The following is a 120,138-nucleotide window of genomic DNA, read 5'->3' as shown; positions in this document are numbered from 1 at the left end:
TGCATAGCTTATTTTGAAATAGAGCATTCTTCCTCCAACTTTCCTTACTCCTCGTACAATGAGGTTGTCTCTAGACTACAGGGTTTTTTTTCGAAAAAAGTAGCCTTTTTTTGAAAAAACTTCCCCTGCGTCTAGACTGCAGCTACGTTCTTTCAAAAGTAAATAAAAAAAAAGCGACCGTTTTTTCGATCGTGGTAAATCTCATTTTACGAGGAATAACACCTTTTTTCGAAAGTACTCTAGACTCTTTTGAAAAAGCAGCTCGCTTTTTCAAAAAATCTTTCAAAAGAGGCTTGTAGTCTGGACATAGCCTGAGGGTTACAGGAGTTGGAGTAAGAAGTCCTCCAGCTTGATGGTATTTCGACATTATTTTGAAATAACTGCCTGCTGTGTAGATACAGAATAAGTTATTTCAAAATAATGTTGCTATGTAGACATACCCTTAGCGTGTAAAAAGCCCCTTTAATTTCAGTGGGCCAGATTTTGCCGTCACCTTTTAAATCCCCAGTTCAACAAAGCACTTCAGTACATGCACAAACCCAGGGGCAGATGAGGATTTTGCGGGGCCCAGGGCAGCACAATTTCACGGGGCCCCCCTTTGACGCGGCGCTTCTTGAAGTGCAGAGCCCGGGGCGGCCACCCCACTCGCCCTGCCCTATATCTGCCACTGCTCAAACCCATCACAGTTTAGCAAAGGACTTAAAGGTATGCTTAACTTTGCACATACTTAATTTCATGGGTCTAAGATTGCTAAGTAGGGATTGATTTAATTATGAGCTAAGTACAGTAAAACTCCAATAGTCCAGCATCCAGTTGTCTGGCACTCCTGATAGTCTGGCATCAACTGGAACCTGGAACTGCTCAGGTCAGCTGCTCTCATGGCCAGGCCACTGTGAGTTGCATGCGCTATCATGGCCTGCGCTGTTCCGCTCATGGTCCCCAGCACACACAGCATCCAGCTTGCACATGCTAGCAGCCGGCCGCTGAGCACAGACAGCTGCTTCAGGACCCGGACATAAGGTTGGGGGAGAAAGGGGATTGGGTGACAGCAGGGAGGGGAGGTGTTTGGCTCTGGGGGAGGGAAGGGGATGGGAGTGCGATTGGGTTGCGCATGGCGTCCCAGCCAGCTCATTGAAAAGCCGGCAGCTCAGCACACGTCTCCCTCCAGGTGCTGAGGAACACGCGGCTGTACCGGTAGCTCCGAGACCCGAGCATAAGGTGGGGGGGACGGGAGGATTGGGAGTATGCTCCTTTATAGTACCTCCCTGTACTCCAGCATAGCCAATAATCCGGCACTACCTAGGTCCCAAAAGTGCCATATTATCAGAAGTCTACTGTACTTTGAAGTAGGGTTTACAGCCAGTGAGACTGAGATGAATGGGGAGCTTTGCTTAAAACTTGATCTAGAGTGGGAATGTTGTTCACTGTGGTAGTACTCAGCTTGAACTGGCCACTAAACAACTAGCTACTCATACTGGTTCAGTCTCATTGTCTTGTAATCCTACCCAGGCCAATACATTACTCTACAGGAAAAGTGCTATTTTGACTGTACATGTTGCTCTTATTATTGGACTTTGTGTTTTGTTTGTTTCCTTGGAAAGAATGCAGTTAAAAGCAAATGGACTGGAATAACTGAAGGCTGTGAGATATTTTTAATTTTAAGAAATTTATATTGCACAAAGGAATTTAACATTGATTCTTCTTTTGATTCTTCATTTACTGTTTCACTGACACAGAAAGCTAAAAAGGAAGTCAAATCCCATTTTTGTGTTTTCTCTGTATTGCAGTGGACTGATTAGAAGGAAGTTGCTCCTCAAATATAGGTTGCAACAATATAGTTACAGGATATATTGAACTGAAAAATGTAAAAGAAAAATAAGTTTCATTTTGATGGAGTACAACTATTAACGTATATTTTTCTATGTAAAAATCTGTATCAGATGGAAGAAGTACTGTCTAGTGTTCAGAAACACAACAGGTAGCTCTTACTTGAAAAATGTCATAACTGTATACTTGTAACTGATCATTACTGCAGTTTGTGTTTAATGTATTTTCTTAATATGGAGTATCATATTTTTATCGATTAATCATCTGTAGTATATTCTGGTATCATTTTTTGGTATTTCATATATGAATACTGGTAATTCTTAATTGCAAAGTCTTAAATGCTTTGTATCATGTTAGAAAATAACTGGCACATTCCTTTTCAGTTAACTGAGTTGAGTTTATCTAGCCTTACAAAAGGCCATTAAAATTTACCAACTCGGGCACAAAATCTACTTACCTTTTTTAATAATAATGAAACAACTAATCATGTTTTGCTCACTGTCACCAAAAAAGTTTATTCACCTTGGGCAATAATTATTGCAGTGCTGATGTTTATTCTGTATTTGGGTGTATGTGAGTACATGCACACGCTCATTTGTTTACAGGTAACTTAAATCTTTAATCTCACATGTGTATGAAATGACTTGTTTTCCCTGGAATTAAAAAATTATAACTTGCTCTCCTCCCATAATTCACCTGTAAATATATTTATATAATAACATGTAATGACAGCTGAATGAACTGTGTAACATGGCTGGAAACAAAAATACAGATTTTAAATAAATCTCATTTAAGGAAATGTTGGTCTATTAAAAACTTCTTTTTGGGAGGGCTCACCTCAGAAAGATTTTCCCTAGAACTTGCAGCTCTCCAAATGAAGGGCCTCCTGTATTATTTTGAGCAGACAGGGAGCATGGGAGAATACTACTGTACATATCAGTGTTCTTAGCAAAGGGCTGTCACATGGAAGCAATAGTGTTTGAGTTTTCTTGTTTACAACCAAAAATGTTCCATTACTCACACTCCAAACTTCCCATCAGTTTTCTGAACACTTTACAGGATCCCACAAATAAAAATTCTTTAAGTAAGCTTTATAGTTTCATATGAAATTACACGACATATACATCTTTTATTCTTCTGGCCTAAATTACATTCAGATACAAAATGTCACCTGTGAAAATGAACCTACCCAGCATTTAAATGTTTGTAAGTTGGTATACAAACCAATACAGAATAAATATGTGTAAAGCATAGTTTTATTTACATGAGTTAAAACTACTTGCTTCAACCAGTCTTGTCTCAGCTTTATTCTGTCCCTTGTGAGTAATATAGATGGGTTTAACTCAGGCCAATCAGTTTTGGCAGGCATTTTACATCCTGTGTCCTATACTTCTGGTATGATGGTGATCTATCAACTCACATTACTTAAACAAAATCATTTGGACAGTGTTGTGGCACACACCTTGTGTTAATGAAAAATAGAGGAAATATAAGACTAACACAATATGGGAACCATTATTCCAACCAGGAATTACCAGTGCATTGACCACACCCATAACACAGGGTAGAGAGTAGATGACATAGAGTTGGCTATGCCCGTGTTTTCCCTTTGCAGTCTAGTTAGCAGGAGTTTTCAGGGCCTTTTATACTACTGGGACAGCAGCCAGGATCTGGCTTAACAGTTCCACCCATGTCATTTACACTGGCATGGAATTTAAAAGCAGTTTTGTAACTAACACTTCACAGAATGTTCTTATTTTCTGTCCTTTCTCAAATCACACAGCATTTATGGCTCAGACACTGTTTAAACATTGATACAATTTAATAGATCAAATACTAAAAAATGATTTGGGTACAATTTATTTGGTGGAATGAATTTGGATGAACATTCTAATGTACATTTTTTTTCCCCCTCTCAGCAATGTACTATGAGTAACTTCCACAAGTATTTGGAGATATTTTGGGCAGCAGTTCAGTGACAGTATAGAAAAGATTTCCAAATGATCACATCAGAAATTCAATATCTTTTTAACTAAGCTATTGTTTATTGTTGTTTCATTTCCCTCTGTTTTTTGTATTACTCTGTTTTAAGGTTTCAAGCTGCACAAAATATCCTTATCTGAAACTCATCAGTGGGATTTGTACTATTTAAAAAAATAGTTTTCACTTTACATACTCAGTTTTTTAAATTGGCTGACAGTAGTGGAATGTCAGATATCCATATCAGTTGTTTCCATCATCATCATGTTTAGGAAAATGATACACTCAGAAGATGTTCAAATGAAGCACTATTTGTGTATGTTTTCCCCCCACTATTTCATCAACCCCAAAATAAATATTGTTTCTTGCTTTTGATAAATGTATGTTAATTGCAAATAAATGTTTAACACATTTTATATCTGAAAGCAGATTAAAAGTGAGTAATGTTTTATTTGTGGTAAATGTGTTATGGGTATATGTTTTTAAAGTTAGAAAAGTTTATTAGCTATTTAAATAAAATTAAAAGCAGTTTTCCATACTCTTAAAGTGGTTTGCTGTTACCTAGGCAGTTACATAGCTCCCACCATCAATACAGTATTGAAGCATCTCCTTATAGTTGTCACAGTTCCAGGGTAAACTACATTTTGCCCCCTCTGTGGTTACCTCTTTAGGTCAAAGGTCTTCAGCCCTCATCTTTTTGTGGATGGGTACCAGTGTTTGGCTTTAGGCCTTCAAACTTTTCCAGCAAGTTTTGCCCTCTTAGTTACAGTCTAATGTCAATTTGAGGATCCAGTGAGGTCTTGCAGACAGTTCAGCCTCCCCCATTTAAACCAAAAGGTTATTTTTTATCTCTTGTATCTCTTGACCCCAGTCTAAACCAGTATATGCAATTTCCCCAGAGGATTGTACTTTTCCAGAGCAGTTTACTAATCCTGTGATTTGCAGTAATTACCGCCTGCTAATTTTAGTTCCTGCAAGAAGGCCCATAACTCTCATCAGTGGAAGCATAATATAATTCCTAGCTCACATATCTGTACCCGCGTCTAGGAATATTCAGTGTGCCAATAATATCAGGCACATCTGAATATAACAGTCGTTTGTAGTTTCCATGGGTACATCAGGGTGGTCAAATATTGGAATAAATTGCCAAGGGAGGTGGTGGAATCTCCCTCTCTGGAGATATTTAAGAACAGGTTAGATAGACATCTGTCAGGGATGGTGTAGACGGAGCTTGATCCTGCCTTGAGGGCGGGGGGCTGGACTCGATGACCTCTCGAGGTCCCTTCCAGTCCTATTATTCTATGATTCTATGATTCTATGATCTAGACTATAGGCTTTTGTTGACAGAGAGCTTCTCGACAAAGAGCGTCTAGACTACATCCAGTTCTGTCGACAAAGCAAGCCGGTTTGTCGACATGAGAGCGTAGACACAAAGGACAGTGTAGATGCAGTAACGCCTTCTGTTGACAACTCTGCCGAGTTCTGTCGACATTATGTCCACTTTTGTCAACAAAACCCTGTAGTCTAGACACACCCCATATGTCCAAGGACTCCCCCTTCTCTCTCATCTTTACCAGCTTTTAGCAGAAGTACCTGAATTCATGGTTTTGTGTGTGTGTACGTGTACGTACCTGAATTCATGGTTCTGGCTCTGTGTGTGAGAGAGAGAAAAACTTATTGGGGTAGCTAAATTGCAAGTGTGTGTTTCATTTATTTCTAAATGTGATGAGTCCTTGGAGTTAGTTCCATAGCCTGGGTTCAATGCCTATGAAAGTTCTTGTCTCCTGGACTTATGAGCTTCCCTAAATTGGTTGACCATTCTCTTGCTCTAGTGGAATGAACCTGACATGGGAGGGAGAGGTAAGGTTAGGTCAATTGTGTGAAGGGCTATCCGGACTATGTATGTGTCAGTGTCTGCCCATGCCTCAGTGGGCTACAACAGAGAATACCAAATTCAGGACAAACTGCTGAGAAATAGGGCCAGATGCACCTCAGAACTGGTGGTTATTCCTCTCTAAGACGTGCCAAACCAGCAAAAAAAGTAAACATCTGTTTCTCCATATCGGATAGCAAGAAATAAGAAATGCAGCTTCCTTAGGTAGTTCTGTCCTGTATTCACCTCCCAAACACCAGATTTAGTGGTAAGTGGTTATTTAAAACCAGTTTCATCAAACAAATGGGGCTTCTGATCCAAAAGGAAATCACAAGCATTCACCTTGCATTTGTGAATAAGAGAGCGTTGTGGGGAAAATGTCTCATGAGTCTTCTTTGAGGAGGCATGGCATCCCTCAGACACAGACGTGGAGGGAATGCTGAAAACCATCTGGTGGGAGAAGGCAGGAGGGCCATGCCCTGTATACCAGAAGCAGATGGGTGAAACAAGAAGGGGAAGTAAAGGCCAGCCCACCAGTTCACTCGGGGAAGGAGTTGCCAAGGGAGGCAAATGCTTCTTCCCTGCTGCTAGAGTGGATCACCCAGGAGAACTGCTGTTGCCCCAGAGACCAACCTGAAATTCCAGAGAGTCGACGGTGAGGAGCTGCTGCTGTCACTTTTGACAATGTATCCTGGGGAGACAAGACAACCTCTGGACACAGTTACACCAAGAGGGAGAGAAGGAGGCAGCCCAGGGAAACCAGGCTACAGTCCTGACTGAGAGCTGTCCCGATACAAGGTTAGCATGTTGCTGGCGCATCCTCGCTGATCCAGTGGCAGACTCCTGTTAGGGCCCTGGGCTGGGATGTGGTAGAGTTGGGCAGGCCTGTGTCCCTACCATCACCTTATCCTTGGGATGACAGTATTCCCTCTCCTTATTCCAGGACACCTGTGATCTTTGGACATCACTGCCGGAGCTCCATAGACAGTGCATGACATTCCCCACTACCTGAGCCCGATAGACTGGGATGGTGTTACATCTATGCCTGACCACAGGCCAGAGTCTGGACTGTTGTCCTGCCCGGCTTAACAGCCCTTGCCCACTAATTTACTCTCCCCGCCCCCTTTCTTCATTAGTGTACAAAAGACTCTAGCAGAAACAAACTGCAAGGAAGCGTGGCCTCCTTCAGACATGAAGGCTGGCTGTGCCAGCTTGTGTACAAATGCCTATCTTTACTCCTACAAGATAGCATTTTTAAATGTAACCATTTTTACATGTTTCAAATGTTTTGAGATTTTCCCCTGGGAGGATGCTTATTTTCTTTAGAAAGTGTGCAGAAGAATGCTTGAGAACTAAGTAACTGAAGATAAACTATGGCCTTGATGCTGCATTGGGATCCGCTAGTGCCAGACTGGATTCTTGTTCTGCTGCAGAGTATCACTGAAGTCACTGTAGTACAAGTACAAAAGTCCATGTTAGCTGACTGTGATGCAGAATCCTAGCCAAGTCTGTGTTCACTCCCTAGCTAATAATGAAGTGAAATCATAGTGCTGAGTTTGTGACATTATAATTCATGTAAAAAGCCTCTCCATTTTACTCAGAAACAAGTGGCCATGATGTTTCTTTATTGCAGAAATATTCTTTCATCACGTTTGTCAAATTTGATTAAATACAATGTATTATTAGGAAAATAATCTCAGTTAAGCTTACTCCATCATCAAAGTTTTCATTCCCAAAACATATGTAGAAGTCCAACTAAAACACGGGAAATATATATATATTACTTAAATCCATTGTGCCTTTGATTAACTAGCATCACATGGAGCCTGTCTTACTTAGTGGGTTATAAAGATCCTTTGTAGATTAAAAAAACAAACAAATCATGAATCTGCTGTAAAAGATGTTTAAATAGCATTATAAGGTTATACTGGTACAGCTTTGAGGAAGGATGGTATGGTGAGAACTAACCTAGGACTTGAGAGAAATGTATTCAATTCAGTGCTCTGTCACAGACTTCCTGGGTAACCTTTAGCAAGTCCTTTAGGGTTGCTGTGCCTCATTCCTCACCTGTAAAAACAGGAGTAACAGCACTTGCCCTACCTCACAGGGATTTTGTGGAGATTGGTGCCTTTAATATTTTGAGGTGCACGCAGATACTAAAGTAACAGTGGCTGTATAAGTGCTTAGGTTAAAAAAAAAGGTGGAAATGTAAAAATATATTATCAGCTTACCATAAAGGCTGCTCCTGCAATAGCAGTGGTGGGGAAATGCCTTTTGGAAACAATCCAGGGGCATTCTACACAAGCATGAGTAACCAGAATTGAAGTCTTGGATAGAATATGGTATGGCCTCCAGGTCAGGTTAAAGGCAGACTGTTCGTGATCCTTACGCTTGTGTTATTTCTGTTGTATCTATATTAAAATAGAAATGGCTTCTATCCCTAGGGATCTCAGTCTAACAATATTCACAAGTGTGTGTGCATGTTTTCTCTGAAAATAGTAAAAAGTAAAACTATAGTATTTGTTTGTGAAATGTGTTTTAAAAGACATCAATTTGAAATTAATCAAGTGGGTTTTTTTAAAAAAAGCTAAAATCTTAATTTAAAAATAGATCTTTATTTTAATGAGTGTTTTCTTCATCTGTAACAATTGATGGAAGTCACCTTTTTCTGCCCACAAAACAATTAACTCAGCCTCATGATTTACACAGGACTCTTTTTGGAGATAAGAGCTTACAAACAAAGGAGCTTTGAAATTGTATCTCCTGCTCCCTCAGTACTCCAGATGTTTGACCTTGTCTCTCACAAAAGAAACTGTGGTGGTTGCTGATAAAAAACAGTTGTTCTCCTGCCCTAAAGCAGCCAACCATTTCTACCAAGGGCTTCAATAATTAATCAGTTAAATTAGGCATCTGAATAATAAGGTTTTGATTTCTGTACATTAGTAACTTATGTCAGGCATTGGAACACAGTATTCTTAATTCTACTATTAAACACTGTATTTGTGTGTAAGATTGAGGTAACTATACCAGCCATCAGAAAATCATGGATCAGCCATAAATTAGCTGATGAAATAAACAGGAAAATCTCCAAACTGAAAACATAGACAAAATATGTATGAATATTAGGAATGATTATCCGTCTGTGAACTGAGGGGGCCCTACTTCATACCACTGAATACCATACTTATTCAATACAGGCTTGATCCTGTCCCATTAAAGACAATGAGTGTTATGCCACTGCTGCCAATGAGTATGGGATCAAGCCCTGTAAATCAGGGCTGTCATTTTAGGTTTTAGTAGAGGGAGTCCAACTTGTGCATGCCGTCATGGGGGAGGGGGAGTGAGAGTATGGAGGGGGGTGGTGACAAAGGTTTCAGCAGTTGTTACTGAGAGTGCTCAGTACAAGCCAAGCACCAAATGGGTAGGGGAGGAACCAACCCTGTCCGCCCTTCCCTTCCTCCCCCCCAACACACATTACCTTTATCCAGGGGTTACTAAGGCACTGGAAAACTACTTTTTTCAAAAACAACAAATTGTCTGGTAGCACTTTATAGACTAACAAAACATTTAGATGGTATCAAGAGCTTTCATAGGCACAGCCCATTTCTTCAGATGACTGGAGTTTCTGTTTTTGGGAGACAGCTTAGCAGTTAGGTGACAGGAGCTCTGTATCTAATTCCTATATAAAAGAAAGAAAATTAGAGCTGAGTGGAGCTAATACAGGCAGTCCCCGAGTTACGCGGATCCGACTTATGTCGGATCCGCAGTTACGAACGGGGCCCTTCCTCTCCCTGGTCTCCAGCAGACCAGGGAGAGGAAGCAAAGCGGCGGAACACGCGGGCAGCGGACAGGGCTGTCCGCTGCCCACGCGCTCTGCGGCTTGGCTCTGCTTTGTCCCCCCCCCCCCCCGTCTCCCTGGTCTGCAGACCGGGGGGGAGGGGGCAAAGCAGAGCGAAGCCACGGAGCGCACGGTCAGCAGACAGCCCAGACGCGTCTGGGCTGTCCGCTGCCCGCGTGTTCCGCCGCTTTGCTCCCCGTCCCCCTGGTCTGCAGACCCCGTGCTCCGCGGCTTTGCTCCGGACACCTGTGGTACAGCAGCTGGGGCGCTGCCAGTTGGTCCCGTAGCGCCGCTCTGAGCGCTACTGGACCAACCGGGCAGCACCCCAGCTGCTCTGCCCCAGGCGTCCTGATTCAGCCACTGCTGGTCAGTTTCAGCAGCGGCTGAATCAGGACACCTGGGGCAGAGCAGCTTGGGTGCTGCTGGGTTGGTCCAGTAGCGCCAAGGAGTGACGGCGCTACTGGACCAACCCAGCAGCACCCCAGCTGCTCTGCCCCAGGCGTCCCAAAGTCAGCCGCTGCTGAAACTGACCAGTGGCTGACTAAAGGAAGCCCCTGCCCCGGGCTTCCTGGAATCAGCCGCTGATCAGTTTCAGCAGCAGCTGACTTCTGGATGCCTGGGGTTCTTAAGTTGAATCTGTATGTAAGTCAGAACTGGCGTCCAGATTCAGCCGGTGTTGAAACTGATCAGTTTCAGCAGCGGCTGAATCTGGACGCCAGTTCCGACTTACATACAGATTCAACTTAAGAACAAACCTACAGTCCCTATCTTGTACGTAACCCGGGGACTGCCTGTATTTAACATTAACATATTCCGACATCTTATGGCAACTCACTTAAGGGATACTGGTTGGTTAGCCTTAAAATTTTAATGTATATTCTTACTTTGTTACTAACTCTGTGGAGGAAGAGAAACTCCATCAGGACTCCTGGGCTCTGTCTCAGTTCTGGAAGAGGAGTGGGGTCCAGTGGGTTACAGCAGGAGGCAGATACATTTCAGGTCTATAAGAACATCAGAATGACCATACTGGGTCAGACCAATGGTCGTTCTAGCCCTGTGTGCTATCTTCCACCAGTGGCCAATGCCAGGTGCTTCAGAAGTAATAAACGGAAGAGACAATCATCAAGATCTATCCCCTGTTGCCTATTTTGTTTGTTTGAAGTCTGCTGCCTGTAAATGTAATTGGGTCAGCGTCTTGTGTTGTGTTAGCGAAAGAATGAATAACATTTCCTTATTCTATTTTCCACACCATTCATGATTTTCTAGACCTCTAACATATCGCCCCCACTCTTTAATAATTTCTTTTCCAAGTGGAAAAATCCCAGTCTGGTTAATCTTTCTTAATATTGAAGCTGTTCCTTACCCCTTAATCATTTCTGTTGCCCTTTCTGTACCTTTTCCAAATACAATATATCTTTTTCTAGATGGGTGACCAGTTCTGCATACAGTATTCAAGATGTGCACATACCATGACTTTATATAGAGGCTGCCTTATTGGCTATTCCTTTCCTAATGATTCCCAACATACGGCTAGCTTTTTCGTTTGTAGACTGCCACTGCACATCGAGCAGAAGTTTTCAGGGAATTATCCACAAGGATTCCAAGATCTCTTTCATTCCAAGACCCCATCATTTTTTTAATCTATAGTTAGGATTATATTTTCCTGTTGTCCTTGTATTGTCCAGTCACTCACTTTTATGAAATCCCTTTTTAACTCTTTGCAGCCAGCTTTGGATTAGTCCCTGTTCACCCCTTTTTCAAGAACATTTATAAGAAGTTTAACAGCAGTGATCCAAATGCAGATCCCTGCAGCACAACACTCTTTCCTATTCTTTCCCCCCCATCTTTTAAGTGGAGAACCTGGCAATGTTTTCATAATGATCTAACAATCCTTCAATTGCTTGAATGCCCAGCTTTACTTAATCACCCTGCCTCCCACTTTTTATAACAAGCTACCTGCCTCAGAGGAAAAGCTGCAAGAAGCTCAAGCTCTGTTGCATTTAAGAACTGCCTCTGGAATCAGGACATTGGCTTTAAACAGCCCATAAGTATGAAATCCAGGGGTTCAAACTTGGGAGGCCCTTCTCAGTCCCCAATAAATGGCACCCTTGTTGTAAATAGTTCCTCTGCCCACAAGTAATCAACTGAACTCACTGAAACTGCTCACAGAGGCTACTTCTAGACAGTGGGGCTATTTTGGGATACCAGAAATATCCTGAAATAGAAATTCTGCATCTTCAAGCATGCCTGTTATTTCAAAATATATTTCAGAATAATGGGTGTTCTATTCTGGCATCCCTGTAGCCCTCATTCCACAAGAGTTAAGGGACTTGTAAGAATAGTGCTTTATTTTGAAATGTGGCACTGTGTAGACAGTGCCAAATTTTGAAATAAGCTATTTCTAAATTATCTTGAAATACGCTACACAATTTGCATAGCTTATTTTGAGGTATGGCTGCTGTATAGATGCACCCAGAGTGAAGTAACAGCAGAAGTGAAAGTGGCAGAACTGAGTAAGCAATGTAGGTCTGAACCAGTGTGTCTCCTTCTCGGGTTAACAACGTACCTCTCAAAGTTCAATATTTGTTAATTTACTGTGTGTTTCGAGAGGTTGACAAAATACTCGATCTTAAAAAGTGAGAGTAAGTGGAGAGTGAGGATGCAAGTCTTTTTTTTCTTTCGATTGTAATAATTTTTACAAGACTTTGCCATCTCTCTGATTAACTTTTGTGACATATGCCCCCTCCAGAACTCATGATCAACTGTTTGAAAACACATAGCTAGGGTCTAAGGCAGCAGCAGACAGTGTTCCCTGTGACCTAGGCACTTGTGTGGCTGCTCAGGAGACATTCCAATGCCACCAAACTGACTAGCAAAGTGCCCATAGCTAGGTGTTTTGTTCTTCTGGTTATGTACATCCGCACATGCCTTAGTGCACATAACAAATTTTATTCTGCACATGTGTGGAAAAAGATTAGAGGGAACATTGGCAGCAGACTTGCATTTAATTTCTGGTGTGATCTTAGACTAGTCACCTAATTGACTATGTGCAATCTGTAAAATGGGAGCATTACTTTTCTACTTTCAAGGGATGTTGTGAAGATAAAATCCATTAGTGATTTGAGTTGGTCAGTGCACCTAAATCAATAGCTATTTTGTAACTGATAAATCAAACCAATGGAAAGAATGAGAAGCACACCATATATTCTATTGAACAGTTTGAGATTAAGAGTTAAAAACAATAATTTAAAGAGTTTGACTCCCTATTCCGTCCTTCTGTACATACCATGTGATACAGCTAGGTTTATAATGGGTGGGACTATTTCATTGTTGGATTCTAAGTGATCACCTTATGTCATAATCAGGAGTGCTGACCAGCACCTGGTGACTAAGGGTTTAACTCTGTACCTAGCAAGGTATTGGGGTGCTCAGCCAATAACAATGCCGTAGGAATTTCAAACTGGAAGTGACGAATTTTCTCTCTCTGTCCTTTGTTTGAGAGGAGGGAGATGGGAGATACTCCGCTCTCCAAGAACGGACTTCTTACAATGTGTAAGAAGGGAAAAATTCAGCTGGTCCTTCAGGATTTATTGTTTTCCTTGTTTGGGGATTGGAAATAATGTCTGAGCTTGGTAAGTGTGTTTTTTTTTCTTTTGTACCTAAGTCTTCACCCAGGGTCTTTCCCTGAGTATCTATATCAAATGGTGGCTCTTTCCATCTAGACAATTCACTGTGCTTGCGACAGTAGCTTTGTTTTGATAATAAACTATTGTTTCTTTTTTCTAATTAGCTGGTATTGGTTGATTTTTGGACTTGGAAGGTCTGTCTATGTGTATCTGCATGCTCGACTGAGGGGTTGACTACCTCAGACTGCAGCTTGGTTTTCTCTTTTCTTTTTCAAGCTCTTTTGGAGAAAAAGAGCTTGGGGTGCCCCTAAGAACAAAAGAAAGGCCATACTGGGTCAGACCAAAGGTCCATCTAGCCCAGTATCCTGTCTGCTGACAGTGGCCAGTGCCAGGTGCCCCAGAGGGGATGGACCAAAGACAATGATCAAGCAATTTGTCTCCTGCCATCCTTCTCTAGCCTTTGACAAACAGAGGCCAGGGACACCATTCCTTACTCCCTGGCTAATAGCCTTTTACAGACCTAAACTCCATGAATTTATCTAGCTCTTTTTAAAACTCTGTTAAAGTCCTAGCCTTCACAGCCTCCTCTGGCAAGGAGTTCCACAGGTTGATTGTGCGCTGTATGAAGAACTTTCTTTTATTAGTTTTAAACCTGCAATCCATTAATTTCATTTGGTGTCCTTTAGTTCTTATGGGAACAAGTAAATAACTTTTCTTTATTCACCCTCTCCACCCCACTCATGATTTTATAGACCTCTATCATATCCCCCCCTCACTCTCCTCTTTTCTAAACCAAAAAGTCCGAATCTCTTTAGCCTCTCCTCATATGGGACCCATTCCAAGCCCCTAATCATTTCAGTTGCTCTTTTCTGAACCTTTTCTAATGCCAAAATATCTTTTCTGAGGTGAGGAGAACACATTTGTAGGCAGTATTCAAGATGTGGGCATATTGTAGTTTTATATAGGGGCAGGAGGATATTCTTTGTCTTATTTTCTATCCCTTTTTAAATAATTCCTAGCATCCTATTTGCTCGGGGTTGGTTTTCAAGTGTCCATCCCTGTTTGTGGGTTCAAAAGCACTTGGTGGTGGCAGCGGATTCCCCAGAATCTGGGTATTAGGATTTTGGGGGGAAAGTTCTGGAGTGCTCTTGCAAGCCCCCAACATTTGCATTTGTCATGCTAGAATGGGGAACAGCCTTGACACCTTACTCGCAAGATACACTCACCCATCTGATGAGGGGATCACCAAATGAACTGATTGCATTTCTATGAAGAATACTGTCTCTAGTTACAAAGATGCTGAGTGAATCTGAACCACTCATGTGTTCAAAATATTGTAGCCTAAGGACATCAAAACAGAAGATTACTTTTTATATGATAAATGCTCATTGTAACATCATCAAGTAATGTTATAATAAATGGAGTCTATGCCAATACGTTGGCATGAAGATGACGGGTGCTATTAACTTATCAATGTTTTAAATCAATTTTTCTCATCAGTTAATAATAAATATTTAATGTAATGCTCAGGAATAAATTGGTCTTCAATGGCTGCAGAATGCAAATCTCACTGTAAATCAGTCTGACTTATGCAAATCATAAAAGCAAGGAAATAAGCAGGTAGGTCATTCAGCATCCAAAGTACTTCCCTTAAAACTAAGTCTTAACTTAGTTAACAAAGATTTTTTTGGGGGGGTACCCTCATTTTGAGAAAAGAGAAGACACAGTACATGTGGCTGCATGGATGGAGAGGTGAAAAAAGTCAGGGGGTATTTGTGGCAAAATGCACCCCAGTATTCACACCCTACATACTACTGCAATTATCTTTGTGTAACACATGCCATGTGAGGTATCATTTGAAAACTAGTAACTTGTTGGTCAATAATACCATGAAAAAATGTGCATCGCAACAGTATTACTAAACTGAAATTAAGTCTGAATCATGTTTACCAGACATGTCTAGGTAAGCCAGTTTCTCAAAGAGAAAGGACAAGCTGACACCGCTACTCAAGATTGATGAGCAATCTCCTGTCACAAGGGGGCAGAAAAAAACAAATCTGCATTTTATCAAATTGCATGGAACTTTTGTCACCATCAGGCTCCTTGTTATTGTCCTGACAGCGAGAGTGCACTTTATCTAGGGGTAACCTTCTAGAAAATGCATTTCAAATAATGACTGAACTGTGAAAGTGAAAGGCAAAAACATCCAAAGTTATTTCTTCCCCTCTATCTCTCTCTGTCACCTGAGAAGACAATAGAAACAGCCTTTGGATTTTGGGAGAAGATCTTGGCCTGAGTATTTGGTCTGCCAGGTTACTAGAGAATTTCACCTTGAACAAAGTCTAGTTTCATGTCTGAGAGGGGTAGCCATGTTAGTTTGTAACTAACACAATGAGCAGTCCTGTGGCACCTTAGAGACTAAGGCTATGGCTACACTACAAGAGTTTTCCAGAAGAGGAAATGCAAATGGAGCGCTCATTTGCATAAGTGTCACTTTCATTTGCATTTTCTTTTCTGATCCTTTTTGTGGAAGAGGTTTTTGCTCAAAAAAGCACTGTGTAGACAGCGCCTTTTTGGGGGAAAAAAAACCCTTTTGTTCAGGAGCTCTTCTTCCTCAAAAAATGATAGAGCCAAGAAACAAAAAATGATAGAGCCAAGAAACACAGATCTTCTAACTCCCAGGCAAGTGCTTTATTCACAAGACAACCCACACTCTTTCAGGGACACCTGACCCATGTTCAAAACTGAACAAAACTAGTGAGCTAGCAGGGGAATAGACTGGATGATCAAACAGGCATTTTCACTCAGGCTTCTATGATGTTATCACACATATCTTCTGAATTTTGAAATAAGTGGGTTATTTCTGATTGAAATTTTGCTTTGATGACTGCTAAAGAGTCAGGCCAAAATTATTTCAGTTTTGGTAAAACCATCATTAAAAGAAAGCCACTGCTATTTCAGTGACTGGCATAGTTTTGATGCTTGACCATGAAAGAGTTTTTTTGCTCATTTATTGCCCCGCAGATTGCAAAAGACTTCCTTATAAAAGCTTAGTGGCCATTTCTTTACTCCTATTGATTTCTGAAAATTTGCTCTAGTTACTGTTGCTCTAACGGTGAAGTTGAAGAATTGAGAAGGTGAGTCACTCAGGTGGAAATTATTTATGTATAGTCCATTAAACACTCTACTCAGCTACACTTCTTATCTCATCATTTAATCACTTTGGTTTTAGCTGTGCTCCACTGCCTGGTTTTGTATTTACTAGCCTACTGTACTTAAATGTGAAAATCAATAGGTTGCCTTGTAATTGTGGCATGAAGCATATACCATTTAGAAAAGCTAAATGGTTCTTTTTGCACTCAGATCTCATGCTCGTCTCCACGCCTGTTGTCTTCTGTGTAAACTAAAATAATCTCAGCCTGTATCTCTGACATCTCTTTGTGGGTGTCTAGCCATCATTTCAAACTCAACCTGGCTAAAACACAACTCTTAATCTCCCTACCCCGCCCCTGCCAAACTCTCCTTTCTTTCTCGATCACTCTGGATAATATCAACTTCCTGCCATAACCACCACACCAGCGCATAGACCCACCCCGGGTATGTCTAAGCGTGCCAATTCTTTCTGCTTAACAGGTCTGAAATACCTACTTTCCACACAGCTAAAACTCGCATCCAGAATCACCATCTCACACCTCAATAACTGTAACTTTCCTTTTTTCTCACCTTGACAAGTGCTATCTTGCCTTGCACGTATCTGTGCAGCCACAAAGAGCACTTTCCTAGTCCCTTGCTTCAGACACTTCTCCCCTCTCTTTGCAACCCTCCACTGTCGCCTGTTCTTCTATCACATCAAAATATTTATAGTCCCTGCCAAGGCATTTCATAGTCTGTCCCTACCAGGCCTGTTGTCTTTCAATTGCCCTCTTGTAAAGTTATTATTCTGCATGTGGCTTCATTCTAGTTGGTATTATTTTAGTAAATTTGTATGCAAGCCTATGCACATCTGCAAGCCAAGTAAATGTATAAAATAGATGGAGAGAAATTCTAATTATTCACCATTACTGCTACCACTGCAAATAAGGGGTAAAATCCTGATTCCACTGAAGTCTATGGGAGTTTTACTATAGATCTCAATGGGGTCAGTATTTTCACAGAAGGGATATAAAATCATGGCTAATACAGACTATGACAGTGTTTCTCAGTTTTTCAGTCCTGTAATCCAGCTATCAGAAATGCCATCATTATATGACCCATTCATATGGCAAATTGTTCTGGTACATAGTCTGAATAGTCACAAAATAGCTATGACATGTATGTTGTTTCACCGCATTGCACCACTTTACATTCATACATAATCTTTTTCTGTTTCAGGAATCTGATTTATTTCATTATAAAATAGATTGCTTTTCCTCTGAAATTAGTTGGTTGACTTCTGTTCATCATCATGTGATTTTGTTACGGGGATTTTCAAAGGCAGGCTAAAGGAATTAGGTGCCCATCTCTCAGTGAAATCAATGGTTGTTACTGTATTGCAGGGATGGGGAACCTATGGCCCCGGGGGCCATGCAGCCATCGCCTTGCCTGGCTCTAGTCCCTGAGGCTCAGGGCCTCTCCTCTCTCCCCCCCACCCCCCACGATTGGGAAGCCTGTGCGAGTACTCCAGCCCCCCCACTGTCTGTTGTAGTTGGAAAACCGGAAGACCATTGTATTTTGAGGAGAATCTTCCCAGTTCTCATGTCTGCACACTAGAAAACAGGATTTGGCCTGCTATTAGAGAGGAAAATTTCCACCCTCTAGCCTGTTAGAGAGATAGGCTATGCCTAGTGTATGGGGGGAGCTCATCCCATAGTTGAGAGAGGCTCCATGGTAACCAGAGCCTGTCTGTGGGAAACTTCTCACAGGCAGGTGTTGTTTTGGTTTCTGCTTTAGCATGGAGTTAGTTGTTGCTTCTAGGATTTTGTGTACAGGCTATTAGGGTTACCAGATGGTTTAAAAAAAATACCGGACACACTTGATCTCAGAGCGGGGGGACCGGCCGAGAGGGGTGCAGGGCTGGCCGGAGATTGGGGGTGAGGGGGAACCAACTGTCAGGAAGCAGGGCTGACCGGGAGGGGGTCGGAGGGAGTGGGGCGGGCTGGAGGAGATGGTGGGGGAACCGGTTGGTGGGGAATGGGGCTGGCCCAGGCGCACACAGATCCCGGGGCGCTGACCGTCCTGCACACAATCCCAACGGTGCATGGGCAAGTCTGGCCCCGGGGATTCCATCCTGCCCTGGCCCCGCCCCCACCCTCCTCCTCTCTACTGCGTAGTTGCGTACTGCCTGATTGGTAGACATGCTCACGCAGGAGCCTGACAGGGGAGGCTCCAGCGCCACGTGGAGCCCAGGATCAACTGAAGAGTCCCCAGGTTATTCCGGGCTCCACGCGGTGCTGCCGCTTTGAAGTATCCTCTCTTCTCCCCCCTCCCTGCTGCCTCTATATGATAAGCATTTGCTTATCAGATAGTCGGCTAGTCCTTTACACCTTTATTTCCCACCCCTGCAGTAGAGGCTCATGCATGAAACTCCAGATGTCCAGGTTCAGTTTCACCTGTCAGTGTTACATTTGTACCAGTGTAAAGTGCAGTGCGCCATAGTCAGGTAACCCTGAGTGCCACACATTGCCATGCAGCACAATACTTTTTGGGACATTTTTGTATTGTTTAGTGCAATAGTAACTATTCACCCGTGAGTTCCTGCTAGGGTGGATACAAATCGATTTTAAAATAGATATAAAAATCAGATATTTGTACTTCTATTGGATTTTTATTTAGTTATTTAAAGTAAAAGCTATAACAAACTGTGAACAAAAATTCAATTGCCAGATGTGTAGTGTTGTCACAGATGATGCAAACGCCACCAGGTTGAGCTGAAATTTTAACTACAGCTACAGGAATAAAGCACAGTGTTATTCAAATTACAGAATACTTCTGTAAACACTACTTTGCTTCAGTTTCACTGAAAAGAGCAGAAGGATCCAAACTAATTCTCCAATTAGATGTACAATGGAATTTAGTATCTGAGGGTATGTCTACACTACCCCGCTAGTTCGAACTAGCGGGGTAATGTAGGCATACCGCACTTGCAAATGAAGCCTGGGATTTGAATTTCCTGGGCTTCATTTGCATAAGCCGGGCGCCGCCATTTTTAAATCCCGACTGATTCGAACCCCGTACTGCGCGGCTACACGCGGCACGAACTAGGTAGTTCGGACTAGGCTTCCTAGTTCGAACTACCTAGTCTGTGCTGCGTGTAGCCACGCGGCACGGGGTTTGAACCAGCCGGGATTTAAAAATGGCGGCGCCCGGCTTATGCAAATGAAGCCCGGGAAATTCAAATCCCAGGCTTCATTTGCAAGTGCGGTATGCCTACATTACCCCGCTAGTTCGAACTAGCGGGGTAGTGTAGACATACCCTGATTGTTTTGACCTATTTATAAAGAACTGGTCTATTCTCATGACAATTTGTGCAATGTGTGAAAAAAGTGACAAAGTAGATAGAACTATCACAGGGCACATCTTCACTCGCCACACCAAAGATTGATGTTCTGGTGTTTGAGTTGTGGGTCTAGTATACATCCGTAAAACGAACACTAAGGGCAGGTCCTACCAGCGCCTATGCTACTTGCAGTAATGAGGAGTAAGGAAAGCCGACGAGAGCATTTGCTCCCATTGGCCTCCCTCTGTCGGGACGTTGCCCAGCTATCTTAAGGTAAGCCGACTAAAGCTACGTATTCTACATAGCTGGAGTTGTGTACTTTAAGCCAACCTTCCAAGTCTAGTGTAGACCTGGCCACAGCCAAAGTAGTCAATGTTGGACTAAAAAGATCTGTAGAAGGCATACTGAATATAATGAAATGAGTATCGATAGCCTTGGACAAACCACAGAAAGATTGCTGCTGCACTTTTGAAATTTTGAAAAAACTTCGAGACACTGAAAAAATAAATGTCCCACAACAAAGTTAAATTGCAGGCAGTAAAGAAGTGGAAAGGATCAAGCACTTACTCCACCTCATTTTCTTGATAATAGTCACAATCCAAAGTAGTAGGGTAGATGCTTAACTGATGGAGAAGATGCTGCTATGATCTAGGCATTTAATAATCACCCATCAATCATACCAACTACATTTCAGGACTGGATGATAGAAAATGCCTTCCTGTTCCTAACACCCACATTTTTCTGAGATCTCTACTATGGTGGATCATCCTGTGGTCCCCTTGTCCCTGGTTTCCTATTGGTCCTAGTTCATGTTCCCAAGGCTCTTGATTCAGATAGCTCCATTCCTGCACAAGACTGAGTAGAGTAGATGACTGACAATAAAACCCCCCACATATGTTTTTAGTTTGGGTCTGTGCTTAAAGCCTATTCTGGGGTATTAAATCACTATGGTATGTCTATACTACCACCCTAGTTCGAACTAGGGTGGTTAATGTAGGCAACCGAAGTTGCAAGTGAAGCCCAGATTTAAATATCCCGGGCTTCATTTGCATTTTGCCGGGTGCCGCCATTTTTAAAGCCCCGGTAGTTTGGACTCCGTGCCCACGGCTACACGCGGCATGGAGTAGGTAGTTCAAATTAGGCATTCCACGAGGAGTAACGGTAGTTCGAATTAGCCTAATTCGAACTACCTACTCCGTGCCGCCGCGGGCACGGAGCCCGAACTACCGGGGCTTTAAAAATGGCGGCGCCCGGCAAAATGCAAATGAAGCCCGGGATATTTAAATCTGGGCTTCATTTGCAACTTCGGTTGCCTACATTAACCACCCTAGTTCAAACTAGGGTGGTAGTGTAGACATACCCTGAGTGTTTATATTAAATCTTATTGGTTTTGACCCTTAACAGTGATTAATGTGATTTCTGTGGATTGTCATAGTTGATAGAAGCTAATTTAACAGAGCAAACCTATATGGGTGGTATAAAAATAGAAATAAAAATTTCTCCTAAGAATTGGTAACATATGAACTGGGGGTAAGTCACTAGTTAAACACCTGGAACCAGAGTTTATTGAAGACATCAGTAGTCTCTTCTACAATTCCAGAAAGACCATTGTCTTCATTTCGATTAATTAATTCAATATTAAAAAAATCAATTGGAAGCTGAAAAAGCCTGAGAACTTGTCTTTTTCTTCCAGCCTATGAATAAAAACAAGAAGGGAGGAGAAAAGATCTACTAGTTGTAAAAACTTGAAGGACAGTCTAAGTAAATTAAGAGACGCTTGTCTCATTTGCAAGACACTTAGGTGAGTAGGAATTTAAGCATTAGTCACTTTATTAGGCATATTTGAAATTTTTCCCAAGTTAGCCTAAAATAATCAAAAACTTAAAAAACAATAAATAGTCTGGTAGCACTTTATAGACTAACAAAACATGTAGATGGTATCATGAGCTTTCACGGGCACAGCCCACTTCTTCAGATGATCGGACTGTTGGAAGTCCAGAACCAAGAATAAATAAGGGAAGGAGGGGGAGGGAAGAAGTGGAGGGGCAGGGAAGAGGACATTGGGTAGATACTCTTTCCCCTCCCCTCCAGTTTTTTTCCTCCTCCCTTGCCCTTCCCCCATCTCTCCTTCCCTTATTTATTCTTGGTTCTGGACCTCCAACACTCCGGTCATCTGAAGAAGTGGGCTGTGCCCACAAATGTTCATGATACCATCTACATGTTTTGTTAGTCTATAAAGTGCTACCAGACCATTTGTTGTTTTTTAAGATTTTCGTTTTACAGACTAACTCAGCTACCCCTCTGAAACTTCTGAAATAATCAGTTTAATTCACTGATCAGAATGAATCTCACTGTTTCTTTAATAAATCATTAAATTGTAAATGTGAAATAGAAGTTTATGTATCCAAAATATTTAAGATTGGTTTGTTCAATAAAAATATATTTTATGATTTTTTGTTTAAATTCCAGTTATCATTCTAATGCAGTTTGACACAAACCATGAGAAAAACGTGAATTATCTAATAAATAAGAAATATACTCCACTATTTTCTAATACACTAAAATATACAATTAATGAGATTGGAAATTTAAAATGCTATATACTTAATTAAAGCAATATATAAAGGAACAGCATACCCTCCTAAGTAACAAAAAGATGTAATTAACTGATTTTCAGTTTGTCAAAATTTTCCAGAATTGTCACACTGTTGAAGAACACTTACAATCCAAGATACAATTTGACTTTCTAGGCCTCTTGTTACATAATTAAAACTAGTAAAGCCAGATTAAAACTTATATTTTCCTAGAATCATAAGTATGTATTTAATCATTCAACCCAACACCCAGATTTTTAACTTTTGACTTTCAATGAGACTTGGAGTCCAAAGTACCTAAATCACTTTGAAGAGGGGACTTAGATGTCTAAATCAAATTGTACTCAGACATACCAGTGGAAGAGATATCAGAACCTAGAAATTAATAACTTAAAGGCCCAGCTTTGTCAGAGTAGTGAATTACATTTGTTTTAGACAAGTTTGATTTAAACAGATGATACATTTAGAAAATACATTCTATTTAAATTCTCTCTCATTACAAGACATAATGCTAATAAGCTTTATCTTTGCTTATAAATTCTTATGTCCTCATCCTCTGTAATTTTTACCTTCAATTTCTCCCAATACACCTTCTGAGACCCCATCTTTTCCACAACCTTCTCTTCTAAAACAGGCCCTGACAAGTTTAGCAGAGTTCTATGAACCAGAAACTTATACTAAAATTTGGCAAGCCAGAGGCATATCATTGGTGAAGAGCCAAGCCCATGTCTACAGCTGAAGGTGATAGGATTTCTATCAGGACACTGCCCCACAATGTTATCATATCCTGTTTCTAACCCTGGGTATGCCAGCTTTCATATTGTTAGCCAGTATTAATCTTAGCGTGGTCTTCACAGTGCATATTTTACTGTATTGTTGAATGATCTCTTATGAGAAAATGCTTCTATTCTTCAGAGCTCACAAGTAGGTGTGTATGTGAGTGTAGGAAATACCTGTGTGGTTTAAAGGTTTGGCCACATTAATTATGAGTGACAAAGCTGTGAGTGAGTTACATAGGTAATTCAAAATGACTTCTAACAAAACCATACCATATCACATCATCATGTGTTTTGTTAGCATGACACACATTTTAGAGAAATTGTTTTGGAAACTTTAGGGTAATTTTTAAATGCTGTTTTAATAGCTCTCTTTCTATAAAAGTAAGTTGCACCAGTTACCATACAGACATCAGAGTGACAAAAATATGTTTTTAGAAACCTCTCTAAAACAACTTTTTTTATAAATCAGCAGTGGTGGGAAAGGAAGTACCCAAAAAAGTTACTTGAGTAAAAGTTCTGATACTTTGAAAAAATGTAATTAAGTAAATAGCCAAAGTATCCTTCTGGAAAACTACTTGAGTAAAAGTACAAAATTATCGCATCTTAATTGTACTCAAGGATCCAGGAGTAAAAAGTAGCCATCCTATGGAAATCTATGATTAACCTCACAAATTATCATAGGGCACCATTATTTGGGTCGGGGGCCACTGATCTACAGAAAAAACAGTCAGGGGCCACACAAGTGAGAGCAAATGACCACCCAAAAACCAAAAAAAACCACAAGAACCCTCACTGATGTGGCCCCCAACTGAGATACCTCACTCCCCTGGCACCCCAGCCCCACAGCAGAGGAGGGAGGGTATAGGAGGCAGGAAGGACCAAGCTTCAGGGCTTCCCAAAGGCCAAATTAACCCTTTTGGAGTCCCTGGGTTAGTAGATTTTGTGAGACCCCCTAACCCCCAGGCTCTGGGGTGAGGCCAAAATGAGGGGTTCAGTGTGTAGGAAGGAATTGGCAGGGAGTGGGAATAGGGATGGGGTTGGGATTTGGGGGGAGGTAGGGTGCTAGAGTGGGCTGGGAGTGGAGGTCTGGCCAGGAGGGAGGTACAGGAGCAGACTGGGGCTGGGAGAGCTGGGCACGGAGGGGGGATGGGGGCAGCCATGAGGGGAGTAGGGTGGCACTTACCTAGCTCTATGCTCTTTGTCACTCCCCACTGCTCCCATTGGCTGAAATCTGACCAATGGAAGCAACAGGGAAACCCTTCCATGAGCAGTTTCCAGCACCACATTCCCCCAGCTGAGGGGGAGGATAAGCAGCAGCACGCGGTGCTGTGCTTCTCCTCAACACGCTGGCTCTGGCTTGCGAGTCTCGGGGCTCCCCACTCCTGCATAGACACTGGTTTTGAATGTAAAAGGTGTTGATGTGGCTATTAAAAAGCTTCTTTGTTGGCAGGGTCATAGTGCTTGTTGATTGGTTATTTAAAAAAAAATGTCACTGCATGATAAGTGGATGCTTTGCACATGTGGCTGTGCTTTAGCAAATCAGAATGCTGGCTTGCACAATTGTCAGTGGGGTGCTGAAAGTAGTGAGTAACTAAGTGCTTCTGGAAATGGTACTGCAGTAAATAGTACAATTTTTTTCTAAAAAATATACTTGAGTAAAAGTTGAAGTATCACAAAAATAAATTACTTGAGTAACGTTCAAAAACCGGAAAATGTACTTGAGTAGTGTAACAAAGTATTTCTACTTAGTTACTTTCCACCTCTGTAAATCAGAGTGTCACATAGGACCCAGTATCCTCCACACCATCCTGGTTAAATGTTAGAACTGTTGCCATTAGAAAACCAATTCTGAACTTTCCAGTACAATGTTTCTAGATTTGATAAGTCATGAGATTTCAGGCCTTCAACTTGTAGCTGTTGTATAATTGAATATTTTCAGTTCTGGAACTCAAACCAATGCACTTTTTTGGAGAGATGAGGGAGAATCCATATTTGGGACAAAAAGTATCATTAATGTTTTTTAATTTAAAACAACTATAATGAAAAACTTTGAGATGTTTGGAATATTTAATAGTTCAGGAAGAGATGGATGAGTGGGACTATCATAGGTAAGACAGTCAGAAGTGCATAATAAATATAGTTTATCATACAGAAATGTCATTCTCCAACCTTCCTCCTTTCAGGTCCAACTAGCCCACTCCACTTTACCTGCAACCAGTGCCAGGCCTGGAGGGAGGAGAAAAAGAAGGTGCCGCGTTCAATCTGGTGCTTACAAGCAAGGAGGCAGGAGCCCAATTTGGAGGTCTAAGGACACAAACCAGAATCTATCTGCTCAGCAGCTAGGGGAGCAAGAAAGCCCCCACTCCATCCTTCTGGGAAAAGGGGGGAAATTTACTGAGAAGCCCCAACTAAGGGGAATCGGGACTCTTGGGGGGGCACAGCCCAAACTTAAGGATTTAAACAGGGAGTGATTCAGAGTTCCTGGGCCAGTGGCACAGCAGGCATGGAGCTAGTGCCCCTCATTTTTCTGCCTGCTTACTCAGCAACCTAGCTACTAGGCTACTCAGTTGACAGGGACCTGGCCACATTACTTTTTAAAAAAGCAATACAATCATGCACCACAATTTTTTAAGAATGCTAAGGGTACAAAAGCATGAACTCTAAAATTAGGAAGTAGCATATTACGGTTGCCTGAGCAATCTTAATTTGCTTCCCTTGCACGTATTATACAATTTTTAATTACATGATCATTAACTATATTTCCACAGCCCCCTGACTCACTTGGTGAAAAGAATAAATGGCGCTAACTCAGTGAACAGCTATTCAATATTTTGTTTTGTCCTCATTTTTCAGTGAATGGTTCTTGACTATATTTACTGAACATTAGTCAAACCCTCCTCTGAAGACAGAATGATTGATTTCCTCATGGGCTTTTCTATGGTGCTTATCACTGTAGTATCTAAGTTTGTCATAAATGCTAATGAATTTATTCCCCACACATTGATGAGATGAGGGGGTAGTATTAGCCCCATTTCACAAGAAGGGAACTAAGACACAGAGAGAATAATAAAAAATATCCATTCGTTTTGGATGCTGAAGAGTAGATTTTCATATTATATAGCACTTAACATGTTCAAACTACAGCCCCTGTTGACTTTACTTACAGCTGTGAATGCTCAGCATGTCTATAGCACTGATCCCGTGGTTTCGAGTCAGGCATCAGAAAATGAGGAATACAAAACATGTGAAAATGTGGTGACTTCACTAGCATCACATCCAAATTCTGTAGCACATGCAGGAATAGAATCTAGTTCTCCAGGACAGTGTTGAACTACTTTAACCATAAACTATCCCTTCTCTTTCTACAGTTCCTGCTTCATTTACTGCACACTTAATTTCTGCAACAAATGGAGCAAGGGTCCCATAGACAGTAGTCTTTTTATATATCCATGATTCACCACCAAAGCAGGTCCAGTCTGCACTGAAAGTCAGGCAACTTTGATTCTGGCATTTCCTAGTTTTCAAGAGCTTGACTTTGCAAACTTAATAATGTCTTTTAATGTATGTAGTATTGTATGTGTGTAATAAAATGAGAGAAAGTGAGAAACTTACAGCATTCTACATGCATGCACAGCCTTCAAACTTGGGATATAGATTATATATATTGCCTAATCCTCCATCTCCTCTAAAAATACAAAACTAAACTCAAAACACTGTTAAATTACGTGGCATGGAAAAATTCAGCCCACATAGTTAAAGTCTGGCTAAATTACAAAGAACAGTAGTATTTATAATGAGAAGTGTCAAGCAACCCTCAGAGACACTAGCCTCACCTATCATTAAATTCAAAATGTTTTTAATTGTACCTTATAAAAATCCTCCTTGAAAGGCAATGATGGTCTATTTCGTGTGTGTATATACAAATAAATGCCAAATGGGAAAGAGTAGTTCTGTAAAGTCCTATATATTTCAAGCCACAATTAGGAAAGCAATTCTCACAATGTAGATGTCATCTTCATGTCTTGTTCTTGGGCAAACTCTAGCCAGAGGTAACTTTATAGTTTAGCTTTCAGTGCTGGTGAGAGCTCCCTTACCTTGTGCTCAATTGCTTTCTGGAATCTGGGAACAGTTATGGAAGTGGTCTCTAACCTTTTTAAGCACAAGATCACTTTTTGAATCTAAGGGTGTGTCTAGACTACAGGGTTTTGTCAACAAAAGTGGACTTTTGTCGACAAAACTATACCTGCGTCCACACTACCGCTGAGTTCTGTCGACATAAGGTCGACAGAACTCAGCAGTTTTGTCGACGCTGGTACAGAGGCTGATTTAAGTAATAGGTTATATACCTCACTTAGAAGTTCTGCAATTTCATATTTGAGTTCCTTCTGAACTTGGGTGAATACCATCTGGTCCTGGGACATATTACTGTTTAATTTATTAGTTGGTTTCAAAACCTCCTCTATTGACACCTCAAACTTGGCCAGTTTCTCAAATTTGTCACCTAAAAAGAATGGCTCAAGTGTGGGAAACTTCCTCACATCTTCTGTGGGGAAGATTCATACAGACTTCATTTAGCTTTTCTGGAACAAACTTGTCTTCCTTGAGTACTCCTTTTGTACTTTGATTGTCCAGTGGCCATACTCATTGCTTGACAGGTGTCCTGCTTCTGATTTACTCATTTATTTATTTAGCTTTTACTTTGTGTCTTGCTAGTTGTTCTTCAAATTCTTTTTTTAATCTGCCTAATTATACTCTTACACTTAACTTGCCAGAGTTTATTCTCCTATTTTCTTCAGTAGGATTTGATTTCCATTTTTAAAAAAGAATGTTTTTTTTTGCCGCTACCCACCTTTTCTACATTGTTGTTAAGCTATGGTGGTGACATGTTTTGATTGTATTAATTTTTTAGGGTATACGTTTAGTTCGAGCCATTGTTACATTTTGTAACGGTTCCCAAGCAGCCTGCATGCATTTCACTCTTGTGTTATTTTTAATTTCTTTTGAACTAGCGTCCTCATTTTTGGGTAGTCCCTCTTTTGGAAGTTAAATAAAGATGTTTCCAGTCTGTCCAATCCAGGAGAGTTGGTAACCCTAAGTTAAATACTACTGTGTTTCTTTGACATCCCCTCCCCCCTAAAAGAACGTTAAATTTAGTTACATTATGGTCACTAGTATCAAGCAGTTCAGCTGTATTTATCTTGTGGGCCAGGTCCTATGTTCAACTTAAGGCTAAATCAAAAATTGCCTTTCCCTATGTGGTCTGCAGGACCACCTGCACAAAGAAAGTTATTCATTTTCTCTATAGCCCATCCTGAGGTGACATGAACCCAGATAATATGGGGGTAGCTGAAATCCTCGAATATTAATTGACTTTATGTTTTTGTAGCCTCTCAAATCTCCCTGAGCATTTCCTAGTCACCATTACCATCCTGATCAGGTAATCGGTAGTATATTCCTACTTCTATATTCTTATTATTCAAGTATGACATTTCTATTCAGAGTTTCCAAAGTACTGTTTGATTCATTTCAGGTTTTTACAATATTTGACATTCTGCTTTCTGTCACATATCATTCCACTTCCCCATCTGTGCAACTTACTTTGTTATTCCTATATATTTTATATCCCAGTATTACTATGTCACATTGACGGTCATGATTCCATTCAGTTTCTGTAATGCTTGTTATATCAACATCCTCATTTAATACCAAGTTCATTGATCTTATTATTTAGACTTGTATATAACAGAGGTGGGGAACCTTTTTTCGATCGGGGGGCCACAGAAAAATCATTCAGGGTTAACATGCAGCCCCCCATCCCCCAAGTCCCTCACAGATGTGGTCCCCAACTGAGAAGAAGAAATAAGACAGTCAAGCTCACTACCCTCAAGCTCCACCTCAGAGCGTAGGGAAACTGGGGCAATAAAATTTAGTGGGTCCACCCTAGGCTCTGGGATGGGGCCAAAAATGAGGGGTCAATGCACAGGAAGAGGCTGCCAGGGAGCAGGCTGAGGTGAGGATGGGGGGGTTTGGGCAGGGTGCAGGAGTGAGCTTCGGGTGTACAGTCTGGGTGGGAGGTAGGGTGCAAAAATGGTCTGAGAGTGAGGGTGTGGATTCTGGGGAAGACATAAGGTGCAGGAATGGAATGGCGGTGCAGTGTCTGGGTTGGAGATAAGGTGAGGTGGATGGTCTGAATGGGAGAGATGGTGCAGGGTGGGGTTACAGGTCCGGAAGTTAGAGAGGATGCAGGAGTAGGTTGGGGATGAGGGGTCTGAGTGAGAGAGAAGGTGCAGGAGTGGGCTTGGGATGAGGGGTCTGGGTGGAAGAGAGGAGTAGGAGCAGGCTGGGGTGGAGATGTGGGGTTTCGAAGGAGGCGTGCAGGATGGGGCTGAGGTGCAGGGTCTGGGTGGGATGGAAGGAGGATGTGAGAGCATGCTGGGGTAGGGGCGAGGGGTCTGGGTCGAAGAGGCATACAGGAGTGGGGGCGGTGAGTGCGGGTTCTGGACTGGAGGTTCCTAGTAAACCTTAGTCCAGGGCTGGGGAACCTCGGCAGAAAATATGAAAATGAGTCCCTCATTAGCATATGTTTTGCCAAGAAAACTTGTACTGTAGACGTAGCCTATGGGTGATTCAACTTGACTGCCTCAGGCTCCAAACTCTCTTTGTTTTTTCTCCAGGATCCTCTTTTCACTTCTGAGTTTCCATTTCTATTTGCATAGTGCTCACCCTGCTTTACCACCACAGACAGGTCAGTCTTTCTAGTGAATCTACTAATTAACCCTTATGTTGCCAGGACATCTTCATGTGCAAAAATGAGCTGTGGTTGCAGATACCTGTGAATATAAAGCAGAATTGCAGGGTTCTAGATACAAAATTTGTATCCATATCTGCAAAAATGAGCTGCAAATATCCACATCCAGCAATACAGATACCTGTGGATATAAGGTGGATATCCGCTGATTTGCAAGGCTCTAATCGTATGTCTAGGGGTAGCTGCTAAAGGATGCGCAGAGCTTGTTTCAAAGGCTGAGCTAGCCCATGACACATGCTTTATTGGTTTGGTTGCCTGTTCCAGTGGAGTTAGTGGTAAACAAGATGCCACAAAATGATATATTTCTGGATGTTACACCATCCAGAGCTGAATCAACTAAAATTTTTACTACCACTTATTGTTTATATGCTGCCTCTTTTGTTTGCTGTTTGTGGCATACAGCATCATCTTGCAATTCTCATTTTATTCAAAGATTTTGTTTCCTTACAGCAGTCTTTCTTAAATGTTTTGAAGGAAAGTGACAGAAGCCTTCCTGCTAGGCAATATTGTTACTGTTGGAAGAACATGGAATACTCTGAGGTACTTCTGTGAAACAATTTTGTTGAATAACTCTGGTGGTTTTGTTTTTGTTACAGCATTGTGTGGGGTGGGAGGTGTGTATCCAAACACAACTGAAGGTTTGGCAAGGGTCCAACTATAGAATCCATCATGTTCCAAAGTGAGGAACAGGCAAAGGAAGCAGATAAAAATGTATTCCATGTATTTGTTGTGTAGGTGTAGCTGGGTGCCTCAGTTGTGGGCTGGGCACTAAACAAACATAAGAAAAAGATAGCTGTAGGTTCTTATGGTATCCCTAAACCTCTGACAGCCTGATGCTGGGATTGGATGACAGCAGATGGATCACTTAATACTTTCCCTGTTTTGTTCATGCCCTCTGAATCACAGAATACTAGGACTGGAAGGGACCTCGAGAGGTCATCGAGTCCAGTCCCCTGCTCTCATGGCGGGACCCAGTACTCTCTAGACCATCCCTGCTAGACATTTATCTAACCTACTCTTAAATATCTCCACAGATGGAGATTCCACAACCTCCCTGGGCAATTTATTCCAGTGTTTAACCACCCTGACAGTTAGGAACTTTTTCCTAACGTCCAGCCTAAACCTCCCTTGCTGCAGTTTAAGCCCATTGCTTCTTGTTCTATCCTCAGAGGCCAAGATGAACAAGTTTTCTCCCTCCTCCTTATGACATCCTTTTAGATATCTGAAAACGGCTATCATGTCCCCCCTCAATCTTCTCTTTTCTAAACTAAACAAACCCAGTTCTTTCAGCCTTCCTTCATAGGTCATGATCTCTAGACTTTTAATCATTCTTGTTGCTCTTCTCTGGACCCTCTCCAATTTCTCTACATCTTTCTTGAAATGTGGTGTCCAGAATTGGACACAATACTCCAGTTGAGGCCTAACCAGTGCGGAGTAGAGTGGAAGAATGATTTCTCATGTCTTGCTCACAACACACCTGTTAATGCATCCCAGAATCATGTTTGCTTTTTTTGCAACAGCATCACACTGCTGACTCATATTCAGCTTGTGGTCCACTATAACCCCTAGACCCCTTTCTGCCATATTCCTTCCTAGACGGTCGCTTCCCATTCTGTATGCGTGAAACTGATTGTTCCTTCCTAAGTGGAGCACTTTGCATTTGTCTTTATTAAACTTCATTCTGTTTACCTCAGACCATTCCTCCAATTTGTACAGATCATTTTGAATTATGACCCTATCCTCTAAAGCAGTTGCAACCCCTCTCAGTTTGGTATCATCTGCAAACTTAATAAGCATAATTTCAATGCCAATATCTAAATCGTTGATGAAGATATTGAACAGAGCCAGTCCCCAAACAGACCCCTGCGGAATCCTACTTTGTTATACCTTTCAAGCAGGATTGAGAACCATTAATAACTACATATGGTTATCCAGCCAGTTATGCACCCACCTTATAGTAGCCTCATCTAAATTGTATTTGCCTAGTTTATTGATAAGAATATCATGCGAGACCATATCAAACACCTTACTTAAGTCTAGGTATACCACGTCCACTGATTCTCCCTTATCCACAAGACTCGTTATCCTGTCGAAGAAAGCTATCCCATTGGTTTGGCATGATTTGTTCTTTACAAATCCATGCTGGCTGTTCCCTATCACCTTATCACCTTACAAGTGTTTTCAGATGATTTCCTTAATTACTTGCTCCATTATCTTCCCTGGCACAGAAGTTAAACTAACTGGTCTGTAGTTTCCTGGGTTGTTCTTATTTCCCTTTTTATAGATGGGCACTATATTTGCCCTTTTCCAGTCTTCTGGAATCTCTCCTGTCTCCCATGATTTTCCAAAGATGATAGCTAGAGGCTCAGATACCTCCTCTATCAACTCCTTGAGTATTCTAGGGTGCATTTCATCAAGCCCTGGTGACTTGCAGGCATCTAACTTTTCTATGTGATTTTTAACTTGTTTGTTTTTTTATTTTATCTTCTAAACCTACTCCCTTCCCACTAGCACTCACTATGGTAGGCATTCCTTCACCAGACTTCTCGGTGAAGACCGAAACAAAGAAGTCATTAAGCATTTCTGCCATTTCCAAGTTTCCTGTTATTGTTTCTCCCTCCTCACTGAATAGTGGGTCTACCCTGTCCTTGGTCTTCCTCTTGCTTCTAATGTATTTATAAAAAGTCTTCTTGTGTCCCTTTATTCCTGTAGCGTAGCTAGTTTGAGCTCATTTTGTGTCTTTGCCTTTCTAATCTTGCCCCTGCATTCCTGTGTTGTTTGCCTATATTCATCCTTTGTAATGTGTCCTACTTTCCATTTTTATAGGACTCCTTTTTTATTTTTAGATCATACAAGATCTCGTGGTTAAGCCAAGGAGTCTTTTGACATATTTTCTATCTTTCCTATGTGGCGGAATCGTTTGCTTTTGGGCCCTTAACAACGTCCCTTTGAAAAACCATCAACTCTCCTCAGTTGTTTTTCCCTTTAGTCTTGATTCCCATGGGACCTTACCTATCAGTTCTCTGAGCTTACCAAAATCCACCTTCCTGCAATCCATTGTCTCTATTTTGCTGTTCTCCCTTCTACCCTTCCTTAGAATTGTGAACGCTATGATTTCATGATCACTTTCACCCAAGCTGCCTTCCACTTTCAAAATCTCAACCAGTTCCTCCCTACTTGTTAGGATCAAATCTAGAACAGCTTCCCCACAGTAGCTTTTTCAACCTTCTGAAATAAAAAGTTGTCACCCATGCAGTCCAACCAAGTACTCCCTGGATAGTCTGTGCCCCAGTGTGTTATTTTCCCAGCATATATCTGGATAGTTGAAGTCCCCCATCACCACCAAATCCTGGGCTTTGGATGAAGCACCTGGGAGTGGCCACTGTCAGAAGCCAGGATCCTGGACTAGCTGCACCTTTGGTTTGATGCAGTGAGGCTGTTGTTGGGCTCCCTGCCCTAAGGGGCCTACGCCCACTGCTAGTGCAGCTCAGAGTTGGAGGCACAAGCTGCCCGGGGAGCAGAGCAGGGAGGGACGTGGCCTGGGGAAGGAGGGAAGGCAGCAGAGCCCGGGTTTAACTACTCCTGCTCCCGCTACCCTTCCCAGGTTTGGCCTCTGGGGCTCGCCTGCAACAGAGCCTCGCCCCTCGCCGGCGTGGGCGGCGCTGGCGGGTCCCGCCTCCTGGGCTTCGGCAGCCGCCCGGCCGGCGCACACGCGGTGTCGCAGCAGCCGCAGCAGCCGCCCCGCACACGCACAGGCTCCGGCAGTGGCACTCGCAGCGCAGCAGCGGCCGCCGCCACCAGGCATGGCACAGGGCTCCGCCTCGCCATGGCAGCAGCAGCAGCGCGACACAGCACCCTGGACTTCCTGCTCAGCGCCCCAGGTGAGCGCCCCGGCCCGCCGCCCCACTGCGCCCCCCCCCCCCCCCAAACTGCAGCGGGTGCGTGCTGCGCCTTTGCGGGCGGGGACAGCCGGCCCGGCCCGCTCCTTGCTGCAGGCCCTTTGCGGCTCCCGCCGCCACGCTCTGCCCATCGGCCCCATGCGAGTGCTTCCCTGCCCACATCCTTGCACCCCCCCTTGCAGACCGCCCGCATCCTCCAGGCACGCAGCTGAACCCCCCCACCCCCCCTTTGAACCCTTTGCTCTGCTCCTTGCAGGCATGCGCTGGCCTCCCGGCGTGCATGCTGCCCCAGCCCAGGTCTGAGCTCCCTTCCCCCAGCCGGCCCCTCTCCGTGCTGTAGGGCCCTTCGTGGTAACCCCCCCGGCATGCACCCCTCCGAGCTGCCCCTTATGGGCGCAACTGTCCTCTCCCTTCAGGAATGCAGGTTCCCCCTGCCCTGTGCCTCCCCGGACGTGCCGAGCTCCCCCGCCTCTCCCCCGGCAGGCAGATGCGTCCGCCACTCCGGGCGCGCAGCTCCCCTCGTGTCGCGCCATGCATCCCCTCGCCTGGCCCTCTCTCCCTGCACCATTCATCTCCCCAGCCCGAGGGGGAAACACGAAGTCCGCTCGGCATCGGCCGACAGCCTAGCAACGCGCCTCGGGTAGCGCTGCTTCGCCAGCCGGGAGCGTTTCATGCACATTAGTGGATTGTCACTGAAAAAGTGCGTGTGGGGGGGGGGGGGGGGGGGGAGGGATGTTGCTGCTATTAAGCTTTTCTTTGCTGCCTGCACGACCTTTTCTTGTCCCTTGGCTGGGTGACTTTCTCTTGGCAAGGGTATTTTTATTTCCCCCCGCAGTTATCTTGCTGGTAGCCAAGGGAAATGGAATCTGGACAAGATCCTGTTTGGCCTAATGTAGAAATAAAACGAGGCAACATGAACCATTTGTGTATGGGAAGATTGGGGGTGGGGGACAACAATATGATTTAGAGAAAGGAAACAAGGAAGTGCTCGATTTTTGGAGAAGTGGTTTGCAAACATGAATTGCTGGTGGCCTCTTACAAATGGCACTGCCAGCTACACTGCCTAAGAAAGGAAAAGACTCAAGTTTTTGTTTTTGTTTCCCCCTTTGTTATGGTGTTCTAGGAAGAGAGTTGTTGATGGTGTGCATGTGTGCATGCATGGCTGATATGCTGGGCTTTGGCATGAAGATTTTTCAATCTGTGGGATTGAGTTACACGTGCACTTGAAAAAATACAGCTTTTTGCTAAAAGCTTCCTAGTTACGAATTATATTAGAGCTTTTTGAGGTTGCCTTAGGGAGCAGACATTACTGTAAAACGGGGATGTCCTGAAAATCTGACATGTAGTATTTCATTATGTATTCTGTTATGACTTGTCAGTGAAATGCTAAAAGTAGCATTTTTATCTTATTTAAAATGGGGTCACAGGCAATGACCTGCTGACTGTTTCTGGGTTGACACAAAGGAGAGAGAATACATATCCAGCATGATTTATTTGTAATTTGAGAAGCTATTCCTCAGTTTCTTATCTGATGATGGTGTGCAGAATTCTGGGCAGAAATTAGTGGTAAAAGTGATCTGGGGATCAGATGTTACGACTGGTTAGTTGTGGGATAGGTAGCAGAAGCAAGTTAGAGGCAAAGCTCAATAAAAGTATTAACTTTATTTGGTAAGTAAGGTGGCTGATATATTTCACTTTTGGAGAGCACTGTAAACCTTTGAATGCATTCAAAGACTGTAGAGTTAAATTGCTAGCTTTGGAAGGAGATAAGTAAACACATGATTACCTTGCTAGTTGTTTACTCTGGCAATATTTTAAAAAATTAGTTGTTTTTGAATTCACCACATTTTCCAGGCTGTTTGGATTGGGAACAAGCATTCCCCTGTATTACATCTTTTTTGGGAATTCTGAAGGTATAGATCTCAGAAGGTTCATTGAAGGCCATAGCATTTTTGACATCGCAGGATAATATATATTTGATATGAAAAGATATATTTTTCAGTGAACTAGCAAGAACCAAAAAGATACCACAGATGAGAAAATTGTAAAAGTTTGTCTACTTAAAAATGTATTCCATCCTTGATACTTTATCTTCCCTGTCTCCTTAGTTAATGGGAGCAGTGTTTTCAGGTGTTACATCAGACTTATTGTGGCTTTAAATGTAAAAACAATAGAACAGTTCGATTTTAGTGTATGTGAAAGACTCATCTATAACAACAAAAGAGGAAGCAAACTAAACAAGGAAGTGTTGTTCAACACAAGTGAATGAAGAAAACCACTTCTTTTACTATCTTGGGTGTTAACCTATAACAACAGTAAGGCTCTGTCTACACTCGCGGCTTCTTGCACAAGAAATATGCAAATAAGGCTGTGTGGAATATTGCAGAGCCTCATTTGCATACCTAATAAGCTGCCAGTTTGCAGAAGAGGCTCTTGTGCCAGAAGGAGCTGTCTACACTCCCCCTTCTTGCGCAACAAAAATCCTCTTGAGCAATTCTGCTATGCTGATTATTTTCAGGAATAACGGCATTGCGCAAGAGGGTTTTTCTTGTGCAAGAAGGGGCAGTGTAGACAGCTCCTTCTGGCGCAAAAGCCTCTTCTGCAAAAATGGCGGCTCAGTGGGTATGCAAATGAGGCTCTGCGATATCCCACGCTTAGCCTCATTTGCATATTTCTTGCACAAGAAGCTGCGAGTGTAGACATAGCCTAGGTGAACAGTCTTTGGAGATGAGTCTTTTTCCCCCCCCAAGATTACATTGTCATTGACTCAAATGATGGGGTTTTTTTAATGTAAAGCTTCATCTCTCTTATAGTTGTGACCCAAACCAAAATATTGGAATGATTTCTATAATGAAATGAATCATATATAATTGTGAGGGACTTCTGTCCCTTAGAATGTCACCTGAGAAGCTGAATCTGCCTTTTCTGCCAGCCGAGCTACCTTTAACCCTGTCTTGCTGAGCCAGGCTCTTAAACCTCCTTTAGTGTAGACATAGGCAGGAGCACACCCAACTACAGAATGATATAGACACTGATATCAGCCCTGGGAAGGTTGAGCTTAAGAGTCACAGCAATCAAGAGTCCACCTCCCTTGGAGTATAACCCCCAAATTATATGAAATTCACCTCCTCCCTCGACATGGAGGAAGGTATGCACAACCCTCCTCCCCCGTTAGAAATTACATAAACTGGGTTATATTATACACAAGAAATAACTTTAATAACTACAAAAGTGTGGTTTAAGTGGTTGAAGAGGGTTGAATCAGAACAAAGCAGTCTACTAAGAAAATAAAGCTAAGCATACAACCTAAACTTGTAACCAGTTTTCTAATGAATCAAATTATTCCTCACCCTAGATCAAGGTTGGGCAGTAATTTTTGATGGAGGGGTACTCCAAGATTTTGGTAAGTGGTAAAGGGCTGCATTTTCCTATGGAGGGGATGTGGGGTCTTGGACAGAAGTTGGGTGCAGAAGGGAGGTCAGGGAAGGGTACTGGAGAATGTGGGATCTGAGAGGGACTTTGTATTAGAAGCCGCCGGGCTCTTAATACATTTAAAATGAAGAACTGCATTGGGATGCTGTGCCTCTACATTTTAAATGTAGTGAGAGACCGGCTGCTCTTACTACATTTAAAATGCAGAGCCGCAGTTCGTGTTGCTCCCGGAACCAGCTTGGCAAATATTAATAATGTTGCTTAATGTACTTCGGAAAGCCACTTGGATAATCTGGTTTAAGAATCCGACAAGAATAGAAATAGAGCTCTATTGAATGAACAGACGTATCAAAGTTTGCTAGTTCTATTTAATATTTTTGGCTGTAAGGGCCAGATGACATGTCAAATGTGAATAAATTTTGGTGTGCTAATAGTTAAGCAAATTTGGGGGCCAGATTCTTAGCTGCTGTGATAGACATGGATCTAAAGAAGACAGTGGAAGGAAGCTGACAGAACTACTTGTAAGCTTTTTTGAAAAACTTACAACTATTTGAGGAAGACCTCCATGAAACATTAGTTTTTTTTATCAGCTCTTGTTACAAGTGGCAGTTTAAAAAAAAAAAAAAAAAAGAAGCAAATGTCTTGTATTTAAATCTATAAAGCCTGTGGAGTGGGATGGTGCATCATTCAAGCACAGTATCAGGAAAGTAGAGTTTATCATGTAGAGTTTTTAGAGTTTACCATGCACAGAATTATTTTATAAATTTGTACTCATTCATTTACTGAGAGATTTTTTTTCATCTTTGGTCAATCAGTGAATTTCAACCATATAAAGGAAGCAAGATAAGTAAAGTCTCAGGCATCAAGATGCTCCACTATTTAATTCATAACTGTGTACATCAGTATGCAAAGTTGGTTTTGAAGAGTCTGAAAAACTGAGTAGATTTGAGATGTTCAATTTTTGGCTTTCCTTACCATCTGCTGTTTATTACTGGTGGTGTCTTACAGTAGGTGTTCATTAAATATCTCGCTTCTTCTCCCAGCACGGTAGATACGTTTCAGAAAATGATCATGCAGAGTGAAAACGTGTTATACGGGGTCAATTTTCCCATTGAAAATAATGTAAAAGGTGGGGGTTGTGTTGCAAGTGCACGTGCACTTTCAGCTCCAGCCTGCATTTGTTAGCAGCTGGGACCAGGACACAAGGTTGGGGGAGAAAGGGGACTGGGTTATAGCAGGGAGGGAAGGTGTTTGGCTCTGGGGAAGGAAAAGGAAGGGCAGAGGAGGGGGCTTGCAGCCCACGACTGGGTTTCCCCAGCTGGCCAGTCACCGGCAGCTGCGCAGGGCTTACCCTGCCTCCGGAGGTTCACTGCTCGCCGCACCATTCCCCAGCGACCCCCTCTGGCTGGATGCCTCGCTCCTCTCCTCTGCCCCCCACTTGCAGCTGGCAGCTCGGTTTCCCCAGCTCGCCGGTCACCGGCAGCTGCGTGGGGCTTACTTTGCCTCCGGAGGGTCTCCGCTCGCCTCGCCATTCCCCTGTGACCCCCTCTGGCCGGGGAACTGCATGGTGAGTGGAGAACCTCGCCACTTTGTAAGGAGGCAGATGAAGCCCCGCGCAGCTGCCAGTGACCGGCGAGCTGGGGAAACCCAGCTGCAAGCAGGGGGCGGAGGAGAGGGAGCGAAGCATCCAGCCAGAGGGGGTCGCCGGGGAACAGCATGGCGAGCGGAGAACCTCTGCCGCTTCGTAAGGAGGCAGATGAAGCACCACGCAGCTGCGGTTAACCGGCGCGTTGGGGAAACAGCCACCCGCTGCAAGCGGGGGGCATAGGAGAGGGAGCGAGGCATCCGGCCAGAGGGGGTCGCCGGGGAACAGCACGGAGGGTGGAGAACCTCTGCCGATTTGCAGGGAAAGCCTCGTGCAGCTGCCGGCTGGCCCTAGGGGAAATCGTGTTATTGCAGGGACGGGTTGTGTCGTTCGAAAAATGTTTCCCCCCAAAAAATTGTGCTATCACGAAAACGTGTTAAGCGGGCACGTGTTAAGCGAGGAATTACTGTAATTGTACCAAACACAAACACCATTCACATGGGCACCGTGTTGGGGACCATTGGTCTAAAGCATAAAAGGATAATGTCACTGGGCTAGTTTATGTATTTGCAAAGTTTATGTAAACTTCTTTATGTAGTTAAAAACAGCTGTCCAGTAAGAACGGGGAATTTTATAACAACATGGGTGTTTGTATATGTGAATTTTGAGGGTAGAGAGAAATGGTAAAACAATTCATATTTCAGTTCTATAGTGTTAGTGGGATTATTAATGCTAAACAGAGAATGGGAAATGATTTAACCTCCCCCATCAAAAATATCACTCTTATGATTGGAAGCCTGTAAGCAGCACTTGCTACTCTGTCGGTTCTGCAACATCAGTTAGCCACTGTTCTAGATCATTTCTGGCATTACGGAGTTATACAAACAATAATGGTTAGCCATAATATGATGCTATGTAAGTTGAACTCGCATTTTTTTAAAAATACTTCAGTTTCATTCAAATTACAGAGGGAAAACACATTCTGTAAGATGATTTTTTTAAAGGGACACTGTTACTCTAAGGTTGATTTAAATTAAAACCAAACTTGCCCAATAGTACTATCTACTATGCAAATATTGATGGCAATAATATTCTCTTGTGTTGTATGTTAAAAGCCGGTTCCCCCTAGCACCATCTCCATGGCGGGGAGGGGAGGTAGAGGCACAGCAGAAAATGGCATCAGTGGGGACTAAAGCAGTCTCTGTTTGCACCGTTTCTGCTGTGACTCTGATTTTGAAATGTACTGAAGTGCAGCAAGAGCACAGGGCCAGCGAAAGTCCTCTGCTGGTTCCGCACTTCTTGCAGGGCCTCCGCTTTTGAACTGTAGCAAGAGCCAATCAAGGCTCTTGCTGTAGTTCAGAGGTGGAGGCACCCTTATAGACTAATCGAATAGTCAATGGAAATCCCATCGACTATTTGATTAGTTAATCTAAATTTAACATCCCTAGTGTATATGCAATTAGAAATTGAGTTGTGTTCAGTTTCACTCATCCCTGGGATAACTTCCTGTGTTGCAATAGAGCTGGAGCAAAGCGCTGTCCCTTATGGCCTTGGGAGCCAGTGTTTTAGTCTACCGTTTTCAAAGTCTCCTTGATTGGCCTTCAGTGAGTTGCTGAAAGTACTCATGGAACTTGGTTTCATATTAGGTAGCCAATCTGTTTTTGTCTTGACTTGTTTTTGTTTTCTGAGTGTGTTTATACTGCAATTCCCCTCCCTCGCAGGGAGTCTTGGAGCCTGGGTCAACTGCGTTGGGCTTGCTCTACAGGGAATGGGGTTAAAAACAGCACTGTAGACTAAGGATGTTAAGTATCAGTTAATTGACTAATTGAATAGTTGATGAATTTTTGCATCAACTATTTGATTAGTCAGTAGGGCGCCTCCACCTTTGAAGTGTAGCAATAGCTCTAGTGTAGCAACACTTCAAAGGTAAAAGCGAGGGAGCCCAGGGTCAGCTGGGGAGACCCCAGCTGATCCTGAGCTCCATGCAGCCCTGCCCCTTTGAAACGAAAGGAGTTCCCAGCTAATGGGAGCTATGGGGGAGGAGCCTGCAAGCCGACACAGGGGGGAGAGCTTCCCTGCACTGCCATTCTGGTGCAGAGTGGCTTCCTCCCCTTGCCAGGAAGAGCCTGAGTAATGTATGCAGTCGGTGGCTTGCCTTGATCCACCCCCATGTGGCTGAAGCACCAACACTGTCTCACCCCACTGTGCAGTGGGGCAATCCCCAAGCCTTGTGGGCTGGGTCAAGGTAAGCCACCATGACTTTTTGGTGAGTTTTTAGCATATATTTCTTAGCTCAACCTTCCTCTTCTGCTGTTTTATTCTTTATACTTCCTGTTTGGTTTATTTCCTTTGCACTAAATAAGAAAAATAAACCCCCAGAATCTTGTACTTTGTTCCCTCACTTTTGAGCCTAAGGTCTGCTTAGCAAGTGTTTGGAGTGTGAAACTCAGTTTGCTGATGTAGGCGTGCAACTCCTGAAGCGGCTGTGTCACTGAGACATTTTTGCGAGGCATACAAGACTGTAAATTGCAGTGTAACCTCTCTCTGCCTCGGTGTGAAAGAGAGATGCTGATGCTATGCAGGCTGTGCACCATTCCATATTTATGCCTGTGTAACCCTATTGAGAGCTCAGTTGCAAACGGAATGGCAATCATGCTGTTCAGAGTACAAGAAGGATTTGATTAGATCAGATTACAACTTTTCTACTGTGTTGACCTTGCATTACAAAGAATAATAGAAACCCGTAAAAAAATTATTTTAAATGAAGTGAAATCTTGACCAGACACACGTGGCAGATATGCCGAATGAGGTGCCTTTTTACATGTTACGTTCTGAAAAGAGATTAATGCATACAAATCAGTTAATAAGGGATTTTGTAATTAAATACATTTTTCTTTTAAAAAATAAACCTTCCAAATTAAACTTGAAATTATGACAACCTATGCTATGTTAATCCTGCATTTAGTATAAGGTTGGGCAAGGCCTTTTGATCTGGCTTGCGGCCCACTCTTCCAAGATCCCAAGGCAGGCGCTCTCCTGCTGCAGCTAGGGGCTGCTCAAAATGGCTGATGGCTCCCTCTAGCCACCGCCCACCCTGGCGGGGAGTGGGAGGAGAGACTTTCTGTGTTGCCTTTTCCCCTGGCCAATCATTGCAGCTCCCGTTGCCTGGAATCTGATGATCAGATGCAATGATTTGGGCTGAAGGCAGGGGCAGTGGGCAAAATCTCCCCCCTGTGCCCTACCTCTTCCAGGGGCATGCAGCTCAGAGTAGCACAAGGTGGGAGCCTCCATCTGTTTTGAGCAGCCTGGGGCTGTGGCAAGCAGGAAGCTTGCCTGGGGGTCCCCATTGGGCTGCTGGCTGGGAGCTGCCTAAGATAAATGCCTCCTGGCCAGAGCCTTCCTCTGGCACCGCACCTTCTCTCACTCCCCAATTCCCTGTCCCAGGTCACCTCCCTATGGTAGTGGGGGTGTGCATGTGTTAGAGTGGGGCCTCACTGGAAGGGGTGGGGCTGGGTTGGGAGTAGGGCTGGGGGCTTGCTTCCTCCAGTCCTACCTTCACTGACCATCAATGGTTTGGTGTGTCTAACCCAGCCTTACTTCAAGAACTGGTCTACATGCAAAACTGTTGCTACAAACAGTTATTCTAATTACAGTCGGTTGGGTAGCAGAACAACCTTTTCTTTATTTCTGTCAATATCAGACTTTTTGGAAAATCTTTCTTTTTTTTATTTTGCACCGTTTTGGTGCAAGTGTGTGCAAGACTGCTGTCTATGAAAAAAGTGGTATATCACCATGCCACTGCTCGCTCTCTCGCTCTCTCTTTCTCTCGACTATCTTGCAAGAAGCATGCCTTTTATGGAATCCGCATGCCAATTTCTGACAGGCATGATTAGTGTTTAAAGCCTCTCTTCTCTCTTGGAGAAGATTGTTTTGAGACCCATCCTAGCGTAATTGAAAAACATTCTTTGATTAGTTGGAAGTGGTTCCTAAAATGCTCCCAGCTCCCCAGCAGTGCTGAAGGGATTTGCTTTGCTAAACTGAGCAAAACCATAAAATACTTAACACAATAAGGAACAACTTGTGAGTGTGTGTTAATTGCCTGAGTGCAGCTGTTAAGTAGGTGGAGTCAAAAATAGAAAAGGGATGGAGCGGAGCCATTGAATTCCAACAAGCAAGGAATATTATTTGTGCTGTACAGAAGCCAGGAAAAGTACTTGTATTGAGGGACTATGGTTAGGCTCTGTGAGTCAAACAGCTGCTTTGGAGATTAATTTATCATATCTGAGAAGTGAGGCTAATGAATCCTTATTCAACTAAAAAAATGAAAGCAAATACTGAGTTTGACCATGATGCTTGAAACTGAAGCAAAAGGCTCTCTTCCCCCAAACTAGTTTGAATTCCAACCATCCCAAAAGTATTTTAAATCTAGCTTTGCTAGATGTAGAATAGGCAGTCTTTATATAGGGATGAAGATTTTTCTGGTGATGGCCAGTTACAAGAAACTGTAGACCTGTGGGCCAGTGGCTCTTGGGTTTGATTTGAATTATCTGTCTATGCTGGCCCTGATTTTTTTAAGGTGAGGGTGAACCATAATGCCCACTCAGAATGCCCTTGTGGAGAAATGGCTTTAGATGGTAAAACTCATGAAGGCAAGGAACATGTCTTCCTCGTGTCCTCCTGAGCTCACAGTCCATGCTTAGCAAATAAAAACATAGGTTGGACTTCAGATGAGCAGTAGTCCAGAGGCTAATAAAATAACTCCAAACAAAAGGAAAAAGTTTTTTAGTATTTCATGCCAAAATTGAGACACTTGGTGGCCATAACAACCAACTCAAAGCAAAGTTTAACTTAGATATGTATATGGAAGACAATTGTAAAAACACCAGTACTTTGTCTAAGTGAGTGTTCCGACACTTAAAAGCGCACCAGTGGCCTCAACAATAGTTCCCTACCCCCATCTCCCTTAGACAAAATGCCTAGGTTCAGGTGCATTATTTGGACACTGTACTACAATTTTCCATGTTTTCAATAACACCAATAGTACACTAGATGCTTTGGCATAGGGCTTGCTATCATATAATGCCATCAATCTCATCTTAATAGACAACATATGAAGAAGTGAGTGTAAATGACTGGCAAAGTTATTGACACACTTTATTAAGTCTGTGATGTTTATTCTCCACTCTCTATTTCAATCTATTGAGCTAGTGTATTTGAGTTTTAGCCATCACTAGTGCAAAGAAAGGCAGTGGTTTTCAACTTTTTTTCATTTGTGAACTCCTGAAAAATTTCAAATGGAGATGCTGTCCTCTTTGGAAATCTTGAATATAGTCTGCAGACCCCTGGTTAAAAATCACTCCTCTGTGGTAACGATAACCTTTCACGGACCCCTTAGTCACCATAGAATGAAAACTGCTGGATAAACTGTTTGGAAATGGAGAAGGTACATATATGTGAAAAAGTGGCAGAACTCTGAGTTGATTAAGGGAAAAGGACAGGAATGAGTTGTTTATATGGGTTGGGGGGAAAACAGGGAATGGAAATTAGAATAGATAAGAACATAGGAGTTGCCATAATGGATCAGACTCAGTGTCCATGCAGGGCTTTCATATTATATAAGATTCTCTTACTTTTTGAAATGTAAGATTGTACTTCATTTGTGTATATAAGTTTAGTTGCTTTAACCTTGTAAATTACTGTCTCTTTTTTTTTTATGTAATAAACTACATAAAGATTTATTATAGGACTGGATACAAATCTTGCCTTTGATATAAGATCTCATTCTAAAGTGTGATTGACCTGAAGTGACTGCCTGCTCTTATAGGGCTCATCTAGACTACACGGAAGTGCCGAAAGAGGATATGTAAGTGCATATCTTCTTCCGATCTCACTTTCAAAAGCAGAGCTTTTGAAAGTAGTTTGAACGCGGCTTTTTTCGGCGAACTCCTCCCCCCTTTTCGAAAAGCCACGTAAACCTCATTTTTTGAGGAAAAGCAGCTTTTTGAAAAAAGTGTAGGGGGTTTGCCGAAAAAAGCCACGTCCAAAGTACTTTCACTTTTGAAAGAAGACATGCAAATTCCCACAGAGCTCTTTCGGCACTTCACTGTGGTCTAGATGAGCCCTTAGGAGAGGGAGTAACCTGAATATTGATGGAAGGGACCATCTGTCACAAAGGGAACCAAAGCAGACCCCTGGATGGTGAGAGAGCCTGGAGTAGCCAGTGGGACTGTCTGTGATTCTGTGTAAAGGTTGTTCTACTGTTAGAGGTGTTTACACTTGATATTTGGTTGGTGAAATCTAGGTATACAACTCCCAGCCATTTGGGGGGTTCGTGCCCTGGTTCTTAACAGTTGGCCTTGAGGATGGTACTCGGACTCTGGAGTCATTGAAGGCAGTGTTACAGATGCATGTTGAATCAGTTTAAGGAATTTTTTAAAAGAAAAAGTGTGCACCACTCCTTGAGTTACACTGCAGTGAGTATGTTTTATCTGTGTAGATGCTACCTACGCTGATGGAGGGTTTCCCCTGTCAGCATAGGTAATCCAACTCTCCAAGAGGCAATGGAAGAATTCTGTCAATATGGGGGCTTAGATCATCTTCACTACACTTCTCACAGGCATACCTTTTTCACACCCCCTGAGCAATATAGTTATGCTCAGGGCTTGACAAATAATGCAGTCTACTTGCCCGTGGCGAGTAGATTGCAACCCGGAAGAGCCGGGTTCGGGCGATCTGTGCATGCGCAGAACAATCTGCGCATGCGCAGATTGCTGGACAAGCGCGGCTGGCGAGCGGGGCTCACCGTGGTTCGGCGAGTCCTGGTTATGCTGACCTAGCTCTCTAGTGTAGCTCAGGCCGAAGTCTTCTCCCCCTTATTTGCAACCCTGACCTCGTCGCACATTAGCCAATTTAGGTTCTAAGTAGAGGTGAAGAACTGGCTGGTAATGTTCTCTAATCTTTGCATCCATGTGCAAATTTTTTCCATTCAAGTACAGAAAAAGTTTAATGTGCACTGAGGCATGTGTGAATGTTCACCACCAGTAGAAATGAAAAACATAGCTGTGGGCACTCTGCTAATCAGCCGTGCAGCATTTGAATCCCTCCTGAGTGGCTGCACAGTGCACAGATTACAGGGAACGCTGCTGGGAGTGTGTGTGGGGGGGAGGCTGCCTCTAGCCCTACCCATTCTACCCCAAGGTCCCATCCCTTAAGGGGGCCCCAGGGCCCTCCCCCCAGCAAAGGACACCAGGCTTGGTAGAGGACACACTGGTGAGTCTTGGTGTCTACTTTCACTTCTGCTTCTAAACCTAAAGGCTGTACCTTTATCTGTCAAGAGCCAAGCAAATCCGTGGTACTACATACCCAATGTAATGTATGCAACTATGCAATTGTTAAGAATGGGAAGTAAAAAATGGTCTATCCAATTGAAACTTCATGTGGCATTTAGATAGGCAGAATGGAATTTCCTCAGGATTTTGGGATTATGGTTTTTAACAGATTTCACATTTTGCTTTTACTGTATTTAATTATATGCTGATGGGGACTGGTTACCAGCTTCTCAATACACCATCTTAACTACCATAGGTTTGGAACATTTTCATCTATTATAGCTATTCTTGTGGCTGAAGTTTACCATTCATCTTGTTTAAAATGAAGTTTTTGTCTTTAAAGCCAGAAAGGAATGTAGTTTTTGTAAACAGAGTTAATACATCCTGCCATGTCACATTATCTGTTATCTCAGAGTTAGTCATTAGGTGCAATTGTAGCAGAATTTCAAGTGATTAAATGTCTCTCAAAACTCATGCTACTGTAACCTCACACACTTTTAAGTTATCAAGAATTGCACTCATGGTTTTGGCCAAGGTGTCCAACCTGTTCTGAAGCAGTAGCCACTATATGGCCTAACTACCGTGCCTCAGGGAGGTGAATTACCTACATTCACAGAAGAATCTCTCTTGTTGGCATAGGTAGAACCTACATTGAAGCACTGCAACAGTGCAGCTGTAGCATTTAAAGTGCACATAAGCCATTAATTACTTTCCAAAGTAGACTAGCAAGTCAAAGTTAACCTGCAAAAAGTAAAAGTTCTTTCTTTTTGGTTTATGATATGTAAATAAGATATGAACCATATTATAATTCTCCTCTCTCCTCCCCAAAGAAAATAGTTTATTTTCGGGTGTCTTTGTTGGAGATATGAATAGGTTGGAAAAGCGTAGATGATTTCTCAATCAAGGCATGTCTGCCCTACCTGCCAGATCAATGGGCAGTGATCAATCCAGCAGGGATTGATTTCTCGTCTAGTGTAGATGTGATAAATCAACTGCCAAGCGCTCTCCTGTTGACTTCGGTACTCCATCAGAATGAGAAACATAGGCGCAGTTTATGGGAGAGTGCCTACGTTATTCATGTTGCCAAATTTGTGTAACTTATATCAATAGCCTGTGGTAGTGTAGATCAGCCCTCAGTTTGAAAGGAAGTTTTCCCAATGTTGGTAGGTTTTTTTTAAACAGTTTTAAACAGCCTAGATAAAATTACTTTTTCTGGGTTTTTTTTCTTGTTCTTTCCTTGTCTTGTTTTATCATTCACTGGAGGAGTGGAGTGTGGTATTTTGCTTTTTGTTTGTGTTTTTCCCTCCCCAGTCCATCAAGGAGAACTTAAGCAAAAACAGAGAAGTCAAAATCTGTTTGCAAAGGTAAAAGGCAAAAAAGAAATCCTTTTAAGTTTTCTTCATACAAAATTTCCCTTTCCCTTAAATTATTTTTATTATACTATCTCCTAGAAAAGGAGTTCTCAAACTTCATTGCTTAGCAACCTCCTTTGGACCAAAAAAAAAAAAGCCTGGGGAAGAAAAAAGGGACAGAACTTGAGCCCTACTGTTCTTGGTGGCCACAGATTAAAGACCTGCTGTCCCAGAGAGGGAGAGAAGGCACTGGAGCATGAGCCCTGCCACCCTGGATGCAGTTGGAACTTGGGCTTCAGCCCCGAGTCTCAGCACGTCTAATGCTGACCCTGGTGACCCAATTAAAAAGTTTGAGAACCACTGTCCTAAAAGCTCCATGTGGGCTAAGTACCATGAGCATTAAAGACATTCCTAATGGTCGTCTACTTTTTCCATGTACAGTTGAATACAGGAACAGGTCTGTCATTTCCACCCAGCTTTATCAGTATTCTGCTTGTTTGAGATACAAATCAACTTAAAACTGTGCAAATTATTAAAAATTCAATTCTCCTCTGTCTTGATAATCTTGGTACAGAGCTGTGCTTCCTGCAGTTCTGTCTCTGCAGACCCAGTGTTCACAAAAACAAAGGATTTTCCTATGGTGATGTTTGTTACAGAGAACAGAATGCTGCTAAACTTAGTATTGGGGGAGGTGTTTGTTGCCAAGGCCAATTGTGTTTTAGTGGACACATTTTCAAGAATTTAAGTAGCTCAGTTTGAAAGCTCATATTAGAATGGGATTTGGTACGCTGTTATATTCTTTAGTTTCTTCTTTAAACATCCCTTAAACAAAAGCTACAATTAAAGGCTATTAATACAAGAACAAACAGCATCCCTGAACTTTAGAAAACCTGGGAAGCTAAAACTCTACTCAGAATAAGTAGATATGTAAAACATAGCTTAATGAATAAATTGTATGTCTCCCCTGAGAGCCCTCACATTAAGAGATAAAGTCTCTTTGGAGGCCGCTGATCTCCAGAATTGCCACCTCTTCCCAAGATTGCCACCTCTTCCCAAGAGCATATAATTCTTAATTTTATAAACTCCACTGCTGTAATTTGTTCAAGTGGATGAATTCACCCTTCCTCCTGCCACAGAACCAAATTATCTTTGGGATAGAGGCAAGAAATATTGGATACTGTCAGTTAAATGAAAATGCACCTCTTAATTAGATGACTAATGAACTTGATTCTGCCATTTTTACAGCTATGCATAATCATAACCCACAGATTCATTTGCTATTTCCTAAATCAAAAGAGTGCGCGTGTGTGGGAGGCGGGGGAGCGGGTTCTGCTCTTCCCCTTCAACCTTAATTCCTGGCACAGAGCTAGTGTACTATGGATATATACATTTCATAGGGCCATAAACCCTTAAATCATGGATAAGGGATAAGAGCACATGATTGTGAGGTGGTAAAGCATTAGACTTGCTGCTGCTGGAGCCATATAACTATGGACTACAGAGTCCCATGCGTCCATTGCCTTGAACTGTCAAAGTTGTTAGGCATTCAGATTGGTCTTTTCCCAGGCTACTCACATTATGTATGGAGGGTGATTGCATATAACACCTCAGTAGGGATGTAGTTGACTATACGAGTAACTGATAAGCCTAGGCTTATTGGCTAATCTTATTGACTACACACGTTCCCTCCATTGCTGCCTCCATATCAGAGGCGCAAGCTCCCCTTAAGCACTGGAGCTGCCTGATACAGAGGCAGCAGGGTGGGGGGGGGGGGGTCATGTGGAAGCCTGTATATGTGAGGAGCTGACTTTTTTTTAAGCCAGCTCCCCATGTGTATCTGCTCATGCGAGCCACTCCCCTCCCTGCTGCCGTCTTTCTATCAGAGGAAACAGAAGTGGGCGGGGGGTGGGGTGGGGGGGGCAGCCCAGTGAGGTAGGCGTAGGCCGGAGCTGGTGTTTGGGGGGTGGAGGAGAGGAGGGAGCTGGCTTAAAAGCTGGTTCCTCGGAGCCTCCTGCTCTCCCATCCCTCCATGCTGCTGCCTCTGCCTCTTGTCCTCTGGATAAATATCCAGAGGACAAAGACATCATAATCAAATTGCTCAAAATTAAAACTGGAACCCACTGGGAAAAAAAGATTCATAATGAACAAGAGGGTAATAAACATTTGGAATTTACTGACAAATCTCTTACTAGGGGGCTTTAAATCAAGATTGGACGTATTTCAAAAAGAGATGGTCTGGTTCATCTGCAAATTATGGGGCTGAATTCTGGAAATGGACTGAAATGTTATGGTCTGTATAGTGCAGGAGGTCAGACAAGTAGATCATAATGGCTTTTTGTTGTTGTCTTAAGACAGCACTTAAATTCATTGATTTTTATCAGTGACCAGCTTTTTGGCAACCGTAATTTTTCAGAAGAACATCTGTAGCTATTCCAAACTGCGTCTTTATGCAGATGTTAATCATTGAACATAATAGTAAAATTGATATTGTATTCTTTGATATCTAGACCCTTTCAGTTTCATCCCTTTCAAAGCATAAATGCCAAATACTAGGATAATTATTAATTTTACTTTACATTTTAAATAAATGCAGTTTGTTAAATTGCAGTGTGAACTGTGAACTAATGTTCCCAGCCTGAACTTGCATCAAAATTTGAACTAAATGGAAAGACATTCTTTCACTTGAGTTGCTCTTATGATCAGAGGATACACTTTGCCTTGTCCAGGGATACTCTCTGAATATTTTCTCCCACTCTGATCTGGGAGATGGAAGCAAATTCACTTATTTTAAAAATAAGTGCCATGGCACTTCAGTGCAAACACTGCCTTCTCTGACAAGAGGAGTTGTCTTGTAGGCATAAGTTCTCCTCCTCCCTTGAGAGTGATAAATATGTCAGTGAAGGAATTCTACTGCTCTCTACATGGGACTTAGGTTAACCTAACTATGAAGCTCAGGGGTGTAGATTTTTCACAGCCGTACACGATGTACTTAATCCGACATAATTTTCAAGTGTAGACCACAAGCCTTTGTGCTTTTCACTTAAATCTGCTGGTCTGAAAAGTACTATGTCCACAATTTATCTAACTAGCCACCCAGCAGTTTCATTTTCATGCTTCTATAGCAGTCTTACAATCTTGTAGGAGAAAACAAGAAGTAAAGGAAGGACAGTGGGAGGGAGAAGATGATGAAAGGGGGATAAGTATTGGTAAGGATGTCAGGGGTATGGGAGAGTCAACACATGACAAAGCACCAAGGGTAATGTCGAAATTAAAAAACGTGGAACCAGTTTTCTTGGCAGGGAGAGGCTATACCAATTCTAGCAGTGCAGACAACAGGAACAGGTTATTCAACAGCAAGTAATGAAAACTTTCTCTTATAAACACTTGAGTTTTGTCTGTGCTGGTGCTTACATCAAGGATGTTGCTATTCTATTGCTGGATAGGAAATATAATAATTTCTAGTGGATATGGAGTCAGGGAGAAGGTCAAAAGCTTCCCAGAAAATATGGAGTATGAAAGAAGGCAAAAAAATGTGGAGTGTTTTTGGGGAGGGAGGGTAGAGATTGCATTTTATTACATTTCAGAAAAAATATGTCCCCTGTAAAATGTTTGAATTTACACCACCGCTTAACACTGCATGTATATTATGGAGCTTTGGAAGTAGGGATGTTAAGAAGCGTGCAGTTCGTTAATCATGTAGTCAACACAAATTATGTCACTACACCATTAATAAGGGTTAGCACTGCAAGCACTCAGTCCTGGTTTGTGCCAGGTCCAGTAACTATCTCTGCTGCAGCTCTGCACTACGAGTATTTTAGGAGCTGGTGATCAGGCAGCCTGGCTTAGTCCTGACTTGCGCTGCTGCTCCTGCTGCAGCTCTGCAATAATACTTTCCGTGCAGAGCTGCAGCGGGGGTAGCTCCCAGGAGCTGGCGTGAACCAGGACTGAGCCAGGCTGCTGGCCAGCCCTCTGAAGAATTTACTGGCAGAGCTGTGGGGTGTGGATGTGGGCAATTGGTAACATTAACAGAAAAGCTTCTGTGTATTGGTTAATTGCTTAGCCACCTACACCAGGGGTTAGCAAACGTCAATAATGGTCTTTCCCCCAACCTACCCCTGTGCATTCTGCTCCCCCCAGCCCAGGTGGAGGCTGGGATAAAATCCTGCTTCTCAAAGTAACAAGCACTAGCAGTCTGTTCTGTCCTAACTCCCAGCTAAAGCACAAACAAATTATCCACCGCCTCATAGTACAAGTACACTACCTCCCACCCGCTCCTTCCCCCACCTACCTCATGCAGTCAGCCCCTTACATCCCCCTTCCCAGGAGGCTTGGGAGTGCTGAGTTTCTGCTTCTCTCCGCCATGCACAAGGGATTCTTCAAGCTCTCCTCCCCTCTTACTCCCACTCCCCTTCCCAATTAACCACTCCTCCTCCCCCTGCCTAGGCTCTTATTCTCACTTTATCTTGCTTTTTATTACCTTTTCTCGGAGCTGCTCCTTTCAAGCATGGAGCAGCTCCCTTTAGCTGCGTGCTCAGCAAGACAACACCCTGCCCCTTGTGATAAGCTGAGTTCCCTGCTGTACAGGAGCTAGCTCAGAAAGTAGGGAACTATGCTCCTGTGCCACTGACCCCCTCAGCCTGCTGCCCCAACCTGCCTCGGGCTCCTTCAACCTGCTGCTGGTTGGGTGACACGGCTGCCCCAGCCCTTCTGCCATAACTTCTGCTCCAGCCAGCATGGCAGCTGGCCCGCCAGCATGGGGCACCAGCCTTGTTGTTGGGGCACTAGCCCTGTTGCCAGCCTGCATGCAGCCCCAATCAGGCTGCCAGCTTTCCCCGGCCCCAGCTGAGTTGCCGTGGTCCCAGTTTTGCTGCTGCAGTTCTGCTGCCACAGCCCCAAACAGGCTTCCCCTGTGGGGCTCTATCCCACACACAGTCCCCATCGAGCTGCCGCAGCAAAACCCTGCTACCGAGCTCAGTTGCCAGGTTGCCTCTGCCGCACTACCGTGGCTCCTCCACCGGAGGAGTAGCCATGTGACCCCAAGCTGTGGCCCAACCTCCCAGGAGCAGCAGCCTGCCCTGGGCCTGGCCCCACTGCTGGAGGAGCAGCCCACATGGCCCAAGCCCCAGCCGCTGGATGAGCTTGCCTGGCTGAGCCCCCACGTGCCCACTACCAGCAGCAGTTCACCTGCTTTCACCGGCTCACTGTTGCCATGGAGTTGGGCGGGCGGAGAAGGGAGAGAGCACCGGCTGCTGACACACAGCCCAATCTGCAGCCTTTCTGCTTCCCTCCCTCCCCCCGCCGCCGCTGCCAGGGCTGCAGCTGCGCACTGACCATGAGGCTCAAGCGGCAGCGCAGGATCCTCGCTGCTCAGGGCGGGAGAAGTGGGGCTGAGCTCCTGCCCCATGTGCCACCGGAAATCGGCTCATGTGCCACTTACGGCACATGTGCCGTAGGTTGCCGACCCCAGACCTGCACTGTTACATCCCTGTTCGGAAGGAGAGTCCACCTACACTTGCGCATGTGTGAACACTAGACGCAAGTAAAATCAAAGCATGTCAGTACCCAAATAGTTCAGTGTTTTTCAGCAGAACTTGTTTTTTCTTAATTCTAATTAAGTATAAATTGCAATCTGGGGTGTATAATGGATGTGGCTTAGAAGATAAAAGATAAATGTGAACTCCAACATTATTTGATCTTTATCTGAAAGGCAGTGCCTTGCTAGCTTAATGCATTTTGGCAAGAGGGGGTGAATTAGAGATTCTTGTGACCCTGTTTATAGGGAAAAATAAAGGAAATTTTTTTTTGCTCCTCTTTAGTATTTCAGTTGGTTTGGTAGCATTAGATGGATGATTGCCATTATGTTGAAGCTGTACTCAAATATGTGGGCTATCAATAATCACATTGGCAGTTTAGTCCGGTGGTCTTTGTACTTGGTGGAAAACATGCTCCTAAGATTTAGAGCTTCTCTTCTATGGAAGAGAAACTGATCAGCCAAAGCAGAGTAATTGTTGAATAAAATCACTGTTACTCTGGAATAGTTTATTCATGTAGCTATATTGACAAAGCTATAGCTATAGTTATTCCACTAGAGCAGTGATCTCCGACCTTTTTAACAATAAGATCACTTTTTCAGTTTAAGTACAATGTAAGATCTACCCCAAACTCAAATACCCTTGCCCCACTTCCTTCCCGCCCCCTCTTTGAGGCCCTGCCCCTGCTCCAACCCTTCCCTGAGGCCTCACCTGCTTAGTCCATCCCCCTTCCTCCCCCATCCTCACTCACTTTCACCAGGCTGGGGTGGGAGGTTGGGTTGGGTTGGGTTGCCGACTCTAGTCTTGGTCCAAGGGGTTTGGCGTGTGGGAAGGGCCCTGTGCTTAGGCCAGGGGGTTGGAATACAGGAGGGGTTTCAGGATGCAAGCTCTGGGAAGGGTTTTGGGTGCAGGGGAACTCATGTTTGGGGCAGGAGGTGGGTTCAGGGCTGGGGCAGGGGTTCAAGAAGCAGGCTGTGGCTGGGCACCACTTAACTGAAACTGCTTCCGGGTGATGGAGCAGTGGAGTTAAGGCAAGATTATTCCTGCCCTGGCCCTGCAACACTCCTGGAAGCAGCTGGCATGTACAGCAATTACTCCATGGAGCCATGTGCTGCCCTGGTTCTGCAGGCCTGTTTTGCTTGATTCCCTTAGGGCAGGGGTGGGCAATACTTTTAAAAAGGAGGACACTTCATACATTTCTGAAGTGGCCCCGGGCGGCTCTGGAAAGGTCAGAGCCTCAGGTGGAAGGGGTGGGGCCAGGAGACTTCTCGTACCCCCCCCCCACCCTGATTTGCCTCGGGGTGGGGGAATGTTTGAAGTCTCCCTGCCCCCTCCCTCTCCACACCAAGGGAGAATCAACAGCTGTTTTAAAACAGCTGGAGGTTCCCTCTAGGTGCTGTAATGGGAGGAGACTTTGCATGCTCCCCCTCCGCCCTCAGGCTAGTCAGGGTCTGGGGGCAGGGGGAGCGTGTGAAGTCTCTTGCCTTCTGCCCCACCTTGCTAGGTTTGCGCGGCAGCTAGAGAGAGCCACTGGCTGTTTTAAAACAGCTGAGTTTTCTCTCTAGGTGCCGTGTGCCCTTGCCAGGGGGAGGGTGGGAGGAGAGACTTAGCGCACTCCCCTGTCCCCAGGTTTCGATTGGCCTGGAGAGGGGGGGAACAGCAGCGTGGCCTCTGTTGAAGGATCTGGCCTGTGGAGGCCCCTTTGCCCAGCCTTGTCTTAGGGCAGTGGTCCCCAACCTTTTTGGGTGGCGGGTGCCGCATAGGGCTGCTGGGCCACCTGGGGGTGGGGCCGCGCATGCACCACACGCCCAGGGCAGGGGCCATGCGTGTACCGGGGGCGGGGGCGGCGCTAGGCGGGCGGACATAAATGCCTTGGTGGGCGCCATGGCACCCATGGGCACCGTGTTGAGGACCCCTGCCTTGGGGCAACAAAAGTTTGGTGTCTTTACAAACACTTGTCTCAGAGGGTTATGCTTTGAGACTAATGTTATGTACATCAAAACCTGAGTTGTATGACGCTCTTCTACCAGTTTTGCACTGAGGCTACGTCTAGACTGCAAGCCTCTTTCGAAAGAGGCTTTTTCAAAAGGTACTTTTGTAAAAGCCTCTTTCCAAAAAGAGCGTCTAGCCTATAACCAGTACTTTCAAAAAAGCAAGCCGCTTTTTCGAAAGAGAGCACCCAGGCAGTCTGGATACTCTTTTTTGAAAAAGCACAGTTTGCATTACATAGTGCCTTTTTTCGAAAGAACACTTTCAAAAAAGGCGTTCTTCATCGTAAAACGAGGTTTTCCGCAGTCGAAAAAACTGCCACATTTTTTTTTATTTACTTTCGAAAGTATCCTTTTTAATTGTACCCTTTGGTATATATGGTTGTGACTACTTTCTTCCACTATTTGATCTGAGGAAGTGGGTCTGGCCCACGAAAGCTCATCATCTAATAAACCATCTTGTTAGTCTTTAAAGTGCTACATTGTCCTGCATTTTGCTAGATTATAATTGGCAGGTTATAATGGCCTCCTCTTAAATAATGGAACAATAGTTCTGCCCCTCCGTCTTCTGGGATTGTCTAAGTGATAATGCAAGTAAATAACTTTGAGGGAACAGGCTTTGCTTGAAGTAATTCCATTTTAGTTTAGAATTTCAGTTTAGATTTGGCCCGTAAGAGTCTATTAAACTCTGGAACATCTGTCGTTTGACACACACACAGGTCCAATGCATAAATTAGAATTTTCTTGGTAGAAAACTGATGACCAACAAAGAACAGCCTCAGCTGAAGGACTTCTTGTCAGTAGATTTAAAAGTGTAGCTCATTGGTGGTGCTGATGGTGTCATAGGTGCCAACTCTGGGTGCTTAGGGGTGGGATCACTCGCTGAAAAAACTGGTGGGTGCAAAGGTACTACCAGCAGACCCCCCATGACCGTGGTCACCAACCGGTCGATTGTGATCGACTGGTCGATCGTGAGGCATTCGGGGGCCCACCTATTTCCCCCCCCCCCCCCCCCGAGAAGTCCCACTACCTCCAGCGAAAATGGAGGTAGTACCGGCTTCCTGAGGGGTGGACAGAAGTCCTGCAGCTGCACGCCACTTCCAGGGGTTCCGGAAGTGCGCTGGCTGCTCCCCTCCCTCAGGTCTGTGGAACTTGCGTGGGGGGGGGGGGAGAAGGTCCCCAGAGGAGGCGCGCACCGGGGCTTCCCTCCTCGGGGTGGGGGGCGGAAGAGTCCTGGGAGGAGGCTGGTGCAGGGGACTCACTGCCCCCACTGGCACCCTGTCTCCTCCTGCAGAACCCTGTCCCCTCTCCTCGGCACCCTGTCCCCTCTCCCCGGTGCCCTGCTGCAGAACCCTTTGCCAGCCCCAGCACCCACTAGCACACTTCCTCACTACCATGTCCTCTGCTCCCACCAGCACAGTTGGGGCCACATTAGTAAGGCCTGGGGGGGGGGGGGGAAGAGAGTGTGTGTGTGTGTGTGTATATATATATATATATATATATATTTTTTTTTTTTTTTGCATCTCCCTTGTGTGGCCCCAACTGACTTTTCTGTGGCTCAGTGACTCCCTGACTCAAAACGGGTTCCCTGCTCTTCTCATAAATAAAGACAATGCAGAAACTTTTTGTGTTTGACACCGTATTTTATTTAAAAATGAAGCCTGGCCAACAAACCCCCAATTGGGGCCAAGCCCCCATCTGGCTGCAGCATTATAACACTCCTGCACCACCACCCCCAGACCCTAGATCTGGGCCTATCATACACTGGAACCCCCTTCCCTCACATACTGGAGCCCCTCACATACCCCAACCCAAATTCCTACATCCTCACAGCCACAAGCCTATGGCTTGCTTAGTACCCCAACCCTCCATCTGACTCCAACACTCCCCATCCTGGAGCCCCCTCCCTGAGCCAGCATCCCCTTCTCCACCTCCTCCTGCATCCATATTTCCTCCCAGAACTTGCACCTCTCACCCTTTCCCACACCCAAATCCCTCATTCCCACCCCAGAGCCCACACATCCTGTCTCAACCTGGTGAGGGTACGGCTAGACTGCAGGAGCTTTTCCAGGATTCCAGAGATATCCTAGAAAAACTCTTCCACATCCAGGGATGCATTTGTTGTTCTGCTTTTTTAGTGGAAGAGCAAACATGCTCTTTGTCACCCCTATATTCCCCTTTCCACGAGGAATAAGGGGGATTCCAAAAGAAGGGGGTTTTCTAACATTTGGTCCAGTCTAGACAGGCCAAATGGCAGTGTAGAGTGTATAAGGGCTGGGGACAGCAAGTGATGGAGAGTAGGAGAATAGAGAGGGCGGGGCTTCAAGTAAGGGGTGGGGTCTTGGGGAAGGATGGGGCAGTGGATCTTTGCTCGTTCTGAGATTTAAAAAGTGACCTTGGGTGTAAAAAGGTTGGAGACCACTGCCCTATGAGCTCCTTCCCTCCTGCCTGCATCTTCCATCCACTTGGAGCCCTGCAGATAGCATTGTCCCCTCCCGCCCGCTGTGATTTGCTGTTTCACAGTGTTTGAGACTGAGGAGCAAGGACCCGGCGTGCTCGGGGGAAAGGATGGAACTGGGTGGGAAGAGGTAGGGCAGAAGTGGGATGGGGGACAAGAAAAAGCAGGTGGGGTCTTGGGGGAAAGAGTGGAGTGGGGATGGAGCTTGGGGCATAGCTGGGGGTCAGGCACCGCCAGTACCTTTCAGAGTCGGCATTTGTACATTACAGTGTTGGGAAACACGCAATAGTACTTACTATTGCTTTGTGTCCCTTAGCTACAAACTTTCACCTCAGCGTTTCCCTTGCTTGTGTCTCTAGTGGAATTGGTTGACTCATCTTCATGAGTGAGTCACTGGAGAAAATGTTAAATGCAGTAACCTGGGGAGAATAATAAATTGCAAGGTCATTCAATACAGTAGCTTCTCTATTACTAGGTCTTATCATAATAAGCATGTCTGTACAAGCCTGGAGTCTTGCTTTTATGGTGGTAGAAGTGGTTGAGTAATGCTAATCCTATTAGACTAGACACTGCCCTATGATCACGCAAATCTTAAAAAATACATGTTTGACAAAACTTCCTTGTCCGGGATGATGTCATAAATCAGGGGACAGTGAACATAAAGACTAGCAGTTACAGTAATTTACTTCCTTCTTCAGTCATCCTCTCCCCTTCCCTATTTGCATCAGGGTGCCCCAGGTTGCAGATTCAAAAGCTACAGCGAAAGGGTGGTGCAGAGTATGGTGTGGTATAGGCAGACACTTGCCAAAAACTATAGAACTTGTTTGAAATATAAATAAAGCAGCAGGAGTAGTAAACTAACCGTTTTCTCAGAATGTCTTAACTGACTGTGTTTTCCCTCCCTTCCCTTCCTCTTGCAGCTGATTGCAATGCCGTTCTTAAAGGTCTACAGCCTGTTTTTCAAGAGCAGGGAATGACAGAAACAATTCATAACTGGGAAGATCATGGTTACTTAGCAACTTACATCAACAAAAATGGCAGGTGAGTTGGATTTTGGACCTTGGATTCATATTCTGACCAGATGAGTGAATGCATCTATTAGCATAGTTACAACTATGTAAGAAAAGCAGTGTTTAAACCATCTAAGCCTCTGAAAACAATCTATAAAAGGAACCATATATCTGAAAACTTCTATCAATCCCTTCAAACCTGTCAATCGCCCTAACAAACCAAACCCATCCAACCAGATGCCCAACTATTTTTTTCCTTTAGGGTTTTTTATTTCCTGAGATTTATTTTCAATACCTAACTAAAACTTTTTTGAACATATAAAATGTAAACAGTGTCTTACTGTGTCCTTGTTTTCATTGTACCTTCTTCTCTTCCCTTATTTGTTTCTTCCTGATTCTAGATCAGAGTGTGTCTTTCCTGTTTTTCAATCTCCTTATTCTTATTCTCTCTCATCCAAATAGAACTTGCTTTACTCCCTTCCATATATATAGGCTCCCCAAAGGATCATGGAGTGTCCTCAAGTAAGGTGATTCATTTGCTCCTTTTTATTTTTGGGGGGACACAAGGAGAAGAGGATAGGATTCTTCATCTTCTATCATTGCCAGTATTTAAGAGCAGGTTAGATAAACATCTCTCAGGGTTGATCCCTAGATGGTGCTTAGTCCTGCCATGAAGGCAGGGGACTGGATTTGATGATCTCTCGAGGTCCCCTCTAGTTCTAATATTCTATGAATCTATTTTTCCTGTTGTAGCAGAAAGAACTTAACTCAAACATTTTCCAGTTCCACTGCTACCCAAAACTCTGAACAATAGCTGTGAAACTGACCACTCTGATCAGTGCATACTCTGCAGCATGGATGGGCAGTAACTTTTGATGGGGTCGGGGGGCGAGTGGAGTGGGGCGCACACCAAGATTTTGGAAAGTGGTTGAGGGCTGCACTTTTCCATGATATTAAAGGAGGAGGTGCAGGGCCTGGGATGGAGATTGGGTGCAGAAAGAAGGTCGGGGTAAGGGATTGGGGTGCAGGACGGAGAATGGAGTTTGGGAGGGGGTTGGGGTAAAGGAGGCGATTGTGACCTAGGTCAGGGGACTGCAGTGCAGGGTTTTGGGATGTGAACTAGTGTAGGAAGGGAATTGTGATCTGGGGCAGGAGATTGGGTACCAAATCTGAGAGGAGGTATGGGGGCAGGAGTGGGGGGCAGAGGGTTGTGAAGGGAGGCCTGGGTGCCAGAGGCAGGCTCTGGCCATGAGACGTACCAGCCAGCAGCCAAACCTGTCTGCTTGCCTACAGAGTTAAAGTCTTGCAGAGCTTAAAATGTTTCTCAGCCTGCCTGCTCAGCCATGTGCTTGTGTAAATAATTGAGCCAGAGGGGCATGATGCATTTTGGTTTCCTGTTACTCAAACAGGCAACTCTCATTGGCCAGTTTTTGACCAAAAAATGCCCAACGGGATTGTGCTAGGGGCAGGGGCAGCACCTGAAGCTTTCCCCCTTCCCCTCCGAGATTACAATTTTGAAAGGGAAACGGGGCCAGGCAGCTGTGTTTCTGAGCCTATCTCGGGCTACCCGCTGCCTTTGCAGGCCAGATCTGGTTGCTTGGTGGGCCGGATTCTTCCCAGGCCTGTTCTGCAGTATAGGAAACATCTCAGAAACAGCCAGGAACTATTTCTCTTCAGACTTAGGACAAACCTGCATGAAATCACTTAACCTTCCTAATGTGAACTGAATGCCATCTTTGCAGTCAAGATGGTTAGGGTGTTTTTCTGTTTTTTTTTCCAATTAGATAATTCAGTAGAAATCTCAAGTTACATTCCTTCCAGCTCCATTTGAGAGAGCTTTCTTCTTGCCATGAATTACTGTATCTGAAGCCAGGCCATTGTTTATTACTGCTGTTTAGCCTCAGGATTCTCAGTTTTCCAATGATAAAATCATTGTATGTTTAACCACAGTTTAGCTTTAGAAAATTGCAGCATGTGAATGATAGATATATTAACTGAAGTGCATTCTTTGTAGAGAAAGTCCCTAGGACTTCTGTTTTCCTCATACCTAAAGAAGAGTTCTTTGTGGCTTGAAAGCTTGTGTTTCTCACCAACAGGAGTTGGTCCAATAAGGTCAATCCCCTTGTCTCCAGATGTCCTAACTGGTATTTTTGATCCTTTATTGCTAAAGCTTTTGGCTATTTTACAAATAAAAAAAAAACCACTACCAAAAACTGGTTGTGGTATTAGTTGGATGCGCTTTCATATATGCAGATCTAACCAAGACAAACTAATCAACAAAACTAGTGCATGAACTCGGTTTATTTCCTGTAGCTACTTAATCATGCAGAAATAGATTTTTTTGAAAGACTGCATATAATTGGCCTATTTGGTACTTTACCAATTAAATTAGCTTTACTACATTCATGCCTGACCATTTTGCAATTTTGTCTTATCCTTGAGGGCAGAAACCAAAAGCTGTGTAGCTTGACGGTGGTTTTATGCTTTGCGGGTTTTGTTAAATTTTTCATTTGTATTTGTTTGTGTTGGCATAGCTATGCTCAGGGCTCGTCAAGAGGCGGCGAGCCCTGCTCGCCAGCAGTGCGGTTCTGCACTCTGCGCATGCGCAGATTGCTCTGCGCCGGCTCTTCTGACAATATTTGTCAAGTCATGGCTATGCTAATCTAATTGCAGGAGGGCAAGCTCAGAGTACGGAACTGTTGCAGTTTATCCTGGTTTGCAAAGGGCAAAATGTCACCATGTCCATACGAGATTTTCTTGTGGGATTCCTTATTTCCTAAACCATTTTGAGTTGTACCAGTGCAAAGTCATTATTTTTACACCATGACAGAAGGGTTGTGATAGGAGCTTATACAGACTCTTATATCAGTGTACTACACAGGTACAAAAACACCCAATAGAAGAAATCTTGGATCTTCCACTAAGATAAATGTACAGGCAGTCCCCGAGTTATGTGGATCCGACTTACGTCGGATCTGCAGTTACGAATGGGGATTTTCTCGCCCCGGAAGACTGGAGCGGCGGGACACCTGGTCCCGCCGCCCGCCTCCTCCGGGGCGAGAAAAGCTGCTCCCCGTCTCCCTGGTCTGCTGGGAGAGCCAGCAGACCAGGGAGACGGGGAGCAAAGCGGCGGAGGACCCGGGCCGGACCCGCGGCGCTGATCTGGAAGTGCCGCGGGTCCGGCCCCGGGTCCTCCGCCGCTTTGCTCAGCGTCTCCCTGGTTTGCTGGGGGGGGGGGGAGAACGCAGCTAGTGCACCCTTCCCCCCCCCCCAGGAGACCAGGGAGACGTGGAGCAAAGCCCGGGGCCTGTGGTAGAGCAGGTGGGGTGCTGCCGGTTAGTCCCTTAGCACCGCTCCTTGGCGCTACTGGACCAACCCGGCAGCACCCCAGCTGCTCTGCCCCAGGAGTCCTGATTCAGCCGCTGCTGAAACTGACCAGCGGCTGACTACAGGAAGCCCGAGGCAGAGTTCCTCTGCCCCGGGCTTCCTGGAATCATCTGCTGATAGTTTCAGCAGCAGCTGACTTGGGGACGCCTGGGGTTCTTAAGTTGTATCTGTATGTAAGTCGGAACTGGTGTCCAGATTCAGCCGCTGTTGAAACTAATCAGTTTCAGCAGCGGCTGAATCTGGATGCCAGTTCCGATTTACATACAGATTCAACTTAAGAACAAACCTACAGTCCCTATCTTGTACGTAACCCGGGGACTGCCTGTATCTTGAATCTTCTGCTACTTTGTGGCTTGCAAAACTGCATCTTTTTTTTCCTCTCTCTCTCTTTAACTGAACCCTCTTTACTACAAAGGTTAAAATAAAACTAACTACAAATTTTGTAACTTTTTACAGACCATTAAAACATTTGTGGACACAATTATTCATTTAGTCAAACATTAGCTGGATTTAGGAAAACCCTGAGGCCTTGCATACATGAGAATGCACTGCTTTAATTATACCTATAGGATTTGTGTGATAATAAAATGATATCTTTAGATTTACATGAGCTCTCGTGAAGAAGTACTAGGCTGTGCCCACGAAAGCTCATGATACCATCTACATGTTTTGTTAGTCCATGAAGTGCTACAAGACCAGTTTTTGTTTAAGTTTATCCTGTACAGACTAACTCGGCTACCCCCTGGAGCTTTAGATTTACAGTTAGCAACATTTCACGTTGCTCTGTCATGCAATGGGAGTTTGACCTTTGTCAAAAGACCTTCATATTACTTCATAGGCGGTGGCTGGAGTTATTTACTCAGCAAAACTTTTTTGGCTTTGGTAGAAAACACTGCAACTGTGATATTAAGGCCTGGCTAAACGACATCTCCTCTTTGTGGGCCTGAATGAGGAGTTTTTATGCTTCATGGCTGAGTCTTGTTAGCCATGCTGAACTCTCCACACTCGTGGGAGGTGAAGCTGGGGGTGGGGGCGGGAAGAACAGGAGAATAGCCAGCCTTAATATTAAAAGTAATTGCTTGGGTAGTTTCAGTACTTATCTATGCCCTTAACCAGGCAAAGAAAGCTGGACTAATGCAGGGCTACATGCAAAAATGCTAAAAATGTTTTGAACAACTCACAAATACATTGTTAAACACTGTGTATACAATACACTCTATAAAATGAGTGTGCTACTCTTTAGTTGTAGTGTATAAGGGATTCAGATCATTACCATTGCTGTCGACAAAAATTTGTCTGACAAAGACATTATGTGAACAGTCCTTTGGAAAGCTGTAGCTATTAAAAGAATCAGAGTTGATTCGAGGATTAAGCCACACTTTCCTGTTGTCATTACCAAAATAACAGAGCCGTGTTCTTCTTTGTATGTTGTTAAGCTAGCAAAAGTCACATTTGGCAACTGTGCCTGGCCCATTTAATTCATGATTTTCTCTGACAAACAACCTAATTGAAGAAGGCTCACTTTTGAAAAACATTCTCTAATCATTTTGTTAACACGAACGAAGGGCAAATAACCATTCGCACCCCACATTGAGGTAAGACACTGCCCACTTTAACCAATCAAATCATTGTCAGTAGTGGTGTGAATGAATATTTTCTTTGCTGAACCAGCCTCATTGACCAAACATTGAACTGGGCAAATGCACCACAGCTCTCACAAGTTCATTGTGTGACCTCAGCATTTTTTGTAACTGTCTAATGAATACCTTTAAAATCACTTATGTAAATTGCATTCACTTTTAAAAGGATGCCTTGTGTGAAGCAGCGAATTTCTACCTGAAGTATTGTTATAGACTCATTACTGGCTGCGCATGACAATTACTGCACTTTCACTGTATTTGTACTTCGTGTACGTGTGCTTTCACCTTTCATACAACAACTAGGCAAGAAAATATTGATTTAAAATATGTAAACCTTTAAAATTGAAGGAGGAATTTGAGGCAAGAGGTATACTAAAGAGAATACCTGAAAAAAAATTGTTTTAATTGATGGTGCCAGGTAAACTAATACTGCATCTTATTGTCTTCTGCTGGCAGCTTTGATAGTGTATGTGGGTAAACTTGACAATTGCAGGTGATGCCTGGGTGGGTGGCGTATGTGGGGAGTGGAGGAAGGGTTGCTTTAAATCCTTGCTCCTGGTCTGTATGCACAGCTGTTTAAAAGTTAAAAGCAAATCCCTCTCTCTCATTGGAAAAAAAACAACTGATGAGATGCTTCTCTAGGAAGCTGTGACCTTCACAGTTTTTTAAACCTCTGTTCAGCCTTGGAATGCACAGCACTGTGATTTTATTGGCATTTGATTTCATTATGCCCGTGTGACTTTGTGTCAACTATGCTGGTTGTTCTGTAGATTAGGATTCTGTGTTGGCCTACAGCACAAAGGTGAAGGATTTTTTTTATCTCATCTGACTCCTCCTTAAAAAGGCTAGTCTGGACACTCTCCAAACCTTTGTTTCAGGGCTTGTCTTCATGTACAGTGCTATAGCAGTGCAGCTGCAGCACTTAACTAGAAACACTCCTATGCCTATGGGAGAATGTCTCCTGTCTATGTAGTTAATTCACCGCCATGAGAGGTGATAGCTATGTCGTCAGGAGAAGCTCTCCCATTGTTATAGTACTGGGAGTGTACATGGAGCTTGAGATATTAAAATAGTAACATCCAAATGTCTTAATTAGGATGCCCCAGAGAGTGGTTTCTGTCCCCTCTCCTATTGTGAGGAATGCCTAAATGACCTGGTCAGGAAAACATTTAGGATGTTGTATAATAAGCAAAGAAGGCCTGAAATAGGGGTGTCACCCTCCTCTCTCCCCCATAGTGCTGCCAAAAAAAGGAACTCTGTTTTTGTTGTGGAGGTCTCCAGTGTGACTGGATCTCTCTCAACCTTTAAATGAAGGGATAAGAATGCTGAATCCTTAGCAAAGTAAACTCCTTTGGGTTATTTTTAATAAAACAGGAGTTAATTAAACTCTTGACCCCAAATTGCCATCCCACAGCATCAAGTGGTATAAATAAGTCACTTCCTGAGCCTGATGAACTGATGTCTTCCAATAGTCTACCCTTGTAGAAGTCTGGACAAGACATCCAACATAGGCAAGACCTGAATGTCAAATCTCAATAATAAATAAAACAAGAAAACCCTACTCCCTTGATATAATACATCACTTTGCAAAAGATTCAGCATCCTTATCCCCTTCAGTTAAAGGTTGAGAGAGCTCCAGACACACTGAAGACCTCCACAACAAAAACAAGAGTTCCTTTTTTTTGGCTGCACTATGGGGGAAAGAGGAGGGTGACACACAGTTTTACTCAATAAAGACTCAAGAGTTTTCTTCTTACTCTGAAAGATGGAAAATGTGTTGCTTCTGTTAAATAAAACGAACAGGCCAGACTATTTTATATATGCAGCATTCCTCCAGTGGACTGCTCTAACATTTTTAAATAGTGAAGTACCATCTAAAATTGACTATTTTCCACTAATCTTATTAATGTAAAAATTAGTCTTGTTTTTTAGAATTTATAACATTTAAACTCCAGCATTAATCCATATTTCAACCTAAAAAAATACTGATTTTAGAAATAACACCTTGAAAAGTTCTCCACTAATGTGTGCAACTACAGGTCTGACACAAGACCATTTGAAGTTGCTGAAATGTTTTCCTTTGATTTCAGTGAGCTTTAGATATAGCTCCTAGTGATGGACTGAGTTGATGGGATGTGGTAACAAGAGACTGGGTTAGATACTATTCTAATTTGTTTCTCAGTAATTTTCTGACTGCGGTGGGATTACATTAGTGAGTATGTCAGATTCAAAAACAAATAAAAACCAACTTTCAAATGAAAGCACTGTAGCCCATTGAGTTAATTATGTTCTTCTGTTTGTCTCACCAATTTAAAATTAGTTCTTAAAATTAGTGGCAAAAAATTGTTTCCTTTTCTATAGTATTTTCTAAACCGACTCAATGCTAGCAATTCAGTAAAACTGTGCAGGTTTTCATGGCAGTCATCCAGTGTGATCTCTCACTGCGCTATCAAATGTCTTGGGCGCAGGATATCTCAAATTTCCGGTGCAAGCTGTATGAAGCATACTGGTTAGAGGTTGTGTGTTCAAGCTAGTCAGTGCTCATGGAAACTGGTAGATTAAACTAGTAGTAAGAGAACACTGACATGAGGAGAGAGGATGAGCTTTGAATAGAAATGCATAACAACTGTTTTTTATTTTGCCGAGTCCTATTTACTGGGGAAGCTAAGAAGTCTAATGACTGCACCCTTGCCGTGTTGTTGCCCAGACTGTTGTTAGTAGGTGTTTTTCTAAACATATGAATTACAGTATTTTGATATATATGTTTTCAGACCTGCTCAATTATACTGATGTGGTCCAAATTAAATTGGTTTGAACTTAATGTAGTAAACAAGTAAATCATTAACCAATAAGGGTTTCCATTGGTAGCTAAGCAGATAAGAAACTGACTTCATTTAAACTGGTGCAACTTGCATTTAGAAAAAGGTTCAGACTGTCTTCTGTTTAGAAGAAGATTTACAGCTTGAATTATGGACTCTTTGCACTGCTCAGATACTAGTTGCAGGAAGAAAGGAGGCTTGACTGCAATCTTCCACTCGCATAAAGCCTAAAGATCCTGTAGTAACAGTTTAAATAATACCCAGATAAAATCCACGTAAGTCTAGAAAAGTATCTGCTTTATATTCTGATATCTGTTGTAAAATAACCTTGCCATTATAGTGTGTCTCAGCATACTGTAATACATCTATACCAGCGTTTCCCAAACTATGGGCCGCGGGAAAAAAATACTGGGCCTCAGCGTGCCTGGTGGCTGCTGGCCGGGCCGGCTTTAGGCTGGTTCGACTGAATCACTCGAATTGGGCCTCGCGCCCCTGAACCCGGAAGTGCCAGCGAGTTACAGAGCCGGGGGCTCTGCTCCACCAATATGTGGAGCTGGGTCTCTCACCCGGCTCTGCCTAGAGCGGGCCGTGGCCTGTCCCTGCTGTGTGCGGCTCCTCCTCGCCAGCTGCTGCTGCCCATGTGTGGCGTTGCACATGGGCGGGGAGGACGCCTGGGCATGACGTGACGTCACGGCCTGGGATTTTAAAACTCTTTGGAGGCAGATTGTGGGGCTGCCTCCAGGTTCGGCCTCCGGGGCCTGAGCGCGGTCTCCGGCCCCGCAACGTGGAAGGCAGAAGGCAGAGAATGGGCTTGTGCAGCTGCGGCGGGGGTGGGGAGGAGAGGCGGCGGTGGCGGGGAAGGGAAGGGCTTGTGCGGGGGCGGGAGGGGCTTGGACGTAGGGGGAGAAGGAGAAGGGGCTTGGGAAGGGACAGGATGCAGGAGAGACAAATGCCAGGGGGCCAAGTGCAGAAAATGAGGGAAAGGGTAGGAGGGGAGGTGTCAGTGGGAGAGGGGACAGGGTGATGCTGGGAGAGGAGAGAAGAGGAGAGGGGCATTGGGGGCTGGAGGGGGAGGTGCTGAGAGAAGGCTTGAAAGAAGGGGTGGGCATGAGAAAGGTGGGGATGGAGCAAGGCATGTGTGAGGGCACAGAGGGGCAGGAGGGGAATGGGGCAGAGAGTGGTGAGGGGGTGGGTATCAGGAAAAAAGGGGGCAGGGGGCAGTAATGGAAGGGGGGAGGCACCAGGAGGGTGCAGGGCTAAGGAAAGGTGCAGGTGCCAGGAGATTCTGGGGTGAAGCAAAAGGATTCTATTGTGTGTCCCCCCCCTTCCGAACACCCCCCTGAGTAGTTGCGAACTGTCTGTCTGGCAGACACACTCGTGCAGCCTGAGCACATTTACCAGCCAGGCAGTTCGAAACTACAAACTGATACATCTAGTAATAATAATACTTACCTAATGAGAAAATACCAGACATGTTATATGTCTGGTATTTTCTCAGTTTTTTTTTTATGTGTTTATATTTTTGGGCTGCAAAAAACAGTACAGGCAGTCCCCGGGTTACATGGATCCGACTTACATCGGATCCCTACTTACAAACGGGGTGAGGCAACCCCGCACTAGCTGCTTCCCCCCAGCAGACCAGGGAGACGCGAAGCTAGCGCCCCTCCCGAGCAGACCAGGGAGACACGGAGCGGCTTTTCTCAGCAGACACCTCAGCTTGAGAATAAAGGACTGAGGGAAGTGAGGTGTGGGAGAATAAAACTGAGCTCTGGAGAAATGTTTGGCTAGAGTTTCCCCTACAATATGTACCAGTTCCGACTTACATACAAATTCAACTTAAGAACAAACCTACAGTCCCTATCTTGTACGTAACCCGGGGACTGCCTGTACTGAAAAAAGAGAGTTCCAACTAAAGTAAAAAGTTTGACAAACCCTGGTCTAACCAGCTTTCTGTCTGTCTTACAGTCCATTTATCCAATCCATATTCCTTAACTTGCTGTCAAGAATATTGTGGGTGACTATATCAAGCTTTGCTAAAGCTGGCACTGGGGTTTTTGGGAGAAGCAAAAAACTTATTTGAACATTTATCATTTGATTAATGAATATGCAAATGAACATTACCGATCCTCCAGAAGTTCGTGAATGGATTTACTGGTCCCCGTGTCAAAAAGTTTGGGAACCCCGATCTATACAATGTCTCACTTTAGGACTGGAAATTGAAATTACAGGGGGAATTTGGGTAGAGGAGATAACTATCCAAATTACAGTAAACTTCCAATAATCCAGCACTTTTGGGACCCAGGGGGTGCCGGATTATCAAATATGCCGGACTATCGGAAGGGGGGGCTATGAGGGGTCTGGGGTGGGGGTGGGGTACCACCCCAGACCCCTCATAGCCCCCCCTTCCAATAGTCCGGCTCTGCCCCAGGCGTCCCTGATTCAGCCGCTGCTGAAACTGACCAGCAGCGGCTGAATCGGAGACACCTGGGGCAGTGCAGCTGGGGTGCTGCCGGGTTGGTCAGGGTAACGCCAACCCTTGGCGCTGCGAGACCAACCAGGCAGCACCCCAGCTGTTCTTGGGGACACCTGGGGCAGAGTAGCTGGGGTGCTGCTGGGTTGGTCCCACAGTGCCGCTCCTTGGCGCTACTGGATCAACCCGGCAGCACCCCAGCTGCTCTGCCTCAGGCATCCCCAAGTCAGATGTTGCTGATACTGATCAGCAGCTGACTCCAGGAAGCCCGAAGCAGAGCTGCTCTGCCCCGGGCTTCCTGGAGTCAGCTCTTGGTCAATTTCAGCAGTGGCTGACTTGGGGACGCCTGGGGCAGAGCAGCTGGGGTGCTGCTGGGTTGGTCCCGCACCGCCGCTCCTTGGCGCTACTGGAGCAACCCGGCAGCACCCCAGCTGCTCTGCCCCAGGCGTCCCCAAGTCAGCTGCTGCTGAAATTGACCAAGAGCTGACTCCAGGAAGCCTGAGGCAGAGCAGCTCTGCCTCGGGCTTCCTGGAATCAGCCGCTGGTCAATTTCAGCAGCGGGTGAATCAGGACACCTGGGGTGCTGCTGGGTTGGTCCCGCAGCCCCCAGGGGCAGCGCTAGGGGACCTACCCGGCAGCGCCCTAGCTGCTCTGCTTCCGGCTTCCCCGATTCAGCCGCTGGTCAGTTTTAGCAGCGGCTGAATAGGGGGAGCTGGGAGCAGAGCAGCTCCAATGGTCCGGCTGAGGAGCACTTCCGGGTTCCTGATGGTTCCGGACCGTCAGATGCCGGACCAATGGAGTTTTACTGTAATAATTGACTAATGACAGATGAAACTCCTCCAGTTATTACAGTCTGGGGATAAATTTTGGAAATGACACATTTGTTAGTGCGGCATTTCTGGAACCAGTGTTGAAACACAGGTTTAGTACAGAACAGTAAGAGTGCCCTCTAGTGACATGTTCTAGAAATATGGGTGGTGGCTAGGGCTTGGTCTGAATCCAATGGAGTACTTTACTGTTCAAGTATTTGATCAAAAACCATATGGTCTCTTGTACTGAAGCCATTGTACATACATATAGAGCTAGCCTATAGCATGCTTGGGCAGGCATGCTTTATTAAAATCCCTTTCTGTAGTGAAGGGTGTCCAGCTGTTGGAAAAAGTTGTCATGCATTCTTTTTCATCAATGCTTGACTAACCAGCCAGGGTTTCTTCTGTCATGTGTACAGAGAACCATAAGAAACAGAACAAGAGAAAGGGTTAAAAAGGCTAGAGAACAGTAATGGCAGCTATGTATATAGCTGATCTGTGGAAAAGATCACAAATGTTTTCAGGATTTTTTTTTAATGTTTCTTTCTTGACGTGGCTCACAATCCTGAATGTCAAAAGATTTTGACCATCTCTATGTTCTAAACTTAACTTTTATATATAAATAAATCTCCTCTATGACTTGAGGAGTTATCCGTTTCTGGTAGCTGAACACTTGCTTATACAGGCAGTCCCCGGGTTACGTACTAGATAGGGACTGTAGGTTTGTTCTTAAGTTGAATTTGTATGTAAGTCGGAACTGGTACATATTGTAGGGGAAACTCTAGCCAAACATTTCTCCAGAGCTCAGTTTTATTCTCCCACACCTCATTTCCCTCAGTCCTTTATTCTCAAGCTGAGGTGTCTGCTGAGAAAAGCCGCTCCGTGTCTCCCTGGTCTGCTGGGGGCGGGGGGGTGGCGGTGGCACTAGCTTCGTGTCTCCCTGGTCTGCTGGGGGGAAGCAGCTAGTGCGGGGTTGCCTCATCCCGTTTGTAAGTAGGGATCCGATGTAAGTCGGATCCATGTAACCCGGGGACTGCCTGTACTCCAGCAAATCTTGCTTTACTAGAGTCCATCTCCACCAGATACTAGGCATCTCAGTCATGTAACAAAAACCACTCCAGAGTTTGTTGGCTTTGATGCTGCTTTTGTAGTGTTTGTGTACATAGCAATGCTATAACATGTTGAACTTTGCAAAAACACCAGCTTGTATCCCCAGGAATTAATGCTGGTGAAGTGCTCAGGGCTGTCAAAGTAATATAGGGAGGCATTCTGATGGGTTGGGTCTGCCATATAAGAATGGCTGGGAGGAAAAGATGATGAAGTTGAAGAATAGCTGGAGAGTACAGATAAAGCTCAACTGTAGTGGCAGCCATAGCTTTAAAAATAAGTGTCATAACTCAGTTGGCTTTACCTACTGTACATATTTCTGGAAAGCCAGAGGAAATCTTACTGTATTATTCACTGCTATTGCTCTTGTCAATCAATGCACTGAATGTGCTTATAACTAATTTGCTGTATTGAACATTGTTGCTAACATTTTTTCATTGTGTTGATACAGAAGTAAGAACCAAACCATTATTATTAGAACAAAATATCTGGGAGTGCCTTTTCTCCTAACAGAGTGTTAATGTCACAGGGCGGTCTACAGGGCAGGGCTTAACTCGAAATAAGCTACTCAAATTGAGCTACGTCAATTGTGTCGCTTATTTCAAAATTGGAAGCATCTACACAGCACTTAGTTCGAAATAGAGCACTCTTCCTTCCACTTCTCTTACTCTTCGTACAATGAGGGTTACAGGAGTCAGAGTAAGGTTTTCCAGCTTGACATTATTTTGAAATAACTGTCTGCTGTGTAGACTCAGACTAAGTTATTTCAAAATAACGTTGCTGTATAGACAGACCCACAGTGTTTAAGTGATAGACACCATTCTAGTGACTAAGATGATTTTATAAGTCTAGATAAACATTAATCTATCACATCACAGTTTTTCTGCTTTGCTCCATCAAACAGAAATAGCAGATTGCTTATTATGCAGAAGTAATGTACTAGATAGTAGGAAGAAAAAGACTGATCCAATGGCATTGGAGAATCTTGGTTTAAATTCTATTAGTTTAAACATGTCTCCTAGTTAGTCTTAAATATTAACGAGAAAGGTCTTAGCTGGACTGTTTCTGAAATCACCTGTTTCAAAGGGAAATCTATATATCTGCATATTTTTAAAGTACTTTATAGAAGATACTGTAGTGTTTTTCTCTCTTTGTAAGTCTCAGAGGAGGAGCTGTGTTAGTTTGCATCTACAAAATAATGAGGATTCATGTGGCACATTAAAGACTAACAGATCTATTTGGGTATAAGCTTTCACAGGCAAAGACCCACTTTGTCAGCAGTGTTCCCTGTAAGTTGTGAGCTTGGATGACCACCCAGCTCAGTGGTCCCCAACGTTTTGGGGCTGCCGGGCGCCTGGGGGCGGGGCCGCTCAAAGGCCACGAGACTGGGGGCGGGGCCAAGCATGCGCCGCAGGCCCGAGGTCGGCACCAGCTGCCCAGGTTCCGCGCGGCCGGGGCCAGAGCGGGGCCAAGGCCAGCGCCAGGGCCGGCAAGGGCATGCGCGGCGCACCCGGGGGCCGGGGTCAGGGTTGGCACCGGCACACGCGGCCGGGGCTGGCACCTGGCGCACGTCTGGGGGCGGGGCCAGCCCAGATTGCTCCGCGGGCGCACGTAAAGGGCCCAGCGGGCACCGGGTTGGGGACCACGGACCCAGCTGATTAACACAGTGTCCACAGCTAGCAGTATGTTTGGCGCACATCCACACGTGACTTAGTGTACATAACATTTATTCTGCACGTACATGGAAAAAATAGGGAATATGCTTTATGTGCACCAAAAGCACGTGCAATGTGCATCACTAGTAGAAACACATGCTGCTGGCTATGGGCACTATGCAAATCATCTGGGAACACTGCTGATGAACAGTCCCCCAGCACTAGTGCTCCAGGTCTTCCCCCTCCCCCCACACACACACCTCCCTTCCTGTGGGGCTGGAGCACACAGAATCTACTAGTTTGGGCCCCCTCAGGCTCTGGTGTGTGAGGGAAATGTGGGGGCATGTTGTTCTTTTCACTGAGGGGCCACGTGAATGAAGGGTGTTGGTATTTTTGCTTCTCTCTTGTGTGTGGCCCTTGACTGATTTTTTTTGTTTTCTGTGGGTCAGCAGCCCTCAACCCAAAAAAGTTTCCCACCTCTGGAATAAATCAAAACGAACCCGTCAGTTGCAGCATGCTGATATCCAAAGCAAAATGGCCGATGGATGGCCTCTAAAATAGAGCAAATGGTCGTGCGTCGTTTGAGTTTTTTTGATTTTGATTCAATGCATGTCATCTGTTGTTTCTCCCCTTTTTGTTTTTAGGGCAATCACTTTAAAGCTAAAATTATTGGAAATTTTAATCACTTTAAAAAAGTTTCCAGAAATTAAGCTTACAGAAATTAGTTACCCACTCTTATTTAGTACTTGTTTTGTCAATTAATTGAGTGTGGTGGGCTGTTCTGTCTGTTCCCTCCTCTGCACCTCCCATCATAAAATACGCTTTTTATTTCTTATCAATAGTCATTAATCTCTTAACATGAAAGCTGACTGCAAGAGTTGGATATGATACTTTCTTTAACTTCTCTTAAAGTGAAAGGAAAGGGAATAGCTAATCATTTTCTGAAACTTATTTTCAAACATTTAATTCTCTAAATAGATTTTCCTATTTCAAAGAATAGAGACTGATAGGCAGTGCATTTTCTCTCGTATGTGTGTTGGTTTTAATGCCTGGTTTTATAAACGGCTATGGTGTGGTTTTTTTAAGATTAGTTGCACAATCTTTAAGGAGTTGCTGGCATGCCCTTGCCAGCTCTGTTTGTTGTTCAGTGACTTTAAGAAAGGAATGGAGGTAGAAAACTATTTGATGATTGTCAAGCCGGCAAAATGAGTCTTCAGAATTTCAATATATTAAGAAATATGTTTTTTCCTCTTGGTAAACTACAAAGATATTAAATGAAATCCTAATCACTGCAACTTTGCTTCGTAGTTTTTCCAATCTGAGAATTTACCCTCATGGATTAGTATTGGTGGATCTGCAAAGCTACAGTGATGATATGAACGGCAGAGATGAAATTGATCATGTAAGTATACAACTAGCCTTCTCAAAGCACACTTATCAAGCTTCATGCGCTTAACTTAGCATCCAAGTTAGATGGGAGAGCTTTTCAAAGGAAGTGCCTCATAGCCATCATTTGGATGTGAAACTGCTTAGTGGTAGTGGAAACTTCCACACGCTATGTCTTAAAGTTATGTTGGAGAATCGGCTACTTTTTTATGCAGCGAGAGAGCCTCTATATGTTCATTTGATCCTTGGCCTCCAGGCTGATACTGCCAACACAATGTCCCGATTGTGATTGTAGCTGCTGTAATTTGGATACTATTCACTAGGAATTGGGCCAACTTCACATTGGTTTCATGTCGTCGTAACGTTGACCAGATCTGTATTGGTAATTTACAAGTGAAAGGCTATGTCTCCTTACTTGTCTCTTCAGATACCCAATCTAACAGGGTGTGAAAATATTGCACTGATAGGACCTGGGCCAGGGTGGAGTCCATGCACTAAAGTGGCCATGCTCGCCATGCTTGACAAGAGGAAGCTGCAGTCAGCATGGGGGAAGCCCAGAGAAGGGAGTGGCTGCTGAAGCATTAGGCAGAATCTACCCATGCCCCAGAGCTCTGCAAGGAATCAGATGAACCCCAGGGGGAAACCCAGAAGGGAACGACTGGCTTGGCTACCTGGCCAAGAGTCCCGTAAAGCTCCTACCCAGGCACTCCAGAAGTAATGTGTGCTACTGACCTCGTTCAGATTCAGGCTCAAGCCTACCCTTTCCTTCCATCTAAACACAAATTGTGCTAATGTGGGGCTTGGATCTGGATCTCAGGATCCCATGGGGAGTGCAGAGAGTCCAAGCCTGGGGTAAGCCACGATTCAGGGTCTGAGTCCTGTTGTTTTGCAGAGTAGGCACACCCCTACTGGACTTATGCTTTGGGATTCCATCAAAGGAATTCCACGCTCAGCTTTGTCCAACTTTTTGTCCTCTCAGCAGTCAGGTGTGGAGATCAGTCCAGGTTTCCCATGCTGCACCATGAACCAATGGCTAGAGCAACCACATACTGGGAAGGCGGAAGGGGTGGGGCCAGGGCACCTCTATGCTCCCCCACCCACATACCCTGATTGGCCTGAAGGGTGTGGGGGCGCATGTGAAGTTATTCTCCCCGCTCACCTGTAACCACCAGCTGTTCTGAACAGCTGGCGGTTCCCTCTGGGGCAGGAGAAGACTTGGTGTGGTTCCTCTTCCCACCCCCAGGTCAGTTAGGGTCTGGGGGTGGGGGAGTGTACAAAGTCTCTCGCTGCCTGCCCCCATCCTGCAAGGGGCACACAATGCGTAGAGTGAACCTCCAGCTGATTAGCTGGTGGTTCACTCTTAAGTGCCATGTGCTCCTGGCAGGGGAAGAGACCCTGATTCACCTGGGGGCAGGGAAGTGGCAGGGCATCTGTGGGCTGGATCAACACTCTTGGTGAGCCAGATCCATCTTGCAGAGGCTCTCTTGCCCACCCTAGTTCTAGGAAATCTGGGTTGCTAGGATGCAGTATAGAGACTAGTTGTAACTCAGGTTTTACAGCCCTGCAAATCTGAGCTAACTGTATAGATGTACCCAATGAGTAAAAGCCCAGGTCTATACAGCTGTGGCTGACTGGTTCAGTTGGCTCAGATTTGCGGGACTGTAAAATTTCAAGCCTGAATATCGTACTACAAGATTTCAGCCCTGCAAGGCTGACTCAGGCCAGCTGAGTTGGGCTGGGGGCCTCGGGTTGTGATGTAGGGAGATGTAGGTGTCCTGACTCAGGAATCCTTACCTCACAGGATCCTAGAGCCCTCACTGCAGCTTGAGCCTGACTTGCCCAAATCAGCTTACACAGGCCAGATGTGGGTAGAGACATACTCTACGAGTTTGGGGCCTGGATGGGGCCTCGACCCAGCTGCATAGACATCACAGGGAGATGCTTCTTGCGCCTAATTTAATTCTATTTCAAGTTACTGTATTGTGGGTGGGGAAGAGTATTTCTGACCTTAATAAATTCAACATCTTGCATGTTTCTTACAGCTTCTAAATAAGATAGAAGAAAGAATGAAAGAGTTGTTCCACAGCAGTTTCAAAAGGATAAAGCGGTAAGTAATTTTTAATGTCATCACTTTTAACTTGTCTTCTAGTTATAATGTTTAAAATAATCTTCTGGAGCTTTATGTACAATTTGGAATAACTTTGTATAGAATGCAATCTAACTAAATACAAGAAAAATGTAAAAAAATATATTTTTTTATGAATCCTATTTGGATTGTATTTTCTTGTAAAATCTGAGATTAATGTGTATTGGAGTGGGTGTCAACTATCTTCAGTTGTGTAGTACTGAATTTCTAATAATGATGAAGAAAACATTACTATGGAGATAAGAGAAAATTTCATGTACTGAGTTCGTGGTAAATGAAAGGAGAATGAGAAATGTTTACCATTCAGAATGAATTGTGAAGATTTTGTGTGTGTTCCTTCTTCAGATTGCCAGCAATTATGAGAGGAGAAGCCATTGATAGATACTGGCCCACAGCTGATGGCCGTTTGGTAGAGTATGACATAGATGAGGTTGTTTATGATGAAGATTCATCTTATCAGAATATTAAAATTCTACATTCAAAACAGTTTGGGAATATTCTTATCCTCAGTGGGGATGTTAGTAAGTATGGTCTTTTTTGCAATGTGCTTTTGGTCTGAAGATATAGGTCACTGGATTTTATCTGATCAGAATACACCTTTAGTGTTGCTGCAGTAGGAAGAATTTGTGTGCATGTGAGGGGAGGGAAGGGAAGGGGAGCATGTATGCATGTGTGTATACACGTGTGTGTGTTTTTAAAAAGCTTATTTTTAAAACAAAGTTTCAAAGAAAACGTACCAGTGAAGAGATCTCTTGTATATTTAGCCTTTTTCCACACCTAAGTTATGTAACAACCTCTGACAGGTACTTTCAAGGACAGGAAAGCAAATTCAGTGATCCATCTGGTAAATAATTGCCTATTGTTTGAAAGGACAAATGAAATGGTTTTCCCTAGTCTGCTGTAGGGTTTTATAACTTTCTTAGATGCTTATTTTTCCCTTTTAAAATATTTTGGCCTTTGGCCACCTGTTTTCTCCTTGTTAACTGATTTTCTTTGTTTGAGGCCAGCTAGGGACAGCTGTATTTCAGCCATTTAGCAGTCTCAGCCTCCTTGTCAATACTATTACTTTGAGTGCTTGCAGGTATCCATTCTGGTTTAGGTGTGTCTGTGCCCTGCTGTTGGAAATTTCCCTCCAGTGGTATCCATTGGTTTGGTTCTGATGCCCGCTGATGCTGTGCTGGTTTTTATACTGATAATGCGTAGCATTGTTTTAAGACGCCTTTGGCCTACTTTTATTTAGTGATTAACAGACTTCCAAATGCAAAGTTTCTGACCAGCATTCTCTTTGCTCCTTCCAGATCTGGCAGAGAGTGACCTGGCATATACACAAGCCATAATGGGCAGTGGGAAAGAAGATTTCACTGGGAAAGAAGTGCTGATCCTAGGAGGTGGTGATGGGGGTATACTGTATGAAATAGTCAAACTGAAACCAAAGATGGTCACCATGGTGGAGATATCCTTTCAGTAAATGACCATTCATTTTAATATGGGACCTCAAGTTAAATGTTTCTTGTATAAACTTTGTGTTGGGAGAGTGGTTCTTGCTAAGCTAAAAAAAATAGGGATGGTTATAGACCCATGCAGGCTCTGACAGTGAGAGCTGATCCTGGTCTTATAATATAGGCTAAGTTCCTAATCCAAACTGTAGCTCTCAGGCAGCATTTTCTGCACGTTGAGCTGAATCTGAACTTCCTTATTGTAGGTATCTTATGGCTCTTGATGTGAATGGAAATGTCACCTGATTAAAGACTTGAGGATTTGTTTCTTAATGATGATGACACATGAGTCAAATCATATTCTCTTTCACAGATAGCAGTTAAAGAAAATGAGTGAAAGGAAGCTGTCTAAATAAGATTTCAAAGTTCCATTTTCCAACTATGATTTGCTGTTAACAACTATACATAGCAAATATCATTAGCTGTAAATCAATATAATTATCATTTTACTAAAACATTACATGTTTAAAATGTATCGTAAATTATGGTGCCGACAATGGCGGTGGGAAATAATTTTTTTGTAATGTAAGTAATATCTCAAACCTTTCATTGAGGTTGGAATTTTATTTGTAAGCCTATATGTTGCAGTAAACATATGAAGTATTATTTCTCCGTAAGTCTGACACTGTCTTTTTGACAAAAGGAAAAAACTCACCAAAACTGGATAATAAAAGATGAACAGAATTTAATGCTCCTTAACTAACTTCAAACATTGACCAAATGGTGATTGATGGGTGTAGAAAATTCATGCGTAAAACATGTGGAGATGTCTTAGACAATCTTAAAGGAGAATGCTATCAGGTAATCTCTTTGTTGCCTTCATTGCAAGTAACATTTACAAATTAAAGTATGGCTTAAATGTAGATTTAGACCTGGCAAGGTGGTGTTTGGAGATTGTTTTTATATGCCATCTGACTTCTTAACATTTTCTTAATCCATACCTGCAATTCTAAATCATAATACAGTTTGCACCAGGGTTTGGATTCAAAACATTGATCCACTAACTTTGAAATATTTTGAAATATTTAACTCTCTACCTCCAAATCTTTCTGCTTTTTTAAATATTTCTAACCCACACTTGGAATAATAAACCTGGAGTGTAATAAGGCATATTCCATAACCAAATAGATGAGTAAAAGTGGTTAATAATGATATAAAAATAGAGTATGCTACCTAAAAACTCCCAGTAACAACTGACTGAGAAGTAATACAAAGCATAGACTTAATTCAAAGTTTGTGCATCCTTTAGAATCTCAGGTTGTTCACATGATAAGGGTTTTAATTTAGTTTCATTTGTGCTATTTGCTGAAATCTGTTGGTAAATTCTATACAGTAAACTTCCGATAATCCAGCACCTTTAGGACCCAGGGGGTGCCGGATTATCAAATATGCCGGACTATCAGAAGGGGGGGCTATAAGGGGTCTGGAGTGGGGTGGGAGGGGATGCCACCCAAGACCCCTCATAGCCCCCCCTTAAGATAGTCCGGCTCTGCCCCAGGCGTCCCTGATTCAGCCACTGCTGGTCAATTTCAGCAGCAGCTGAATCGGGGTTGCCTGCAATAGAGCAGCTCAGGTGCTGCCGGGTTGGTCCCGCAGTGCCGAGGGGCGGCGCTACGGCACCAACCCAGCAGCACTCCAACTGCTCTTGGGGACGCCTGGGACAGAGCAGCTGGGGTACTGCCCGGTTGGTCCCGTAGCGCCGCCCCTCAGCACTGGCAGGACCCCAGCTGCTCTGCCCCAGGGGTCCCTGATTCAGCCGCTGCTGAAACAGATCAGCGGCTGATTCCAGGAAGCTAGGGGCAGAGCTGCTGTGCCCGGGGCTTCCTGGAATCAGCCGCTGATCTGTTTCAGCAGCGGCTGACTTGGGGACGCCTGGGGCAGAGCAGCTGGGGTCCTGCCGGGTTGGTCCCGCAGCACCGAGGGGCGGCGCTACGGGACCAACCGGGCAGTACCCCAGCTGCTCTGCCCCAGGCGTCCGGATTCAGCCTGCTGGTGAAACTGACGCTGCTGGTCAGTTTCAGCAGCGGCTGAATCCCGATGCCTGGGGCAAAGCAGCTGGGGTGCTGCGTGGTTGGTCCCGCAGCGTCGTCCTTTGGCGTTGCGGGACCAACCCGGCAGCACTCCAGCTGCTCTGCCCCAGGCGTCCGCAAGAGCAGCTGGGGTACTGCCGGGTTGGTCCCGCAGCCCTGAGGAGCAGCGCTATGAGACCAACCGGCAGCACCCCAGCTGCTCTGCTCCCGGCTTCCCCGATTCAGCTGCTGGTCAGTTTCAGCAGCTGAATGGGGGAAGCCTGTCCGGCTGCCCCAGCACTTCCGGGTTCCTGATGGTGCCGGACCATCAGGAGTCCCGGAGCATTGGATGCCGGACTAATGGAGTTTTACTGTACTAGGGTTGTCAACGTGTAGTGGACTGTATGATTAATTGATAAGATTAGGTTTATTGGTTAATCTTGTGGACTACACGCGTTCCTCCCACCTCTATCAGAGGCTTCAAGGGAGGGAAGCAGGAGCTTGGGGGAGCTGGTTTAAAAGCTGGTTTTCCCCCCCCAGCATTGGCTCCGTGGCTGTCCCCCCAACCCACACTACTGCTTCAGTCAGAGACAGCAGCGGTGGAGGAGTGGGGGGCAGGGGAAGCTGCCGAGAAGCAGCCTCTATCTGCAAGGGGATCCGAGCTCCCCGTGGACAGAGGCTGCTCCACCTCCCCATGTTTTTGTCTCTGTATCAGAGGCAGCAGAACGGGGCGGCAGGCAACTGGTCTATGCAGAGAGTTGGCTTTCAAACTGGCTCCTCTTGCAAACCAGCTCCCACCTGGCACCTTGTGCTGCTTCCTCTGATACAGTGGCAGTAGCACGGGCTGCAGGGGCTCCCCAGGAGTGGGGCTGGAGCGCACTGGCTGCTGGCTCCACCCCTGGGGACTAGCAAATAGTCATGTAATTGCTAAGATTTCATGAGGTTACATGACTATTCAGTTACTCAGTATCTAACATCACTGTCCTATACATATCAATAAATATTTAAACTCCCCCTCCCTGCCACTCATTAGAAAGCAGAAATGGTTACTGGGAAGGATATGTAATGAATGTCTGTTAGAGAAAGGAAACTAGCCCAGATCTACAGGATCAATATCTTACCCACAAGGTTATTTTTCCTCTGGACAGATCCTTGAATATGAATTAGTTACCTTAGAGAGAAATGAGCAAAAATTGCATGATATTTGTCCCATGTCAAGTGCCTTTCATCCGAGGATCTCAAAGCTTGCCTTTATCTTGTGAGGCTAACAACTACTTCCTCATCAATAAAATTGGAGAATAACAGAGGTACAAATGGTCTTAAATGTTCACCCAGCAGTCAGTGACAGAATTGGCAATGGAAATTCTGGTTGTCTACTATATCACTCTCCCATCCCATTCCCTCGGCATTGCCTCCTTTCTGGAAGTGTAAAAAGCTAAGTTTAGAGCCATAAGTGTAATTCCTATATATCATGTTCATTCCAGTCAGTCAAAGAGGATTGTGATCACTTATTAAAACAATACTTTTTTAGGTTCTAATAGAAGACTGTATTCCAGTACTGAAGAGGTATGCCAAAGAAGGAAGGATGTTTGATTATGTAATTAATGATCTGACAGCTGTTCCAATCTCCACATCTCCAGAAGAAGGTTAATTCTCTGCTTTTCTAACTGTTTTAATATTTCACTTTCTTAATAGTTTGTAGCAAAATATCATTTTATGGTTGAAAATGAGGGATTTTTTTGTTTTTGTTTAAATGGTGCTTCGTGAGAGTACCCTGGGTTGTAAGGAACATTGCTTCCCCTCCCCTCACCACAGCTTCCCCCTCTCCTCATCCACCCCCGACTTCCTGTCTTCAGCTTGAGGAAGCCTGGTCTGTACATACCATGGGTGAGCTCCCAAACTCCACGAACAATATAAGTACTCAGCCCTGCTCTCTCTTTTTTGGTTAGTGAGAGGCACACTCCAACTCAAGAGCATCTAGCCCCATGAAACTCCTGTGTCAATTGTATCAAAAGCTAAATAGCAGAGTGCAACAGTGGGGTACAACTACACTGCAAAAACCAAACCAAACCTGTGGCAGTGAATCTCAGCTTGAGTCATTTGATGTAGGGCTCATGCTAATAATAGTAGTATAGATGGTCCCACCCACCCCACCCCCGTTGCTGGGCATCAGAGCTTGAGCTGCAGCTCAAGTGGGAACGTCTGCACTATTTTTCGTCCTCTAGTATGAACCCGAGTTAGTTGATGCCAGAGTCTGATGCTCTCTGATATGCCTCCCTCCCCCCCCCCCCGCAGACATATAGACATACCCACAAGTAGCACATTCCCTCCACCCCTTCCCCAGATGTTGGTGGTGATAGGACTGAGTTTGCAATGAAGTAAAATATACATTTTCCAAGAGTTTGTTTCAGCCATGTCAGAGTCTCATTAAGGAGTCCGTGGGGTGATATTTGGAGTAGTTTTTATGAGTGACATGTGCATTTTAGATCAAAGATGCTCTTATAATTAAGTGGGGATGGGGACTAGATGACTTGATACACTGAATAAAGGACACAGTATGCAGGCCAAAGAGGGGAAAATATGCTTTGTGAGTCATATGGAATAACTGCACAAGACCATCCACTTCAGTGGATATTCAAGAAAGATGGGCAGCCTCCTCTGCCTTCTTCCCCCTCGCCCTCCCCCCCAACCCCCCCGCAGCCTCTGTGTGCAGGGAGTTTGGACTCCCTCCATGGACAGGGGCTGCTGTCACCCCGTGCTGCTGCCTCTGTACTGGAGGCAGCAGTGTGGGTTGGCAGGCAGCCAGTCCATGAGGGGAGCTGGTTTTTAAACAGGCTCCCCTTGCAGACCAGGTCCTGCCTGGTACCCCTCGCTGCTGCCTCTGATCCAGGCAATCAGAAGAGCTGGATTGCACTGGCTGCCCGCCCCACCCCCAGGGACTATAGAATAGTCAACTAACTGCTAAGAATTCATGTGGTTAGTCAACTATTCTATTTCTCGCTATTTAACATCCCTACTTGCTTCATCGATGCCCCTAATCTGGGTGGAAATTGCATTATCTTATTAGTATTGAAATATTTTTCTATTGGCATTCTGTGCTTAAAAAATCCAACTATGGGCATCAAAGACTTGTTTCTTTTTCTTGAAATTTTCTTTACCATTTAGTTTGACTATAAGTACAGGCTGCTGAATTGTGTGAACTCATGAAAATAAGTGTGGGAATTCACACTACAGGCTAAGCAAAGTTTTTCAGAAACTCTAAAAACCCATACAAATGCCAGGAGCCCAGATTCTAGTAACCAACACGTTATTAAAACAAATGGAGAAACATAGTTATCCTGCTGAAATCTGCAATGTCAGTGCTGACATATTATCAATGTAATGCTTAACAATCCATTAGTACTCGAAGATTCTGATTCGTTTTTTACATCCAGATTCTACGTGGGAGTTTCTACGTTTGATTCTTGACCTTTCGATGAAAGTCCTGAAACATGATGGAAAATATTTCACGCAGGTATGACACTGTGATTAAAAGAAATTATTTAACATTCTCTATCAATATAGTGACTTACATTTTTAGATCCTGAAAAAATACTGGCTCACTTTTTCTTTGATAAGGATATTGATATGAAAAATGATCTTTGTTGCTCCTAGAAATGTAAAAATCTACTAAAATAGTTAATAGGTTAAATGATTTGTTTAAGCACCACGTCATGGCGAGCAGGATCCAGCTTAGGGTTGTAAGCATATATTTATCGGATAGTCAATTAGTGACTTGACTAGTTGCTCTCCCCTCTCCCGCTTGCTGCTTCTATCAGAGAGAGGCGGCAAGGGGGGAAGCAGGAGCTGGTGCTGGGGGAAGCCAGCTTAAAAGCCGGTCACTCCCCTCCTCCCCCAGCACCATCTCTGCGGGGTGGAGGCAGGGGAGACAGAGGCATAGCGGATGACCGGCCTCAAGCTGGGAATCCGCTGATTCCCGGCTTGCACCTGGTCCCCTCCACCACGCTTATGCTTTTTAAATATATTAAGAGTTGCAAGGTTCCAGCACCCCCCTTTCTTTGTTTCCCCCCACTTACTCTGTGCAGCCTGCTTCCCCTTTCCCAGCCCAGGGAGCTAAAAAAGTATTCTGGGTTTCCTCACATGATGCTGGAGGCAAACCTAGCTACTGTAATCCGATCGCTGTGATCAACCCTCTCTTCTCTTGTAATTACTGCATGCCCCAGACACCCCTCTCCTCTCTCTGCCTCCCCCCCCAGCCACATACTTACTCCCTCCCCCTTATGTCTCCTTCCTTATCAGCACGTTCCTTGTCTGGAGCAGGGAGCTTTTGCTGCTTAGGGAGTGCCCCTCACCAGCCAAGTAGCTCTTTGTGGGTAGCCCTAAACCTCTGGGTGGGGCTCAATTGGCGTGTAGGAGGGGAGCAGGGGTTTGGGTTGTGACCTAGAGCAGGGGATTGGGGTACAGGATCTGCGATGGATTATGAGTTCAGGAGTGGGGCAGAGGATTTGGCGTATGTGGGATAGGGATGTAAGAGTCAGGGTGTAGAAGGTTGGGTGGTGGAGGGAGGGGCTGAGTGCCAGAGGCAAGCTCTGGCTGGCAGACTTACCTGCGTGCTTCCCAGCCAGCAGCTGGCACAGTTCTCAGGCAGCTTCCCTGCATGCCCCACCCCTGCTCAGGCTGCAAGGGCCATGTGCGTCTGTGAATAAGAGCCTGAAGGGAGTGGTGCTTTGCTCACTGCTTGTTCTTCAAACAGGCAGCTCCCATTGGCAGAAACCAGCTAATGAGATTGAGCTGGGGACAGGGGCAGCATTTCCCTTCTAACCCCTTCCCCTCCCACCCTTTCTCCTCAGCTCTCAACTGAGAAACATAAACAGCCTAGCAGCTGCTTTTCTGGGTAGCATGTGAGGGCCGAGGCAAGCAGTGAGTCTGCCTGAAGCTTCCTGCTGCGTCTGCGGACCCGTTCCAGTAGTTTGAATGCCAGATCTGGCCCGAGTGTCCCATTTTGCCCAGCCCTGCCTTAGACCTTCAGAGGCTGAACATAGCACTTGAGAGAATTGATGTTGTATGACCTTGTGCAGTATGATCTTGTACCACTAGGTGGAGACCGATGACTAATGTTGGCTAGCAACCTCTTAGCACACAGGAGTCCTTGGAAAGGTTTTGTGAGAGAGAATATTTGAGGATTTATTTAAATTGATAAGAATGCTAGAACAGATTTGTCGAGTTATAGGATTTGTTTTTATACTGCAGATTTTTATGGAAGACCGTTTGAAAATCAGTGGGTTTTTACCATGACTAATAGTTGAGGTAGTATAGTAGTAGCCTTGTGGCTAGTATTGCCAGGCGTCTGGTTTTGGTTGGACAGTCTGGTATTTGCAGCCTCTGTCTGGTTTAAAAAACTGAAAATACCAGACTGTTCCCTCCTCTCCCCTCCATCCCCCTTTTTTTTTCTTCACCCAATTTTTTCCCCGCCATGTTCGGGGTGTGTTTGTTGGTGTGGTGGGTTTTGGGTGTTTTTTGTTATTGTTGTTTTTGTTTTTTTTTTTAAAGTATATGGCAACCCTACTTGTGGCTTTTTATCTCCGAATATGCTCAGCATTGTGTAGAGCACATGAAAACTATTCAGCTTCCTCTCAGTTGCTCAATTTGTACTCTTAGCTTTTATAACCTGACTATTTCAGCAGTTCCTCGAACATCATAGTTTTTCAGATTATACAGGCCATGAATTTCCAGTGCAAAAAAGCAAGCCAGAAACTTCCCACAGCATGTTGTCAGGTGTGTAGAGACATTTTCAGGCATTTATGTATCATAAAGAAGCAGAAAGGGCCTGAAGACATACTAATGAGCTTAGTCCCATTGATTTAAATAGGAATGCATGAGGGACAGGAGGCCCCCGAGTTCCGACTGCCCGAGTTCCGACCCCCTCTTACTTACAGCCATTTTTGTAAGTGCGGAAGGGGCCGGAAACCTTATATCCTCGGCCTGCATTTACGATGTTGCACGGCGCCTATCATAAATGAGGGTTCAAGTTATGACGCCCCCGACTTGCGACACTTTCTGCGTAACCAATCACATCGCAAGTTGGGGGTCTCTTGTATTAAGGGGTTTAAAGGGTTAAGCCATAGTGTAATTACTGTTTTTCATTGTTCCCTCACCTTCTGAAACAAAGAAGTGAAGAGATTTGCCAAATGCTACATGGTGAGCGCTGGAGCCTATGAGATGCTGAGTACCCTCCTCTTTTGTTGAGTCAATGGAAAGTTGAGGGTACTCGGGATCTGGAAGGATAGAATTCTGACTTGGAACTGAATTCCATATAGATATTCTTTCCAGACTTCACTGCTCACAATGCTCACCAGGCTGTGTTTGCCCCCTGGGGGTCAGCAGGCTATGTTTAAGATTTCTAAAGCAGTTTGTACATGAAAAAGGTTGAAAACCACTGGCCCAAGTGACCTGGGAGCATAAGTCCCACTCCTAAATCACTTAAGCGCCTGTGAAAATCCCACTCAGATTTGTCCTCAGTGCTCAGAATTCCATGCTATCCAAATCTGCTGGAAGGTTCTCTAGTAGCTGGTATATGATGGCTGTTTTTTATTATCAATCATCAGCTGTTTTGTATAACCCTACCATTTTACTGATAGCTACTGTTCTGGATGTCAGATACTTGCTGTGCCAATTTAACCTTTTCAGCCAGTAGCTGTCCTCTTGAGCCTGTTTTTATGAAGGGAAAGCTTTAAAAATATTTTGATGGAGGGACTGCACTTCCTTGTCTGGGTCATCTTTCCTGTCCAGATAAAAATGTTCTCAGAATGTTTATGGTGGGTTTTTGTGCATTCCACTAACTACTGTCATGAGGATTAGATTTCTTCCCCTGCTGTGCCATCTGTCATGTTGCTCCTTCCCAACCACGCTCCAATATAACAGAAGCCTGCCCATGTAGATTCTTCAGATCCCTTGGGCTATTGCCTCATAGCTGCACTCCTTTTTTATGTAAATGGGAACCTCAACAGAAGAGGTAGGTTTCTCTCTGGCTGCAAAAAATAAAGCAGAACCGTGTGTGTATTTTGTTGTTTCAAAATTCTTCTGGCCAACCCTATTTCTTTGAAGCTTGGTTCCCATGTGTGTACACCCGCATAGGGAATATAGATAGGGACCATACATCTTGAGAACCTCCAGTTATAAGTATTTTTTTGCTATCCCAAACTGAACTGTATTTTCATAAAGCACTGCAGAGTCCTCCTTTGTACCCATTCAGTCCATAGCCTCACACATACATTCACTTAGCCAAAATGATTTTCGGTCTCGTCATAGAACAGAAATCTTCTGGCCCTTAATCATGCTAAAATAAAAGAAAAAAGAAACATTGACCACATTCAACTGCTTTCTTTATCCTAGTCCCATGTAAGAAAAGAGCTATTGATATTACCCTTCCTTTTTCCTTCTGGTAGGAAAGCTGCCTACCGCATAAAGCTTGGTGGCCAAGTATAGGGTTCATGTGACACAGGAAAGAAAAGACGTTGCAAGGCACAGATTTGTCTTAAAAACAAAGCAAGTGGGGAATTATTGACCCTAATATTGTATATGTGGTGGGGATTTAATTGAAGCTGGTTGAAGGTTGTTGAGTAATTTTCTTGCCGACTGAGTGGAGTGTGATATGGGGCATAAGAGACAAATTTTTCATAAAAATTTTGACCCTTTTGGTATTTAGTATTCATGCTGCAGTAGTGCTTCAAAGCCAGCCTGATTGAGTCTTCACTGTGCATATAATAAATGATGGCCTCAGTCCCAAAGAGCTTACAGTCTGCAAAGGTGAGACAATTTACAGGAGAAAGGCATGGATGGTAAAAGATGTTAGTATTCTAATCCATGTAAGAATATAAGGGATGTTTAAATCTTACTACAGCCACTCCCTGACTTACGAACACACCTACTTACGACTAGCCATACTTAGGACCAACCTCCCATTAACCCCATTACAATATTTTCGAGTTGAGAACCATAGTACGTCAAGTTTTTCGAACAGTGCGAGCAGCACGTTTAAGAGTACTTACAACCAAGTGTTCAGAACGTAACCCGTTCGTAAGTTGAGGACTGCCTGTATATAGAAATGTGCAGTCTTTTTACAATGCAAGTAAGCGTTATGCTTAAGAGTTGCAAATCATGTTAGGCATTCAGCTTTGCAATTTTCTGATGAGCAATTTCATCATGGTATGTAAAGAAAATAAATTGGGAAAACTTCCCTCCAACTGTAAAAAAGTATAAAATAAAGAGAGTTCTTCACCTCTATGCTGTGATGAAAACTTTGGCTGAATGAAAAGGGGGAAAATATATCTCCTGTATTACTGAATAAAAGATGGGTAATTCCATTAGTCAACCTGTTGAAACTTTATTAAACTCCATATAAGTGAGATAAAATGAAGCCTCTGAACTTCATCTAATATTGCCCACTAGAAAATTTACCCAGCATTGATGGGCCTTAAAACTCAAATAATTTTAGTTTTTCTTCATTTAAATCATTGCTCTGGGGTAGGGCTGGGATTGAGGGGTTCAGTAGGCAGGCTGTCCCAGGGAGAGAGGACAGCCCCAGACCTCTGTCACCACAGCAAGTTGGGGTCAGGTAAGAAGCTAGTCTCCTGGCTGCTACAACGAGCACAGCCGGGTGAGGAGTGCATGTCTCCCAGCTGGAGGACAGACACACAAACTAACAAACACTCTGAAATATATAGTAGATAGCTGTCCCTTTCTCCACCCCTTGTTGCCACCCTGTGGTCATTATGCAGTATAACTGTTCCAGCTTTCCATCCCCTGCTGCCCCTGTGCGGTCATTATAGATGACCCCTCCCTTTTCATTTGATAAGAAACAATGGCATTAAAGGCTCATTCCAGTGTCTTGGCACAACCAAACTCTTACCTTGCTTTAAGTTCTGATAAGAGGAAGCTGTATATCAAATTTGGTGTTTCTAGCTCTTACCGTTTAGGAGTTCTTGGACAGACACGTTCTGGGCTCGTCTAGACTACGCTGAAGTTCTGAAAGGATATGCAAATTCTGTGGGAATTTGCATATCTTCTTCCAATCTCACTTTCGGAAGCAGAGCTTTCGAAAGTGAAAGCAGTCGGGACACTTTTTTTTTCTTCTGGCAAACACCCACCGTTTTTCAAAAAGCCTCTCTTCTTCAAAAAATGAGGTTTACGTGGCATTTCGAAGAAAGGGGGGGAGGTTGCCAGAAAAAATGCTTCCCGACTACTTTCACTTTCGAAAACGAGATTGGAAGAAGATATGCAGATTCCTGTAGAATTTGCATATCCTCTTTCGGAACTTCGGTGTAGTCTAGACGTGCCCTCACAGGCACTCTCAAATACAGTAAACTTCCGATTAATCCGGCACCTTTAGGACCCAGGAGGTGCCAGATTATCAAATATGCCGGACTATCGGAAGGGGGGGGGGCTATAAAGGGTCTGGGATGGGTAGGGAGGGGGAGATACCACCCCAGACTCCTCATAGCCCCCCCTTCCGATAGTCCAGCTCTGCCCCAGGTGTCCCTGATTCAGCCGCTGCTGGTCAGTTTCAGCAGCGGTTGAATCGGGGACACTTGGGGCAGAGCAGCTGGGGTGCTGCTGGGTTGGTCCGGTAGCGCCGCCCCTCGGCGCTGCATGACCAACCGGGCAACACCCCAGCTGCTCTGGGGACACCTGAGGCAGAGCAGCTGGAGTGCTGCCAGGTTGGTCCTGCAGTGCTGAGGGGCGGTGCTATGGGACCAACCCGGCAGCACCCCAGCTGCTCTGCCCCCAGCTAACCCAATTCAGCTGCTGGTCAGTTTCAGTCAGCTGGTCAGCTGCTGGAAGCCCGGCGCAGAGCAGCTCCAATTGTCCAGCTGCCCGGAGCACTTCCAGGTTCCCAATGGTGCCGGACCATCAGAAGTGCTGGAGCATTGGATGCCAGATCAATGGAGTTTTACTGTATGTAGTAGATTACTAGATACAGAATGGCTGTATGAAAAAGAGTATTGCTATACCTAGGACTTGTCTCTTAAACCTACACTATTTTTAACTATTTCCCATATCTGATTGAAAATGGTCTTTTGTGTGCTATAGTCTTGATGCTTGTCTGAATAATTTTAGTGGTGCAGAAACATCATCTAAATTTGCTCTAGAATGGTGGCGTAACTGCAACATAGAAATAATCTAGGTAAAGCTTTTTTTTTTTTCTGAACTTGATTAAACCATTCTAGTTGCCTGTCAGCTGTTAGTGAGGGAGGATATTTTGGGATAATATGATTATTGGAATAGCCATATCTAAACTTTCTAGTGTTCTTGTTTTTGTCTTGTTAAATAAAAGTAGGTAACTACTTTCAAACAAAAGCAATATAAAACTTGCATTTCAATTCAAAGAGGGTGTTAAAAATACTGTAAAGTGGAATGTGTCTGACTAACCTTAGGGCAAGTCTTGATTTGAGGAGTGGTAGTTTGTGGATTTCACAAAATGTAGAAATTACACACTAAAGTGTTTTGTTCTTCCTGTAATTTGTTTGCCACATTGGCTATAGTGATTCCTCTGTCATATATGAAGATAGGAGAAGGGACAGGATACTAAGATGACAGTCTGGGAAACTAGTCTATATATAGATATATATGTATGTTTGTGACGTTTGCCTTACTGTTCTCACCATTAAACTTCCTCCATAATGGTGGTATGTTCCATAAATTACCAAGAGCTATTTTCTATTTGTGAATCCTAAATTACATACACAAGCTGTTTTGGTATTCTCATTCAATTTGATGTCAGAACAAAATTATATGGTTGGTAGAGGACAGCTGAAACAAATAACCACTGCAGTCTTCTGGATAATAATAGGTTACTAAACAAATACTACTGTAGTCTGTTCACTATAGTGCTTTATACAGTTGTGCTAAGTTAAAGTGTCCAACTGTTACCTTTTATAAATCTTGTCTTTTCCATTTCCTGTTACCTATGGTATTTGTAAACTTGTACAGAAATAAGTATGAAACAGTGTGATGTGTGCAGTCAGTAAGCAAGAGTGCATTTGTAAATGAAATATTTCATTTTTAATGGACTTTAACTCTCTCTGACATTTCAGGAAACTGAAAGTGAGCACCTTATGAGTAACAGGGGATGCTTAAAAATCCTTCCCAAGATAGAAAGCTTTCTTTTTTCCCATCCCCGAAACTTAAAACATAATGGAAAAAATTATAGAACAATATAATACAATAAAATAAGAGTCATGACATATCTCCTTATCTCTGATTCAAACTTCTCTGAGCACTTTCAGGTTTGTTTCAAATACACCATAGTGGAGAGGATCCTTGTAGTGCAGGAAGCGATGAAAACTATTTTATATCTTTTCATTCTGAAACTCAAAGGAGACAGATCTGGCTTACTTTCTAATTATTATCTGGGGCTACCACATGGAAGAAAGAGTTTTGAAAGAAACTGCTCAACTATACTAGATTGAACCATGCAGATCTTATATTAAGTCTGTTCTTATAAAGTGTGTCCGTTGTTCATGGTGATTTTTTTGCTGTGTCTCCAAAAAGCTTATAATCAAGTAGGAATATTTCTTTAACAAAAATTAGAAGTTGTGTTGGACGAAGGAACACAATAGTAGAATATTCAAGTAATATCTTAGGTAAAAGTTTATTGTGAAAGAACAAAATTCTGTAATGCTTTTGCAAAACAAATACCATATGTGAAAGATCATTTGAAAGTGCTGTTAATTCTGTTTTATCATAAAAGTCATTAAAAGAGCTTGATCTTCACATTCAGAAGAGAGGAATTTTAAATGTCACCCTTTATTGACCCTCCTCCTTCACAAGCAATATATGATTTTCTACATATGTGCCACGCCATAGCAGAATTAATGGCATTTGCGGTCAGACCTAGTCTTAGAATCAATGCCTCCTACCCAGAAAACAAAAGTTGACGTAATCTAGCTACCATGTACCATACAGTGATGAACTTAAACAACAACAAATAGTCTTGCAGCACCTAGGAGACTAACAAAAAATGTAGATGACGTCATGAGTTTTCGTGGGCACAACCCACTTCTTCAGATGAAATTTAAAAAACAACAAATATATGAAACTTAAAAACCAACTAACACAGTTACCACTCTGAAACTTTCATACAGCGATAAGTTTCTGTTCTGCTCCATTTACCTTGGTGGCAAGGTATAATGCAAGGGAGAACAGTGACCCAGGCCCACCCACTACTCTAGGTCCCAACCCAAGGAGACTCTGGTGTCTTGCCCTTTTCTACATCCCTTCACTGTCAGCTGTTCTCTGAGCCACTTACCCTGTGACCCTTTTGCAATCTCCTGGCCTTAGTGAGAAGGCCAGCAGCCTGGCAGATATCAGGCAGCAGTCTCCCTCTTCTAGCCCCCCTGAGCCTGCCCAATACTGCTCTCATAAAGGTGTTTCAATGGGAACCAGGTTCTGCATCTTCCCTGGTTAGGGCCTAACTATCTCTCTTTGCTGGGCAGCTCCATATATACAGGGCTGCCCCAGCAAGCCCCAGACTAATTGGTTCTTTATAAGTCTCTCCCTCAGGTACGTCTAGACTACAGGCTTTTGTCGACAGATACTGTCAACAAAGCTTCTGTTGACAAAGAGCATCTAGACTACATCCAGTTCTGTTGACAAAGTAGACGCAAAGGACAGTCTAGATGCAGTAACACCTTCTGTCGACAGAACTCTGCCAACAAAAGGCGTTATTCCTCATAGAATGAGGTTTACAGCCATCGACAAAACTGTTGAGTTCTGACGACATTATGTCGCCAGAACTCAGCGGTAGTGTAGACGCAGGTATAGTTTTGTCAACAAACCCTGTAGTCTAGACACACCCTCATTGGCCAGGGATTTGCACAGGTTCCCACAGCCTGCATTAGCCCCTTCTAGCCAGTGTGGGGCAATTGCCCCACCACAAAAAAGAAAAGCCAATGGCCAAGCAATTAAAAAAGTACTGGGCCTTTAGGGCTACCTGGCACACAATCTTAAAAAAATGCACACTAACCCAATGTATCCTCACCTCACCTCACCCTTAGCAGTGCCTCATCAAAGGTGCCGCTAAGGGGAATAACACCTCAGCCATCCTCCAGCAGTCTGGGCTTGGGAGCATGTGTAAATAAAAATAATCCCAAAAAATAGTATAGCAAATCCAAATTAAAATAACAACACTTGGTTACACATGGGGTTAATATAAGCAAAACCAAAAAACAGCCACAAAACCCACCATCCCTACAGTATGCAAAGCTAGTCTCCCCTTACCACTACATAAAACACACAAAAAATTGTTTAAAAAATCAGCAACACTCCATAATCAGGCTCTTAAAAAAAATTGTAAAAAGGGTAGTTTAGTTTGAATAATTTCTCCCTGCAACTGAAATACTTTACCGATCAAATTTATATACCAACCATGCAATAGCTTAACCTAACCAAATATCTAATAATGCCAATTAAACTAAAGCAGTACATAAATAAATTTAAACACTTTAAAAACATACCTATTAAAGCAGCTCCAAGCTGAACAATGTCAAGTGCAAATCCTAAAAACCCAGCTGTCCAAGAAACGAATTATCCAATTAGGCAACTAAACTGCCTGCAAATTGTGCTTAAACTAATATTGCCTAGGCCTTCAAACAAGCCTAACAAACACTCATTCACTCAATTAAATTGTCTATGCTATTAAAATTTTGCTCCTACTAATTATTAATTCTGCTAATACAGTAGCAGTAGCCATGCCTGGGCCCTTCTTTAAAAAAAAATAAATAAAAAAAAAAGTGGAGGAGTGTTGGCATATGTAAAAATTAATAGAGGTCTGGGATAGTGGTGAGAGGTCCAGCCACAGCCGTCATTGACCTTTAGGCACATTTTCCCCTTTGTCCTTGTAGCCTAGAAAGGTAGTCACACTGAACAGTGTCTTGTTTTGACTTCTCGCTTGCTCTGTAAAAATATTGTCAGAGTCAGAGCTCTTTCCCCCTCCTGTAAGCTGCTAATTAAGAGAGTACATAATGCTGATTCAGCTAAAAACCAGTAAACAACAAACGGGTGGGTATAATTGTATTAATCTCCTGCTTATTAATATTCACTGTGTGGCAGTTAACTTTGCCAAATAAGGGTTATGAGGAAGTAGTAATAAACGTGTAAATTAACATACTAAAATAAATAAAGGAGTGTAATTGGTGCTAAATTATTGCCACTCAGAAAGTTGTGTTGGCTGTCTGAGGTAAACATGCGTCAACAATAAAGCAGTTTGTTTACCCCATCTGCTCCTGGATCTCCTGTTTCTTCTCTAACACATTCTTAAATGGGGAATTGTTATTGGAGCACTTTTAAAATATTGGCAGAACATCCACTGCTTCGTAATTGATTGTCTTGCATTTAGTTCTAGGATTGGAATAAAAATCCACAACTGGTATGACTATCATGGAATAAATATTTTTGATGCTGTTTGATACTTTCGGAACTCTTTCTTGGACAGTTACCAATAACTTAAACGATAGCTTACACTATGGGCTTGCCTTATTTTCCTGAGATTTTCACAAGGGATTCACTTATCCCTAATTTTTTTTCAAACTAGGTACAGAGAAATGGCAATATGACTTCCACTTACCGCCTTCTTTACATGGGGACCTCATAGCTCAGTTTCTGAATTGCCTGTTGAAGAATGATTCTTAAACCATGGCTTTTCAGTTTTTCAAGTTCATCTCATAAAAAGGTGTATATGCCAATCACTGGCATTTTGGGACAAAGGGGTTGATTACTTTGAATGGAAGAACATGATTTTTAGTTTCTCCTTCTGTGAAATAGTGGTGTCTTGGTAATATTCTTACAAGGGTAAGTAATAGCAGGTCATGTAGATTTTTACTTTTTTGAGCTGCAAATAATTGCTAACATTCTTAGAGGGGGAAAACCCCCCGTTGGTTTCTTAGATACAGAAATAAGTATTCTTTGGGAAGTACCTGCATTTCAGTAGCATGACACAAAGGACCAGTAAGGCAGAAATCACTCTGCTGAATCTTGGGTTCATCATACTGTTCTATGGATGAGTAGATTAAATGGTTAAATGCAGTTTGACTCATACAACATTGTGAGATTAAAATTTTAATTAAGAAAAACCTGACTTATAATGCTGTCTAGTAATGTATGGAAGAAAATGATTATGGAGTGTTCATATAAATACCATTAATGTCTGCTGTAATTGGAAGCACTGATGCAGTGAATGCTCCTGCTAATGAGAAGGGAGTCAGACAGTCCTCTAGTATTTACAAATCCATTACACATTGTGATTGGATAGGTGTCTTTACATGAAAGGGTAAGTGAAATGGAAAACAAGCTATTCATTCTTCATCTTGCATTTAACATTGAAAGCACTATGTATTAAGGGAGATCTCAAACACATCTCGGTAGGACATAGCTTTGAATTAATTTATACATGTATTTTTCCATATGCACCTGTAATTTTTATTTTTTCATTTTCATTGGGATTTGATTTTTTTTTACCTTCTCTCAGGGAAACTGTGTTAATCTGACTGAAGCCTTGACGCTCTATGAAGAACAGCTCGGCAGGCTTTATTGCCCTGTGGAGTTCTCAAAGGAAACTGTATGTGTGCCCTCATACATGGAACTGTATCCTTGGCAAATATGAAATGTTGAGCCTGCATGATTAATAAATCAAGCAAACCCAGTTTGTGGGGTTGAAGCTAGTTCTTTCCTTTAAATGAGCAAGACAGGAGTTTTAAATGCACTAATCTAAGCATATTTTGTGATTACTAAACAGAAAGGTAACTTCTGTAGGAGTGGTTAGGGGGTAAGTAGAAGGCTTAAAAGTGTCATGAACCCAGTTTCCTTTTTGGATGTCCCAGCACCTTTCAAAATTGGGACTTTTGTTCCTGAGCTCCCCTGTAATGTTGCCTAAGGTGGTGTGTATTACCTCATAGGATAAATTCCTATACCCCAGGGGAATGAAAAATCATCAAGGAGTGAGGGTCTCAGCCAGAGTTTTCAAAGCCCAGAACAAGCTACTCCTCCCTCCCCTCTCAGTCTCATCCATTGCGTTTGTCTCTGTCCTTCCCCCTTATAATGATTTTCCCTCCGTAACACAACTAGCCACCTCTTGTGCAGAAATAGAGGAAGGAGGGTCTGAAAAACTTTCTCCCGAGTTTCTTGTACATCCATCCTCCACCATCAGAGGAGAAGGTTTGAGGCATAAAAAGGTTTCCAAAGCCTTTAGCTTCATAGAGGCATCTTAATGGGTGGCCTGCCATGAAAGGGTTTCATTTGCCATGACAATTGCTGCTCCTCTTCTGTGATCTCTCAGGGTTTCTCTCTGCAGACTTTGCTTGTGATTGCCCACCTTTCCCTGTCTGCTCTGCTTGGTTTTCAAAGTGTCATGTGGTTTTATCTCTCTGTTTCTGTTTGTTTTCTCTCTGTACAGCTTCCTTTCTTTTCCAGGCTACTGTCTTGGTACAGTTGTTTCTAGAGTCATCGGTTCTGAAGCTCCTACCGTTTTGATCAGTGTTTCTATTTCTCTTGATCTTGCCAACTATCCATCAGATTGCATCTTAAAGCATCTTTAAGACAAATAGAAAAGGCATAAATGCCTTCCCTATAGGGAATCATGTACCCTTATGATTAACAGCTTTAATGTATTCAGTAGACACTATCTTTTACTGCCTATTATATATTCAATGCTTTGCTTGCTTTAACTCTGTAAATGGTTCAGGTATATGTTGTTTGAAAGATGTTTATGTGTTTGTTGTGTAGTTTGTGCAGTAGTATTGCAAAATGTTTCTACATGAATAATGGCAAGAAGTGCTACCTCATTCTTCTGGAAAGTATATTTAAATGTTTCCGGTGAGATAATTGACATGCCATGCCATGTAAGTTAATTCTGTTAATTTTGGCTATTAAGTAGGCATTAATAGGCTTCAGAATGAACAGTCCCTATATAGGTCAAATTTTCATTCTGTCTGAGGACATGACAAGATGGCATATCTGAATATATGGTTTAAGGGCAGCGGGAGTCATGCTGCATTCATCATGTTTGCGGGGCATTACTTTTGTTCTTTTAACTTAGTCTTAGACTTCTGGTATGCATTACTATAAGCAGCATACATTTTATTCTAAATAAAGGAAAACTGTTAATACTAGTAAGTATTCCAAATAAGAAATTGACAGAAGACTGGGAAGGAAATTCCATCTGTGCTCTGAGTTTAAGTCATTGTAATCTGTTAGTGCTGCAGAGCAATGAACACTAATCTCATCCTAAAATTAGCCCTAGTGTGTTCATCTTTTCTCCCTCCTATCCTTTCTCTTTCCTATGCCATAGGGGCTGGGGAGTAGATTTACATACAAGTGGATGTAATCTTCCTCATACCCTTGAATAATGAAAAACAGGGATCTCAAAGAGATCACTTCTCCTTGCCTTTCAAGGTATGTTGCATCTGAAGAACTTCTGCATAGTGGAAGTGTGGTTTTGTTTTGTTTGGATTCCTCTGCACTCATGGACAGGGAGCCAGAATCTGCTCCCAGCAAACGAAACATTGTGCTAATGGCTTCCAGCCCAACATACAGCAAGAAGAGAAAAACATTATGGGGAATACACTTTCTTGTGTGACGGCAGTCTAAGTGAAAAAGGGATAGAAATTACAGGGACTATAAATAGAACTCAGGGCAGTTGTGGAACAAATCTTTCCATATAACTACAAGAAAAATCAAATGACACTAAATTAAAAAGAAGAGTGAGAAGGCAAAACATGGAATGCCACAAAAATATTATGTAGCCCTTCGTGAAAAGGGGGTGCTTCCTGGGTTCCAGAAGAATGATAGGGATATTACCCATCTTACCATTTTGAGCTATAATAATCAGGAGTAGTTTGGAGATTTATTTCACTTTACTTCTGAAAGTGCTTCTTTGACAATCTAGTACAAAGTTTTTGTTCCTTGACTTTTTTTTCCCCCCCAGATGGGTGTTCTACACTATTTGGAAGACGAGAACTGAAGTGTGAAAATCAAGATACTCTAACCGTGTGCTGCATGGAGCCATTATAGGCTTGCTGCGTGCTGCATATTGACATCTTGAACCTTTAAATTATATGCTGTAGATGATCTTGAAACTTAGTCATGCCCTTGATTGTGAATTCCTTAAATGTTTTTTATTATTATTTTAATTTAAAAGCAAATAGAAAATGTATATTTTGATGCGCTGGGGTGTTATTTTTGAAAGTCAACTTAAAAGATGAATTTGCAGCAAAACTGTAGCTGCTGAATGCACTGAACCTTTAGAATGTGATCCTTTTTATTTTATTTTTTGTAGATCTTCTTCACCAACTGATTAAAAAGAGACATCTTTAGCATTTAATTCCTGAGGGTGGTCCATGATTTTTTTCTCTCCGGATATTAACTCGCTTATAGGTTATGGTGCTTTTAAAGGATGGTGGGCTTCTCTTAAGTGATCACAGTGCTTCGATTACAGAAAATGTGAAGTACTTAACTGATTTGAAGGAGTACCCTTTGTCCTTAGTTATAAAGGGAAAGAGTGAATTTGAGATTTTATTTGTTTACGCCTTAATTTTATTCATTGTGCTTCTGTAGTCTCTTCAGTAGACAAAACTCAGACCTGTCACCACTTAGAATTACTTAGCCCTGTGACATTTATTACTTTGATTTTAATAGGGATTAACGGTAGGTTATAGAAGCATTTTCAGCACCATAACTTAGAAAATTAAAGCCTCTTTTCATTCCCACCACAATGTGAGATGTTGAAATGTATAATGAGGCTTCGAGTAGGCTGATGCTCGTTAGCTTTATGGCAGAATGTTATGTCCAGAGAGAATGAAAGTTGCATAAAAGGGAAGGCAAGAGAAAAAGTGATTTAGAGCTTTGTGTATTCATATTTTATGAATGTTTAGAGACAAATGCATTCACTTCACTAAGTTAAACTCTGATCATATGGATTCAGGTGTCCACATTGACACTAATTCAAGATTAGACCCAAACATTGTATTCACTGGTCAGTCACAATTCCAGTAGAAGGAAGATTCCATTATTTTTGTGGGCTTTTTTGCATGAAAAAAAAAATCTTCCTTTCACTATTTCTGCACATTATCTGAAATTATATTTTTGTAAAAGTTTGCTATTTGCTAATTGCCAACTTTATTCTAAACAGAATATTTAAAAGATCCCACCTTGAAGGAGGTAAGAAGTCCCTTTGGTATGTCTCTCAAAAAGAATAAAAAATTCTTTGTGCCCCTCTGAGGATTCCACATCATGGACCAAACTGAGATTATATTTAAACATGCAGGTTTCCTGTACTGTAGTTTGAGGCAAAGTGGTTCCCTGCCCATTAATAATAAATTTAGATTGTCAAAAAATTAGATTTCCAATTATTACACTCTGAAGGAGCATTCCAATTAAGGTGTTCTGTCATATGCGTCAAAACTTCTAGTGAACTCTTAGGAGTCTCTGTAGAAATCTAAAATTAAATTATATTAGAACACTTGCAAAAGATTCCCTTTGCTCTTTACTTGGTTTATATTTTCGCAGGTAAGATTATGCTAGTAGAGAGACCTCTTCAACTTGGAAAGCTAAGGGAAGTACTTTGTATTCCCTGTTTTAATTTACTGCTTTAAGGAATTGCAAGCAGCATTACTTAATTTATGCACCTGGGGCCAAATCACTCCTTGATTTACAGCCTGTGCAGTCCTGTCAACTCTTGAAAGAATAGAGTCTCTTTCCAGGAAAGTGAAAAGAACTCTCTTCTGGTCCCTAGGCATTCTTGGCAGTGTCACATCCAGAGCGCAGAATATCATAGCGATCATGCTGCTAGACCCTCGACAATTGTAACTGTGTGTTTGTGGCTGAAGGTTGAAGTCAGTGGGATCATGTATGGAGTGAAAATTCAGGCCCTGATCCTGCAAACACATGTGCTTAACTTCATATGCATAATTAGTACTGTTGGCTTGATTGTGATTACTCATGGAAGTAATGTTAAGTGTGCAGGATTGAGGCTTAAAAAGATAGCCCACGTCTTAGTGTCGAGTGGTTCTAGACACCCCTGCCCCCATGCTTGTGAATTAGAACATGATCTAATACAATTAATACATTTTTAGCACCAAGATGATTGCTTCAGTTTGCATAGGTACATGGAATTAGAACTGTTCGAGAGGAGAAATATGCCATGAAATCTGTCCATGGAATGTTCAATGTGGCGGAGGAATCCTAAATTGGTGGGTGTTGGGGAGGTGAAAGGAAGCGTTGTTTTGAAAGTTGATCAATACATAACAACCGCTTCCCAGTTTTTCTCTTATGCTGATATTGTTGAAAAGAGGGAGGAGAGTGTTACCATTTTGTTTTGGAATATTTTTATGTAGACTTTCTTAAATCAATATATGTAGTGGGAAACAAACTGGCAAACACCAAACACTGCTGTTTTCTTTACATTACTACTTGTTTAAAGCATTGTCCTTCATTATTTATTTGTTACTGCTATAGCGTAAACTTAAATAAAACCAGCTTCGTGTGACTTTCAGATGAAACTTGCAATAGTTGAACAACGCTTTACATTTAATGCCAGTTGGGACATAGTTCCGAGTGCCTCACTACACATGGAAACAGACACTGAAAAAAAGCCTTTGCACTATTGCACTAACTGCTGCTTCCACCAAGAAATGTGATTAAGAATTTTAAAACTTGATTGGTAGTAATTTGTGCTGAAAGGAGACTTCTGGCATTGTATGTACTGCATGAGTGCAGTGCACATGTTAAAATAAAGGTACACTCTCGTTCTCTGCATGACTGAATTGTTAAATTCACTTGTGGATTCCTATATTCGGTATTAAGGTCTATACAGTGGTCTAATGTAGTGACCATCAACATGTCTCCATTCTTTTCCAGTTCCCACCCTGTATAGATGCTCCATATTGTTGAGCTTTGTGTCCTTTTTTGTTGAGACACTATGGTTTTTCCTGCCTCACGTGATCAGTAATTTTAAAGGGCTTTTTTACATCATCCAAGAATGTGCTGGGTACTTTATTGTGACATAGAAAAAAGAGGTCTCTGTCCTGAACAGCTTACAGTAAAATTTCCAGCCTTCCCTGTGATGAGGGAACAAACACAACAAAACGGTCAAAACAGTGGGAGACAGTGGGCTTCAACAATACAACATGTATGGTAACTTGGTATAGGCAATGGTGTGTGCTCAAATGCATTTATTTCTACACATGTAATGTTAACTCTTTGTAGGAAAAATTGCAGAAGTAAGTATCCGGGAGGGGGATTTCAAGGAAATCGATGGTGGGTATGTATGCTGGGTTTGCAAAATGTCTTTAGAAGGGCATTCTATACATGTGGAAATGTAGTGAAAAATGCTGTGATGGGAGCATCAGAAGGAAAGGAGACATCAAGAATATCAAAGTTTGAAGCAGTAGGAGATAAGGGCGGAGTTAGTGTGGAAGACCTTACACAAGAGAACAAGCTTAAACCTGTTGACTAGGGATGTCATAAGAATATAAGAATGGCCATAATGGGTCAGGCCAAAGGTCCATCTAGCCCAGTATTCTGTCTTCCAATAGTGGCAAATACTGGATGTCACAGAGGTAGCGAACCCAACAGATAATCATCAAGTGTGATCCCTCTCCTGTCATACATTTCCAGCCTCTGACAAACAGGCTAAAACGTGTAGTCCACTACATGATTAACCGATAAGACTGGCCTTATCGGTTAATCTTGTTGACTACATACACTCCCTCCACAGTGCTTTCTCTATATCTGGGTTGGTTGGTTGACAGCAATATAGTGGCTAAACAGTTTATGTTGTACAACAGAAAGGAAAGAGGGAATTTCCTGAAATGACTTAATTGTTTGTGTCTTGGGCTACTCTCTGTTTCTTAGTCTTTGAAACTTATTTATTTTTTTGTTAATTTAAGCAGTATCTGGATGATCTTTGCATATACAATGCAGTTATGAAATGTTCTGCTTCAACTCCACTCCAATATGGTTTTCTTCAAATCCTTTTTCCTTCCTTTAATGGATTCCACTTGATTCCTGCACAGGAGTGGGATCAGAATCAGACCTTCTCCATGCACAGTCTAGGAAAATGAAAACAGAAAAAAAGATTTCTACATGTAATCTATGGAGCAATCTATTGTCACAAATTTTGGTGACTCCACACATTTAGGGTAATACTAGTCATTTAATAGTTGCCATTACATGATGGAAAACAAAGTTGTATAGTAGTATTTTTTATAAATATTATATCCCTCTCAGATATTTTTTTTATTAACCTGCCTGTCTGCCAGAGTTTAAATCAAAGGACTTTTTAAGGGAAGCAAGCGGGAAAGACCAAACAATGTCTCTCTATTCCTTAGGAAACCATAAGGAAGTTTTTATATTGGGGAATATCCTCAACTTGGCTCCATCTTCCGAAAGCCAAGTCTAGGATCAAAGAGGATCCTGAAACTTGATAATGACAACTTTGGGAAAGAGGCATTAATAGGCATTCCTGGAGATGCGAGAGAGAGGGAGGAGGGCATGCTGTGAGCAGGAGAATATGCTTCCTGTAGCCTGAGATTGAGTTAGCTGGACTGAGAGCAACTTGTATGTTTCAAGGAAAGAGAAAGGTATAGGAAAGGGGGAATATGCATATAGGAGGTCGTGTAAACTATGGAACTTTGGATAAAAATAAAAACAATGCTTTTTTCTGACAGCTATTTTTAGTCACTAATCAGTCACTGTCCTAGACTCCTGGAGGAAAAGACAAGTGCTGAACTCCCTGGGTCTGCTGGGTTTACAAGGTGGGGAAATGGGAGAAGAGGACTGCAAGTCAGGATATGTCTACACTGCAGAGTTTTTCTGGAAAAATGGCCATTTTAGGGGAGAAATTAAACTTGCATCCACACTGCAATTGCGCTCTTTCGACAAAAAGTCAAAAGAATGGAAAAGTTTTTCTGACAGCGGCAAACCTCTTTCTACGAGAGAGAAGCCTTTTTCTGAAAGAGCTCTTTTGGAAAAAGGCATGTGTGAATGAGGAAGAGGGGTGTTTTTTGTTTTTGAAAGGAGAGGCCTCCAGGAAAAAGCACAGGTGTCCTATTGGCCACTCCATCCATAGTAATCGCACATGTGAGAGAGCAGCCACATTGATGGGATGCTATTTTTCAAAAAAGCAGATTGCTTTTTGGATGTGCTTTTGCTGTGTGGACACACTCTTTCTAAAGAGATCTCTTCCAGAAGAGCTTTCAAAATAAGCCTGTGGTCTAGGCGTAGCCTCAGAGAGGTAAGTGAGGAGTGCTTGGAGTACAGGTTCAAAGTGAGGTGCCAGGAGCCAGGCCTGTCACCTGAGTGGTGTGTTAGAGGGATTTAAAAGGGGTTAAGGCACAGCTCACTAGGTACCTGCAATATATGTACAGAGCCGTTTTTCCCTGCAATATGTTATGTACTAGTAAACCAGGAATTTCAGAGCTGTCCAGTAATCTTTATAGTAATCATGTAGAACCCTGTTGCAAAACTGTTGTGTAGTTCATGTGAGCAGAGAAGCCCAGATACTTATTCAGTGCAAATTCAATTTTCCCTGTGGTATTGAAAGTAATCTTACCATATTAGTAGTATGACTCCACTGGACAGGTAGGAAGGGTGCCTCCTGCAAAGATCTGTTGTCATAAGAGCCTCTTTTGCTTTTTTTTAAACAGATGAAGAATCTCTGGTGGAATTGAAATTGCAGTACCTCAGACTGTCCTAAATAATAGAGAAATGGTAGCAGTACTTCCATTTAAAAACAGGAAGTGGTCTGTCCATGGATAATCACGTGTGCTTACATATAGAACTGTAACATGATCCAGTCATTCAACAAGTAACTCTTTCCATAAAACTAAATTCAGTTCACAAGTTGGGATAGGAAATACATATACAGGACTGGACAATGACAAAGACATGGTAAATGTATGAGAAGAGAACTAAACTAGATGGAACATGGATTATAAAAGCTGGGTAATGTTCTTTAAAGTACAATCCTGCATTGGCAGATGGAAGCGAAGACTTAGCCAAATTAGCGATGAAAGAGGCCTAGCCACTTTTAGGTTGGGCACCCAAGAATAGCAGTCACTTTTGAAAAGCTTTGCTATGAAAACCCCTGAGCAATAGTGATTCTGTAAGGTTTCGATTCAGAGGTGTATCAAGAGAGTTTGGATATTGTGCAAAATGTTTCTAAATTTATTTTTATTTTGTAGACTACTAGAAATACGATGAGAGCTAACTCGTAAGATTTACAGCACTTTTTGGTTTTGTGTGATTATAGCGAGGACAGCCTTTCTTGGTATTTCTTGTCTCTGTTAAGAGAAAATGTTGTACCCTTAAATACAAATACATCTTGTCAACTGCAACAACAGTCTCACCCCTCTGTAAACCTGTCCAGTTCTGAAACTTCCTCCAGTTGTTTTTGTAAGTTTTGGTACCTGTCCATTGAATTTCTGATATATAAGATATATACTGATGATATATTTTGACCAAAGTCATCCTCAATACAAATTTCAAAATACTGATACTGGCAGGATCAAAATGTACAGACACAATCTTGAGAATTCAACTAAGTGTTATTGGGAAGCTTGGTCATTGATTCTCCATTTGAATCAATCAAATCAGACAAGAGAGACTGATGGTGTTTGCGGACATTTCAAACAGCCTTAAACAGCTATACTTTGACTATGATAGCAACAAATACGTGTTTTGGTCTGCTCTTCCACTTAAGTAGACAAAGATTCTTTACTTCACAGGCACATTTGATTTTGAAGAAGCTGAAGAAATTGATTTTTTTTTTCAATTTTTTGAAAGGCACAGGAGTACTTTCTATCTTGCTATTTAATGAACCTTGAAAATGTTCGTTTTATTTAGAAACACTCATAAACAGATGTTTAATTACCTATTTTCAGTATTGATCAGTAGCCTTCATGTTATGTTTGAGCAACCTTTCAGGGAGTTTAACAATATGGAGATTAAAAATTAATATTGAGCCAGCTTCATGTCAAGCGCCTCTGATATGTTCTGCCCACCTGTCAGATGTTCTAAACCACAAGGATGGCAGACTGGTCCCACTGAATGTTTTACCTGGGGTTTCAGCTGAGCTAGGATTTTGCCTACAGTATAGATAAAGAAAACTACAACGCGTTTTTTTTACCCCAATTTCAAGCGGTGATTAGCTCACCTGTGAAAAATCACAGCTTTCTTAACTACTCTTCAGGTATCTGCTCGTGAGCCATTCACCTCTCTCCAGCCATCAACGATGCCTTCCTCTTCCTTTCACGTTTTAGACGGTAAGTTTTTTATCTCTTCTCGACACACAAAAAGAACCTTGCTTAGTCTCCATTTTAACTTCCTTAGATTACTTAAAAACAAGTAGTCTAGCACCACATTAGAGACTAACCAAACATACAGATGGTATCATCAGCTTTCGTGGGTACAACCCATTTCTTCAGATGAATGGAGTTATTAAAAGTCCAGTTCCAAAATAAATTGGGGGGGGGGGGGGGAGGGAGAGAAGGAAGGGAAGGCATTTCTTAAAACTGAAATATCCACCCGAAGAAGTGAAAAAATAGATTGACAGAGCCAGAAAAGTTCCCAGACATGAACTACTTCAGGACAGGCCAAAAAGAAAACCCAACAGAATTCCATTTGTCAATTTAAACTTCTCCAATACATTATGAACAATGTACAACCTATCTTGGAAAATGAACCCTCGCCCTCACAGGCCTTGGGGGGGAAAGGCCAGACCTCACCTACAGTAAACCCCCTAACCTCAAACAAATTCTTTCCAGTAACCTCACAGCACTCCGTCATAATCATCCAGGGATGCACCCTTGCTATCAGCTTTGGTGCCAACTCTACCCACACATCTACACAAGTGATTTCATCACTGGACCTCACCACATCAGAGGCTTATTTAACTGCACATCCACTAATGTGACCTATGCCAGCAATGCCCCACTGCAATTTATATTGGCCAAACTGGACAGTCTCTATGGGAAAAAATTAACGGACACAAATTAGATATCCAAAAAGGGGAAACACAGAAACTTGTTGGAGAGCACTTTAATCTGCCTGGGCACTCGTTAGTGGATCTCTGCATTGAGTCACTGTGTTGTTAAAGGCCAATTCCGCAAGCCAAATACATAGGGAAGTATTGGAACTTCATTTACAGGTTTGGAACCCATCATAAAGGTATGAATAAAGACATACCTGGCTAGTGCACTACCTTCTACATCCTAATGACTTTAACCAAACAATGGGTACTTAAGAACAATTTGTACTTTCTCTCTCTCTCAGCTTCATATAACATGAACACTCTAATTCACTATTTTTCCCCTTCCTTCTCCCTCCACCATCTCCTATTTATTTTGGAACTGGACTTTTAATAATTCCATTCATCTGAAGAAGTGAATTGTACTCACACAAGCTCATGACACCATATACATGTTTTGTTAGTCTATAAAAGTGCTGCCAGACTATTTGTTGTTTAAGTTTTTCCAGTCACAGACTAAGTTTTTCCAGTTCAGACTGGCTACCCCTCTGAAGCTTTTCTTAGAATAGTTAAACATGTACATGCACAGTGACAATCAAGCTGAATATTTCTAGTGTCAAAAAGCTTTGAGGGTTACAGAAGTTGGAAAGAAGTGCAAACCAATTTTGTTTGATTAAAAACTTTCCCCTCCTTCCTTTTCTCTTTCCCTTAGTCCCAAATAATAACAAAGACCCCCACCCCCCGACTTTCTACCCCTTCCGTGAAGTTAACGTCACATTTAATAAAAAAGACCACCTACATCACTGACATGAGATACATTTATGATTTTCTCAAAGGTTGCTCGTAGGCTACATCTAGACTGGCATGATTTTCTGCAAATGCTTTTAACGGAAAAGTTTTTCTGTTAAAAGCATTTGCGGAAAAGAGCATCTAGATTGGCATGGACGCTTTTCCGCAAAAGCACTTTTTGCGGAAAAGCGTCCGTGCCAATCTAGACACAGTTTTGTGCAAGAAAGCCCCAATCGCCGCTTTCGCCATCGGGGCTTTTTTGCGCAAAACAGTTTTCAGCTGTCTACACTGGCCCTTTTGCACAAAAGCATTTCCGGAAAAGGGCTTTTGCCCGAATGGGAACATCAAAGCATTTGCGCAAGAAGCACTGATTTTGGACAGTAGAACGTCAGTGCTTTTGCACAAAATCAAGTGGCCAGTGTAGACAGCTGGCAAGTCTAGATGCAGCCATCGGGTTTGAATATGAACGTATGCTTTTGTAGGATGGTCTTGTTTTTTTTTTTAAACACTTTATTACAGATAGAAATGTTAACTATAAAGGTAACATCAAGGAGGGGAGCTATCACATTGCAAGAATGGGTTTACCAAGATAATTAAATAGTTAACTCTTTAATGTTTGGTTCTATGGGTTTTCTTTGCTTTAAGGAAAGCAAACATTTGGTCTTCATTATTCAATTCTATGGGGGTTGGTAGGTTGGTTTCAGGTCCCCTGCACCTACCATGAAAATTTCAGCAATTAAGTGGCATTTAAATCCTTCCAAGCTGCTGCTGTTTGTAGCTCTTCTACCCCACATAGTTATTTCAGTAGCAATAAAGCTGTGACATGCATAAACAACAGCTAGACCTAGCTAAGTCAAAGTCTCTTGCTGAGTCTCACTGGGACTTTGCCTATACTTCTGCCAGGTGTGGGCCGTGAAAAAACAGCCATTTGACTGACACAAGTTTGATTGAGGAAAAGCACCAGTGAGGACAGAGCAACGCTGATAGGTGATAACTCTTCTGCCACCACAGCTATGGGGGAGGGATTAATTATGGTGGCAAGAAAGCTCTCTCCTGCCGGCAAAGAGAGTCTACATGGCACACTTTTCATGTGGCACAATTGCGGTGGTAAAGGTGTGCTGCTGGCAGGTCCATCATGTAGACGTTGCCTTCATCTCTTGCTGCCATGGTGTAAGTGTTAAGGATAGTCTAAATTTTTGCATATGAAAACCACAGCTGAATTCTTTTGCTTTTGAGTTGAAGAGGAGGAAAGTAGTTCTGATTAAGGGAAAGACATGATGATGTAATGTACAGAGCAGATTGTACAGAGCAGATGAGTCAGGCTCCTGATGCTCAGAGCAGGTCTAGATGACACATTGCTGAAGGAAACTGGGAAACTTAGCGTCCAATCCCGATTAGCTCACCTACTTTTGCTATCAATGGGAGAACTAGGTTGGAACAGTGGGAGATTCCCCAAACTAATGAAGTGTAGGCAGGGACCAGGTTTCCCAAACATGTTTAAAAGTTTTTGCATAGATGGGTCAGCAAGTAGCATTGGATACTGAACAGCAGTGGTTCACAACATGTGGTCTGTGGACCCCTGGTGTTCCATGACCAGACTGTAGGGAGGTCCGTGGAAAGTTCAAGAAAGGAAAAACAAGGATCATGCCCACCGTGGAACTTTCTGCCAGGCGATTCTCAGCCGGGGTTTGCCGGTGTGTCTCTCACTCAGGATCTTGATACTCCAGGAGGCACCATCCATCCTCCTGCCATCAGCTATGCTGCCGTTTACACCCCAGGCCTTTCCCCACTCTCAGTCCCGCAGTGGGCCCGATCATTACTTTTTCCTTTTCTTTTTCTCCCCCAGGGCTCCGTACCCAGCCAAGGGCAGAGTGCCAGGGCAGAAGCTGCCTTTGGCCATGAGAGCCTCCTTGCCGTATCTTCTGTGGATGGGCAGGGGATAGAGGGGGCACGAGCTGAGGAAGCAGCACTGGCCCAGGGATGTGCTGCCCACCACTTCCCGCCACTCCCCTTGTGGGGTCCATAAAATGTTAACAGATTGAAAAGGGATGTGTATGCTTGAAAAGGTTGGGAACCACTGCTCTACAATATAGTTTTTCTTAGCATGGTTCTCAAAAATCACGTCTCTACACAGTGGACAAGGACTTTATCCTAGATATGTGCTAGACACAATGGTGCTCACGCCTCTCCCCCGTCTCCCTTGTGCTGCCTGGAGTGTGCCACACAGCACCCTTGCCTTCCCAGGCAGCCCTAAGGGCCACCTGGAGTGCCACCACTGCACTCCAACAGCAGTTTATAGGGCTGCAGCACTGATAGCCAGAGCCCCAGGCTCCTTTGAACAGCCGGGCCCTGGAGCAATTGCCATTTTTGCCCCTCCTGTCTGTGAGTCTGGCTGTAAGAGCACGCTTCCCCCTCCCGTCTCAGTGCCTTGAGTTTACACTTAGAACAGCTCTAAAAAGGCTTTTCATATATGAGTGCCTAACTTCAATCGCTCAGAAGGCTGGCTTTCACAGTTATCCTTAGGATTAGATCCAAACTTTATTTGAAAAGAGGATGCGGGCCATGTAACTAACTGTGCAGCAACTGCACAAACTTTTTCTTGGATGAGCACATATAGGTTAGGCCTCTGTTTGGAGTTGGTTTCCAGCTAGCAGGGAATACTAATCATTTCTAGAGCAATCTGCCATTCTGCTATTAAGAAATAGATGGTTGGGGAAAGATGTAGGAACAAGCCAAGTTTGGGGTTTTGAAGTGCTTGCTCTGTGGTGGCTGTTAGTTAACTAGCCTTGTTCCCACAGCGGGGCTGATATGTTCTGTGACACTACTATACCAATTGAAAGTTATTCATTTCCAGCTATCTCCGAAACATATGAAGAAAAAGGATGTTTGCGCCAAGACCCTGGCTGCTGCCCAGTTATAGTGGGGAGTTGTAGCCAAGAGATTCAGGGAACAGCCCATATGATTCAGCAATCTAGTGACACATGTTCCGAGTGTACTTTTTCCATGGTGCACGTGCTTAAAAGCACAACTGACTTATTCTAGCTGCGACAAGGTGGGTGAGGTTGGACCATCTTCTGCTGGCAAGAGACACAAGCTTTAGAGCCACATGGAGCTCCTCTTCAGTTCTGGGAAATGAAGAGCTCGATGTTGTTTGAATGCTTCCTCTCACCAACAGAAGCTGGTCTGTTTAAAGTTATTACCTCACTCTCTTTGTCTTTCTAATATCCTGGGACCCACACAGCTACAGCTACACTGCATGCAACTATTATGCCTATACCAGATGCATAATCAGAGGGCTTAGAGCCCTGATCTAAAGCGCTCTCGCTTGGTCGGGCCCTGAGCAGGACACATGTAAACAAAAGGAAACTCTTTCTTTCTCTGTCTTTTTTTCTCATATACCATAAAATTGTGAGTATAATGCGCACCTACCTTTTCAACGTCAGAATCCTGGGAACTCCTATATATAATGTGCACCCCCATTATACTCATGATTTTACGGTGTATATATAGGAAGGAAGGGGCTGCTCCCACCTGCAGGGTTGCACAGAAAACACACGTGCAGCATTGGGGAGCCGGTGGCAGATTTTGAAATCTGCTCCCCGCCCCGCTGCACAGCTGCCCGCGTACCACGCTGAGCTCGTGCCTGCTGCGGGGCCCTTTGTCCCTACCTCCCACCCAGATGTCCATGCCGAGACTGGGCAGGCAGCACACCTGGGTGCTCCTCGCCTTGTCCGGGAGCCTGGCTGAGCTTGTGCCTGCCACGGGGGCCCCCTGCCCAGCTGAGCTTGTGCCTGCCATGGGGACCCTCTACCCAGCTGAGCTTGTGCCTGCCGCGGAGACCCCCTGCCCAACTGCCCGCGCACCATGCTGAGACTGGGCAGGCAGCAAGCTAAGGTGCTGCAGTCTGGCGGCGCTGCCGGCTCCTTGTCTTGTCTGGGAGCCTGGCAGGTCACCGTGCTGCAGCTGGAAAGTTTCTGTGCAGAGGGGAGGGTGTGTTAAAAACAGAAAATCTCCTATGCGTAATGCGCACCCTGGCTCTGACCCTAAAAAAAACAGGAAAAAAAGTGCGTGTTATACTCAAGATTTTACGGTTACTGTCTATGCAACACATTCATCAATTTTAGATCAGAATTCTCAACCTGTGCCTAGGAAACACAGTCCTTAGCTCTGTAGGTGCTGTAGTTCTCTGTTCCTTCCTGGAACCAACTTTGGCTACATATCAGCTTTTTAGACTTTTCTCCAACATCCTTCCATTCTCTTTCAAGACTGATTCACATTCTGTTCCACCCTGCCTCCCACCCACACACATCATACCAGCTTGTAGCACACTACATTCCACTCCTTTCTGTAGAGCGATATTCTACTGCTGTTCACTGAACCCTACACATGCTATTTCCCCCCAATGAAGATGGCTGCCAAAGCAGCAGCATCTTCCCTCCTTTTACTAATTAAAAACAATTACCAGGGCAGAGGTGGGGAACCGTTTTTTGGGTTTGGAGCCGCTGACCGACAGAAAAAACAGTCAGGGACAATGGGTGGCGGCGGGGGGGGTGGCAGACTTGAGTGCCAAGCACAGGCTCCCCAGTGCTGGGGGAAGTCCTAAGCCTCAGGGGCCAGATCCAGGCAACCCAAGGGCTGCATCTATTCTCAAAACTTTCAGCAAATGGAAGCTGAGTTTGGTACAGGTTTGGGCTGCTTTATAGTTCCAGATGCCTTATGGGACAAAATGTGCACATCTCTGTGGTACTGAATAGTTTACAGTTGAAAACAGGCTACATTTGTGAGTGTTTGTGGGATTTAAGGTTTTCCAAATGATAAACACAAGTATTGGAATCCATATGAACCGATGATGGTCAAAAAGTTCACATAACCCGCCCTGAAATGAAAGATCCAGATTTCAGATCAGAACTCAAACCCAAGGCTACATCTGCTCTTCCCCTCAGTTCAGAATATCCAAGTGTGAATAGGAGTGCACATCAGCATGCTGTCTTGTAGTCCCAGTATTGCCTTCCCCAAATATTTAAAACATCTCGTTAAAAAATCATGAGTTTGGCTGTCAAATAATGAGATTATGTACAAATAATACACGTGGTGGTCTTATTTGCTTTATTTGCTTTTGGAGTGCATTGGCATCACGTTTTGAAGCTTTTTCAATAGCTACGATGGCTAGAAACTTACTTTTTCTGTAAGAATGAAGGCTGAAATCATCATAGATCCACTTGACTGGGGAACTGGAGCTTTAAGGAAAACATAATTATTATGAGACTCATGACAAAACCGTGAGCTGGCAACACTGTAAACCCTGTGTGGCATATGGGGACTTTGACCTCAAAGATTCCTAATTCACATTAATGTTACCCTGTTTGAAGAGGACCATATTTAATGCCAGCAGGAACCTTTTAATTTGTGTCTGCAGCATCCATCAAGAGAGTTACAGGGAAGCATCTCTGTGTGCACTGTTATTCATTCCCCAGTGTAGACATTCCCTGAGCTTTTTAGGTCAAATGGACCACTGCATAAGGGGACACAACTCAGATGATTTCAGTGGGTGTTGTATCCACTTACACTACGGCTGTGTCTATACTGGCGCGATCTTGCGCCAGAGCTATGCAAATGAGGCTCAGTGTGGAATATCGCAGAGCCTCATTTGCATACCTACTAAGCCGCCATTTTGCGAAAGAGGCTCTTGCACTAGATGGAACTGTCTACACTGCCCCTTCTCGCGCAAGAAAAACCCTCTTGCACAAAGCCGTTATGCCTGAAAATAATCAGAATAACGGCTTTGCGCAAGAGGGTTTTTCTTCTGCGAGAAGGGGCAGTGTAGACAGCTCCGTCTTGCGCAAGAGCCTCTTCTGCAAAACTGGCGGTTCATTAGTTATGCAAATGAGGCTCGGTGATATTCCACGCTGAGCCTCATTTGCACAGGCCAGAATAGACACAGCCTACTTGAAAGATAGACCAGGAATGTAGGGTGTGTGCTTTTAAGATAGACACGTGAACTGCAGCTCTGGCTGATTTCAAGATGGAATAACAACTTAATGCTGGTGTATCTTCCAGCTTTTGTGAGCAGAGTTCTAATGCAAATGCTAAGAGTATTAGTACTGGCATTATTACAATAATGTTGCTATTGTTAGGACTCTGAGTCAGGCGTAATGTCAAATAAATAGATGTCAATGATTGTTCCATCTAAATGACAATTCTCTTCCTAACATCGTTGAGTGTTTTGCAAACAAACAACAGCCTACGCACAGTCTCTCCTTGGATAAGAATAGTCACGGGAGAAGATGTTGGCTGTTCTAGTACTGCTAAGGGGCTTGGCAGAGGTTATATATAGTATAATGGAATTTGTGAGGACATGACCAGCTGATAGGTCACATCACAGCACACTTACAGGAAATTGCTGTGATTGCAACATTAACCTTCTCTTGGTGCTCATGAGCATTTGAAGATGCTGACGTGTGCCACATAACATTTAAAAAACTGGCAGAAATCACCTTTTGCAACTGCAGCTTCAGACTGTTCATATTTTATTCATAACTTTGGCTCTTGCACATTATGTCCTAAAAGATATTTTACAGAGTATGGACCAAGTTAGCCTGAGCTCCCAGAAGAGGGTGTGTATATATATTGTCGGACATTGGAGACCCCATGTGTACCAGCAAGGCTTACTCAAGGTTGGAGAGGTACATTTTCTGCTGCTTCCTCTCCATTGTTTGTTTTGTTTGATTGTTGTTTGCTCGGGAGAGCAGGCGCAGGAACTACAGGTTGAACCTCTTTAGTCTGGCACCCTAAGGACCTGACCAGTGCCAGACTAGAGAATTTGCCAAACCATGGGAGGTCAATATTGTCTAGCAGCATTGCCAATGCTTCCACTGCTTACTGGGCTCCTAGAAGATATTTAGGGGTAAATTAGATCTAAACAACAGCACAGAACACTGAGAGCCAGGACTGGCGGCTGTAAACAAATTTTATGGGACTGCAGGAAACTTGGCCACACCCATGATGTGTGGATATTCAGCTAATTAACATCATGCTGGATCATGGATGTTGCTGGACCAGAGAGTGACAGATTAGAGCAGTTCAACCTCTATATTGCCCCTCCCCCCATGTCAGTCTAACTTTCTTCATCTCAGGGGCTTTTAAACCAACCCATCCCCATCCACTTTAGTGCTCATTGCAAAAGCAATACTAAAAACTGAACATACTCTCCATTCCTTTTCATATTAATATACAAAACCAAAACGACACATTTTTTTCTGTGTTCTGCCCAGCACCCTCACTATGGTGCTTATTTTTCTCCCCCCACTTGACCCAGTTACTGCCATTTTTGTGGAGAGTGGAGGAGTTATCACATGACTCAACAAGGAAGGATACCGTTTTAAATTACCTTTTCCTCCTTAATCTTTACTTTTTTTTTTACCATATTAGCAGCATATGGAAGAGGGGAAGGACAGATAAAATAAGGATATTAAACTATGGAAAGGCAAATTGCGTTCCTGGAGCGCATGTTCATCTAAGTTTGCATAATTAACATTTGTTAATGCTAATAAAGTTCATCAGGATGTTGTAGCCAGACAGACCAACCCCCCCATCTCATCCATCTTATTTGCCTCTCTGAGGTTCCTGAAGCAGGAACAGAGAAGGACAGAGGGCAGAGAAGGAGCAATAAAATCAGCATAGTCCAAGCTGGCTCATCTGATCCTGAGAAGCTGAAAACATAGATATGAGGAGAGAGAGAGCAATTAAGGCAATAGGCTGGCCTCGAGGCTGCGAGAACTGCCCAGGCTGGCACCCATGTTGATTCGAACACACACAGTCCCTGGGAGAGGAATTTCCCACTGAGAAAAGAATGCCCAGTACTTCCAATTTAGTTATCTCTCTTACAAATGTAAATTAAGTTCACAACTCTCTTGTAAGAACTGGTCTCACAAAAGACAGACCAGCACCATTTGGCATGACAGATAAGAAAGAGAAATACGTGACCCCATGAGTATAAAGGTGGTACAGCAGCACACTCTCTTTGGAGTGTCATTCTACCCTCTACCTGCTGGTCGGGTTAGGTGTTTGACCTCCCGAGGTTCTATGGGGACGCCCACCTCATATTTTCGTCTTTCCTAGGAATTGAGGGACCGGCCCTGGCCTGACATGCTGGAGTCGAGAGGCACAGAAGGGGGTAAAAATTGTACCTGGATGTGGTCCTCTGTCTTAAGTGTACACATAGAAAGAGTAAGCTGTTACTTGGTACCATTATTTCTATTTTTCTATCTTTATCTTCTTTGTAACCATTTTTAAAGATCTATATTTTGCTAGTAGTTAAGAAATAGAGCAATAGCCATTGTAACCATATGATTTATAAGCTTCTTTAATAAACCTGTAACTGTTTAAGCTTTAACCTGACTCCTTCAGTTGCTGTAACAGAACCAAGCATAATTTAAAAGAACTTCAGCCGGTCTTAAGGGACAGATATAGGGAGAGCTTGGGCGTTTGGATTTGTGTCACTCCCAGGTGGCAGAATCCACTGGGGCATCTTTCAGTCTTTCCCCAAGGCTGCCCGCTGCAAAGGAATTACGAATTCTAGCAGCTGAAATCTAAGGTGTTATAAGCTCTCCCTGTACACTTATTGGGCACCCGTCAACCTCCTCCAGGTTGCCTGCTGCAAGGGACCCCAGTCTCAGCAGTTCAAGTCTCGGGTGTATAGCACATACACACTGCCCTGACCATCGGCTGACAGATGTATTATTTTAAAAAAATATTTTGCCATTTCTTTGCATTCATGGGTATTCTTTGAGTGATGGTCCCTCTATGGAGTCAAACCATGGGTACACATGTGTGCCATGCACTAGAGTGAGTACAGTTCTGTAGTAATGTCCACTGACCCTTATGTGCATCAAGCACTGTCCGCGTGCTCTCATCCAAGGCTATAAGGTGCTGTTCCAGCTCTCTTTTACTGCTGCATGGTCAGAGTTGGAACCCCTGTTCCTCTGTGCTTTTAGATTACTAAAAGAGCTGATTGTTCATTTTGTAGAGTTCTACAAAGTTGTTTATAGTAGAGCTATTAAAAATGTAATCGCTATTCATTGCAGTTTTAATCATACTGCTAAAAATATTTACATTTATTAAATATTTTTGGATGTTTACCTACATTTTCAATTACAACACAGAATATAAAGTGTACAGTGTTCACTTTATTTTTTTATTATAAACATGTGAACTATAAAAATGATAAACAAAAGAAATAGTTTTTCTGTTTACCTCAGATGAGTATACAATGTTATCTCTTTATTGTGAAAGTGCAACTTATAAATATAGCTTGTTACACAACTGCACTCAAAAAACAAAACAATCTAAGACTTGAGAGCTCATAAATCCACTCAATCCTACTTTTTGTTCAGCCATTCACTGAGAAACAAATTTGTTTACATTTGAGGAAGATAATGCTGCCCACTTCTTATTTACAATGCCACCTGAAAGTAAGAATATGGCGCTTTGTCAGGCATTGCAATGCTTTTACAAGCCAAATATGCTAAACATTTGTATGCCCCTTTGAGCTTTGGCTACCATTCCAGAGGACAATGTCTCCATGATGTGGATGCTCATTTAAAAAATGTGTTAATTAAATTGGTGATTCAGCTAACTGAGGGAGAACTGTATGTCTTTTGCTCTGTGTTTTTTCCAGCATTCTGCCATATATTTTATCATTGTTGCCTGCCGATCATTCCCACACAGGACACAAGATGCTAGATAACTAACTTTACAAGTTCCAGCTGCCTCCTGCAAGCTCTGCATCTGCATGCATAGTCAGAACTGGGACTGGCAGAGCCACTAGAACAGCATCCATAATCACTGGTGAGCACCCCTCTGTCTTATTCCTGAGAACTGGAGCCATCAGGATGGACGCCCTACTGCGAGCAGAAGAAGCATGGACATGAGCTAGGGATCACTAAATGAAATTAATAGACACCAGATTTAAAACAAAGGAAATATTTCTTCACACAACACACACTTAACCTGTGGAATGCTTTGCTAGAAGATGTTGTAAAGACCAAGACTATAACAGGGTTCAATAGAAACGTTCAATAAAAATAGATGTGTTCATGCATAATAGGTTCATCAGTGGCTATAAACTCGGATGGACAGGAATGCAAAACCATGCTCTGTTTTCCAGCATCTGGGAATGAGTGACAGGGGATGGATCATTTGGTGATTACCTGTTCTGTTCATTCCCTCTGGGGCACCTGGAAGACAAGATACTGGATTAGATCATCAGTTCCCAACCTCTGGTTACTGGGCCCCAGTGGCTCTGGGGGCCGGAATATACCACTCCTGCTGCGGCTGTCGGGAGAGGCATGTCCTGACCCATCTTTCAGCCAACTAGCACTGGGCAGGGGCGGGGTCTCTTCCCAGACCCAGAAGAGCATTTTTCTGCATGGCAGGAGGGCCACACAGAGCTCAACACGGCAGCCTTAGAGCAGCCGTGACCTGGGAAGCAGCACTCAGCTTGTGGCTGGGAGGCAATGTAGGGCTAAGTGAAGGAGGGTGGGGCAGGCACTGGGGGCTCTGGGAGCGGGGCTAGTGCTGGGCAATTCTGGGGGTGGGAGCTCTAAGAGGTGGGGGGCTGGCACTGTGGGGCTCAGGAGGCAAAGCTAATACTGGAGGGGCTGAGGGGGCAGGGCTAGTACTGGGGAGCTTTAAGGGGTGGGGGCTCTAAAAGGCGGGGGGGGGGTGACCCTGGGAGAGCACTGGGGCATTTGGGATGGAGAGCTGGCACTGGGGATGTCTGGGGGTGGGGCTAGTAGTGGTGGAGTTATGGGGGCAGGGCTGACGCAGAGAGCACTGGGCAAGGCTCTGGAGGGGTTGAGTGCAGTGAGGCTCTGGAAACAGGAGGCTGGCACTGGGAAGTCTGGTGGGAGTTCTAAGTGGCAGAGGGCAGGCACTGAGGCATCTGGAATGGGGGGCTCTGAGGGCAGGAGGCTGGCACCGGGAGGTTAGGTGCAGGGGACTCGGGTCAGTGACTGGCACTAAGGGGCAGTAGAGGGGTGGGCTCTAGGGGATGGGCTGGCACTGGGGGGCTCTGGGGGTCAGGGCTTTTGGTAGACTGGTAGCATTTCTTCTCATATTTACATATTCATTATTTGCATAATGAACATGCAAATATGCAAATAAAATATGTGCCAAAAGTTTGTGAAAAGTGTGTAAGTCCCAGGTATAAAAAAGTTGGGAACTTCTGGATCCAATGAACCATTGGTCTGAGCCAGTATGGCCATTCTTCTGGTCCTTGTACCCATCTCCACACTGAACACTGCTTGCTAATCACTGATGATTGGAATCTGCTTAGGGACAGTCACTTAAAGAGCAAAAGGAGGAGGTTACTTACCTGTAACTGGATATGTGGTCCATATTTGATTCCAGTACTACCCTGCATCCCCTCTGCAATGGACTATGTTACTTAGTGGTCAGAAGGATACCTATGTGGCTTCTTCTAGCCGTGCTTGTGAGTTTGCTCTCACAAAGGTTGTGCAAAATGCAACAAGAAGCTGTCACACTAGGAAGATGTTCCTATAGGCATTTTCAGCCTCCACATCATAGATGCTCTCTCTGCTTTCCAGTCTTCCTAATGCATATTGCACAATCACATGGCAACTACCCATGAAATAACTGAACCTATCCTTTCTCATATTCATTTGTCCCATGGAAGGCTTTGTAAGCCAGGGGAACGGAGGGTAAGCTAGATCTCCCAAAAGGACTGGATGAATGCCAACACCGTTAATGTTCCTATAGCCTATGGGTGGATAAGTTCTATTTGTCATTGCACTAAAAGTACAGACCTTCTAAAGAGTCTGTTGTCATGGTACTTTCCAGAACACCTCTTATAAGTATCAGTGAAACTTCCATAGTGATCAACCAGGTCTCTCTGTTGCTAAACTCTGAGGCCTATGTGGGGGGACAAAGAATAGGCACGTGAGTCCTATTAGTGCTCCCGTATATAATTAGAGAATCCCAACTGCACAAAGTCATTAACAGCAGCCTGCAAATTACCTAGCCTTATGAAAGTGCAAATGAAAGCCAGGATTTAAATATCCCATGCTTCAGTTACATAATGGCGGCTGCTGCTTTTTTTCGAAATGAGGCTTTTTGAAAAAAAATGGCAGTTTAGATGGTGCATTTTCAACAGAAATGCCCTGGTTTGAAAGATCCTGTACTCCTCAAAAAATGAGGTTTTGGCTTCCCTTATCTTCTTCGGTGAATAATCTTTGCCTAAGCAGGTTTCTCATCTACATTCAGATGCTAGAGACTTTAAACAATGCTCCCCATTGGTTGAAGGACCAGTCTTTTATCAGTTTGCAAGTGCTCTGATCCCTTTGTGTCTGCTTAGTGATGGTTGCCAAAGATGTTTTCTGTCCTTGCTTATATCTTCTGACATTCTATGACCTTGTTTCAAGAGGCAGGGTGACCTCATGCTGCTCTTTCCTTCCTGTGGGCTTCCCATCTCCCTGCTAATTCTCTGTAAATGAGGTTTCTATTGGTTTTGATCACACCTTGCTTGATTTCATTAGAGACAGGTAGATAGCAAGGATGTAAAAGTGTAGCCATTTAAATGGGTAACGGATAAGTATGATCAAAAGCTGCAGAGGCAGAGGCAGAGGCATAGCGAGGATGTTTTGCACCCGGGGGCAAAGGCCAAATTTGCATCCCCCCCCCGCAATCATTTGTTACTGAGCAAATAATTTTACACATCAAATTATTGTATTATATTTAAAAAAAAGACCTGAAAAATATTATAAAATATACCTAAAACATAATCTATAATAATAATAATAATTACAACTGCCCTATAGAAGTACATTCTCTTTGGTGTCCCTCAAAGCTATCAGTTTTCATTTGTGTGGCCCTCAGAGGGCTTCAAGTTGGACATGCTTGATCTACATGTTTGTTAGTCTTTAAAGTGCTACCAGATTATTGTTTGTTTTTCCTTTTGTTATAAAGTATCTTTTATTTAAAAAAATAAGTAACCCAATATACTCACCCATACCCCAGAGCCAGGCACCCCCCATTCCAATACAACACGCCTTCCCCAGAGCAGGCACTTCAGTCTCTTCCATACCAATGCAACTATTGGTAAATCTCATTAATTGCTGTATTCATCATTTTCTCCTTAATTTTTTTATTTTAACTCTGTATCAAGTCCGTTTCGTTTTGTAATACGTCTTTAGTTTGTCGTATTATGTCCTTTTATAGAAATTTTGTATACTTTTACAGAACATAGAAACGTTGTAGTAAGCCTTTTTACATAGAAACCTTGTATTTTGTAGACTTTTTAGCTCTCCTTACCCCTTTGCTAAAGTGATTATCCTGTTGAGTGAATGAGGTGTGAATGGATATGGCATGAAAGAAAAGCATCTCTTGCAATGTTTGGAGAAAGGTGGAAGCAATAAGAATGGGACCTGTGAAATGGGCTCATTGAAAGAAGGTTGGACCTATGGATGCCTTGGGAGTAAGCAGAAAGCACCTGCTTTTGAAACATCCATTTTTGAAAATGAATGGGGGAGCATTAAAAAAAACCCACCCAGAAGAAGGTGCCATAGATGAATAACTGCATATGCATATGATGACTCTCTGCATGAGAGGGAAGACACTATGCATCTTGAAGTCAACATGGGAGCATTGATCTGGCTCCAACCCAGCAGCGGATATAGGGCAGGGCAGGGCAAGCGGGGCGGCTGCCCCGGGCCCTGCACTTCCACAGGCCTTGCACATGCGCCGTGGTGGCACGGCACATGCACCATGTCAAAGGGGGCCCCCCCCCTGCAAAATTGCGCTGCCAGGGGCCCTGCAAAACCCTCATCCGCCCCTGCTTCAACCCTCCCCCACCTAACTAATCTGGCCAGCAGTTAGGTGGAATAGCTATTGGTGAAAATAAGATGTGTGCGTGTATGTGTGCGTGTGTGTGTGCGTGAGAGAGAGAGACCAATAAATGTGGCATTTTGCCTTTTCCCTGAAAACGATCTCATGCAGTACTTTTAAATG

The 120,138-nt window shown here is 43.5% G+C and overlaps 1 protein-coding gene across 1 annotated transcript; it reads left to right on the top strand.

The window, feature by feature from the left end:
* Positions 1-33,449: 33,449 nt before the first annotated feature.
* On the top strand, positions 33,450-100,112 carry SMS (spermine synthase). The gene is made up of 11 exons (XM_075913321.1): positions 33,450-33,681; positions 58,294-58,414; positions 73,579-73,672; positions 75,699-75,763; positions 76,148-76,323; positions 77,101-77,257; positions 78,012-78,099; positions 80,839-80,953; positions 82,742-82,821; positions 94,831-94,946; positions 97,285-100,112. The coding sequence occupies exons 1-11, from the start codon at positions 33,627-33,629 to the stop codon at positions 97,325-97,327; spliced, it is 1,110 nt and encodes a 369-aa protein (XP_075769436.1). The 5' UTR covers positions 33,450-33,626; the 3' UTR covers positions 97,328-100,112.
* The last annotated feature ends 20,026 nt before the right edge of the window (positions 100,113-120,138 follow it).

Source organism: Pelodiscus sinensis, chromosome 1 (assembly GCF_049634645.1).
Source record: "Pelodiscus sinensis isolate JC-2024 chromosome 1, ASM4963464v1, whole genome shotgun sequence".
NCBI lineage: Eukaryota > Metazoa > Chordata > Testudines > Trionychidae > Pelodiscus > Pelodiscus sinensis.
Note: the sequence above shows the minus strand (reverse complement) of the source record. Positions and strands in the feature narration are given on the sequence as shown.

Excerpts from the sequence above, each read along its gene's own strand:
- SMS (XM_075913321.1), top strand. The coding sequence starts at position 33,627 with ATGGCAGCAGCAGCAGCGCGACACAGCACCCTGGACTTCCTGCTCAGC. Across the intron at positions 33,682-58,293 it reads CTTCCTGCTCAGCGCCCCAG|CTGATTGCAATGCCGTTCTT; the intron begins GTGAGCGCCCCG and ends TTCCTCTTGCAG. Across the intron at positions 82,822-94,830 it reads ATGGAAAATATTTCACGCAG|GGAAACTGTGTTAATCTGAC; the intron begins GTATGACACTGT and ends ACCTTCTCTCAG.